Raw genomic sequence first — 144,179 nt, 5'->3', positions numbered from 1 at the left:
GATTCTGGACCTTAGAGACACATTCTGATATTCACTGTACAAAGGACATATGTAAAAAGGAAAAAAGGAAAAGTGATGATAACAGGAAGATACAGTAAGAGCTTAGGAACTGCATTGCTTAGGGTTTATTTTATTTATTATGCATACTTATAAAGCACCATCATATTCTACAGTGCTTTGCATTGTCCCTCGCAATGTAAATTTCTTATCAGTATGTCTTTGGAATGTGAGGGAAACCCACGCAAACATATGGACAACTTAAATACTCAGCTGACAATAAAATCTTACACTTTAGAAGTGACAAAGAGAAAGTAAGCGATACAAGGCCTCATTGACCTTACAAGCTCACACTCTAGAGGAGAGAGGAGCCCGCTGAGCATAAGAGCTTACTCTCTAGAGGAGAGATAGAGGAGCAACTGACCATAAGAGCTCACACTCTAGAGGAGAGATAGAAGGACCCTGCTGACCATAAGAGCTCACACTCTAGAGGAGAGATAGAGGAGCAACTGACCATAAGAGCTCACACTCTAGAGGAGAGATAGAAGGACCCTGCTGACCATAAGAGCTCACACTCTAGAGTAGAGAGGATCCTGCTGAGCATAAGAGCTGAAAAATATTCAGAATTGAGAGTCCTCAGTGGTTGATACCTTTTAATGGCTAATTGAAAAGATGGTAACAAATTGCAAGCTTTCGAGACTACTCAGGTCTCTTCATCAGGCATTGACTAATACAAAATCTGAAGAAAAGTGATGATAACAGGAAGATACAGAAACAGTTATTTTTCTATCTACTGGCTAACATGGTACAAAGATATACATCTTTCCTGGAGCATAAGAGCTCACATTCAAGAGGAGAGATAGAAGAGCCCACTGACCATAAGAGCTCACACTCTAGAGGAGAGATAGAAGGACCCTGCTGACCATAAGAGCTCACACTCTAGAGTAGAGAGGATCCTGCTGAGCATAAGAGCTGAAAAATATTCAGAATTGAGAGTCCTCAGTGGTTGATACCTTTTAATGGCTAACTGAAAAGATGGTAACACATTGCAAGCTTTCGAGACTAGTCAGGTCTCTTCATCAGGCATTGACTAATACAAAATCTGAAGAAAAGTGATGATAACAGGAAGATACAGAAACAGTTATTTTTCTATCTACTGGCTAACATGGTACAAAGATATACATCTTTCCTGGAGCATAAGAGCTCACATTCAAGAGGAGAGATAGAAGAGCCCACTGACCATAAGAGCTCACACTCTAGAGGAGAGATAGAAGAGCCCACTGACCATAAGAGCTCACACTCTAGAGGAGATATAGAGGAGCTCACTGAGCATAAGAGTGGAAATAGAGAGAAAGAGCGGATCCTACTGACCTTAAGAGCATTTATACTACAGAAAAGAAAGACTTACCCCGTGACTCCGGAGATGGAAACGACCCTAACATACAAGCTGGGCTCTGTTGGACAGCACTGATCTGTGATTGCTCAGGTACTGACCATCAAAATACAATGTATGATATGGCAATAGATGTCATAGCTGTAAGACATTATGAGGAAACCCATATAGCAACACAAAAAGACATTAGCCCACTCTATGATGCTTCAGCAATGTGGGAAATGGTGCCAGGCAAGAGATGCAAAAGATGATTTGCTGCCAAGAAAACAAAAAGTTTGCACACACCACCATCATACAGTGCTTACCTTGAGCTAGATAACTGCTGTTCTTACAGCCCAAAGACCTTATAGAGCCTGGTATTACCTAACAGAATATATCAGTAGGTTTTGCTATGAGCACAAAACCTTGAGAAAATGGAGGGCACCACTAATGAATGTCAACAAGAGTGCTCACCATGGGCAAGCTGAAACATGTTGAGCAAAAGAAGAAAAAGATCATGCCCATACATATGGGAGACACCTCAATTGCATATGAAAAAATATAGAAAGTTTATTTGACATATATCAGACTAACACAGAGTACATGAGAACAAAGCACATAAGAGAGTTTAAAAACAATTAAAAAAAGTACATACAGTACATGGAAAAAACAGACCTATCATGAACCCAGCCTCAATATAAAGGTCTGGGTGAACCACACCAAGTCCTACAAAGGCCCAAAAGTATAATACTGACTAGATTAGCACTTCTTATTCAATGCGTCCTGAATGTGCAAAAGAGGAGCAATAAGTTTTGAAAAAAATATACTCACAGTACCATATGGGCCCCACAGAATGACCAAGGTAAGCGATAAGCAAGATTTAAATTGATTTGCTGCTCGGAGCACCAAAGTAGCACATGGGATGCATGGGCAAATAAAGAGAAGAGCTCTTTAGAGTAAATAAGCACAAATAACCCAGGATATGAATGAGCGTGGGCTGCAATGCAAAGTGCCAATGTAAGGAACAAGGTGTGGGATAGCTTGTAATATGAGAGCAGCATGAAGCAAGAGCAGAGTCCCTGACTCCAGCAATGTGTCACTTACTGGACTGTGTTTTGCTGTTTCAATGCAATCAGTGTTTAATCATCAAGAGATTATCACTACAGGACTAGGTGTCTCGTGCCTGCTAGTCCAACCACATCAACACCACTGATAAGCATCTTTCTGTCAATATACAATGTACACAAAAAGATGACAATCAATGTGGTGTGCATGGTTACACAGGGCTAAGCATTTCAAGCTCTGCTAGATCTGCAGAAGAGAAAACTGTGATTTTATCATGACTGCTGCACCCAGTAAAGTAACTGATACATCGCTGGAATGAGGGTTTCTGTCTCTACATCAAACTGCAGTCAGACTACATAGCACCTGCATACGGTTACTGCACCCTTGCATATACATGGACTAATACTGAAATGAATACTGAATATCCTACAGTAAAACATAAATCTAGTTTTGCTCCACACAACTACAAAGTCAGATTTTTTTTTTACAGCTGATCTGTGTCCAGAAAAGTAAAAATGTTAATTTTATGATAATTTAATATTTTCTTAGCATAGAAAATCTAACTAAGATAAATGATTTTCAGACCCGATTCCAGTTCTCTTTTGTCCTCAAAGTAGATTTCTGAACTGTTTTCAAAGAACAGGTGCTAGAAACAGATGTACTATATTCTGCAGCAACATTAAAAAGGACACTTTGATTTATAGGTGTATGAAAATGACCCAGACAAATTGATATCAAGCCAAATTTATGCTCAGGTCATTTTGCTTCAGTTAAGGAAAATTCTGCTCAAGTCATTTCCATATGTAATCTTCTCCCTGATGCTAAATTATTTGGTACAATCTCTCATATTGAAACTCGGCATGACTTTCAGTAAATTCCAGTTTTTAAAAAATATATAACTATTAAGTGAAACGTGCATATATTTAATAGCCTGGATGGGAAAAAGGTGTTTGCTCAAAGCTTTCTTTTAGCTTCTGATTTTAGGCAAACTTCATAGAGCACCTTGGTACCTTCCATTACTATTAGTAGTAGTGAATGTTTAGTCAGACATAAGAATTTGACCTTGAAAATGATATCTTTTTCTTTGTTTCTTGTACCAACGTATGAAATGACTACAAAATCTAAATGAAGATTTGCTCATAGTAGTGATGTACACAGATAGACTAGGTCCTCTGGACAAGAACAATATATGGGGGCCAGAGGCTTAGATAGGGGTCCAGCTCAGGCGGGGAACTTCTGAGTGGGCTCCTAACCAGGTAACTGCGTGTACAGTTACAGTGGCGTACCCTGATCATAGGTATAGAGGTGCTGGCATATGCAACAGAAATGGACTTATTGTTTATGTGAAGGAGGACTTTACACTAGCCTGACAGCAGATGGCGATAGTGTGAAGTTAAATGTTTGCTGTAATGTGGGGAGGGAAGCTCTCTTGTTATTGTTGGTTTTACTTTCGCTTTTGACTGTATTATGCCAGCAGCACTGCTGTGTGCTTCTGAATTCTTTTATCTCATGTTTACCTGTAAGAAGTAAATGCTGTTTACTCAAGATAACTTGCTCAGTGAAGTTCTCCTGTGTACCCGTGGATTCTCAAAAGACACACTCTGCTACAGGTTATGGGCCCAGTCACCCAGAACAGGAGATAATCCCAGACACCCAGGACAAAGAATCCCAGAACAGAGACACCCAGGAGATAGCCCCAGAACACCGAATCCCTGGGCACCCAGAACAGGAGATAGTCCCAGACACCCAGGACAGAGACACTGGAGAAGCAGATAATCTCTGTTAACAGAAGGAGATAAAACCCAGTGAACTGAGGCTGAAAAGAAAAATATCCAGATACAGAGGGACAAAGAAATTTATGACTCAGGAACTGGATGGCCGCACACTGGAGATAATTACAGAGAATCACCACACACAGGATATACAAATGGCACATTTAAAGTAATAGACAATAAATAATCAATTGGTTGGTTAATTGATTCAGGAGCAACGAGTCATATGACAAGTGACAAGAATTTCTTGACTGATCTTGATTTAGATAAGAAAGAAGCCATTTATCTTGCAGATGGAAGCAAAATAACCACAGAAGGTATAGGCCAAGGTATGCTAAACTGTTCAAACAAGTTCGGACAAGATTCAACGATACTTGTACAGAATGTGTTGTATGTTCCAAAATTGGAAGGCGGATTGTTATCTGTGAAGCGTTTAACAGCCAATGGACTCACTGTAAAATTCAAAGACAATGAGTGTGCAATTCTAGGAGGAAACAAGGTGATAACTCATGTCAAGGCAGATGAACAATTATATCATCTTGACACACCAAGGGAACAGATGAAGGTATGTATACATGATCACAAGAACTGTATTCACGTGTGGCATAGATGTCTAGGACACAGACACCCTGACAAATAAGGGAACTACAAAGAAAAGAATTGACAAAAGATCTAAAGATATCAGATTGCTCAATTACCATAAGATGTGAATGTTGTATAAAATCTAAAGCCACAAGAATATCTATTCCAAAAGAATGTGAGATGAAAAGCAAAATACCACTTGATTTGGTGCATACTGACGTATGTGGACCCATGCAAGTGACTACATCAGAAGGAAATAGATACATGGTGACTTTCATGGATTGCAGAAATGAAGGGATTGTCCAGCTCCACAATGTAGTGAAAATAAACTATTATTTTATTCACTTCGATTCATATGGTAAAAACGAGGTAAAATGCCAGCATAGTACAATGGTTGCTTGCGTTATCATCGCATTTCTGGTGACTGTGCACCCTTAGTCATGATGTCAAGCAAATGTTGCAGACAGACATTTGCTTGACATCATGACTAAGGGTGCGCAGTCACCAGAAACACGTTGATAACGCAAGCAACCATTGTACTATGCTGGCATTTTACCTCGTTTGTACCATATGAATCGAAGTGAATAAAAGAATAGTTTATTTTCACTACATCGTGGAGCTGGACAATCCCTTCATTTCTGCAGTTCAAGCGCCCTGACACGGCGGCTCCGTGCTCTCATGTTCAAGATGCCTTCTCTGGTGAGATGGAATTTTTGATTTACTGACTTTCATGGATGACTACTCAAGATACACAGTCACATACTTAATTAAGAATAAAAGTGAAGTTTTTGATAAACTTGTAGACTACGTAACAAGGTCGAGTAACAAATTCCAAAGGAAGCCAATTGTCACCAGAAGTGATAATGGAGGTGAATTTACAGGTCACAAAATAGAAAACTACTTAAGACAGAATGATATAGAACACCAGAAAACTGATCAATACACACCTGAACAAAATGGAGCAGCAGAAAGGAAAAACAGAACTCTGACAGAAATGATAAGATGTATGAGACAGATTCCAAACTACCAGAGAAATATTGGGGTGAGGCAGCAATGACAGCTACATATCTACAGAACAGGCTTTTTTTCCAGAAAACTGAAGAAAGCTCCATATGAACTGTGGCAAGGTATGAAACCAAGTGTCAATCATTTAAAAGTTTTTGGATGTAAAGTTTTTATATTCATTCCAACAGAAAAATGTTCCAAACTTCAAAACAGATCCATGGAGGGAATATTTGTTGGATATAGTGAAAATTGCAAGGGATACAGAATCCTAGATCCCAAAACAGACAGTCACAGTGAGTAACAGTGTGACATTCATTGAGGATCTAAATGAAGACACTATGATTTCAATTGACACAAAAAAATGAGAAAAACAGCAGTGTTATAGCTGAAGAGGTATCTGATGCGAAAGTACTTGAAATTGATGAAGAACAGAATACTGAAAATGAAGAAATACAACTACAAACAGACACAGAACCAAGACGTTCAATGAGAGAGAACAAAGGAAAACCACCAAAATGTCTCTCATACAAGACAAGCACAAGTAAAATTTAGGAACCTACCTCTTGGGAAGACATATCTAAACTACCTAAAGAAGAAGCTAATAAATGGATAGAAGCAACAGAAACAGAAATGAAGTCCATGCATGACTCAAATACATGGACACTGACAGATTTACCAGAAGGAAGAAAAGCCATAGGATGTAAATGGATTTTTAAAGTAACATACCAAACAGATGGCACACCTGAAAGATACCGAGCAAGACTCATAGCTAAAGGATATTCTCAAAAATATGGAGAAGATTATGATGAGACATTTGCTCCAGTTGTCAAACAATAAAACAGATGGAACTGATACATCTGGATGTAAAGACATCATTTTTGAATGGAGATGTAACAGAAGACATTTACATGGAACAACCTCCAGGATTCAAAGATGAAAAAAACCCAAACAAAGTTTGCAAACTACAGAAAACCATATATGGTTTAAAGCTTTTCCAGTCTCTGCTCTGAATCCACTCCTGTGTCTCCATTCAATGTCAGCAAGCAGTTAATCCTGAATGCTATCTCTGTGTTTTCAACTCTGCAAGCTTATATCTGGTAACCAGCTTTTCCAGTCTCTGCTCTGAATCCACTCCTGTGTCTCCATTCAATGTCAGCAAGCAGTTAATCCTGAATGCTATCTCTGTGTTTTCAACTCTGCAAGCTTATATCTGGTAACCAGCTTTTCCAGTCTCTGCTCTGAATCCACTCCTGTGTCTCCATTCAATGTCAGCAAGCAGTTAATCCTGAATGCTATCTCTGTGTTTTCAACTCTGCAAGCTTATATCTGGTATATAGTTTTTTTTCAACTTACTCTGCTTGTCCCCTTATGTTGTGAGGTCAAGAAACTTTTCAAAGTGCTTTATGATCCATGTAGTGCTGGACATGTGTTTATTTGACCACAACATTTTATTGGGTCCTGGTGTCTCAATTTAGTGTGATTGATTAACAAGAAGAGAGGCCAAAAAAAAATAAAAAAAGTTCTAAGTCTTATCCTCCTATATATTCAGACATAGCTTGGGGATAGCATTTATGCAGGGGGCATTTATGCACACTTTATCCAAGTACAGTTTATCAAAGTACTGGCAGTTATAACATGGCAGTTAGACAGGGCAGGAGACAGGTAAGACATTTATATACATCTACTCCCTGTACATTTGGAGTACAACAAATATATACCATATGCATTTGTGTAATTTTAATCCTGGCCGCTGCATTCACACAAATCCACCGCCCTGGCATTAACTCTCCACACTCCATCCACATTGGCCCATCGCTTCTTTCCTCTCCTATGTATAGCACTCATGCTCTTTTCACATTGTTAAATTGCACAGATCCAGTCAGTCCCACCATTCAACATCAGAGACGCTCTCACAAATCACTTAACCATCTGCTCACTCTTTCTATCCTCCTTCTCCTAGTCGCAGGAGACATTGCTCCCAACCCTGGTCCCCCATGTTATAGAGAGTCAAACCCCCCGACTGCTACACTTAGAAACCCCTCTAATCTTATTAATATTCCCTGCATGCCATCTGTCTCTCTTAATTGTGCACTTTGGAATTCTCGCTCAGTGTGTAACAAACTCTCCTTCATTCATGACTTTTTCCTTTCTAATTCTCTTAACCTCCTGGCTCTTACTGAAACCTGGATCCAGCAATTAGACACTACCACTGCTGCTGCTCTTTCATACGGGGGGCTTCACTTCTCTCATACCCCAAGATCAGACAGTAGAGCTGGTGGAGGCGTTGGTCTGCTCCTATCACCAAAATGTACCTTTCAGGTTATCCCTCAAGTACCCTCACTTGTCTTCCCTTCTTTTGAGGTCCATGCCTTCAGACTCTACACCCTCTTCTCCATGCGAGTGGCGGTGGTGTATCGTCCTCCCGGCCCCTCCCATCAGTTCCTGGATCATTTTGCCACTTGGCTTCCACATTTTCTCTCCTGTGACATCCCTACCCTCATCATGGGAGATTTCAACATCCCCATTGCTCTTCCCCTCTCACCATCTGCTACTCACCTTTTATCTCTAACCTCCTCGTTTGGCCTTTCGCAGCTTACTAATTCTCCAACGCATGAAGACGGAAACTCCCTCGACTTGGTCTTCTCTCGGCTTTGTGCAATGGATGATTTTGCAAACTCCCCTCTCCCGCTCTCTGACCACAATCTTCTTTCATTCTCTATCAAGAACTGCCAGGCTGCTCAGGTCACCCCCACTGTCCAGACTTATAGAAACATACAGGCCATTAACACCCAGAAACTTATGAAGAACTTGCAGTCTTCATTGGCCCCTATCTCCTCCTTCTCATGTCCTGATTCTGCATTGAAGCATTACAATGAAACACTTCAAACTGCCCTGGATGAATTTGCACCCCCTATAAATAGAACACCACAACGCAGACGGCGACAACCCTGGCACACGGTGCAAACACGTTTCCTGCAGCGGTGCTCCAGGTGTGCCGAACGTCTGTGGAGAAAATCCAATCTACCCGAAGATTTCATCCATTTTAAGTTTATGCTTAGAACATACAACACTGCCCTTCACCTCTCCAAACAAACCTATTTCAACACCCTCATCACCTCACTGTCCAATAACCCGAAACGTCTCTTTGACACTTTTCATTCTCTACTCAATCCAAGAGTACAGGCCCCAACCACGGAGCTCCAAGCTGACGATCTGGCCAATTACTTCAAAGAAAAAATTGACCAGATCCGACAGGAAATTATCTCCCAATCACCTCATACCATGCACTGTCCTCCCTCCCCCACTGCATCTAACTCACTCTCTGATTTTGAACCAGTCACAGAAGAAGAAGTAAGCAGGCTCCTTGCATCTTCTCGCCCAACTACTTGCACCAGTGACCCATTTCCGTCACAGCTCCTCCAGTCCCTTTCCTCTGCTGTCACCCCTCACCTAACTAAAATATTTAACCTCTCTCTCTCTTCTGGTATTTTTCCCTCCTCATTTAAGCATGCCATCATACATCCACTACTTAAAAAACCATCCCTCGACCAAAACTGTGCCGCTAACTATAGACCTGTCTCTAATCTTCCCTTCATCTCTAAACTCCTGGAATGCCTGGTCCACTCCCGTCTTATCCGCTATCTCTCAGAAAACTCTCTTCTCGACCCTCTCCAATCCAGTTTCCGCTCTTTACACTCCACTGAAACTGCCCTCACTAAAGTCTCTAATGATCTGCTAACAGCTAAATCAAATGGTCACTACTCCATGCTAATTCTCTTGGATCTCTCTGCAGCATTCGACACTGTGGATCATCAGCTCCTCCTCACTATGCTCCGTTCCATTGGCCTCAAGGATACCGTTCTCTCCTGGTTCTCCTCCTATCTCTCCGACCGCTCCTTTACTGTATCTTTTGCCAGTTCCTCCTCCTCTCATCTTCCCCTTACTGTTGGGGTCCCCCAAGGATCGGTTCTAGGCCCCCTCCTCTTCTCCTTGTACACTGCCCCTATTGGTCAAACAATCAGTAGATTTGGTTTCTAGTACCATCTCTATGCTGATGACACCCAATTATATGCTTCTTCTCCTGACATCACGCCAGCCTTTCTAGAAAACACCGGCGATTGTCTAAATGCTGTGTCTAACATCATGTCCTCACTATATCTGAAACTGAACCTGTCAAAGACTGAACTCCTGGTGTTTTCTCCCTCTACTAATGTACCTATACCCGACATTGCCATTTCCGTGTATGGTTCCACTATTACTCCCCAGCAACATGCCCGCTGTCTTGGGGTCATACTTGATTCCGAGCTTTCCTTTGCCCCCCACATTCGATCACTGGCTCGCTCTTGTCATCTGCACCTCAAAAACATTTCTAGAATTCGACCTTTTCTTACCTTTGACTCTGCAAAAACTCTTACTGTTTCTCTTATTCATTCTCGTCTCGACTATTGTAACTCTCTTCTAATCGGTCTCCCTCTTACCAAACTCTCCCCTCTCCAATCTATCTTGAATGCTGCAGCCAGGATCATATTCCTCACCAATCGTTACACCGATGCCTCTACCTTGTGCCAGTCATTACACTGGCTACCCATCCACTCCAGAATTCAGTATAAACTTATTACCCTCACTCACAAAGCCCTCCATGGCTCAGCACCACCCTACATCTCCTCCCTTGTTTCAGTATACCACCCTACCCGCGCCCTCCGTTCTGCTGATGACCTGAGGTTAGCATCCTCAATAGTCAGAACCTCCCACTCCCGTCTCCAAGACTTTACACGTGCCGCGCCAATTCTTTGGAATGCACTTCCCAGGTCAATATGATTAGTCCCCAATCCCCACAATTTTAAGCGTGTCCTGAAAACACATTTATTCAGACTGGCCTATCGCCTCAACACATTAACCTAATCTATCCCTGTGTGGCAGAGCCAAAAGTCTTACCATAACCAGGTTCCCCGCATCATTCTCCCACATGCTTTATGCATCCATTAGCCCTCTGTGTCCGTACTGTCACACACCTAACATTATGGCTGGTCCATACAGTCAGGGCAACTGTTAACACCCACCTTTCGTGTCTCCCTCTTTCCTCATAGACTGTAAGCTTGCGAGCACGGCCCTCACTCCTCTTGGTATCTGTTATAATCTACTGTATGTGATTATTGTTATGCTGTAATGTCTATTGTCTGTACAAATCCCCTCTGAAATGTAAAGTGCTGCGGAATATGTCGGCGCTATAAAAATAAAATTTATTATTATTATTATTATAAAGCAAGCAGCTAAAGCGTGGAATGACAAAATCACGGAAGTGCTTACAAATGAAAATTTTCAAAGAAGCAAAGCTGATCCATGCTTGTACACAAAAAGGCTGATGAATAGATGGATTTATGTACTCATATATGTAGATGACATTCTGATTTGTTCTGAACAAGAAAGGGATAAAGAAAACATTCTAAAAATCCTGAAGCAACATTTTGAAATCAAAGACTTGGGAAATGTGAAGTATAATTTCTTGAAGGATTATCCTACTGAAGAAATGACAGCAGACATCTTCACGAAGGCATTAAATGCTGATAAACACCGGAGACTAAAAAAGAGTTGGGTTTGACTGAATAAGTCCTTACCGTTGAGAAAGGGTGTTGGCATATGCAACAGAAATGGACTGATTGTTTATGTAAAGGAGGACTTTACACTTGCCTGACAGCAGATGGCAATAGTGTGAAGTTAAATGTTTGCTGTATTGTGGGGAGGGAAGCTCTCTTGTTATTGTTAGTTTTACTTTCGCTTTTGATTGTATTATGCCAGCTTCACTGCTGTGTGCTTCTGAATTCTCTTATCTCATTTTTACCCATAAGAAGTAAATGCTGTTTACTCAAGATAACATGCTCAGTGAAGTTCTCCTGTGTACCAGTGTATTCTCAAAAGACACCAGCTGCTACAAGAGGAACCTCAGCAGATGACAGAGCTGTTACTGAAAATCTCTATACAATAATTAACACTGATATTACTGTCATATAGTGACCATATAGTGGTAGATACCATTGCTGCAGAAAACATAAGAGATTACAGTACAGTATTGATGGTGACTTACAACTGACTTTCTGGTGGAGTCATTTACTTTTCCTGTCTTTTCCATCTGGCCCAGACCGACATGACAACTTCTCCAACCATGACTTATCTGCATAGATTACAATAAAGACACATTTGACTTCTCACATTTCCAGTACTGTCCCTATCTATTCCAACCAGAATAAATTGCTCATCCTGCTGTTGTATGTACCCCTGCTGCTGATTGTCTGAGAACCCCACATAATAATGCCCATCACCTTGCATCTAACAAACCAAAGTGCGTCCTTTGCGCCTTTTACCTGGCCAGAGAATGACTAGTGGATGTGGCCGTCTAGTGGGCAAAGCCTTGCTCCATACAAGTTTATGGAGCAAGGACATGCCCACTAGTCAGGCTCTGGCCAGGAGTATGCATAACACATACATACCCGCCTGTCCCTGCTCAGAAACCGGCTAATCCTTGCATCACACACTGTGTGCGCTGGGGGGATTCATAGGTCTGCAGTCACACACCCCAAACCCTCCCCCCCAAAAAAAATACCTGAACTGATAGCTTTTGTTAATTCTGCCTCACAAAAATCGGAATAGAAAGCTATCAAAAAATATCATGCCTGAAAATGGTACCAATAAAATCATCAACTTGCCCTGCAAAAAAAACAAGCCATCACATGACTCTGTGGGCAGAAATGTGGAAAAATGATTGCTCTGAAAATGCGGTGATTCAAAAACTAGTTTTTGCAATAAAAAGCATCTTTTAGTGTGTGACAGTAGCCAAACATAAAAATATAAATCTGGTATCGCAGCAATTGCACCGACGCAAATAAAGTTGTCTAATCACTTATACCGCACGAGGAACGGTGTAAAAATTAAATAAAACCAATTCTTCTGCTGTTGATTTTTTCATTCTGCCTCCCAAATATCACAGTAAGGTTCGTCGCAAATTTATCCTGCGCTCTACACTGAGCGCTTACAACGGGATTTCTGTGAAAATCTCTGAAATACGTAATTTGGACTGAACCACCGCTGGAAGATTCCATATAATGAGGCAGATGGAAGCACTGTGGATGCCATCTAGTTTTTGATCCAGCGGTGTCAGTCTTTTTTTTTCGGATTCCATAAAAGTGCCATCAGCCACAGTTTCCTGCATTTCTGAAAAGAAGGACAACGCTAAACAGAGGCCAGGCGGAGTCCAGAGTAACTCTGCTGCCTCATTACAGTGAATGGATCCTTTGGGGGATTCACCTGAATCATGTCACTCAGAGATTTAGTTGGAAACCCCAGAGTAACTGCTCAGCGTAGAGCGACAAATAAATGTGATCCCAAATGTTATGTAAAATGTTCCCAATAAAAGCTTCAACTCAATCCACAAAAAAACAAGTCCCCACTCAGGTCTGTCATCTTTTATTGAAAATATAGGGGCTTCCATGTTGCTAGTAGTACAAAGGCTCTGTAAAATCGAAATAGCTCAAAAGAAATTCTGCAAATTCTGTGCTTCCAAATCCAAATCCCCCCTGCCCTTCTGAACCCCACAATGTACCTAAACCAAATATAGTGTCCACATGTTTAGTATTTCTGAAGCGGAGAGAGCCTGCCTAACTTATGGGTGCATGTCTACAGAAGTATGAGTTGGGCATAATGTACTGGTGACTGCAACGTACTGGTCACTACAACCTACTAGTCATGGCACCCGCAAACCATTACAGTGAAATCTGCACCAAAATTTCCTGACTTCATGTAGGGTATTGGCGCACTCTTGAAAAAAAGGACCTCAGTTTGTTGTATAAAAAAAAATTCCTATTAGCACTTAGAAAAATTAAAAACTTGGGCTAAAACAACATTTTGGTGGTAAAAATGTAATTTATTATTTCTTCACCGCTCAGTGTTATAAAATTCTGTGGGGCACATATGGTGTCAATATGATCACTGTACCTCTAGATGTATTCATTGGGGAGTGTAGGTTGTATAATAAGTTCACATATAGGGGGGTTTCTGTTGTTCTGGCACCTCTGCCAATGTGACATGGCACCCTCAAACCATTCCAGCAAAATCTGAACTCTTCCCATCTGAGCTTTGCACTGTGACTCAAAAGTAGTATTCCCCTACATTTGGGGTATAGACGTACTCAGGAGAAATTTCACAACAAATTGTATGGTGCAATGTATGGTTACTATTATGAAAATAATAAAATTGGGACAGAAATGACATTTTTGTGCGGAAAATGTGATTTTTTTTATTTGCCCAGTCAATGTTATAAACTTCTGTGAAGTACCTGGGGGTTCGAGGTGCTCACCACACATATAAATATGTATAAATGTTTACAAACTTCAGGGGCTCTTCAAACGGGACATGGCATCCACTAAGGCTATGTGCACACGCTGCGGATTTGGCCGCTGCGGATCTGCAGCAGTTCTGCAGACAGTGTACAGTAGCATGTAAATCTATGTGATTTACAATCTGCTGAGCACATGCTGCGGATTTTTAACTGCGGAAAAGCTGCGGTTATGAATCCGCAGAAAGAAATGACATGTCACTTTTCTTTTCTGCGGATTCCGCTGCGGTTTACCATCTCCTCCATTGTAGAGGTGATAAACTGCAGGCCAATCCACAGGTAAAACCGCAGGTCATTTTACCTCCTGTTCCGCAGATACAAATCCGCAGACCAATCCGCAGCGTGTGCACATAGCCTAAAGGTTCCAGCAAATTATACATTCAAAAAGTCAAATGATGCTCCTTCCCTTCCAAGCCCGACCGTCCAACCAAACAGTAGTATTCCCCTACATATGGGGTATCGGCACACTCAGGAAAAATTGCACAACAAATTGTATGGTGAAATTTCTCCTGTTACCCTTAGGCCTCTTTCACACATCAGGTTTTCGCCGTCAGGCGCGATCCGGCGCTTTTGACAGAAACCGGATCCGGTGAAATGCAATGCCGGATCTGGTTTCCCCCCCATTGACTTGCATTTGCGCCGGATCGCGCCGGATGGCCATGCGTTTCATCCGGTTTTCGCCGGATCCGGCAATGTGTCGCGATCCGGCGTCTGGAAAAAACGTCTACTGTAACGTTTTTTGTCTCCGGCGAAAAAGCCGGACACGCCGGATCCGGCACGTCCGGCTTTTTCACACAATGAAAGCCTATGAGCGCCGCAATGCGCCGGATCAGCACCACCACCACCCCAAATGGAGCAGCAAATGGAACAGCAAATGGAACATGCTGAGGAGGGGAGTCCAGCAGCAGATGAGAGATGGTAATTATCAAATCCCCCATTCCTCCAAACTAGGGCCATGGAATATCAAGATATTCATTGGCCCTTTGTTTCTCTTTATTCAACAGCCGCCCAAGAGATGCAGCAGCAGCAGCAGCAGCAGAAATGGCATCACTGGCAGCAGCAACAGCAGCAGCAATACCCACAGCCATGGAGTCTGGCCATCAACAGGACAGCACATCTTCTTCTGGGAGCCCTCCCTCGCATCGTCAGTGTTTGACGGTAAGTTTTTATTTCCAAAATCCATCATCTCTGTAATATATGTCTATTCATTGACTTTTATTTCAAAACAGGAATCACAAGATGAAGAGGAGCTCCCAGAAGAAGAAGGAAGGGGTGGACAGACACCTGGAGTGGGCTCACAATTGGTAAGTTTTTTGCATCAAACGCAGAAACACAACATCACACTACACACAACACATAGAAAACAATGTTCTGCAGACCACACACAGCAAACAAATGCCTACATCCAAAGACATAACATTTTTTGTTTTCTTCTCTAGTCTTCCCAATCTGGTGCTCGGCCAAGAGGTCCTCGCAGTGCCTCCCAGGGTCGTCGGCGACAGCAACGCGGCGGTCACCAGCGTGTAAGTATAAATATTTTTGCTTTGTTTTTTTGCACTTTTTATTTCATTTCTTTTGTGGAGGCTAATTATGTTATTTTTGTCTTTTTCTTTAACAGCCTTCACAGCGTGCTCCCGACTCTGACGGTGAGGATGGAGGGATTGATGTGGACCGCCTCATCGATCTCGTCAGAGAAAGGGAGCCGCTCTGGAATATGGCTGACCGCCGCCACGCTGACCTGATCGTTACCCGACGACTCTGGGAGGAAATCTGTTCTCTACTTGTGGGCCGCTGGGAGGACCTCGAAGCTCGGGCCCAGATTAAAGAGCGTAAGTATATACAGTACCGGTTGCTTGATGTAAACCAGTGTTTCCCGAACTCCAGTCCTCGTGGTCCCCACGGATCATGTGTTCAGGATTTCTATTTACTATGGAAATCCTGAAAACATGACCCCTGGGGACCATGAGGACTGGAGTTTGTGAAACACTGATGTTGTATACTAACCACTCCTTTCTCGTTTCAGGGAACAGAATTGTGAATCGGTGGCGGTCTGTGAGGGATCGTTTCAAGAAGGAGTTCAATAAAGAGATGCGGGCCCTGAGTGGATCTGGAGGACGCAGGAGCAAGTACAAGTACGCACAAGCCCTGTCGTTCCTCCGGGAAACAATGCTCACCAGAAGGTAAATATTACACACCACATGTGAAAAAAATGTTAGATGTAACTTTTTTTTTTCAGCCAGGGCCATACCATGTCAGTATTTTAATTGTTTTTTTTTCTCTTTATTACACAGCACGGTGAGCAGCACTTGGGAGCCTGCACGATTGGACCCTTCTGAGGCGATCCCTGAGGAGACCGGCACCGAGGGACACTTCGACCGCCCCGGTACATCTGCACCTTCCCAGCCTTCCCACACATTCGACCCATCTGTCCCATCCACCAGCACAGGAGCATCGTGGCCACCTACATTACATGAAGCTGCTGGTGAGGAGATCGCTTTCCCTTTACCCCACCCTTCTGCCCCTGCCACCTCTAGTACACCTGCGGGTACTGGGCGGCAGCGGCAGAGGGGTCAGGAAAAGAGTTATGCGCAAGAGTTCTTGCATCTGAATGCATCTTTCCAGAACTGTCTCAAAGTCTTGTCAGAGCAAATCTCCGCAGGCTTTCAGCAGATCAACTCCAGCATTCTGGAGGTGAAGACACTTCTGCAAACCATGCATTCAGAAGCAAGATCTTCGCCAAACCACACCTTTTTCAGGTCTGTTGTGGAGCGCATGGCAACACTATCTCCTACCCAGCAGATGCATGTAATGCATTCGTGCCACGGTGCTCTACAGCAGGTTACCTCCCAACCTCCACCTCCCACCACTGTAGTTCCTCCACCTGCACCCCCTCCAGCCACTTTCCATCCTCCCCCTCCTATTACATCTGCACCCCCTCCAGCCACTTTCCATCCTCCCCCTCCTATTACATCTGCACCCCCTCCAGCCACTTTCCATCCTCCCCCTCCTATTACATACCAGCAACCTCACCAGTACCAGCAACCTCCCCAGTACCAGACATCTCCCCACTTCCAGCAACCTGCCTCGTACCAAACTCCTTCCCCGTACCAAACTCCTTCCCCGTACCAAACTCCTTCCCCATACAACTTTCCATCAACATCATCTGCTCCTACAGTCCCTGCCCAACCCTCCACTCCACCGCCCACCACCTCTTCTGCCTCCCACATGTCCACCCATTCTGTAGCTTTTTCCACACCTTCACCTCTAACTGTTCCTTCCCCACCACGATCCCAGTCCTCTCTCCACACACCCAGTGTCGAAGTGTCCCGCAGCCCCTCCAGCAGTATTTCCACCCCACAGTACACAGATTTGTAATGTGTGTTTTTTGTAATAAAAATGCCCATTGGGTTTAAAACCTTTATTAAAAAAGTTTTTTGCACTTTAAAAACATTTTACAAAAAAAAAAAAAAATTTAAATAAAAGTTAAATTATCGTTTCACAATGGTTGTCTGTCATTTCTTTCTGCGGCGAACTATGTTTAAAAAAAAGGTTAAATACAGGGTATTTCAAAGGTAAAAAGGTATTCAAAACCAGGTATATAACTGTGGGTAAATTTTAGCTTTTTGCCACAGTTGTGTTCCTGGTTGTGTTTGAAGCAAAGTATTTCACCTAAAAAGTTGTGTTTATTGTTGGTGATTTCCTACCAATGTACACAACTTTTGTTAAAAGGTGAAATACTTTGCATAAAACACAACCAGGTACACACCTGTGGCCTAAAGGTAAAAATAGTAAGACCATGACAAGATAGCCAACTTTGGTTGGCAAAGGTATATACTGTTGGTCCAGAAGGTACACAAGTTTAGGGCACAAATCTTTCACACTCTGTCATCCCAGTGTACTCTGCCTTGAGGTGACATAAAGTATAGTGGAAAATTGTCCCTGAAACCGTCACAGAACTTCTAGTGGTAATATTTCCAATGACAACATCCATCTTCGCCAGTAACTTGCTCTTCTCTCCAACCTGCACTTTCTTCTCTACAACCTGTCAAAGAAGGGCTGTAGGAACATGCTATATATAGTTTTCCAGTAGCCAATCCCGTTCGGAAGGCCACAAGGGTCAATTTTAAAATCCGGATCCGGCGTAATCCGTCGAAAAACGGATAGAAAAACGGATAGAAAAACGGATGAACCGGATGAGACGGATCCGGTTTTGTCTGTCAAGAACAAGACGGATCCGGCAGAAAACCGGATCCGGCACTTCAGGTTTTACAAAACATTTGCCGGGGTCGGCATTCCGGCACGACGCCGGATCGCGCCTGACGCCAAAAACCTGATGTGTGAAAGTAGCCTTATGAAAATGCTAAATTTGAGGCTAAAATTATTTTTTTGTGGGGAAAATGTGATTTTTTTTATTTTCACAGCTCAATGTTATAAACTTCTGTGAAGCACCTGGGGGTTCAAGTTGCTCACCACACATCTAAATACATTCCTTGAGTGGACTAATTTCCAAAATGGGGTCACTCGTGCAGTGTTACCATTGTTTAGAAACATCAGGGGCTCTTCAAACGGGACATGACGCTCCTTCTCTTCCGAGCCCTGCCGTGTGCCCAAACAGCAGTTTTTTCCCTTATATAGGGTATTAGCATACTTGGGAGAAATGGCACTGCAAATTGTATGGTGCAGTGCCCAGTGGCTCAGTGGTTATCACTAGAGTTGAGCGACTTTTGGTTTTTTAGGGTCGCGTTTCGTTTCGCGAAACCCGACTTTTCCAAAAGTCGGGTCGAGCAAGATCGTCCGATTATAGGGAAAAGTCGGGGTCGTCCCGAAACACGAAACCCAATGTAAGTCAATGGGAAATAAAAGTCGGCAGTGAGAGGAGGACAGGAAACACACCTACAGTGCCCATTTGAATGCCAAAAGCATCAATTCTTCTTACTTAAGCTTGTCAACCTTAATTAACTTCATAATACAAGTTACGCACTGAAAAATGGGGGTTATTTGGCTAAAGTTGTGGGGGGGGAGGGCTGGCTGCAGGTTTTCATGTGCCCTGGGCGAAAGAGCGCCCCTTTAACACATACCACAACTCATCATGCTCCGATACGGCAGAGAAATAGCGGTATAGTACAATGAAAAATACCTCACTTTTTACATCTCATGACGAGGCCCATCTATTTCTCCATACAGAATCATTGGTCCCATATAATGTTTGAAACAGTATATGATGAGCTCCACATAATGCTACAGTATATGTTGGTCCCCATGGATGAAGCTCCACTGTCTTATGGGCCCAAATAATGCTCCAAACATAATGGGCCCCATTTCTAATGCTCTAGTGTATAATGGGCCCTGTAAATGCTGCTCCAGTGTCTGATGTCCACCTTTGGAATGTACCAGTGTATGGTGGGCCCCATCTATCTTTCTCCAGAGTATAGTGCTCCCCAAAAATTGCTGTCCCAACATTGAAAACAATCAAATAAGTCTCCTCGCTAGGGAATCCCTGTACTTGTCTGGATTCCTCGTCGTCCCCATCTTCCATCTCACTGCACAGTATTTCAACTTTGCAAGTGCTGTGATCCTGAGCAAGCAGGGGGGGCCCACTCGTTGGCGACGGCACTGGCACAGGGCCCCTGATAGTACGGTGGTGTATCTGATGGCGGGTGGGCCGAACCTGCACTTTCATCTGCAGCTTCCTCTTTGTCACCGTGTAAGATGGAACTGTATATGGGAAGGGTAACCTTTAGTTTCATCAGGGTCAGATTCAGGTCGTGTAGCGTGCGAGGGGAATGTAGTGGTCTGGGTCAATGTACCAGCAGATTCATCGAGCAGTGGCTGGGCATCAGTGCACTTGTGTCGCCCCCAGGAGTACGGTCGCCACAGTGGCATTACCTTCTTCCTAGGGAGTGTGATGTCATGCTTGGGAGCAACGAAGGATCTCTCTAGCAGGTTAACTGATTGGGCGGCGTTATTCCCACGAGTCATGACCCTCCAAACAGCGTTCATGAAGGCAAAGTGTTTGTTTTACGTGGGCAGTATGGTTGCAAAGCTGAACCTTAAAGGAATGTCCAGAAGGGCACCACCAGGAGTGGAGCCTACGGTTAAATTCGACTCCACCTGGGAAACCTCAACCATGCCAGCTACAGAACAGATGCACACATTGCAAGCTTAATTCCGTTAATGAACGAGACTCCGTCATGCCCCGCGGTCCGAGTCCGGCTTACTAGAGGGACACGTGAGGCTCTGGCACATGAGATTGGCCAATAACTGGTGTGTCATGCCCTTACATGTCCGTGGCTGCATGTGCGCTACACTGAAAAGGCCAGTGTTTGTCGCTTACAGGTGTAGATAACCCGCTGAACAACGTTAGTGATGGGGATCACTGATTACAATTATTACCCGCGAACAATCATTTCCCAGTAAGTGCAGGTCAACCGCAGTTCCGGAATTAGGCCTAACCGTCATTCCTGAAAAAATGAAAAACTTACGTGTGCAAACCACAGGTGCTGTAGCTTGCTTAACAGCTCGCCAGACGTTCTCACGCCCAGTATGGATTACACGTGATTGCACAAAGGTGAGAAAGGGTACCGTATCCCCAGATAACATGTATGGATAGCGTACACATTCAAAATATATGTCTATACATCAGGAGGCAGGCTCAGACGGTGTTAGGCCCAGTATGGATTGCACGTGATTGCACAAAGGTTAGAAAGGGTACCGTATCCCCAGATAACATGTATGGATAGCGTACACATTCAAAATATATGTCTATACATCAGGAGGCAGGCTCAGACGGTGTTAGGCCCAGTATGGATTGCACGTGATTGCACAAAGGTTAGAAAGGGTACCGTTTCCCCGGATAACATGTATGGATAGCGTACACATTCAAAATATATGTCTATACATCAGGAGGCAGGCTCAGACGGTGTTAGGCCCAGTATGGATTGCACGTGATTGCACAAAGGTTAGAAAGGGTACCGTATCCCCAGATAACATGTATGGATAGCGTACACATTCAAAATATATGTCTATACATCAGGAGGCAGGCTCAGACGGTGTTAGGCCCAGTATGGATTGCACGTGATTGCACAAAGGTTAGAAAGGGTACCGTATCCCCAGATAACATGTATGGATAGCGTACAAATTCAAAATATATGTCTATACATTAGGAGGCAGGCTCAGACGGTGTTAGGCCCAGTATGGATTGCACGTGATTGCACAAAGGTTAGAAAGGGTACCGTATCCCCAGATAACATGTATGGATGGCGTACACATTCAAAATATATGTCTATACATCAGGAGGCAGGCTCAGACGGTGTTAGGCCCAGTATGGATTGCACGTGATTGCACAAAGGTTAGAAAGGGTACCGTATCCCCAGATAACATGTATGGATAGCGTACACATTCAAAATATATGTCTATACATCAGGAGGCAGGCTCAGACGGTGTTAGGCCCAGTATGGATTGCACGTGATTGCACAAAGGTTAGAAAGGGTACTGTATCCCCAGATAACATGTATGGATAGCGTACACATTCAAAATATATGTCTATACATCAGGAGGCAGGCTCAGACGGTGTTAGGCCCAGTATGGATTGCATGTGATTGCACAAAGGTTAGAAAGGGTACCGTTTCCCCGGATAACATGTATGGATAGCGTACACATTCAAAATATATGTCTATACATCAGGTGGCAGGCTCAGACGGTGTTAGGCCCAGTATGGATTGCACGTGCTGCACAAAGGTTAGAAAGGGTACCGTATCCCCAGATAACATGTATGGATAGCGTACACATACAAAATATATGTCTATACATCAGTAGGCAGGCTCAGACGGTGTCAGGCACAGTATGGATTTGACGGCCCAGACTACACAGCGGAGGAGCAGGGAGAGGTAAAGATTGCAAATGCTGGGGCCCTGCCCAAGCAAGGGGGGCCCACTCGTGGGCGTCGGTACTGGCACTGGGCCCCTCATAGTACGGCGGTGTGTCTGACGGCGGGTGTGCACCACCACCGTCAGAGACACTTGATTGCACTATGAAGGACCCTGTACCAGTGCCCGCGCCCAAGAGTCGGCCTACCCACCTGTCCAGGGCAACGGCACTCGCACGGTGTCATGCGCTAGGTGGTGACCCCGGCCATGGGGGGGGGGAGGCAGCACAGTTAGGGAGTTTTAGAAAGTGGCATATGTTGATGTTGGACATTCAGCTGATGCAAAAGGTGAAATAGGTCAAGTCCCAGGAAGAGGTGGACCAAAGCAAGCCATTTTTCTGTCACCCTATGTGTCATCAGGGGAAGGTGGGACAAAATCCTTGGAAACCCATGCGTGGTTCATTTTAATGAAGGTTAGATCATCCACATTTTGGGTTGACAGACGGGTCCTTTTTTCTGTCAGGATTGATCCAGCTGCACTGAAGACTCTTTCCGATAGCACACTTGCAGCTGGGCAAGCGAGCTCCTGTAAGGCATATTGGGCCAATTCAGGCCAGGTGTCCAGTTTAGCGGCCCAATAGTCAAAGGGGAATGACCTGTGTGGGAGAACATCGATATGGGAGGAAAAGTAGTTTGTAACCATAGTTGACAACTGCTGTCTCCTGTCACTTTCCATCGATGCAGTATTACCAGTTGTGTGAGCGATACTTGAAAAATCAGTCCACAACATTGTCATGAAACCCCTGTCTCCAACGCCACTTCTGCTGTGTGCACCACGAACACCTCTGCCAAGCTGCCCCCGGCCCGTACGGCTCATGTGAGAACCATCACCGCTGCTGTGTGCTGGGAATGCCTCAAGCAACCGATTTACCAGAGTTGCTTGTTTATTAGCCAATATTAGGTCCAGGTTCTCCTGTGGCATGATGTTTTGTAAATTGCCTTTATAGCGTGGATCCAGGATGCTGGCCAACCAGTAGTCGTCATCGTTCATCATTTTGGCAATGCGTGGGTCCCTTTTTAGGATCTGCAAGGCATAATCTGACATGTGGGCCAATGTTCCCGGTGTCAATGATGCACTGCGAGTGCTGGTTGGAGGAGCACTTTCTGGCAAATCCACATCCCTCCAGTCACACACAAACCCTGTACCAGACCTTGCCACGCCAACATTTTCACTTGCCCCACGAGATGCATCCTCCTCCCCTAAGTAATCATCCCCATCATCCTCCTCCTCCTCCTCTTCTTCCTCCACCTCGTCCAGGAGAGGTCCCTGAGCAGACAATGGCTGAATGTCATCAAGGATTCCCTCCTCCTCATCAACATTGGCTGCAGACGCCTGCTAATTAAGGTGCGTCAAAGTTTGCATGAGCAGACGCATAAGTGGGATGCTCATGCTTAGGATGGCGTCGTCTGCGCTTACCAGCCGTGTGCATTCCTCAAAACACTGAAGGACTTTACAGAGGTCTTTCAGCTTCGACCACTGCACACCTGTCAACTCCATGTCTGCTCTCAAAGTGCCTGGCCGTGTATCCTCCCACAAATGCATTATGGCCTGCCTCTGCTCGCACAGCCGCTCCACCATGTGCAGGGTGGTGTTCCACCTTGTTGCAATGTCGATAATGAGGCGGTGGTTGGGAAGGTGGAGCAATCGCTGCAGCTTCTGCATACGAACGGAGTGTACAGGCGACCGGCGGATGTGCGCGCACAGTCTTCGCACCTTCTGGAGCAGGGCTGTTAACTCCGGATAGTTTTTGAGGAAGCACTGCACTACCAGGTTCAAGGTGTGAGCCAAGCAAGGTATATGGCTGAGTTTTGAAAGGGCTATGGCTGCCACAAAATTACGGCCGTTATCACTAACTACCTTGCCTGCCTCAAGATGTACACTGCCCAGCCATGACTCAGTTTGTCGCTTCAAGTACTCGGCCAACACCTCGGCGGTGTGTCTGTTGCCCAAACACATCATCTGCAACACAGCCTGCTGATACTTTCCACTAGCTGCTCGATAGGGGGACACATTGTGTGCAACAGTGGCAGCTGCAGATGGAGTGCTCGTACGACTGCGCTCTGTGGACGAGCTTTCGCTTCTGGAGGAGGAGGAGGAGGAGGGTCGAACGCCTACAGCCAACTGTTTCCTATACCGTGGGCTAGGCAGCACTGTCCCACCACCGCTGTCCCCTGTGGACCCTGCATCCACCACATTAACCCAGTGCGCAGTGATGGACACGTAATGGCCCTGGCCATGCCGACTGGACCATGCATCAGTTGTGAGGTGCACCTTTCCGCTCACTGACTGCTTGAGTGCATGGACAATGCGGTCTTTCACATGACGGTGGAGGGCTGGGATGGCTTTGCGAGAGAAGAAGTGGCGACTGGGTAGGTCATAGTGTGGTACTGCATAGGCCATGAGTTCGCGGAAAGCTGTGCTTTCCACCAACCGAAAGGGCATCATCTCAAACGAGATTAGTTTGGCAATGTGGGCGTTCAAACCCAGTGTACGCGGATGAGAGACTGAGTACTTTCTTGACCTACTCATAGTGTCTGGGAGGGTGAGCTGGACTTGAGAGCTGCATATGGTGGAAGTAGCGGTGGACAGGGCGGACTGAGAGAGGGTTGATGATGGTGATGGAGTTGGTGTTCTTTCTGATGGCCTAGAATCAGCCTTTCGTTGATATAACAGTGGGATTCCCTGACTGCTGTGGCCTTGCAATGACACCTCAACATTTGCTGCTGTGCTAACCGGTGGGCTTACAGTGGGGGAAACAATGTAGCGTTGCTGACTACCTTCGTTGTGATCAGTTGCACATGTGGCACTTGAGGTTTGGTGTTGTGTCCACGCTTGCAAGTGCATGCTGGTTAAATGTCTAAGCATGCAACTGGTATTCAAATTTTTCAGATGTTTCCCTCGGCTAAAGGTCTTTGCGCACTTCTTACAGATAACCTTGGCCTGATCATGAGGATTTTGGTCAAAAAAGTGCCACACTGCACTCTTCCTACTTTGGCAGACATTTTGCGGCCTAGCACGCTGTGATCTTTTGACCCTCTGGACAAGCTGTCCAGCAACTCTTTTGATGTTTGGAACCTGTCTTTGGAGTGCTCCGGGCCTGCCAGATAACAGCTGTTGCGATGTCGATGTCTGCTGTGGATGCTCCTCATCTGAGTTATTGGAAGCAGCACCCTCTTTTCCCAATGGATGCCAATCTGGGTCAACAACTGGGTCATCCATCACCTCCTCTTCTATGTCAAGTGCACCTTCCTCTGTGTCACCGTGTATGGTGGTATAGTGTGCGGGAAGGGGCACCTGAGTCTCATCAGGGTCAGAATCTGGCTCTGTACACTGCGAGGACAATGTAGTGCTCTGAGTGAACGTACCAGCAGAATCATCCATCAGCGGCTGTGCATCAGTGCACTCCATGTCAGATTCATCTTGGCCTGGGTAATTCACCATTTGACTTGATAATCCAGGCATGGTATGTGAAAACAGCTAAATGGAGTAATCAGTAGTATGGCCTGCGTCATCCTTCAATCTTGGTTGGGGTGAAGGACACAAGGAAAGGTGTGGTTCATGAACATGAGCCTCCAATGACGGCTCAGTGCTTTTACTTTTTACAACTGAAGAAGAGGAGGCGATAGAGCTGGAGGCTGAGTCAGCAATGTAAGACAAAACTTTTTCCTGATGCTCTGGCTTTAAAAGCGGTTTGCCAACTCCTAGTAAACTAAGCGTTCGAGGCCTTATGTAGCCAGATGATGGCGCAGGCTCAACACCTCCTGCATTCGGTCCTATTTTGCTCTTGCCACTACCATCAGATCCACCACCAACACCATCATTACCAGCTGCCAACCCCCGCCCAATTCCACGGCCTCTTCCACCAGCCTTCCTCATTTTTGGTAGAAATGTAGACAAAATCCAACAAACTATATAGTAATGTAAAACAAGGTACAAGGTGTCTATAGGACAGGGGAGATTTTGAATTTCTGCAGACACTTGTGGACACTGGACACTTTTGGATTGTGTGAGGCCCACTGATATCTGAGCGCTATGTCACAGGCTCGATGGCACAGCTGTGACAAAAGTGACGAGAGGATAAGGGAGATTTTGAATTTCTGTAGACACTTGTGGACACTGGACACTTTTGGATTGTGTGAGGGCCACTGATATCTGAGCGCTATGTCACAGGCTCAATGGCACAGCTGTGACAAAAGTGACGAGAGGATAAGGGAGATTTTGAATTTCTGCACACACTTGTGGACACTGGACACTTTTGGATTGTGTGAGACCCAATGAATATCTGAGCACTATGTGACAGGCTCGATGGCACAGCTGTGACCAAAGTGACTAGAGGATAAGGGAGATTTTGAATTTCTGCACACACTTGTGGACACTGGACACTTTTGGATTGCGTGAGGCCCAATGAATATCTGAGCGCTATGTGACAGGCTCGATGGCACAGCTGTGACCAAAGTGACTAGAGGATAAGGGAGATTTTGAATTTCTGCACACACTTGTGGACACTGGACACTTTTGGATTGTGTGAGGCCCAATGAATATCTGAGCGCTATGTGACAGGCTCGATGGCACAGCTGTGAACAAAGTGACTAGAGGATAAGGGAGATTTTGAATTTCTGCACACACTTGTGGACACTGGACACTTTTGGATTGTGTGAGGCCCAATGAATATCTGAGCGCTATGTGACAGGCTCGATGGCACAGCTGTGACCAAAGTGACTAGAGGATAAGGGAGATTTTGAATTTCTGCACATACTTGTGGACACTGGACACTTTTGGATTGTGTGAGGCCCAATGAATATCTGAGCGCTATGTGACAGGCTCGATGGCACAGCTGTGACCAAAGTGACTAGAGGATAAGGGAGATTTTGAATTTCTGCAGACACTTGTGGACACTGGACACTTTTGGATTGTGCGAGGCCCACTGATATCTGAGCGCTATGTCACAGGCTCGATGGCACAGCTGTGACAAAAGTGACGAGAGGATAAGGGAGATTTTGAATTTCTGCACACACTTGTGGACACTGGACACTTTTGGATTGTGTGAGACCCAATGAATATCTGAGCGCTATGTGACAGGCTCGATGGCACAGCTGTGACCAAAGTGACTAGAGGATAAGGGAGATTTTGAATTTCTGCACACACTTGTGGACACTGGACACTTTTGGATTGTGTGAGGCCCAATGAATATCTGAGCGCTATGTGACAGGCTCGATGGCACAGCGGTGACCAAAGTGACTAGAGGATAAGGGAGATTTTGAATTTCTGCACACACTTGTGGACACTGGACACTTTTGGATTGTGTGAGGCCCAATGAATATCTGAGCGCTATGTGACAGGCTCGATGGCACAGCTGTGACCAAAGTGACTAGAGGATAAGGGAGATTTTGAATTTCTGCAGACACTTGTGGACACTGGACACTTTTGGATTGTGTGAGGGCCACTGATATCTGAGCGCTATGTCACAGGCTCGATGGCACAGCTGTGACAAAAGTGACGAGAGGATAAGGGAGATTTTGAATTTCTGCAGACACTTGTGGACACTGGACACTTTTGGATTGTGTGAGGCCCACTGATATCTGAGCGCTATGTCACAGCTCGATGGCACAGCTGTGACAAAAGTGACTAGAGGATAAGGGAGATTGGATTGCTTTTAAAAAAGCAGTTTGCAGAGCAGTGGGTAAACAGCAATGCCAGCCTGTCAGGAAGCCTTAAAAGGCAGCTCAACAACCAACACCACTGATACACCACAATATAGCCTCCCCTTGCACTACACACAGTGACTGGTGTGTTGTGCAGGCCAAATCGCTAGCAGCAGAAGCAGTTTTTTTTTCTTCTCAGCAGGACAAAAAAAAAAATTGGGATTTCTTTTAAAAAAGCAGTTTGCGGAGCAGTGGGTAAACAGCAATGCAGGAATGTCAGGAAGCCTTAGAAGGCAGCCCAACAACCAACACCATTGATACACCACTATATAGCCTCCCCTTGCACTGCACACACAGTGACTGGTGTGTTGTACAGGCCAAATCGCTAGCAGCAGAAGCAGTTTTTTTTTCTTCTCAGCAGGACAAAAAAAAAAAATTGGGATTGCTTTTAAAAAAGCAGTTTGCGGAGCAGTGGGTAAACAGCAATGCAGGAATGTCAGGAAGCCTTAGAAGGCAGCCCAACAACCAACACCACTGATACACCACTATATAGCCTCCCCTTGCACTGCACACACAGTGACTGGTGTGTTGTGCAGGCCAAATCGCTAGCAGCAGAAGCAGTTTTTTTGTCTTCTTCCCTGCCTAACGCTCTCCCTACAGAATCAGCAGCAACCTCTCCCTATACTGAGATCGGCAGAAGTAAGATGGCGGTCGGCGTGCACGCCCTTTTATACCCCCTGTGACGCCCACCAAAGCAAGCCAATCACTTGCATGCCCTTCTGAAAGATGGTGGTGACCCCTGCCTATGTCATCACGTTGCCCACAGTGTCCGTGGATCCTGATTGGCTGAAAAAGAGCGCAAAACAAACTTTTGAAACGCGACTTTGGCACGTAAGTCGCCAACCTCGTGGCTGACCTCATCCTAGGGTCGGGTTTCGTTTCATGAAACCCGACTTTGCCAAAAGTCGGCGACTTTTGAAATTTTTCGACCCGTTTCGCTCAACTCTAGTTATCAGTGCAGCCTTGCAGCGCTTGGTCCTGGGTTCAATTCCCACCAAGGACAACATCTGAAAGGAGTTTGTATGTTCTCCCCGTGTTTGTGTGGGTTTCCTCTGGGTTCTCCTGTTTCCTCCCACATTCCAAAGACATACTGAAAAAGGATTTAGATTGTGAGCCCCAATGGGGACAGTGCCGATAATGTATGTAAAGCGCTGTGGAATCATGTGCGTGAAAACATACGGGCTGAGCCTGCATCAAAGGCAGGGATATGATGTACAAGAATGTCATATGTAGTGGTTAACAAATAATAAAGTAGTCAACACCGCAAAACAGCAACATGATGCTGATGTGCTTACAGCCATCGGGTCATTTCCTCCTTGCTGTTTGGGATCCATTATAAAAACACCCCCTGCATGCACTCTAATACCTCTCAATGAATCCACTGGTGGCAGTGGAAACATTAGTCAAGGTTTTTGCTCTACATATCCAATGTGACATAATGACAAAATAAATCCTCATTGCATTTCAGTATGAATGTTATTTTATTTATTAAGACATCTTTCATTTGCAAATGTTATCGTCATAATATATGTAAGGTCCTGGATGGTAGATATGTATCGGTATCGGTAATCAAGCTGCACCAGTAACACTAGGTTAGTGAGAGGGTTTAATGGTACTGGATTTTAGCCTCCAGCAGAGAGTTGTCTGTTTGGTGACCAAGTTTAATACAAGTGTGAGCTGCTGTTGGGAATACCAATCTTGATGAGGCGGCTACGTTTATGTTGTTTAATTCTGCCTGAATGCCGACACATCTAAGTGGGCCCATAACCAGGTAACCGTGTATACAACTATGGTGATGAACCACGATCATGGGTATGCAGGAACCTCAGCAGGTAACTGTGCTGTTACTGAAAATACAATTGGTACGGAAAGTATTCAGACCCCTTTACATTTTTCACTCTTTGCTTCATTGCAGCCATTTGCTAAATTCAAAAAAGTTCATTTTTCCTCATTAATGTACATTCTGCACCCCATCTTAACTGAAAAACAGAAATGTAGAATTTTTTGCAAATTTATTAAAAAAACCTGAAATATCACATGGTCATAAGTATTCAGACCCTTTGCTCAGACACTCATATTTAAGTCACATGCTGTCCATTTCCTTGTGAGCCTCCTTGAGATGGTTCTACTAATGGCACCAACACACAGTTTTCTAAGAAGCTGGAATGCTATCATCAGTGGAAGTTGTCTCTTCCATATCAAAAAAGAATATATTTCAATATTACATACCGGAAGATGAAGTTCCCCGGGAGATCTTTTTCTTTTTTTTTACAGAGTATCCATTCTCAGATTCATGCACAATATTTTCTTGCCATCATGTGGACACTTTTGAGTATTACACATATTACAGCTTGAAAAAATATAGGAAAATCCCTAATCTATATGTCTTCTCAGAACTTTCAACAATAATACAAGATATGGAAATTATAATCTCTAAAATCAATCATTTAAGAGAGTGTTAATATAATTTTTCTTGCAAAAACAACTAGTGATCTAGTCATTCATTTTCATGAGCTGTATAAAAAACCATAGAAATGTAACACTATGTAAAATGTAATGTTACATAGTGATACAATTAACCCATTTACTCCCAGGGTGGTTTGCATGTTAATGCCCGGGCCCATTTTTATAATTCTGACCACTGTCCCTTTATGTGGTAATAACTCTGGAACGCTTCCATGGATCCTGGTGATTCTGACAATGTTTTCTCGTGACATATTGTACTTCATGTTAGTAGTAAAATTTCATTCACATAACTTGCGTTTATTTGCGAAAAAAATGGAAATTTGGCAAAAATTTTGAAAATTTTGCAATTTTCCAACTTTGAATTTTTTTGCCCTTAAATCACAGAGATATGGAACACAAAAAACTTAATAAATAACATTTCCCACATGTTTACTTTCCATCAGCACAATTTGGAAACCAAAATTTTTTTTGTTAGGAAGTTATAAGGGTTAAAAGTTGACCAGCGATTTCTCATTTTTACAACACCATTTTATTTTTAGAGACCACATCACATTTGAAGTCACTTTGAGGGCTCTATATGAGAGAATATACCCAAAAGAGACAGCATTCTAAAAACTGCACCCCATAAGGTGCTCAAAGCCACTTTCAAGAAGTTTATTAATCCTTCAGGTGCTTCACAGGAATTTTTTGAATGTTTAAAAAAAATGAGCATTTAACTTTTTTCACAAAAAAATTACTTCAGGTTCAATTTTTTTATTTTACCAAGGGTAACAGGAGAAATTGGACTGCAAAAGTTATTGTGCAATTTGTCCTGAGTACGCTGATACCTGATATGTGGGGGGGAACCACTGTTTGGGCACATGGCAGAGCTCAGAAGGGAAGGAGCGCCGTTTGACTTTTTCACTGCAAAATTGGCTGGAATTCAGATCGGATGCCATGTCAAGTTTGGAGAGCCCCTGATGTGCCTAAATAGTGGAAACCCCCCCACAAGTGACCCCATTTTGGAAACTAGACCCCCCAAGGAACTTATCTAGATATGTGCTGAGCACTTTGAACCCCCAAGGGCTTCACAGAAGTTTATAACACACAGCTGTACAATTAAAAAATCATATTTTTTCCACAAAAATGATCTTTCACCCCCAATTTTTATTTTCCCAAGAGTAACAGGACCCCAAAAGATGTTGTGCAATTTGTCCTGAGTACGCTGATACCCCACATGTGGGGGTAAACCACTATTTGGGCGCATGGCAGAGCTCGGAAGGGAAGCAGCGCCATTTGACTTTTTTGGCTGGAATTGAGATCGGACGCCATGTCGCCTTTGGAAAGCCCCTGATGTACCAAAACAGTGGAAACCCCCCAATTCTAACTCCAACCCTAACCCCAACACACCCCTAACCCTAGCCCTAACCCTAGCCCTAACTCTAGCCCTAACCTTAGCCCTAACCCTAATGGGAAAATGGAAATAAATACATCTTTTTTATTTTATTATTTTTCCCTAACTAAGGGGGTGATAACGGGGGGTTTGATTTACTATTTATGGCGGTTTTTATTTTTGGCAGCTATCGCACGCTAAAAGACGCTTTTTATTGTAAAAATAGTTTATGCATCACCACATTTTGAGAGCTATAATTTATCCATATTTTGACCCACCGAGTCATGTGAGGTCTTATTTTTTGCGGGACGAGCTGACGTTTTTATTGGTACCATTTTCGGGCATGTGACTTTTTTTATCGCTTTTTATTCTGATTTTTGGGACGAAGAATGAACAAAAACCAGCCTTTCATGAATTTCTTTTGGGGGATGCATTTACACCATTCCGCGTGCGGTAAAATTGATAAATCGGTTTTATTCTTCGGGTCAGTACGATTACAGCGATACCTCATTTTTGTCGGTTTTTTATGTTTTGGCGCTTTTATACAATGAAAACAATTTTATATAAAAAATAATTATTTTTGCATCGCTTTATTCTGCGAGGTATAACTTTTTAATTTTTTCGCTGATGATGCTGTGTGGTGGCTTGTTTTTGCGGAACAAGATGACATTTCCAGCGGTACAATGGTTATTTATATCCGTCTTTTTGATCGCGCGTTATTGCACTTTTTGTTCGGCGGTATGATAATAAAGCATTATTTTTTGTTTAGTTTCTTATTTATTTTTTTAAGGGGTTCAATAAAGGGGTTAACTAATGTGACAGTTTTATAGGGCGGGTCGTTATGGTCGTGGCGATACCAAATATGTGTACTTTTATTGTTTTTTTATTTTATTTTCAAAAAATTAATTTTTTAGGGAATTTTTTTTAATTTATTTAGCGATTTTTTTTTATAAATTATTTTTACACATTTTTTTTTAACTTTATTACATTGTCCCAGGGGGGACACCACTGTCATGTGACAGATCGCTGATCTGTCACATCACAGATCGCTGTGACAGATCAGCAATCTGACACAGGCACTGCTGAAGGCTTCCTCATGCCGGCGCTTTGCAGGCAGTGAGGAAGCCAGTTCCCTGCAGGCCCCTGCCGCCATATTGGATCCGGGGACCTGCAAGGAAGGAGGCCCCCGCAGCAATGCTGCACATCGCGCTGCTGCGGGGGTCTCAGGGAAGCACGGAGGGAGCCCCTTCCCTGCGTGCTTCTCTCCTATGCCGCCGTTACACTGCGATCATGTTTGATCGCAGTGTGCCGGGGGTTAATGTGTTGGGGGCGGTCCGTGACCGCCCCTGACATAGTGCCGGGTGTCAACTGTGATAATCAGCTGACACCCGGCCGCGATCAGCTGCGCTCCCCCCGTGAGCGCAGCTGATCGCGCTAGACGTAATATTCCGTCCTTGGGACTTAGGTCCCAGGTCACATGGATGGAATAGTACGTCTAATGTAGGAAAGGGGTTAATGGCAAAATACGTTCTCGTTAATCCCCTTAAGGCTACTTTCACACATCAGTTTTTTGCCGTCAGGCATGATCCGGCTTTTTTTAGAAAAAACGGATCCGGCATAAATTTTGGAGAACTGTAGAAACGGATCCGTTTTTTTGCTGATCCGTCTCTGTTCCTGGAGGCTGGCCAATTGGATCTGAGCATGCGCAGACAAAAAAAACGGATCCGGTTGCTGGATCCGTCTTTTTCTGGATCCGGCGCATTCCGGCGCCCATAGACTTTCATTGTAGCAAAAAGCTGGAAGCGCTGGATCCGGCGCTTCCGGCTTTTTCGCCGGAGACAAAAACGTTACAGTAGACGTTTTTTCAAGACGCCGGAATGAGACAAGTTGCCGGATCCGGCAAAAAACGGATGAAACGCAATGCCATCTGGCACGATCCGGCGCTAATGCAAGTCAATGGGGAAAAACCGGATCCGGCATTGCATTTTGCCGGATCCGTTTTTTCCAAAAAAAGCCGGATCGCGCCTGAAGGCAAAAAACTGATGTGTGAAAGAGGCCTAAGGCCACATTAACACTATTAATATTTGTTCAGTATTTTACCTCAGTATTTGTAAGCTAAAACCAGAAGTGGAACAATCAGAGGAAAAGGATAATAGAAACCCGTCACCACTCCGGCATTTTCCACCCACTCCTGATTTAGACTTACATATAATGATGTAAAATACTGACCAAATACAGAACGTGTGACTGTGGCCTATAGAAGTTGTCCAGCAAAAGATATTGATGACCTATCTATGAAATAGGCCCTCAATACCAGACCAGGTACTGCACAACAGCTCCTATCCTATGTTCCCACTACACATTGAATTGTGCTGTCTCCTACAGCTCTGATCAAAGTGTTCACATCCTTTTGGTGCTAGAGCAAAAAACAGCTGATCATTGGGGGTGCAGGTGTTTGACCCACACTACTCATATTGATGACCTATCATTTCAGATGATGCTACCAGACACCCCCTTTCCCTCCCCAGTACATACTGCTATGTCTTGAGAGACTTTAGCGCAAACTTCAGTAATAATAGGACAGTCGCATGGTGCAGGCTCAGAAAATGAGAATGAGCCTGCACTAGCCAGAGAAGGTGTCAATCTATATATATAAAACTGAGGGTATGTATGTATAGTATGTACGTATGTATGTGTGTATATCAAGCCATGCCCACTCCACATAGCAACCAATCACTAAGCATCTTCCATTTCACCAGAGTGGTTTAGGCCTGTTTCACACATTAGTTTTTTCTGTCAGTCTAAATCCTCCAAAATAGTGGAAAACGGATCCGCAGGCGGACTGACAGAAACGGGGGTCAGCAGATCGGCGGATGTACGGATCCGCCGATGGTAAAAATTTAAAGGAACCGCGCCTGGGAAAAAAGCAAAAAAAAAAAAAAATACCGCTGGATGTAGTGGTATCCGGAAGAGCATCTGCGGTGAGCGATCATCTCGCGGGATGTGGGTGAGCGCGCGATGTGAGACCATGAGAGAGGAGATCGCGCGATGAGAGACGGTGTGAGACATGTGGCTAGAGATCGGGCGAGGAATGGAGGAGGTGAGAAAGAGAGAGAATATGAATTTAATTCAGCAGCCAGACAGAATTGTGGGGTAAACCTGTACGCAAACACAAAATAGCGGATCCGGGCGCAGAAAAAACGTTGCAGGGTCCGTCCGGTCAGGTCAGCGGACGCCAAAATATTGGCGGATCTGCAGACATGCGGATGCTACGGACGGCCATCAGTCAAAATCCGCCGATAATGAAAGTGAATGGGGAAAAAAACGGATCCGCAAACAAAAATGGCGGATCCGTTTTTTTCCAAAACGGCGGATTTTGACTGATGGTGACAAACGGATGTGTGAAACAGGCCTTTAGGGCGTGTGCACATGCTGCGGATTCTGCTACGGATCCGCAGCGGATTTGGCCCTGCGGATGGCAGCAGTTTCTGCTGCGGTATACAGTACCATTATAACCGCTGTGCAGAGGGTGCAGATTTTTCCGCCTGGATTTGCTGCGGTTTCTAAACCGCAGAAAGAATTGACATGTCAATTCTTTCTGCGGATTCCGTTGCGGTTTACCATCTCCTCCATTGTAGAGATGATAAACCGCAGGCTAATCCGCAGATAAACCGTAGGTCTTTTGACCTGTGGATTTACCTGCGGATTTTGAAAAATCCGCACGGATCAATCCGCAGCAGATTCCGCAGCGTGTGCACACACCCTTAAAGATGAAAGCTGAGCTGTGATTGGTTGCTATGAGCAACAGTTTTCCTTTTAGACAGTTGTGGTAACTGAGGCCTATTATTTTTATAATTTCTATGGTGTTATCTTCCTTCTGTAAAGCTGGAAATAACACAATTTATTACCGTGCCAACACAGACCACCCTCTGACACAGACTGCAGGGGGAGCCAAGTATCACACAGGATAGGATTAGATACACGGCTCAGCAGACTGTATCACACAGGATAGGATTAGACACATGGCTCAGCAGGCAGTATCACACAGGATAGGATTAGACACATGGCTCAGCAGTCAGTATCACACAGGATAGGATTAGATACACGGCTCAGCAGACAGTATCACACAGGATAGGATTAGATACGCAGCTCAGAAGTCAGTATCACACAGGATAGGATTAGATACACGGTTCAGCAGACAGTATCACACATGATAGGATTAGATACACAGCTCAGCAGTCAGTATCACACAGGATAGGATTAGATACACTGCTCAGCACACAGTATCATACAGGATAGAATTAGATACACAGTTCAGCAGACTATCACACAGGATAGGATTACATACATGGCTCAGCAGTCAGCACACAGTATCACACAGGATAGGATTAGATACACAGCTCAGAACACAGTATCACACAGTATAGGATTAGATACACTGTTCAGCAATCAGTATCACAAGGATAGGATTTGATACACAGGTCCGCAGACAGTATCACACAGGATAGGATTAGATACACGGCTCAGCCCACAGTATCACACAGGAGAGGATTAGACACATGGCTCAGCAGACAGTATCACACAGAATAAGATTAGATACACCGCTCAGAAAACAGTACCACACAGGATAGGATTAGACACACGGCTCAGCAGACAGTATCACACAGGATAAGATTAAATACACGGCTCAGCAGACAGGATCACACAGGATAGGATTAGATACACGGCTCAGCAAACAGTATCGGATTAGATACACCGCTCATCACACAGGATAGGATTAGACACATGGCTCAGCAGACAGTATCACAGAGGAGTGGATTAGATACATGGCTCCGCAGACTGTATCACAGAGTATAGGATTAGATACACAGCTCAGCACACAGTATCACACAGGCAGGGCTGGCATTTGGGGCAGGCAGACCAGGCAGCTGCCTAGGGCCCTCGCTCCCACAGGGGCCCCCAGCTAGCGGCACAGCACACAGCTGCTGTGGGGTCCGTGAGACAGGGAGGCCCGCCTGCCCCCAGTGCTGACTCCCCCGCCGACGCCGCATTGAACTATACGGCGTCATAGACTTCGGTACAGTTCAAAGCAATGATGGAGAGAGCGTCAGTTGACGCTCCCTTCCCATCATTCCCCATTCTGCCTCTGAAACTGCGGGTGCGTGATGACGTCATCACATACTCACTGTGTACCAGGCAGTGCGGGCTGAGACAAGAGCCGGGAGCAGCGCGGGCACGAGGAGAGGTGAGGATTGTGTTGGTTTTTTTTACTCTAACAGTGATTACTGGACTGTGGGGCCATTCACGGGGGGAAGGGGGGAGAGATGCGGGCTCGTCTATATACTATGAAGGCTGTGCTATATACTATGAGGCTGTGCTATATACTATGTGGGCTGTGCTATATACTATGAGGGTTGTGCTGTATACTATGAGGGCTGTGCTATATACTATGCGGGCTGTGCTATACACTATGAGGCTGTGCTATATACTATGTGGGCTGTGCTATATACTATGAGGGTTGTGCTGTATACTATGAGGGCTGTGCTATATACTATGCGGGCTGTGCTATACACTATGAGGCTGTGCTATATACTATGTGGGCTGTGCTATATACTATGAGGGCTTTGATATACACTATGAGGGCTATGCTATATACTATGAGGCTGTGCTACAGTATATGCTATGAGGCTGTGCTATAAACTATGTGGGCTGTGCTATATACTATGAGGGCTGTGCTATATACTATGCGGGCTGTGCTATATACTATGTGGGCTGTGCTATATACTATGTGGGCTGTGCTATATCCTATGTGGGCTGTGCTATATCCTATGCGGGCTGTGTTATATACTATGCAGGCTGTGTTATATACTATGTGGGCTGTTATATACTATGCGGGCTGTGCTATATACTATGTGGGCTGTGCTATATACTATGTGACCTGTGCTATATACTATGTGGGCTCTGTTATATACTATGCTGGCTGTTTTATATGCTATGCGGGCTGTGTTATGTACTATTGGCAGAGTATATTATATTCTGTAGGGGAGGCTGTGCTATATACTATGAGGGTATATTATATTCTATGGGGAAGGCTGTGTTATATACTATGTGGCTGTGTTATATACTATGGGGGTACATTATTATTATTATTATGCATTTATATAGCGCCATTTATTCCATGGCACTTTACATGTGAAAAGGGGAAATATAGACAGGTACAATAAACATGTGTAAGACAAGGGACACACAAATACATAAGGAGCGTGGACCCTGCCCGCGAGGGCTCACAGTGTACAAGGATGGGTGAGAATACAGTAGGAGAGGGTAGAGAAGGTCGTGCGGTGGTTCAGTAGACCGAGGATCATTGCAGGCTGTAGGCTTGTTGGAACAGGTGGGTCTTCAGATTCTTCTTGAAGGTTTCCGTTGATGGTGAGAGTCTGATGTGTTGCGGCAGAGAGTTCCAGAGTATGGGGGAAGCACGGGAAAAGTCTTGTATGCGGTTGTGGGAAGAAGAGATAAGGGGGGAGTAGAGAAGGAGATCTTGAGGTGATCAAAGGTTGCATGTGGGTAGGTACCTAGAGACCATGTCACAGATGTATGGAGGAGACAGGTTGTGGATGGTTTTGTATGTCATGGTTAGGGTTTTGAATTGGAGCCTCTGGGCAATAGGAAGCCAGTGAAGGTCCTGGCATAGGGGGGAGGCTGGGGAATAGCGGGGAGACAGGAGGATTAGTCAGGCAGCAGAGTGTAGGATGGACTGGAGTGGAGCCAGAGTGCTAGAGGGGAGGCCAGAGAGTAGGAGGTTGCAGTAGTCGAGGCGGGAGATGATAAGAGCATGCACTAGTGTTTTTGTGGTTTCGTGGTTGAGGAAAGAGCGGATCCGGGAAATATTTTTGAGTTTGAGGCGGCAGGAGGAGGCAAGGGCTTGGATATGTGGTTTGAAAGAGAGCGCAGAGTCGAGGATCACCCCAAGGCACCAAGCGTGCGGGACTGGGGAAAGAGAGCAACCATTGACACTGATGGATAGGTCTGGTGGAAAGGTAGAGTGAGATGGGGGAAAAATGATGAATTCTGTTTTGTCCATGTTCAGTTTGAGAAAGCGAGCAGAGAAGAAGGCTGACATAGCAGACAGACTTTGTGGGATTTCAGTCAGAAAGGAGGCGAGGTTGGCTCCAGATAGGTAGATCTGCGTGTCATCGGCATAGATGTGGTACTGCAAACCATGGGATTCTATGAGCTGTCCCAAGCCAAAGGTGTAGATGGAGAAGAGTAGGGGTCCTAGGACAGAGCCTTGAGGAACACCGACAGTCAGGGGGCGAGGTGAGGAGGTGGTGTGTGAGAGGGAGACACTAAATGTTCAGTCTGTTAGGTATGATGAGATCCAGGATAGGGCCAAGTCTGTGATGCCAAGAGATGAGAGAGTCTGTAGCAGGAGGGAATGGTCTACGGTGTCGAAGGCAGAGGACAGGTCCAGGAGAAGGAGGACAGAGTAGTGTCGCTTGCTCTTGGCGGTTAGTAAGTCGTTAGTGACTTTAATTAGGGCACTTTCAGTTGAGTGATGCGGTCGGAAGGCAGATTGTAACGGTCAAAGAGGGAAGAGGAGGAGAGGTGGGAGGACAGTTCAAGATATACATGCTGTTCCAGCAGTTTTGAGGCGTAAGGGAGAAGAGATATCGGACGATAGTTAGACACAGAGGATGGGTCAAGGGAGGGCTTTTTGAGGATGGGTGTGATTGAGGCATGTTTGAAGGATGAGGGAAATACACCATTTGTAAGTGAAAGGTTGAAGAGGTGTGTTAGAGATGGGATGAAGACTGTGGACAAGTTAGGGATGAAGTGAGACGGGAGTGGGTCGAAGGCACAAGTGGTGAGGTGTGATCTTGACAGAAGGTTGGAGAGCTGATCTTCTGTCATGGTGGAGAAGTTGGCTTTTACAGAACAGGGCTGAGCGGCTAAGAGGGGCATTGGGGGCTGCGGGCCAAAGTTTTGTCTGATCGTGTCGATCTTCTGCTTAAAGAAGGAGGCAAAGTCATCAGCAGAAATGAGAGGAGGGGGAGGAGGTGCTGTGGGACGAAGTGGAGAATTGAAAGTGTTGAAGAGCTGTTTAGGGTTGTGAGACAGGGAGGATATGAGAGATGCGAAGTAAGTTTATTTTGTGGCAGAGAGCGTGGACTTAAAGCTGGCAAGGGACTGTTTGTATGTGTTGAAGTGCTCAGTAGAATGGGTTCTCTTCCATCTCCGCTTAGCGGCCCTGGAAATCGTCTCAGTTCTTTGGTCAGGCTGGTCAGCCAGGGCTGCCTGTTGGTTGTTCGAGTCTTGCTCTGCGTGAGGGGGGCAGCCGAATCAAGTGTTGCTGTTATTGTGGTGTTATAAAAAGTGGCAGCAGCATCTGTGTCATGAAGGGTAGGTCTGTCTGAGAGATATAGAAAGGACTCAGAGAAAGATTGTAAATTGAGGTGTTTGAGATTCCTGCGAGGGTGAGCGAGTTTATTGAGCGGGGGTTGCACAGTAGGAGAGGAGAGGGAAGAGAATGTCAGTAGGTTGTGGTCAGACAGGGTGAGGGGTGAGTTATTGAGATTAGTGAGGGAACAGAGACGGGTGAAGATAAGGTCCAGCATGTGACCATCTTTGTGAGTGGCCACAGAGGACCATTGAGTGAGGCCGAGGGAAGCCGTGACCGATAGTTTAGAGGCAGCCGGGGTGGAAGTGTCAATGGGGATGTTGAAGTCGCCCATGATGATGGTGGGGATGTCAGCAGAAAGGAAATGGAGTAGCCAGGTGGTGAAGTGGTCAAGAAAGGTGGAGATGGCTAGTTCTGGGGGGCGGTAGATGACAGCCAGTTGGAGGTTGGAGGGGGAATAGATGCGGACGGAGTGCACCTCGAACGAGGGAAGAGTAGCAGAGGGTGGCAGAGGAATTGGAGTAAAGGAGCAGGTATCAGACAGGAGCAAGCCAACTCCTCCACCATGTTTGTTGCTGGGGTGAGGGGTGTGAGAGAGATGGAATCTGCCAAAGGAAGGTACAACTGGAGAGGCTGTGTCAGAGGGAGTGAGCCAGGTTTCAGTGATGGCAAGGAAGGAGAGTTTGTTGGTGATAAAGAGGTCATGGATAAATGATAGCTTGTTGCAGACAGAGCGTGCGGGGGTTGGGGGAGTGGGGGCTGGATGAATGGGTTTGAGGTTATCATGGTTGTGAAGACGTGTAGAGGATCGTGGCAGGGTGATAGAAGTGAGTGTAGGGATGTGTTGAGGAGGGCCAGGATTTGGGGGATACATCGCCAGCAATGAGGAGTAGTAGACAGAGCATTAGAAGGTGGGAGCAGGATAGGACATGATGTGGCTGTGTGTGTCTGGAGAAAAAGGATTGTATGTGGAGGAACAGTTGTGACAAAGAAGTGAGATGGCTGGGAAGGATGGAGGGGGAAATGACAAGTTCCTTACTGGGTGGAGGGATCGCAGGAGTTAGGGAGAAATAGAGTAGTATGGGGGTTATAGTAAAAAGATGGCGACACATTGTTGTGATGTTATAGTCCGTTACCTTGCAGTCAAATTACAGTCCAATTCTAGTCTAATTCAGAGAACTTAGAAATCTGTACTTTGAAATATGGATTTTGAAATAGATGGAGCCGACTACGTCTGGAGCAGACCCATGGTACTGAATATATGTGCAGCTAAAGACAATTAGGTGTGAGTGAAGGTGGGGTGTGACTGCCCAGGCCAAATGCACAGAGTTAAGCAAAGGTCATAAAAGGGGGAAGGGGTTATACAGACCACTTAGATGTGTGGCAAAGATAACAAGAATGGAGTACAATTATGGATACAAGAAGATGGGTAAGCAATGCAAACCATATACAATGCAATGCAGTTCACATGGGGCATTCAAGAGCATGAGAAAGTGGTGGAAATTCAGCAATGCATACCATATACAATACAATGCAGTTTGATCACATGGGGCATTCAGGAGCATGAGAAAGTGGTGGAAATTTAGCAATGCACACTGCTATGAATGAGTCACCGAGGAGGAAAAACAAAAACAAGCTAAGCCCCAGAAAACCAGAGAGGTTGATACCTAAGCGGATTGTAGACTCCTGATCCTATCCATACAACTAGCAGTAGCCGTGGATCGTACCTACGATGATCCTAGACGCCTCGTCACAGCTGGAGAACTAAATAAGCCTAAAGCAAGAAAAGGGGAAATCTAAACTGCCCCAGAGCAGACCCCAAAGCAATAGACAGCCCCCAAACATGTATTGTCGGTGAGACAAGATGAAAACACAAACACAGATAGAAAAATAGGCTGAGCAAACAATGGGGCCCACACTAACTAGAAAGGACAGGAAAGGAAAGATGCTGTCTGCAATCACGCACAAAACCCTGCCAAAAAATGTCCAACACTTTCTGATAACAAAAACCATGAAGTCGCTAGACTTCAATTCCCTATATCAGCACTCTAGTATATTCTGAAGACAGAGCAAAAAGAGACCAATCTGATCAGGGAAAAAAAGCAAACTGGCATAAACAGAGACATAAGAATGGATATTCAGCACAGCCCCAGCAGGGGCTGGCTGACCACAAAAACTGAGTAAACCAGACCAAATCTCATGTGAAAAAATAGCAGAGCACACTTAGCTTGAGAAGGCAGGAACAGAACTGGAAACCAGAACCTCAGGGCAGGAAAAAATCACCAGCCCAAAATTAGGGAGTAGGCTGTCTTAAATCCAGTCAGAGACTCCTGATGTCCACTCACAGTCCTCCTCCTCAGGTGGCAGGTCTCTGCAATTTAGATCAGCTTCATTACCTGCTGTCACCACCAGAGGGAGCCTGGATGGAGAACTCACGACTCCTCTGTCAACATAGCCATCTCCACCACCCTCACCAGAAGCCAGAGGTAAACCAGAAAATGAGTTCACAACAGCATACCATATACAATACAATGCAGTTCACATGGGGCATTCAGGAGCATGAGAAAATGGTGGAGATTCAGCAATGCATACCATATACAATACAATGCCGTTCACATGGGGCATTCAGGAGCATGAGAAAGTGGTGGCGATTCAGCAATTCATACATACAATACAATGCAGTTCACATGGGGCATTCAGGAGCATGAGAAAGTGGTGGAAATTCAGCAATGCATACTTGTGGGAACAGAAGTACATTATACAATATATTCTATGGGGGGTACATTATATTCTATGGGGGAGGCTGTGTTATATATTATGGGGGTACATTATATTCTATGGGGAAGGCTGTGTTACATACTATGGGAGGCTGCATTATATTCTATGGGGGCTAAATTATTTACTATGGGGAGGTGGGCTGTAATATATTCTATCGGGGGCAACACTATATTCTATAAGGGGCTGTATTAGATTTTATGAGGGAGGATTGCATCATACTCTTTGATGGGGTTACATTATATTCTATGGGGAGGTGGGCTGTATTATATTCTATTCGAGCTACATTATATTCTTTGGGGGCTGTATTATAGTTATATTCTATGAGGGGTGATTGCATTATACTCTATGAGGGGGCTACATTATACTATATGAGGGTGGTTACATTATATTCTATGGGGGGTTACATTATGCTTTGTGGGGTGGTTGCATTATACTCTGTTGGGTGGCTGCATTATACTCTGGGGTGGCTTCATTATGCTCTATGGGGTGGCTGCATTATACTATATGTGGGCTGCATTATACTGTATCGAGGACTATGGGGAATACATTATACTATATGAAGAACTATGGGGTGCATTATACTATGGGAAGTGAATTGTACTACATGGATGACTATGGCGGTGCATTATACTATATGGAGCACTATGAGGAGTGTATTATACCATATGGAGGACTGAGTAGTGTATTTTAATATATGGAGGACTATGAGGAGTGTATTATACTATGTGGAGGATTGAGCAGTGTATTTTAATATATGGAGGACTATGAGGAGTGTATTATACTATATGGAGGACTGAGTGGTGTATTATACTATATGGAGGACTATAGGGCATATTATATTATATGGAGGACTATGGGGTGTGCATTATATTATATGGAGGATTATGAGGCACATTATAATATATGGATGACTATGGGGTGTATTATACTAAGCAAGCAAAATGCTTCATATTCTTTGAGTGATTGGCTTGTTTATGCTGGAACAAAAATCATTATTCTCAGCAGCACATCGCTGGTATAAACTGTAGATGTGCTGCTGATAACATGATACTGTATGGGGACAGATTGATCCATTAGTGATCATTCTGTCCCCATCATTCTTTCTCAGACGGTGGAAAGAGGCCGGGAAACAAGTGTTGAACAATTTCAATATTGTCAATCACACTCATTTAGCGGCCTGAACTCAGCACATGTAAATACAACCAAAATGCTTCTGTGTGGTGTGCAATATGTAAGCATTTGGGGCCCCATGTTAAACTTTGTTTAGGGCCTCATTTTGCCTAAAAGCGTCCCTAATAGAGATTTATTTTAGTAACAGGCCTATCATCTGCTGAGTTCTCCTATACCTACTATTAGGGTGCGACAGGGGACCAATCAGAAGGTTGTCCCCCCCCTCCAAACCAAAACCCTAAGGCTATGTGGACATGTATGCAGAAAATTTCTGCATAAAAACAGGACTCCTTCTCAGAAAACGCGCGTTTTTACCACGTTTTTTGCCGCGATTTTTTTCGTGCGTCCCCAGACACATAGAACATAACCAGAAATGAGGAATTTACCGCGAAATTAATGAGCATGCTGCGTTTTTTACCGCGAAGCGTTTTTTTCGCGGTAAAAAACGCATCAATATGCACAAAAAGTGCAAAATGCATTAAAATGAATGGGAAGCTTCTTTTTTGCGTTTTTCCCTGCGGATTTTTGGTAAATTCACGGGAAAAACGCAAAAAAAAACTCTTGTGTGTGAACACAGCCTAAGGGTATGTGCACACGTTGCGGATTCTACTGCGGATCCGCAGTACAGTGCCATTCTAGCCTATGGAGACTAAAAAACGCTGTGCACATGCTGCGGAAAAATCAACAGCATAAACGCTGTGGGTTCATTTCCGCAGTATGTCAATTCTTTGTGTGGATTCCGCAGTGTTTTAGGCTACTTTCACACTTGCGTTTTTGCACATACATGCGCATGCGGTTTTTTTCCTATATTTAACATGGGTGCGCATCGTCATGCGTTTGTCCGCGCATGCGTTTTTTTTTTTGCAGTGTGCGCCCGGTCGCACAAAATGCAACCTGTTGCGCACGGAATTCATCCAAAAACACATTAAAGTCTATGGGAGCGCTGACGTGCGCATTTAAAAACACATTTTTTGTAAAAACCACGCGCAAAAAATAAGAAAACGCATAAAAACGCATGATGCATTTTTTATGCGCGTTTGCACTGCGCACGCAGTGCAAAAAAACGCAAGTGTGAAGGGAACAATTCTGCAGGAAAAATGGAGGTCATTTGACCTGCGGATTTCTTAAAATCTGTTCGGAAAAATCCGCAGAAAAAGTACGTGTGCACTTAGCCTAAAAACGTAGGGGAAATCCGCACAAAATCTGCAGGTAAACCGCAGGTCATTTTTGCTGCGGATTTAGCAAAATCCGGGGGGAAAATCCGCAACGTGTGCACCTACTCTGGGAATGCGGGGCTTTATGTGCAGACCCCTCCACACTACATGAACACCGGGCCCCGGGGAACAGTGACAGCAATGGCGCAGGGTGGCAGGAAGATGGCGCACAAGCGGCTGCACTGAGACAAGGAAGCGCCGTGGTGGGGGCTCAGTCACTTCCTGCGTGTCTGTGGGAAGGATGTGGTGGCTGTGTGTCGTGGGCTGTGTGAGTGTCCATGTGAGCTGGTCAGTGCCCGTGTCTGCCGGAGAGCCGCCGCCATGTCAGGAGGACAGACCCCCAGCACACAATGAGAGCAGCACTGTGCCCGCCACCGGGACGCCTCACAGACCCGCACACAACGGCACAGAGCGGCGCTTCCTGGAGATACCGGGCAAGAAGTCCCCGGCCGACAGATACAGAATATTCCTGGTACTAGCGCATGCGTGTTGTGCCGGTGTAGCTGGCGTGTCTACTGGCGGCGATCCAAGTGGCAGTAATGCAGGTGTAGTCCAGCAGGCGGCGCCATACTGACATCTTTCTATATATGAGGTGTAGGATGTTCCCCTCCCCGCGGTTTGTGCGCAGTTTCCCCCATGGAGCTTTGTGACTCCTTTTTTACTTGTCGTTTTGCAATTTTTTATTATCATTTTATTGCATTTTTAAAGTGAGCTGCGAGGAGCAGAGAATGCCGGTTCTTGTCTTTGTTCTTTACGCTGTTTGCCATACGGATTTCATGTGTTGGACAGGTGGAATGACATGAAATCTGGTTATTTCTTCATTGTCGTGTTGAGTAAAAAGGGTGATTCTGGGGGCAGCCTCCTCACTAGTGCCGCCCCACCGAAACATCAGAGGTTGGCAGTAGCGTTTCAGTAATGGCACAGAGCTGCAGTTTGCGGCAGGTGCTGTGTAACACCGCCTTCAGCGCCTGCACCTCCAGGTCCTCCAGCTCCTCCCACGCCTCCGGAGGCCTCCAGCGCCTGTGCATCCTCCATACCGCAGGATCCCACGTGTGCATTTTGTGTCTGGAAGGGAATAAAAAGGGATTCTCATGTTTGCACATTGTCCCCTTTCAATGGGAACCGCTGGGACCCTCACTCATACCGAATATCCATGTGTGAAAGGAGCAGAGGTCAATCATGCGCACTGCGCCATCATACATTATTATGGGGGTGGACTAGTGAAGTACAGCTCTCGGCTATCTCCAGTGGTCCCATTAAGACTGAATACAGCGGCATGGAACATTATTGACCTCCGCTTCTTTGACATGGTTCTTGAAATCGGTGGAACCTCCAGTGATAGGCAATAACTTCCAAACTTCAGAAAGGCCCTTTAACGCTTTGGAGCAATCACATCTGCAGTCCACATGGTTGGACGGGAACTTTCTGCTATTGTGTGAATTTTTGTGGTCCATAAAATGAGCTAGACAAGCAGTGTGTAAAAATTCTTATGTGCAATAATTGGTCTGTGTGTGGTCACAACATGCGGACTAAAAATATGCTCATCTGAATGAGACACATGGCAGAGCCATAGATATTCAGACACTGAGGATTTTTTTTTCTTTAAAGTGAACCTGTCAGCAGGATTGTGCACAGTAACCTACAGACACTGTCAGGTCGTCGCCATTATACTGATTAAAATGTTATGAGTGATGAAATCCGTCTTGTGGTTGTTGTTTAATCTTTATTTTCAGTTTTGTGTTAATGATATCCTTGTGCTTCGGGGCAGCCTGTGGGGGGGTCATAATGAGGTGCTATTCATAATGAAGACTGCTGACAGGTCACTGACCTGCCCCCTACTTTAAATATTGCGCCTGCGCAGTTCATATTGTGTTCTTTGGGAAAAAAATTACAGCAAAATGGTGCTGGCGCTTGCACAGTAGTATCTATTGACAATAGATGCTACTGAGCAAGCGCTGGCGCCATTTTGGTGCAGCCACTTTTTTCTCCAACAAAATGTGCCACCGCCTTTTGCTTTAGTTAAATTTTTTTTCCAAAGAACACAATATAAACTGTGCAAGATCAAGCACAGTATTTAAAATAGGAGGCTCGTCACTGAGGGATCGGTGAGCTGTCATTTAAGCCCATAAGGATGAATATAAGAACAGAGCACCACATGAAGACCCCCCCCCACACACACACACACACAGGTCGCTCTGGGGCACGAGCATATTATTAACTGAAAATAAAAAACAACAACCACAAGATGGATTTCATCACCCAAGGTATCATTGTAATCAGTATAATGGCGCCGACCTGACACTGTCTGTAGGTCACTGAGTGCAATCCTGCTGACAGGTCCGCACAAGATGATTGTTCATGCTAAGTACTGCCGCTTGGGGCTTCACAGTGGGGCCAGACATTATATATACCTCCCCACCTGCTTGTTTTCCCTGAATGTGCATCCCCTTCTTCTTTGATTGACAGCTCTGGTTTCATAGAGGCAGAGAAGGGCAGAGATAGAGGGAAAACAAGCAGGTGGGACGGTTTGTATAAATGATTGGCCCCGCCGTGAAGCACCGAACGCCTGTGCTTGGCTTGAACTGTCGTTCTGTGCTGACAGTCCCTTTACAAAACTCCTGCAGCTGTCCCATTATTCTGAATGGGGTTTGTAGCCATCCATACCTGTGTTGCAGAATTGCAGAAACAATCCTGGTCATCTGAACAAATTTCTGTGTTAAATCTGCTCATGTGAATATATCATAACATGACTGTGTGCATGAGGACTACAGGTCGGCACATATTCCTTCCTGAACGCTTCTGTGTCTTTTTTGTGATGTCAGTGATGATTTTCCTCTTTAGATGATGTTGTGAAATGCTGATAAAGTAATGTTGTACCCTTTTCTCTTTTAGGACAGCCTGGAGAGACACAAGTTTCTGAACCGGAATGCCCAGGATAGTGGCGATGCTTATTATGGAATTAATCAGTTTTCTGATTTGACAATTGAAGAATTTACCAGTAAGTTACTGTCAATTATTGTGTCTCTCACATGGTGGGACAGGAGAACCCCTTTGCCACTGTGGGGGCTAAATAAAGGGGTATCGCATGATCCTACATGTGAAGCTCTGCTCACATATACAGCTCTGGCAAAAATTAAGAGACCGCTGCAAAATTTTCATTTTGTCTGGTTTTTCTCTTTATAGGTATATTTTTTGAGTAAAATGTAAATTGCTCTTTTATTCTATAAACTACTGACATGTCTTCGAATTTCCAAGCCCTAAATTTTGTATTTATTTTCAGAAAATGAGAAATGGTCAAAATAACAAAAAAAATGCAGCGCTTGCAGACCTCAAATAATGCTAAGAAATCAGATTCATAATCATTTAGAAACAACAATACTAATGTTTTACCTCAGGAAGAGTTCAGAAATCAATATTTTGTGGAATAATCATGATTTTTAATCTCCGCTTTCATGCATCTTGGCATGCCTTCCACCAGTCTTTCACACTGCTGGGTGTCCTTATGCCACTCCTGGTACAAAAATGTAACCCCTTTTAACGGCGGTAATTAAGGATACTTAAACCACAGTGGAAAAAGTGTATAGCGCCCCCCAAAGTCAGATTTTCTCTGGGGTCTCGGCTGCCGGGGGTAGCCGAGACCCCAGAGAACATGATTTGGGTCGGTTTTTACCAACCCCTCTTTTGCAATCGCTGTTATTAACCGTATAAAGGCGACCGCAAAAAAAGCCGCAATTTTGCATTTACTTTCCCCTCTGATGTGATCGCACATCAAAGGAGAGGGAAATAGGGTCCCCGATTCCCCCCCCCCCCAGGTACCTCCCGGTGGTCCTCGGGCCCTCCTTCATTCTCCGGTGGGCTCCGCCATCTTCTTCCGGGAAGAAAATGGCGGGCGCATGCGCAGTGCACCCACCGAATCTGCTGGTTAGCAGATTCCATTCATTCATTCCAGATATGCTTTGATAAACCCTATCACAGTGATCAAAATAAAAAAAAATTGTAAACAACCCCCCCCTTTATCACCCCCTTAGATAGGGAAATATAATAATGAATTAAAGAAAATATATTTATTTTCATTTTTCTATAGGGTTAGAATTAGGGTTAGGGTTGGAATTAGGATTAGCGTTAGGGTTGGGATTAGGGTTAGAGGTGTGTTGGGGTTAGGGTTGGAGGTTAGAATTGAGGGGTTTCCATTATTTAGGCACATCGGGGGTCTCCAAACGCGACATGGCGCCACAATTGATTCCAGCCAATTTTGCGTTCAAAAAGTCAAATGGTGCGCCCTCCCTTCCGAGCCCAGACGTGTGCCCAAACAGTGGTTTACCCCAATATATGGGGCATCAGCGTACTCAGGACAAATTGCAAACCAACTTTGGGGGTCTAATTTCTCCTATTACCCTTGGGAAAATAAAAAAAATTGCTGGCTAAAAATCGCTTTTGTGGAAAAAAAAAGATTTTTTATTTTCACGGCTCTGCGTTATAATCTTCTGTGAAGCACTAGGGGGTTCAAAGTGCTCACCACACTTCTAGATAAGCTCCTTGGGGGATCTAGATTCCAAAATGGGTTCACTTGTGGGGGATTTCTACTGTTTAGACACATCAGGGGCTCTGCAAACTCAACATGACGCCCGCAGAACATTCCATCAAAGTCTGCATTCCAAAATAGCCTTCGCTTCTGAGCCTTCCCATGCGCCCAAACAGTGCTTCACCCCCCATATATGGGGTATCAGTGTACTCAGGACAAATTGCATAACAACTTTTGTGGTCTAGTTTCTCCTGTTAGCTTTATGAAAATAAAAAATAGGGAAAAAGAAAGATTTTTTATTTTCACTGCTTTGCTTTATAATCCTATGTGAAGCACTTGGGGGTTCAAAGTGCTCACCACACATCTAGATAAGTTCTTTAAGGGGTAGAGTTTCCCAAATGGGGTCACTTGTCGGGTTTTTTCACTGTTTAGGCACATCAGGGGCCCTCCAAACAGTGACCAGAAAATTGCCCACAACGAAAATTGCCCACAACGAAAATTGCCAATTGCATCATCACAAAGTTTCAGATATATGATATTTGAGGTTCAAGGTGAGGATGTTCACATGATATGTGAAAAATGCCTACAGAAAATTGCCCACAGACATGAATACCCACAGGAAAACAGTAGCGAGTTATAGGTGAGATGCTCTGCAGGACAGAGGGTAGCATAGATCTATAGGTTAAATGCTCTGCAGGACAGGGGGATAGTATGCAAGTATACGTGAGATGCTCTGCAGGGCAGAAGAATAATCTAGAATTATAGGTGAGATGCTCTGCAGGACAGAGAATAGTATAGAATTATAGGTTAAATCCTCTTCAGAACAGGGGGATAGTATACAGGTATAGGTGAGATGCTCTGCAGGGCAGGAAAATAATATACAATTATAGGTGAGATGATCTGCAGGACAGAGAATAGTATAGAATTATAGGTTAAATGCTCTGCAGGACAGGGGGATAGTATACAGGTATAGGTGAGATGCTCTGCAGAGCTGGAGAATAATATAGGCTTATAAGTGAGATGCTCTGCAGGGCAGGAAAATAATATACAATTATAGGTGAGATGATCTGCAGGGCAGGAAAATAATATACAATTATAGGTGAGATGATCTGCTGGGCAGAGATTAGTATAGAATTATAGGTTAAATGCTCTGCAGAACAGGGGGATAGTATACAGGTATAGGTGAGATGCTCTGTAGGGCAGAAGAATAATCTAGAATTATAGGTGAGATGCTCTGCAGGACAGAGAATAGTGTAGAATTATAGGTGAGATGCTCTGCAGGACGGGGATAGTATAGAATTATAGGTTAAATGCTCTGCAGGACAGGGGGATAGTATACAGGTTTGGCTGAGATGCTCTGCAGGGCAGGAAAATAATATACCATTCTAGGTGAGATGCTATGCAGGACAGAAGCACATTTGCTTCTGCTTTTTGAGGGCAGGAGTCATGATAATGTTCTGTTGGTTCTTGAACTAGGTTGTCATCTTTTGTTTTGAGAATTGAATGGCACTTTGAAGAGCGATGCAGTCGGCGTTTCCAAGTCACCACTGCGTTGATAGTATGAAATGCAAGATATTCAAACCCCAAGTAAATCATAACTTTGTTGTTCTTCTGGCCAGAATACTTTAGATGAACTCAAAATGCACTTTTATTGAAAAGAAATTAAAATATATGGGGATAGATCTATTAAAGTACATGCTTTAACTAACCAAAACACAATTGGCTGGCACAGCAGGAAAGCCATTGTTCACTGGGGTTGTACCAAAAGGAATGACAGGATTGCCAATTTGAAACAATGGGGGTGGGGAAGCGCTGGAAGGAACATGTGAAATAATGTCAACAAGGAAACCCAGTTGACTTCCATGGGCTCCATGGAAATACAATACAGCACAACACAAGCAGCAAAGAAAATGCAGAATGGATTTCACCACAGGTCTGTGGGCCCAGCTTACTTCTCCGGGTTCTACAGGTTCGGTTCACTCATACCTAGCCCCAGAGGACAGATTCTGTTCTTACGAGCTGTCAGTCCACTGTGCTAAAAATAATTCCATTCTCAGTGTGGTGTGAATGAGCCTAGAGACCCTTAATCAAATCCATTCTGCATTTTCTTTCATCCTATGCCTGCCTACACCTGCAGTATATGTGTATGATACAGAACTATGTAGGATCTGTTCACTCTTAATCTTGGTAGTCATAAGTGGACAGGGAAGGAAGTGCAGGCGCCAGATTCACTGCCACTGAAATCAATAGGAGAGTGGCGCTGCTCTGGCACTTCTGGCTCCTGTGTTGGTCAGAGACATCACTATGGAGACACATGGGTCAGGGGGTGCTCTTGTCTGCTGACCTGGCTGTCTTTCAAGAGCCCGCAAAAACCAGGGCTCATCCCACTGAACGCCCGCACTCGATCCCCACGGGTAGAACACCACTCAGACAACACAGGGTGAGGGAAACACACATTGGTAAGACCATTGGTTCACCAACAGAAAAAAAAACACAGAGGTGCAACGACTGTGGTCGCAGCGATGAAGGCCACGAGCAGGCACGGGGGCACAGATGCCTGCTTCTGCTGGATCTCCGTCCTCACTGAAGACGCAGATCCAGATGACATGCATGGTGTTGCAGAGACCCGTCGGGTCCCTGCACTGCGATACATGCTGCACTGCAACACATGCAGTGGCTGTGAACTGATGTCGGAGGTGCAGCCACAGGGAGCGGCGCTTGACAATGGCACACACTCTGATGTCAGCTGCCCGGCTGTGCGGTGGATACAAAGGACACTGGGCGACGTGGGAGTACAGGAAAGGTGAGTAGAATGTTTTTGTTTTTAATTATGCAATAGGGGCAGAACGGGGACACATACACTAGGATTGGGGACCATGTAAACCAGGATGGGGACATATATACCAGGAAGTGGGCATATACAGTGGGGCAAAAAAGTATTTAGTCAGTCAGCAATAGTGCAAGTTCCACCACTTAAAAAGATGAGAGGCGTCTGTAATTTACATCATAGGTAGACCTCAACTATGGGAGACAAACTGAGAAAAAAAAATCCAGAAAATCACATTGTCTGTTTTTTTTTCATTTTATTTGCATATTATGGTGGAAAATAAGTATTTGGTCAGAAACAAAATTTCATCTCAATACTTTGTGATATATCCTTTGTTGGCAATGACAGAGGTCACACGTTTTCTGTAAGTCTTCACAAGGTTGCCACACACTGTTGTTGGTATGTTGGCCCATTCCTCCATGCAGATCTCCTCTAGAGCAGTGATGTTTTTGGCTTTTCGCTTGGCAACACGGACTTTCAACTCCCTCCAAAGGTTTTCTATAGGGTTGAGATCTGGAGACTGGCTAGGCCACTCTAGGACCTTGAAATGCTTCTTACGAAGCCACTCCTTCGTTGCCCTGGCGGTGTGCTTTGGATCATTGTCATGTTGAAAGACCCAGCCACGTTTCATATTCAATGCCCTTGCTGATGGAAGGAGGTTTGCACTCAAAATCTCACGATACATGGCCCCATTCATTCTTTCATGTACCCGGATCAGTCGTCCTGGCCCCTTTGCAGAGAAACAGCCCCAAAGCATGTTGTTTCCACCACCATGCTTTACAGTAGGTATGGTGTTTGATGGATGCAACTCAGTATTCTTTTTCCTCCAAACACGACAAGTTGTGTTTCTACCAAACAGTTCCAGTTTGGTTTCATCAGACCATAGGACATTCTCCCAAAACTCCTCTGGATCATCCAAATGCTCTCTAGCAAACTTCAGACGGGCCCGGACATGTACAGGCTTAAGCAGTGGGACACGTCTGGCACTGCAGGATCTGAGTCCATGGTGGCGTAGTGTGTTACTTATGGTAGGCCTTGTTACATTGGTCCCAGCTCTCTGCAGTTCATTCACTAGGTCCCCCCGCGTGGTTCTGGGATTTTTGCTCACCGTTCTTGTGATCATTCTGACCCCACGGGGTGGGATTTTGCGTGGAGCACCAGATCGAGAGAGATTATCAGTGGTCTTGTATGTCTTCCATTTTCTAATTATTGCTCCCACAGTTGATTTCTTCACTCCATTCTGGTTGGATATTGCAGATTCAGTCTTCCCAGCCTGGTGCAGGGCTACAATTTTGTTTCTGGTGTCCTTTGACAGCTCTTTGGTCTTCACCATAGTGGAGTTTGGAGTCAGACTGTTTGAGGGTGTGCACAGGTGTCTTTTTATACTGATAACAAGTTTAAACAGGTGCCATTACTACAGGTAATGAGTGGAGGAAAGAGGAGACTCTTAAAGAAGAAGTTACAGGTCTGTGAGAGCCAGAAATCTTGATTGCTTGTTTCTGACCAAATACTTATTTTCCACCATAATATGCAAATAAAATGAAAAAAAAACAGACAATGTGATTTTCTGGATTTTTTTTCCTCAGTTTGTCTCCCATAGTTGAGGTCTACCTATGATGTAAATTACAGACGCCTCTCATCTTTTTAAGTGGTGGAACTTGCACTATTGCTGACTGACTAAATACTTTTTTGCCCCACTGTATACCAAGATGGAGACCATTTGGACCATACATACCAGGATGGGGACCATATATACCAGCATTGGGACACATACTGTATACCAGGATGCGGACTTATTCACCAGGATGATGGGCATATATACCAGGATGGGGGACATTTTACTACATAATGAAAGGGGCAATTCATAAGTCTTTATAGAATTTAGAATACTACAGGGGCCCATACAGCTGACCAACACGTGTGTGGGCGGGAGGGTCCAAATTTGGCACTGGGGCCCATCGGACTCCAGTTACACCACTGCAAAAACAAACATTCTCAGCAAGTACACAAGGTGGTACAAGTGGCAGAATTTCACCTTTTTGCTGTGACTTCTGGGCTTCCAGGAACAACTATCTCTGCCAGCAGCTCCTAGCTTTTGGTGGGCTCCCACTGAGATGATAATGTATTAGATTTGACCAGCAGTCCCATGTAACTCCACAGATAATACAGTGATACTTTTGTGAGTACTGATAGCAGTGATAGCTCCTCTAGATCACATTGCTGCTGGTTCTGCAGGTGCTGCTGTTTTGGGCTGGTGGGAGGAGTAAGGCAGAATCAGTGAGAGATGAGAGCAGACTATATCTATTGCTGATAATGACAGACTGCTACAAACACAGATCTTCATTTTTGCAGTTTTGCACTAGATCAACTGTAAATCACAAGTTAATCACATATCATGTGAACATCCTCACCTTGCACCTCAAAAATCATAGATCTTAAACTTTGTGATGCTGCAATTGGCAATTTTCCGTGTGGGCAATTTTCCTGTGGGCATTTTTCAGGGAACCCTCCAAACGCAACATGGCATCCGATCTCAAATCCAGCCAATTCTGCATTGAAAAAGTCAAACGCCGCTCCTTCCCTTCTGCCGTGCGCCCAAACAGTGGTTTACCCCCACATATGTGGTATGGGCGTACTCAGGACAAATTGCACAACAAATTTTGTGGTTCATTTTCTCGTTTTACACTTGGGAAAATAAAAAAAAAATGGTTCTGAAGTAAAAAGTTTGTAAAAAATGGTTTTGTAAATTTTGTTGTAAAAATGAGAAATCGCTGGTCAACTTTTAACCCTTATAACTTCCTAACAAAAAAACATTTTGGTTCCAAAATTGTGCTGATGCAAAGCAGACATGTGCGAAATGTTATTTATTAAGTATTTTTGTGACACATCTCTTTAATTTAAGGGCATAAAAATTAAAAGTTTGAAAATTGCAAAATTTTAAATTTTTTTGCCATATTTCCATTTTTTTCATAAATAAACGCAAGTCCTTTGGAAGAAATTTTACCACTAACATGATAAAGTAAAATATGTCATGAAAAAATCTCAGAATCAGCAGGGTCAATTAAAGCATTTCAGGGTTATAACCTCATAAAGTGACAGTGGTCAGAATTGTAAAAATTGGCCTGGTCATTAAGCTGCAAATTGGCTCTGTCACTAAGGGGTTAAGCAGTTCTTCTTTGTTTGATGGCTTGTGACTATCCATCTTCCTCTTGATTACATTCCAGAGGTTTTCAATGGGGTTCAGGTCTGGAGATTGGGCTGGCTATGACAAGGATTTGATGTGGTGGTCCTTCATCCACACATTGATTGACCTAGCTGTGTGGCATGGCACATTGTCCTGCTGGAAAAAACAGTCCTCAGAGTTGGGGAACATTGCCTGGGCAGAAGAAATCAACTCTTTTTCCAGGATAACCTTGTATGAGGCTTTATTCATACGTCCTTTGCAACAATTAACCTGCTCAAATCCAGCCTTGCTGAAGCATCCCCAGATCATCACCAATCCTCCACCAAATTTCACAGTGGGTGCAAGACACTGTGGCTTGTATGCCTCTCCAGGTCGCCGTCTAACCATTAAATGACCATGTGTTGGGCAAAGCTGAAAAGTAGACTCATCAGAGAAGATTACCTTACTCCAGTCCTCTATAGTCCAATCCTTATGGTCTTTGGCAAACTTCAGCCTGGCTCTCCTTTGCTTCTCATTGATGAAAGGCTTTTTTCTACCTTTGCATGACTTGAGTTCTGCCTCTATGAGCCTGTTACGAACTGTTCTTGCCGTGCACTTCACCCCAGCTGCCATTTGCCATTCCTTTTGTAGGTCACTTGATGTCATCCTATGGTTGCTGAGTGACATGTTAATAAGATGACAGTCATCCCGGTCAATGGAGAGTCGTTTTCGCGCTCTGCCAGTCTGTAGCTTTGTTGGCCCCAATGTCTGCTGCTTGACCTTGTTGTAATGGACTGCCGTCATTGAAATTTTAAGGATGGAGGCAACATGACGCTCACTGTATCCCTCTGCTAGTAAAGCCAGAATTGAGCCCTTCTTTTCCTCACTCAAGACTTTTCTTTTCAACTCTTTTGGCATGGTTAAAAGTTATTTTTTCATTCCTATTACTTTTGGGATATTACTAGCACTTGTTTTGCCATCCAGCTTGTCCTATTGCAAGAGGATTGTGAACACCACAGCAGAGTGTTTTTTTTTATACTTTCCTTCGTTAAATAAGATTTGGTTCAGGTAATCACCTAATCAGAAGCGCATTAAGTAGAATGAGGTGTACTATCAGGTGTGGATTAAGGGTAGCCAGGGCCCTGGGCTGTTCAGACTCTGTGGGCCCCCCAGTCATGTGACGGGGTCGGGAAGTCACTAGTTTTCATGACGCATACTGTGCGTCAAGGAGCGGGAAGGGGTTAAATACTGAGGTAAAAAACTCAGAAAATACACGTGTGCACGAGGCCTCACAATACTGAGGTAAAAAACACCAAATACTCAGCGTGTCCATGAGGCCTCACAAATACTGAGGTAAAAAACACCAAATACTCAGCGTGTCCATGAGGTCTTAAAAATATTGAGGTAAAAACTCACCAAATACTCAGCGTGGGCACGAGGCTTTACAAATACTGGAAGGCTTCCACCCAACATCTAGTCCTGACTCACCTGTACCTAACATTGAAACCAGCTAATAGTCTGCCATCACCTGCTGATCTGGACCCATGACCTGTCAGACAAGTTACTTCACATGAGTCACACAGAGGCTTCTGCTTCATGAACTTCCCCAGATAGAAGATGCAGCCTCTGGTGTGCAGCCTGTGGCCGGATACACAGGAAGAGACGCTCCTTGTCACGGGCTGTGCCCAACATGGCAGCAGAGGGGTGTCTTACCGAATTTTCACTTTGAGAGGGGCAAGCCCCTTACTTACGTAGCGCTCACTAATATACTAATTAGGCAAAAAGACTGCTAGGTCTTTATTTCGGTAAAACAATTTATATTTTATTAATAATGAGATAACAGAAAAAAAATATTTAAGCAAGTAATGACTTAGGTAACACTTTGATATGTGTGTTATAGGCACATGAATTATAGCAGCACTAGTCTAGCATTACATTGATCATCATCATCATCATCTATAAAATAGAGAAAAGTAAGCATCAATTCGTTTTTTTTACCGGATATTGTAGCATCACTCCTCCCTCGGGGGACTCGACGGGTAAAAGAGGCAACATCCAGTTAACACAACATCACAGAAGCTATGCGTCCATAAAGCCTTCTGGAAACGTCCCTACCCCCCAATGAAAGTCCCCTTTGTTTTATATTGTTTATAATCAGATATCAGTTCAACCATGCGCAGTACTTTCTGCAAGTAATGCTTATATAACACGTTCATGCTTGGCGCCTGCGTGGTTAATCTTTGAACTCGTGGCCAGCTCGTGTTACGCAGGCGCATTGTGGTTGTTTTTCACTGAAACCACCGTGTTCCTAACAGGTCATGTATCGGTCAAGTTCAGCTCTTCTCTACTTGTGCTGAATTAAATGCAAAAAGTGAACAATAAGACTCGTGATCATCTAATCTGGAATCTGGATACCTATCTTCTTCATGCACACACCATACATATCACATAGGTATCACAAGGGGTTAACGCCACAGACAAGTCGCCGTCTCCTCACACACTGGACACGACGCTGCATCTGCCGACGAACAAGCGCACATTGCGCAATATTAGTCATGTCCCAGATGTTCAGTATGTGAAGGACCAAGGGGGGACAAAAAAGACCCCAGGATTGGAACAGGAGCATAGGAAAGTGGACGGCGGTCGGAGTGGCAGGGTTTATATAGGGGTTGGAGTAAGTGTAAATATATATATATATATATATATATATATATATATACACACACACATTACTACATGCGGGCAGCGTACACATGCACAATCCTCAGGTTGTATAACGTTCAGCTGGTCAAAACATTTCTCTCAGTAGGCCAAGAAAGAAACGTGGCAGGAATAAAATACACCTCATAGTAACTTATGTGTGAGGCAGAGGTGACAAGACCCGCCATCTCGTGCCCACCTTACTAGAGGTGCCCACTGCCCACATATAACAAAGTTGATGGAAACAGACGACTTCCACTATGATGATTGGTTATCGGCCACCCGACCACACCCATTTCACAACTAGTCACACCCATGTCCACGCCACAACCACACTCATTTAGCACTGCTGATCACACTGACTGGTACTGAGGGCACAGTGGCTGGCATTATGGGCACAGTGGCTGGTACTGAGGAAAAGAAAGAGAAAAAAAAGAAAACTGAGAGAGAAAGAGAGAACCAGAGAGAGAAAACGAAAGACCAGAGAGAAAGAAAGAGGGGGGAAAAAAGAGGGGACAGAAAAAAAGAACATAGAGAGAAAAAGAAAGGGGAAAGAACAGAGAGGGAGAGAGAGAAAAAGGGGGAAAGAAAGAATAGAGAGAAAGAGAGCGGAAAGAACAGAGCGAAAGAAAGGAAGAACAGTGAGAGAGAAAGAAAGATTAGAGAGAGAAAGAGGGGAAAGAAAGAGAAAAAGAACAGAGAGCAAGAGAAAAAGAACAGAGAGCGAGAAAGAAACAGAGAGAAAGAAAAATTCTATAAAGATAGATACCATACCAGTCTGGCTCACATTGTAGTGCCCACCTGTGCCTCCTGGTGCAGAACATATTATGATCCACTCACATGGACGACATCCCCGAGTCCAAGGCAATCCCGCTGTCGGAGTAGGACACGGTGATGGATCTGAAGCATTCCCTGACGTGCCTCCATGGTTCTGTCACAATCTCCTCCCGAAATTACCTCTTTTACGGTCAGCTTCCAGCACGTCACTTCCGATGGAACGTCATGTGCAAGTTTTCAAGTGCTCCTCGGAGCTCCCCAGTGTACTCCTGTGTCCGCGGGAAAAGTCAGCTCCCAGTCGGGGCAGTGGCGCAGACTCAAAATCTGGAATGATTGGGAGGTATGAATGCTCCCCCATCATACACCTTGTACATGCATGGCTCCACACACCTCATACAGACACGGTTCCGCTTTGTATGCCTCGTACACACTCGGCTCCACTCAGTACACACATGGCTCTGCTCTGTAAACCTCGTACACACGCGGCTCCGCTCCATACACCTCGCACATGAGCGGCTTTGCTCCATACACCTCACACACACAGCTCCACTCAGTACAAACATGGCTCTGCTCCGTAAACCTCGTACACATGCGGCTCTGCTCCATACACCTTGTACACACGCGACCACGCTCTGTAAATCTTTTACACATGCGGCTTCGCTCCGCTCCGTAAACACACGGCTCAGCTCCGTACACTTTGTACACACGGCTCCGCTCCGTACACATACGGCTCTGCTCTGTACACCTCGTACACATACGGCTCCGCTCCGTACACATACGGCTCTGCTCTGTACACCTCGTACACATACGGCTCCGCTCCGTACACATACGGCTCTGCTCTGTACACCTCGTACACATACGGCTCCGCTCCGGACACGTCGCGCTCCATACACCTCGTACACACGCGGCTCCGCTCCGTACACCTCGTACACACGCGGCTCCGCTCCGTACACACGCGGCTCCGCACCGTACGCCTCGTACACACGCGGCTCCGCTCCGTATGCCTCGTACACACGCGCTACATCCACCCTGTAAACCCCTCCTGACCCCACACATACTTGACTGATTCAGCACGATGACAAGCAGCACAGCAGAGTCCTGCATAGTTGCATACATCGAGGGCTGTTCTGTGCGCACAGGACCTGTGATGAGGTCACAGGAGGGGAGGAGTCAGGAGTTACATGATCAGGGGCCTCTGACTGAGAAGCCTGATCATGTGACCCCTGACTCCTCCCCTCCCGTGACCTCATCACAGGTCCTGTGTGCACAGAGCAGGGATTTATCAGTGGTGGGCTGCGGTGGCCGGTGGCGGATTATAATGGGGCAATTTACCCTGGGCTACTGCCCATATTGACCTCATTATAATCCGCCACTGTGTACTCTGGTTGGAATTCAACTGACACAGGAATGGAATGGCTGTCAGACATGGAGAGAAGCTGATTTTTATAAAACTGTGCAGTGGTCTCTTAATTTTTGCTAGAGCGGTATATTAAAGCTGTGTGTGTCTCTTTTCTGATAAAGTAGCGCAGCATGAAGCACGGCTCAGTTTGTCAGAATGACAGAACCTCAGTGGACCCAAACCTATGAGCCTCCTCCTAACTTGTGGCTTCCCCGGTCCCTCCTCTTGACTAGTGGGCCTGGGGCAACCTCATCGTTACAGCATAACGTGCCCATGACATCACTCCAGGCCTAGTCCTCAGAAGCTTAAGGCATGAAAGATATGTTTCTGTTATCTTTCCATATTTCTGATTCAATATGGCTTCGTTCCTGATGGTGGTATTTCAATGCCTTTTTCTATGTAGATATTTATCTGAGGAGTTACCCTTCAAAGAACCTGGATGATTATGTGCCTTATAAGAAAATGTTTGAAGGAGATCCTTCACCTCTGAGGTTTGACTGGAGAGATAAAAACATGGTGACCGAAGTGAAAAATCAGCTGGATGTAAGCTACATGGTGAAATAGGATTTTTTTCCCTTTTTTATGTAAAATGTTGAAACTTTGTTGATGGTAAATTGGCAGAATGGCTACTGCTTATTTAAAGGGAACCTGTCAGCTGATGCATGGTACCCAAACCTTGGTCAGCACGTCTCAGCTGCTGGGTGTATATTGTCTTATAGGCAGAGACTCATCAGTCACTGTTAGCGGGTGGGGAGAAGCCCATAGGGAGCAAACATGTACTACTAAAATAAAATCTTTACAAGTTCAACGAAACCACAAAATCTTAACATTCAACCAATCAGAGTGCAGCTTTCATTATACCAGAGCAGTATGAGATGTTACAGCTTTTGGTTTTCTCCGTCATTGAGTGCACTTTTAAGAAGTAAAATCATTTTACGGATTTTACATGTAAAGATTTTGTTTTGCCGGCACTGTATTCACTTGTGCGGCTCGGTCATCGTCGGCTATTAAAAGCATGTTGTTCTTTGAAATGCAGCAGTATTTCAGGGACAAACATATGGCTGTGATCACAAAGCCGCTGGCTGATACATGGTGCCCAAACCGTATCAGCTGACAGGTTCCCTTTAAGAAGCCATGACATTGTAACAGGTTTGTATAAAGCTGAACCAAAAGGAAGAGCAATGGCCCCAGTCTCCCCATTGGTAAAAGAGTGCATAATAGGATAGGTGATCATTATCAGATCGAGGTCCGACACTTGGCTCCCCACTGATCAGCTGTTATTAGCTCCATCCGTGGCTGGATGTAAATGTTGCCTGGACAGCACAGCTCCGTAGTGGATGCTGATCAGAACGTGACCTTCAGCTACTTCTGTTCATTCTACTCATTAGTTTACTGTGGACAACCCCTTTAACAATAGTTGAGGAAGTTTAAGGGTAGATAGTTCTGTACAGTTGTCCACCTTTACCGTTTCGAGAATTTCATTTGCTTTATCTTTTCATAATACAAATGTGGTTCCATTCTCACAAAGACAAGTCTACTATTAACATTGACTAGGATTTAATCAGTACTAAATGTAAAGAACACGCATTATAGACATTACATACTGTACATGCAGAGTTGTGTGCTCCAGCACCAAAGCCAATGGAAGATTTGCACCAATTCAACTCAGCACCATGGCTCAGTGGTTAGCACTGCAGCCTTCCAGCACGGAGGTTGTTGGTTCAAGTCCCACCAAAGACAACATCTGCATGGAGTTTGTATGTATGTTTGTGTGGGAGGAAACCCACACAAACAAACCCAAACACATACTGAAAGTGAATGTAGGTTGTGAGCCCCAATGGGGACAGTTATTACAATATCTATAAAGTGCTTTGGAATATGATGGCGCAATTTAAGTAGCATAATAAAACCCATCATTTTTTGGTATTTCACACAATTAGTTTTCACCATTTGCTTAGGCCAGTAACGTATATTATGTGGAAATAATTCTAACCTCCTATTATTATGATTTATGCTTCTTTTCAGTGTGGTGCCTGTTGGGCCTTCAGTGTAGTTGGTGCTGTGGAGTCTGCCTACGCTATCAGGGGACACTCGCTGCTGGACCTCAGTGTACAGCAGGTCATTGACTGTTCATACTTGGATAGAGGCTGCGATGGGGGATCCACAGACAGTGCTTTGAAATGGCTGTATCAGGTAATTACATTTTATGTGCAGATTTATTTTAGACATCAGGCGCATGTTGTTACGTAGCTGTAGTGTAACTGCAAACATTCATTTGTTCCTGCTACATGATGTACCATTATGTCATGGAGCAGACTTGGGACATTTGCATATAACAAAAGCCATTTGAACTGGGCTCCAAATGATACTGATAACCCCTTAATTGCTGCTGTCAATCTCTGTGGCATTCTTCACATGTTCCTCTGGATATGGCATTTCATGCACGCTTTTAAGCCCCAACGTGATCATGTGGTGCTGGTGGGTAGCCATGGCATACTGAAGCTCCCGTTGGTTGCCATGTCTGTACTTTTGTGCCTGGGCTTTATAGGAGACCATGATTTTACCAATTTACTGAAATACAGTTTTATTTCAATATATAGAGCAATCACTTAGACGATAACAGGTTCAAGTCCTTCAATGGGGACTAAAATATAAAAATATAAACTAAAGATATTAACAAAAATATTTAGGATTACTGCATTCGTAAAAATCGGATCTATTAAATTTTAACCCATAGATATACTCCATAAAACAAAAAACCCTGAAATGTCAGAATTGCCATTTTTTGATTGTGGCATTTCCCATAAAAAGCGATCAAATCACTGTATGTACCCTAAAAAACAATGTTGGCTAGCAGCACAAAAAAAATCTCTCCCAGAGCTCAATTGACAGAAAAATAATATGGTTTCCAGAAAATTATAACAAATTAATATTACTGTATATACTCGAGTATAAGCCAAATTTTTCAAGACATTTTTTATGCTGGAAAAGCCCCTCTCGGCTTATACTCAAGTAAGGGTCCCACAAGATGGATGGGGAGTGGCGGAGGCAGGAGCCCGCTGGGCGGGAAAAGCCTCTGCCCGCTGCTGAATAGAAATGAATATTCACTGCGCTGTTTGTGAATATTCATTTCTCTTTAGTAGCAGACACTAGTCGAAGCAGCCTGCTTCCTGCAGCTGCTGGGCGAGTATATGTGCCCTCTACTTAAGGGAATGAATATTCACTGCCCCCCACTCCCATGGGCGTGGAGAACAGTGAATATTCATTCCCTTTATTACAGGGCACACGTCGCCCAGCGGCTGCTGCTACTGTGCTCACTGCTAAAGAGCAATGAATACTCACTGCTCTTCACTCCTATAGTCCCATCGTGGAGAGCAGTGAATATTCCGGCAGCTGCTGGCATCGGAACAAGACACAAGGGAGCGCAGGAAGATAAGTAGGATGGTGTTTTTTTTTTGTTTAATGTTTTTCTGCTGAGGAGCCATGGAAACCAGGATAGGAATGAGGAGCCATTCGTACCAGGATAGGAATGAGGAGCCATGCATACCAGGATAGAGATAAGGGGGCCATGCACACCAGGATATGAATGAGGGGGCCATTCAAAGTAGGATAGGGATGAGGGGACAATGCATACCAGGCTGATACACGAGTCAATACGTTTTCCCAGTTTTTTGTGGTAAAATTAGGTGCCTCAGCTTAAACTCGGATCGGCTAATACTCGAGTATGTACGGTATATATTTTTAATACAAATTTTAGATATTTTTTTTCACCACTAAAATAAAAAAAACAAAACTATACAAGTTTGGTGACCTGAAGAATCATGTTATCAGGTCATTTTTATTTTCAAAATATTTTTATTAGGCATTTTAACAGATTTTACAAAACATGCTCTTTGTTTGTGTAATAATTCGCATTGATAAGTAGGGGAAAAGGGGAAGGAAAGGGTTTGGGATAGGGAAGGGAGAGAAAGAATTTTTAATAGTAACAAAGACAGATCTGTAAAGACTTGAATATCTACTTCAATATTGAACTGTCTTGGTCTTCCATGAATTTCTATGTTCAAACTATGTACATTGAAAATAGCAAGAAAGCTACTTTTAACTCAAAAAAAGAAAAAAGTCATCAACAAAGAAACCTTAACTAATCTAAGACTTGGTATTTAGTGTTCCATAAGCTCCATTTTTTTGTCGTATTTATGCAAGCATCCATTTGCTATTGAGAATTTTAAGTCCAAGGTATTATGCGTCTTTAGTCTATCCACAATGTCAGAGAACCTTGGTATGTCAGTTCTCCTCCAGAAGGTGGCTATCATATTTTTAGTTATCAGTAAAAGATGTATTATGACTTTTTTAGTTGAGTGGTGTACGTCCTCCATGTCTAAGAAAAAGAGAGCTGTTTGAGGGGAAAGAGTAAAGTTCTTATCAAGAAGTCCTCCAATATATATGGAAATCTTATTCCATAACTCTGTGAGAGCTGGGCATGTCCAGAATATGTGTTTCAAATCTCCCTTGAACTCACACCCTCTCCAACATAATGGGGATGAATCTGGTTTGAAATGTGCTATCCTAGAGGGAGTAATGTACCATCTTGTTAATAATTTGTAAAATGATTTGTGAAGCGGTATTGATATATTTGAAGAATATGAATCTTTTATTGCCCTCTCCCATTGATCTTTTGTTGCACAGAACTGGAGATCCTTCTCTCACTTGAACATATATTTGTTTTTTGTGAAATTGCTATCCTTATTGAAATAGCTGTAGAGGAATTTAGTGCTCCAGAAAATTTTATGGTTTGAATTGTTTAAAAGGAAGTGAATTACTTCTGTTTTCGGAGGGACCATGCTAATAAATTTTTGTAGGTACTCCTTGATTATGCAATATTGCATAAAGCCTGAGGAGGGTAGATTGAATTTGTTTCTAATCTCGGAAAAACTGAGTAATTTATCCGTTGCGAGAATATCTCCCAACTTTCGAATGCCATTTTTTGGCCATATTTCAGGTACAGAGAATCCGTAGACAGAAGCAATCAGGGATATTGGGAAATTTTCTTTCAGATTTGACTTCCCAGTTTTATTCAGTGAGGCAAGGTGATCCCAAGCTTAGGTAATTGCCAGAAAAATAGGGTGATTTAGTCTGTATTTTTTTAGATTGAATATATGGTTGAGAAGAAGATTTTTAAGGGGGCATGAAGTGCTATGGTCTCTTTCTAGTACCATCCAAGATGGTTTGACATGCTCATTTATCCAGTATTGGCTTTGTTTGATTAGAGTGGCGTGATAATAAGCTAGGATGTTTGGGATCCCCATTCCTCCATTGTATTTATGTTTATAGAGAATTGTTCTGTCTACTCTAGCTCTTTTCTCTCCCCAAACAAAGGAGAAGATTTTTTTGTTGCAGCTACTAAAGAATGTTATTGGAAAGGTAAGAGGGAGAGCCCTAAAAATGTATAATAGTTTCGGGAGAATCACCGTTTTTATTGCTAGCACTCTGCCCATCCACGACAAGCCTATGCTTTTCCAGGGTTGGAGGTCTTTTGTGATAGTGGCCAGAAATGTCACGCAATTTGCATTAACTGTGTTGCGTACTGTTTTTTTTAAACACAATACCTAGGTGTGATATTTGTTCCTCTTCCCAACCAAACTCTGATTTATTTTTAATAGAGTTTATTGTGGTGTTTGAAAGGTAGAATTGCAAGATTTTCGATTTACTATTATAAAATTTAAAGTTTGATATTTGTGAAAATTCCTCTATTATCTTGAGCAATGTTGCAATGGATTGTATCGGATTTGTGAGTGATGGCAACATATCGTCTGCAAATAGACTTATTTTGAATTGTTTAGACGGGGTTTTGATCCCCGTGATTTTTTTTTCATTTCTGCAAATTGCTTCGGCTAATGGTTCTATCGCCAAGGCGAACAGCAGTGGCGAGAGGGGGCATCCCTGTCTTGTCCCATTATTTATATAGAATGATTTGGATAAGGTGTTATTTGTGTAGATTTTGGCACTTGGCTGGGAGTATAAAGTGAAAACCGTTTCTATCCATTTGTTGTTGAAACCAAAATTTAGAAGAACAGTTTTTAGGTAAGACCAGTTGACCCTGTCAAAAGCCTTTTCGGCGTCTAATGTTAGGAGTATTGAGGGGGTTCGGGTAGAGTTTAATTCTATTAATAATGTTGATAAGCCTCCTAGTGCTGTCAGATGTTTGTCTGCCTTCAATGAAGCCTGATTGGTCATCGTTGATTAGTTTTGGTAGGATTCCTTTTAATCTTGTGACTAGTATTTTGGAAAAGATTTTTATATCTGAATTTATCAGGGAAATTGGGCGAAAGTTTTTCACTTCTTCTAGATTATTTGGTGCCTTGGGAATCACAATGAGAGTTGCTTCCAACATCTCCCCAGGGAAAGTCCCACCCCCCGAAACTTGGTTAAAAATTTTTGCCATATAAGGGATAAGAATATCTGCAAAATTTTTGAAGTATTCGTTTGTTAGACCGTCTGGGCCAGGCGATTTTTGTAACTTTAGTGAGTTTACCGTTTTTATAATTTCTGAGATTGGTATAGGTGAGTTAAGTTGTGAAAGGTCTGGTGGGCTGATTTTAGGAAGTTTTAGTTTCTTAATGAACTCATTTATTTTTTTGGGATCTGGTTGAGGAATTGCATTCTCTCCGTTTAAGTTATATAGTTTTCTATAGTAAGATGCGAATTCCTCTACAATATCAGTCGGGTGTTGTTTTGTATCTCCGGCTGCGTTTTTAATTTTGTATATTCTACTACGGACTCTCTCATTCTTCAGTTTGGACATCATGAATCTCGTTGGCTTGTTCGTTTCAGAGTATACTTGAAACTTCGATACTTTAACGATTTTATCAAAGTCATCAAGGATAGCCCTATTTAATTCTTGTCTCAAATTGAGGATTTCCCTGTAAATTTGCTGTGATTTTGTTAGTTTTAGAGAGATCATTTTCCTTTGAATTTATTTGTTTTTGTATAGTTTTAATTTTTAACACACAATGACCACCATAAAAACATCACACAAAAGTTGTTGAAATTGCGAGGGGTGGGGGGGTTCACCTTTTCACTGCATCTGGATTTTTTTTTTTCATTTTTCAGTGTATTATATGGTAAAATCAATGGTGTCATTCAAAACTACAGCCTATCCTGCAAGAATTAAGTCCTCATACAGCTATTTCGTCAGAAAATAAAACCGTTATGAGTCTTGGAAGAAGGGGAGCAAAAATGAGAATTGACCACAGCGGGAACGGGTTCTGAAACACAAGTTGCATTGCTGATGATTTGTTTTTGTTTTATTTTGGAAAACAAATTTAAATAAAAACTTTAAACAACTTTTAACTTTTTTTTTCTTGTTTAGTCGCATACAAAGCTTGTGGAATCTTCTAAATACCCCTTTAAAGCAAGAACTGGAATTTGTCATTATTTTCCTTTGACAGGAGATGGTGTTTCTATAAAGGGATATAAAGCTTATGACTTCAGGTGAATGTTATTTTTTTACTTTGCAAATCTGTTTTACACTAAAGTGGATGTCCGGTCACAATGTATTGATGACTTATATTTGAGCTATGGATGTGAGATCGGTGGGGGTCCAACACCCGGCACCTTCACCGATCAGCCATTTTTTGCTGATGTGTCATAAGATACTGACCTGCTCAAGTTCTGTCTCGCTTTGTCTCATACTAATTGGAAGTTCTAGGAATAGAAAGAAAAGTTTGAAGGACAGAGATCATTTGTTTTTATTCCTTTTATCAGAAGGCAAATCAGTTACCACTGAAAAGGCCAAAGCTAAACTGTTGGTTTAGTCAGGGTCAATGCTCCTTTCCTTCTCGCGTTTTAACATAAAATATATAAGGACTCGTTCTCTTTTTTTTTTTTCCCATTTGCATTGTTAGGCTAAGTACACACTGCACCTGTGCGCAACGTGGCACATACACTAAGAAGATAGTTGCTCAATACTGGCCACCGTCAGCATAGATGCCAGCCAGCGGTCCACAATGGGAGCCCATTGTGAAAAAACATATTTTGCGTGGTATCCATTTCTTTGCAGTGTGTCTCTGTATACAGTCTTTCCTATACCGCAGGAAAGAAAAACGCTATGCAGATGCTTGCTGGCCAGAAAAAGGCCACTTTGCCTTGTGCTCAATACAGGACAGAGCCATCTTTCCCCTCTCTTAAGTGTCAAATCATGAGCAGTCCTAAGTGGAGATGGCTGACTGGCTCATTTTAGTAGCTATGCCAGCCCTCTTCTTTATCCATGCAGTGGCAGGAAAGGGGGATGACTTATCTTAAATTTCTGCGAACCCCCTTGAAACACATCAATATACAGTGGGGCAAAAAAGTATTTAGTCAGTCAGCAATAGTGCAAGTTCCACCACTTAAAAAGATGAGAGGCGTCTGTAATTTACATCATAGGTAGACCTCAACTATGGGAGACAAACTGAGAAAAAAAAATCCAGAAAATCACATTGTCTGTTTTTTTTTCATTTTATTTACATATTATGGTGGAAAATAAGTATTTGGTCAGAAACAAAATTTCATCTCAATACTTTGTGATATATCCTTTGTTGGCAATGACAGAGGTCAAACGTTTTCTGTAAGTCTTCACAAGGTTGCCACACACTGTTGTTGGTATGTTGGCCCATTCCTCCATGCAGATCTCCTCTAGAGCAGTGATGTTTTTGGCTTTTCACTTGGCAACACGGACTTTCAACTCCCTCCAAAGGTTTTCTATAGGGTTGAGATCTGGAGACTGGCTAGGCCACTCCAGGACCTTGAAATTCTTCTTACGAAGCCACTCCTTCGTTGCCCTGGCGGTGTGCTTTGGATCATTGTCATGTTGAAAGACCCAGCCACGTTTCATCTTCAATGCCCTTGCTGATGGAAGGAGGTTTTCACTCAAAATCTCACGATACATGGCCCCATTCATTCTTTCATGTACCCGGATCAGTCGTCCTTGCCCCTTTGCAGAGAAACAGCCCCAAAGCATGATGTTTCCACCACCATGCTTTACAGTAGGTATGGTGTTTGATGGATGCAACTCAGTATTCTTTTTCCTCCAAACACGACAAGTTGTGTTTCTACCAAACAGTTCCAGTTTGGTTTCATCAGACCATAGGACATTCTCCCAAAACTCCTCTGGATCATCCAAATGCTCTCTAGCAAACTTCAGACGGGCCCGGACATGTACAGGCTTAAGCAGTGGGACACGTCTGGCACTGCAGGATCTGAGTCCATGGTGGCGTAGTGTGTTACTTATGGTAGGCCTTGTTACATTGGTCCCAGCTCTCTGCAGTTCATTCACTAGGTCCCCCCGCGTGGTTCTAGGATTTTTGCTCACCGTTCTTGTGATCATTCTGACCCCACGGGGTGGGATTTTGCGTGGAGCACCAGATCGAGGGAGATTATCAGTGGTCTTGTATGTCTTCCATTTTCTAATTATTGCTCCCAAAGTTGATTTCTTCACTCCAAGCTGGTTGGCTATTGCAGATTCAGTCTTCCCAGCCTGGTGCAGGGCTACAATTTTGTTTCTGGTGTCCTTTGACAGCTCTTTGGTCTTCACCATAGTGGAGTTTGGAGTCAGACTGTTTGAGGGTGTGCACAGGTGTCTTTTTATACTGATAACAAGTTTAAACAGGTGCCATTACTACAGGTAATGAGTGGAGGAAAGAGGAGACTCTTAAAGAAGAAGTTACAGGTCTGTGAGAGCCAGAAATCTTGATTGCTTGTTTCTGACCAAATACTTATTTTCCACCATAATATGCAAATAAAATGAAAAAAAACAGACAATGTGATTTTCTGGATTTTTTTTTCTCAGTTTGTCTCCCATAGTTGAGGTCTACCTATGATGTAAATTACAGACGCCTCTCATCTTTTTAAGTGGTGGAACTTGCACTATTGCTGACTGACTAAATACTTTTTTGCCCCACTGTAGGTATGCCGTCATAGCAGACTTACACACAAACTGGAAGCTGGGATCCAGTACCTGAAAGCATTCCTTATTTGCAAGTAGATTACTAAGTTGTTCCTATTTATCTTTTAAATACTTCGAAATAATTTTTTTTTCAAACCGACAACTGCTTTAACTTTCGACTTAATCCACTTGACATCAGGGGGTGCTTTAACTCTGTGACTGCAGGCTTGTGAATCCTCACACTGTGCACTGCATGCACTGTCAGGATTCTCTGGAGAGCTGCTGCTCTCTGACTTCCACCAGATGTATGCCATATGTCTGAAGTCGGGGAGAATGAAGCCAGGCCTAAATGATCACATGGATCGCATGACATAACTATGTCACATGATTCCCGGGAGAGCAAGTGCCGACATCACTGGAATGGCACTGGCAATGAGTATAGGTGTTATTATTTTACTGGCAGAAAATATAGACATTGAGAAGGGATTTCATAGTAATGGACAATACTTCTCTAGTATAGCCATGGTCCTTGGAATAAGTGAGCCATTAAAGGCATCGGCTGATCAGGTATTATCTGTTGAATGTCACAGTAAACAAATCGGTGATCTCTTACTTGTAGTTTTCTAGCTGTTGCAAAACTACAACTCCCAGCATGTCTATACAGCAGAGTTGTGGTTTTTCAATAGTTTTAAGATCTGTCCTTCATGATTAGAAGTGTTTTTGTGCAATATAACAGATATTTCCAGTGCTTCACTTAGACCTAGATAACCTCTTAATATCCTCCATGAGGAAAATGCTTATTCTTAATCTTAGGCATATTCTTCTCCAGTAACTGTGAAGAGGAAATGATGAGCTTGTTGATACATGTTGGCCCTTTGGCAGTCATCGTCGATGCGGTGAGCTGGCAGGATTACCTTGGAGGTATAATTCAGCATCACTGTTCCAGTGGACACTCCAATCACGCCGTCCTAGTGGTTGGTTTTGATAGGTCAGGTAAGATGGACGCACATCTGGTTTATTGGGGACTAGCATGTTGGAAATAAAACTAATATACTATGTTAATCAATTAAAAGATTCATTCCATAAAGTGCACGCGCAAGGACAAACAAACATACAGTTTGCTGACTGTGGAATACCTATAGGACCCTCAGTCCTTATATACAAAACAATTCTCCATATTATACCACATCAATTTACTTGAAGTCAGACCTGGGTTCATATACCACAGAATTAAACTGTATCACTGTATGATCTAAACAGGACACACCTTTTTTTTTTCTTTTAAATTAGTTATCACAATGCTTTTTTCATTCAAGGATATCCAACTACCCTCACTCCGTCCTTATTAACATATCAAAATATCTGTATATGTAGACAAAGTTGGACGTTGGTCCATATAGCACAAGAATAGAATAAGTCCCTTATAATTCTCAGATGGACCCTTCCTTGTGCTTTAATATCACATACAAATCACCCGTATATGCCTATAGATACAGTGTGCAATATAGAGTACAAGCTAGATTAACCAAAACTCCTATTGCATATCCGTTTCATGGACCATTTTTTTAAATTATTGTGGAAATTCAAAAACTGAAAAGTGGAGCGTGCAATATTATTTGACCACTTTAACTTAAAACTGTGTTGCACCACCTTTTGCTACCATTACAGCTGCAAGTCGCTCGGGGTATGTCTCTATCAGTTTTGTACATCAACAGACTGAAATTCTTGCCCATTCTTCCTTGGCAAACAGCTCGAGCTCAGTGAGGTTTGATGGAGATCGTTTGTGAACAGCAGTTTTCAGCTCTTTCCACAGATTCTCGATTGGATTCGGGTCTGGACTTTGACTTGGCCATTCTAACACCTGGATACGTTTATTTGTGAACCATTCCATTGTAGATTTTGTTTTATGTTTGGGATCATTGTTTTGTTGGAAGACAAATCTCCGTCCCAGTCTCAGGTCTTTTGCAGATTCCAACAGGTTTTCTTCAAGAATGGTCCTGTATTTGGCTCCATCCATCTTCCTATCAATTTTAACCACCATGATGCTGCCACCACCATGTTTAACAGTGGGGATGGTGTGTTCAGGGTGATGAGCTGTGTTGCCTTTACGCCAAACATATAGTTTGGCATTGTTGCCAAAAAGTTCGATTTTGGTTTCATCTGACCAGAGCACCTTCTTCCACGTGTTTGGTGTGTCTCCCAGGTGGGTTGTTGCAAACTCTAATCACCACTTTTTATGGATATCTTTGAGAAATGGCTTTCTTCTTGCCACTCTTAATAAAGGCCAGATTTGTGCAGTGTACCACTGATTGTTGTCCTATGGACAGACTGTTCCACCTCAGCTATGGATCTCTGCAGTTCATCCAGAGTGATCATGGGCCTCTTGGCTGCATCTCTGATCAGTCTTCTCCTTATTTGAGAATAAGGAAATTAGAGGGACTGCCAGGTCTTGGTAGATTTGCAGTGGTATGATACTCCTTCCATTTCAATATGATCGCTTGCACAGTGCTCCTTGGGATGTTTAAAGTTTTGGAAATCATTTTGTATCCAAATCCAGCTTTAAACTTCTCCATAACAGTATCACGGAGCTGCCTGTTGTGTTCCTTGGTCTTCATGATGCTCTCTGTGCTTCAAACAGAACACTGAGACTATCACAGAGCAGGTGCATTTATACGGAGACTTGATTACACACAGGTGGATTATATTTATCATTATTAGTCATTTAGGACAACATTGGATCATTCAGAGATCCACAGTGATCTTCTGGAGTGAGTTTGCTGCACTGAAAGTAAAGGGGCCGAATAATATTGCACGCCCCACTTTTCAGTTTTTGAATTTCCACAAAAATTTAAAATAATTAATAAATTTTGTTCAACTTCACAATTGTGTCCCACTTGTTGTTGATTCTTCACCAAAAATTTACACTTGGTATCTTTATGTTTGAAGCATGATATGTGGGAAAAGGTGGAAAAGTACCAGGGAGCCGAATACTTTTGCATGGCACTGTAAGCATAAGGAATGGTCTCACCCATCCATGGGGGGCAATTGCCAATTCCCCTCTCACTGTTGGTTGGCAGACTCCATTCCTCTAGTATCCTCCCTTCTCCCAACGCGTTTCTTCTCTACAGATCAGGGGAGTGCCCGGGGATGCCTGCAATCTTGTCACCAAATCAGTCTGACATTGAATAGAAAGCTGCTCTGTTGCTCAGCTTTATAACGCGCGCTGTCAAAGACTTACAGATCATAGGGAACTAATTTCCTGTCCCTGGACCGCAAGCCTCCATCATAATCCGGTCAATAGAGCGCATTAGAATAGAGACGCCATACCGCAGTTCTTGGACCGCAAGTCTCCATCCTGTTCCAGTTGGTGGAACGCATTAGAGCGCAGGCGCCGCTCCCAGCGCATGCGCATTGCATAGATGAACAATATCGATAAATCCGTTCGTCGGATCAAAGTACATCCATTCCACAGCAGGTTCCATAGCAGCATCCTCTAAAACAGCCCAAATATAAGACATTAATGGGCCAAATGGGATGCCAGTAACTTAACCTCGGTGCTGGTTTATTGTCACTTTCTTAAAAGTAATAGCCAGACTAACACCCGAGTACGAGCAGAAGAGTTTCCTAGTTCTGATGGCAGTTATATAATGTCTCTGGTTGTGCATTCTGCTAATATTATTACACTGTATAACTTTGGATTAAAGAGGCTGTCCTGGACTTTGGTATTGATGTCTTATACCCACCAATCTGATACTGACTACCTATTCTATAGAGAGTATAGATGCGTAGTAAGCTGCGTTCCCGTGCTTAATACACATGTGACTAGAAAGATAATGCGGTTTTATCTCATCTAATGATAGTGAATGGTTAATTTACGCAGCGGAGACGGAGTATCTCCGCTACATAAATAGACATGCTGCGGTGTGGAAAGATGTGCCGTACATGCGTCTCCGCAGGTAAGCCGGAGGTGTCCGTGCACGCATAGTGGACATGGGATTTCTTGAAATCCCATCCACTATGCTGTAACATCTGGATGCTGTGGGTTTGATGCTGTGGAGGTACGGAGTGTCCAACCCACAGCGTTTACTGACCGTGGGAACATACCGTAAGATGTCACTTAGTTGGTGGTGTAGTCCATCATAGGTGCGCGATGTAAGTGACCAGCGAACCACTTGGTTGTTTCAGTGGAGACGCCGCTCGCACAGCCTGGAGCCAGCTCGATAGTATGAAGTCACAGCGCCGGCTATTATTTTCATAAGAGCACAACCTAAATGGTATAAATTAACAGCCCTCTGTATACAGATTGACTAGAATTTTATTCTCTGTATTAAAACACTGAGAAATTTCAGAGTATGGAGGCTCAAAGTTTCTTCAGGCAGAAGAAGGAGCCCCTGTGCTCTGAAAGATTGCAAACATATATTATTCTCTGGTTCGCCAATAAAGGTATCACTCCAAGAATACTTTCGTCATCAGTGGGCAGAAAAGTATTCACATTGATTTTTCTGGCTAACACGGTACCACAATATAATTTGTTATTGTACATTATAATTATTTAAAAAAAGCTATATTTTAACTTGTGTATATGAATCAGCAAGTAAGGTGTATCATTTTTGTCTATGTATACCATATTTATTGGCCTATAAGATACACGTTTTAGGAAGAAAACAAATCTTCCTTAAAAGTGTGTCTGTCTTGTACTCCCAGCACTGATCACTATTTTTTTTTAAAGTTTTTTTTGTTCAGTCCCCATAGGGAACTTGAACCTGTGATTGTTTGTACTGTGCATTGGGGCTGAATTTCACAGGTATGGCACCAATGAGGCACTTCAGCAGGCCCTCAGATGCCAAAGCTGCCCATTGGCAATCTGTGCTTGCATTACAAAGTAGGGGGGTGATGGCTCCTTAACAAATGTCCGAGCAGGAGTGCGGCCTTTAAATTCAGCTGTCAGCGATTGACTGCAGCGATCTGTGCTAGTAAGATTTCCATCACCATTTGCTGCTGTTAGAGGGTGATGCTGGCTGTGTGACATAGTAGGCATCTGTCCTATGTGGAACGGGCTTAGGGCTTGAGTCCACTACACACACCCTTACCTGCTCCTCGACAAATCAATCCATTATGTAGTGTTAAGGGGTTAATGTCTGGGAGAAATAACGGGAACACAAGTTCTAAAAGCAAAAAAACTCAGAAAATACAAGAAGTTACTAGAATAGATATGTGACAGGTCATCTTAACAATGGTTGTATATTTCACTGTGTGTTAGTGAGCGGCATAGTGGTCAGATAATGTAGTTTAAAAATGACTATTTGAATATATTTCAAATAAATACATATATATTTACTATGGCCTGTCACTCGGAAATGCAAAATGTATCTTCTTGCTCTTATACTTCTCAGATGTCTGACAGTAAGACACTACAGACAGCTGCACTAGCTCCTCTTTGTCTTATGAGCTTACACTTAAGATATCCAAACCTAGAAAGGCAACAGTCACTAATAGCAGCATAGGCACAAAGATGCTAGTCTCAGTCTGTGGTCTGCTGGTGTAAGAGAAGATCCAATTATTACATTAATAGGATAAGCCATTTAGTTACATTGTATGTAACAGTCATATTTTTTTCTTTTACGATTTATCCAATCTTTCAGTATCTAGAAAGTGACATCACCATCCGTCGCTCATATCTGTGTTCAGGAACCACATCCACACTACATCCTCCTATACTTATCCCACATATATTTATCCATTTTTCACACTGGATAAAATCATTGCAAAGATCATACCTTTTTGCTTGTGGGTTTGTTTTGCTTGTTTTGCTGTTTCTGTTTATTTGATTTTTTTTGTAATCTGTTTGCAGGTGACACTCCTTATTGGATAGTGAAGAATTCTTGGGGTAAATCTTGGGGTATAGATGGATATGTGCATGTTAAGATGGGTCAGAACTTATGCGGTGAGTGTTATGTCTTAAATATGCTACTATTAATTAGCAATCCGGGTGAGTTGGGCCACATTTTAGTGAGGAATAAAAATGTTAATGTCCAGCTTTTTGCCTTGAGTCTTTCAAATATTATATGGTTGAAAAAAGACAAATGTCCATCATGTTCAACTGAAGGATGGGAAAGGCTAAAAGGAAGGGATATATGTACAACCTTAATGCATGATGTAGTCAGCCCCAGAAGAGCTACGGTAATCTTTCCCTCCTGATCTTAATTGTCGAATGATTTGACTGAACTGTCAAAATTTTTTTTACACATTTACATAATTATTTTCTATGTTATTTAAAAAAACAGCCTTTTTTAAAAAAAATCCATCCATGGGGTTTCCACGGTGACCATATACAGACGTAAACTATTCCACAGATAAATAGTTATTATGGTAAAAAGGCCTGTCTCCTCTGGAGATGGAATCTTTTTTTTCTCCATATGGAGGAAGTGCCTTCTTATCTTTTGAGGGGATTTTACTCTGATTAGGGGTGGATTTGCTGTACCTGGCTGTGGCCAATATAAAGTTGGTGTAGGTCTTTTTTTATTTATAAAATATTTCACATGACATTACAATAAAGTTGGTGTACTTCCCCTCTGCAATTGTACACATCCGGCCAGGAACAGGATTCACGGGGGTAGGACCACAACTGATCTGATATAGATGTCTTATGCTAAGGATAGGCCATCAATATCAAGCACTGGACTACCTCTTTAATAAGTGGAAGCTTGGAAAATATTTTTAATGCTTAACCGCTTACTGCCATTGGACGCAATAGTACGTCCAATGGCAGTACCCCCGCTTTGATGAGGGCTCCGGCAGTGAGCCCGCATCAAAGCCGGGATATGTCAGCTATTTTGAACAGCTGACGTGCCCCCAATAGGCGCAGGTGGAATCGCAATCCACCCGCACCTATTAACTAGTTAAATCCCACTGTCAAATGCTGACTGCGGGATTTAACCGGCTCTTCCAGCCGCGCGGCCGGAAATACGCGCATCACCGACCCCGTCACGTGATCGGGGGTCAGTGATGCGTTGCCATATCAACCTGAGGTCTCCTAGAGACCTGTATGGTTGATGAGGCATTGCTATGAGCGCCACCCAGTGGTCAGCGCTCATAGCAATGCTGTAAATCTGCTACATATAGGCGATCTGCTCATCGCCTATATGTAGCAGAGCTGATCGAGTTGTGGATGCTTGTAGCCTTCCATGGAGGCTATTGAAGCATGCCAAAATTTAAAAGAAATGTTTTAAAAAATATGAAAAAAATAAAAGAATCTAAAAGTTTAAATCACCCCCCTTTCGCCCCATTCAAAATAAAACCATAATAAAAAATATCACACATACACATATTAGGTATTGCCACGTTCAGAATCGCCCGACCTATCAATAAAAAAAATTACATAGCAATAAAAAAATTTGAAATGCCAGAATTATGTTTTTTTGGTCGCCACAACATTGCTTTAAAATGCAATATCGGGCGATCAAAAGATCGTATCGGTACATAAATGGTATCCTTAAAAACATCAGCTCAGCGTGCAAAAACTAAGCCCTCAACCAACCCCAAATCAAGAAAATTGGAGACGCTACGGGTATCGGAAAATGGCGCAATTTTTTTGCAAACTTTGGAAATTTTTTTCACTACTTAGATAAAAAAAGAACCTAGACATGTTTGGTGTCAATGAGCTCGTAATGACCTGGAGAATCATAATCAGTTTTAGCATTTAGTGAACTTAGCAAAAAACCCTAACACAAAACAAGTGTGGGATGGCACTTTTTTTGCAATTTCACTGCACTTGGATTTTTTTTCCCGTTTTCAAGTCCACAACATGCTAAAACCAATGATGCCATTCAAAAGTACAACTCGCCCCGCAAAAAATTAGCCCTCACATGGCCATATTGACGAAAAAATAAAGCTCTGGGAAGGGGAGTGAAAAACTAAAACACAAAGCGGAAAAAAGCTCCGGTCATTAAGGGGTTAATGGTAGCACCTTTTTACTGTAATTTCTAGTAATATATTCTAGAATATTTGCTTAGTTTTCACCAACATGTACTTTGATCTTCAGTACTTTGAATTGTATTAATATGGCGAATTTGGATAAGAAGGACCAGCAGTGTCACTCTACTGCAATATTGCAAAGATTATTTTAAAGGGGTTGTCTCGTCTTGCTTTTTCAAGAGCGCACCAGTATCTTAGCTTCTTGCCTGCTTGGTTGTTAGTTTGGACCAGTGCAATCGTTGCTCGGCTGACCCCAACCATACGATCGCTGGACCTGCAAGCAGAGGAAACTTTGCCTCTGCAGCATCAGCAAACGGCAGGCTCCAGCCATTCGGCAAGCTTAAGAGTAGAGTTTACAAGCTGTATTGCAAAGAGCTTGTAAGCCCTGCTCGTGTTCAGTCATCTCTGCTCCACAATGTCCGCTAGGCATTGAGCAATAAAATGAAATATCCCTCCATTCTTGAGAACAAAGAGGATTTGTAGTGCAAAGTAAATTGCTTTGTTGTTTGTTTTACAAGCACTTTGCAATTTTATCCATTTGTGATCATTTATGATGAGATGGGGAAAAGTTTGTAGTCAAAAAAGCAGAAAATAATCTGTTTCAATATTAACTCCACCTAAATCCAAGAGTAATTATTAGAAAAGAGCAGGTATTAAGTATTTTAAAATAATGCCTCAGTTTTGATTGATGTCTGCAGAAAGTGAAAGTTGAGGTTATGGACAAGATGTGAGAATATTAGCAAGTGTGATGGTAGCCTGTCTATAAATGCATTCTACAAATGTTACATGTTAAACAAATGATTATCCTTGTCACTTGTCTCTTATTTTTCTTTTGATCCATATTAGTTCTAAGAATTAACATTTTTATTTTTCCTGTTAATCTTTTTCAGGAATTGCAGACTTTGTGACTTTTCCATTGATGTGACATGGATGGAAACAAGGAAGAATGTGTAGCTTTTGACAGATTTTTATTTTTTAAAAAAAATCTGTTTTCTATAGGTGAAGCAGTAAAATGAATTTAGAAAGACCTGAAATGAACTTTTCAAATCGAAAATCCAGAGTTGATGCCTTTAAAGAGTTTACATCTTTGATCACTTTATTATTGTATGCACTTTTATAAGTAAAAACAAAAAAAAAGCAAATTAGATTTTAATGAACATTTTATGCATTTGACTTGTAAAGCTTGCATGTGGCAGCCTACAGTGCACGCTGCTCAGTTAGACTCTCTGCAGCCGATCTCTGACCTCTCTAGAACCTGATCTAAGCTAAAATAAAAAAATGAGAATGCATGTAAATGGAACTGAATCTGAAGTTGGTTTTTGGAGAGATCAGAAAAGTTTATTGCAAAAAGAGCTGAAAATCTTACCTATTAGAATGAGAACAGAACAAGATCTAACAGCTTGCACTGTAGTGTATTGTATGTAGGCTTTACAGGCCAAACAGAAAATGTCATACATATCTTTTAAGAAAGGTGATACCTTTCTCCTAAATGGTCTATAGCAACTGACTGATGGTTGTACACTAAGGAACTGTATCAGTGGATCGTAGAATGAGAACATGCTAATTTTTTTCACTCCAGTTTCTTTAAGTTCGCACATTGAAAGTAAAGGGAAGCATTCATGTCTACCTCCTTGAGTGTTTGACGGCATGATGAGCCATAATTCCTTTGCCACTTTACAAATTACGTAGTACTTTGGTGATTTGGAACGATTTGCCTTTTGTGGACCATAAGGAGTCTGACATCACTATGAAGTGTTACTGCAGAGAAGTACAACTACAGCATGGCTATGTTACCACTATATTTGTGCCCAGTTCTTGATCTCATGGCATAAAGATGTCAGTGTCTCTGCTGAGACAGCACTGTATATAGTTTTTCCTGGAAAACCACAATATCGATGAGCTGGCAGCCAAGATGTGGAAAGCCTTTGGTGACTTAATGAGATCTACTGGGCTGGTCCCTGGTGAAATATTGCTCCTCCTAACCACAGGCTACTACATCTGGCTATCCTTTATGTGCATGTATCTTTCCACTATTTGTGCCTTCTTGGGGATTTTCATCTAAAACATAAATGTGAGTTGTCCTTTAATAATTTTTTTTTAATGTAAATGGGTTTTTCTTTCTTTGTTTTCGTTCTGATTGTACATGATTGTGCATATGTATACATCTATGTGTAATGCTATATTCACGGATGCACTGAAACCATCTTACTGCCTTACTCCCTGGGGTAACTAGTGTTTGAGGTGGAGCGCACACGCTAGGGATCGGCTTTAGCTCTCGTGTTGTCACAACTTAAACATCTTTTTGAGACTCTAATGCAGTGGAATAATCTCTCAGTGCAGTATTTTCTTCACATCACAGAAATAACAAACACTACTAAACTCCTTACATTTGGGAGGTATGAGCTAATTGCAGCCTCGCCTGAGTGCTGTTTGGCTTTTGCTATATGTAGTATGCGCTTCTGTAAACTATGGTATTATTTGAACATTTAAAGGGAACCTGTCACAAGTAAAAGCGCTGTTAATTTTCAGCTATAGGATTAGTCTGCAGGTTAGTAGCGTTACTAACCTGCCCGGCGTGGGTGGGCGGAGGTCAGTGTGGGTGGCGGGGCAGCACTCAGCAGAGCTCACTCTGTTTCTGTGAATGCTGCCAGCTCTCATTTACATCTGTATGTATACATATATACATGTACACACACTGCTGTACCCTGTATAATGTATATACAACCTGAGGTATTCTTTTTATAATGTGAATATATTCAGATCTCATGCTAATTTATATAGTCGCACCCCATGATTGACGCTGCCTCCAAACATAGAACTCCAGATGCAATGCTGACATGCTGCTGCTAGAGCTAAGTCACGGCTCTACGCACACCATAATAGTTTAACAATGTCCAGTATAAAGCATAGAATCTCTATCAGTATAAGGAAGACAAGTGGTTAATAGGCAATTCCATCCATCAAAGACAATTGCTTAAAGCCAATGCCATACACTGAACACAACTGCTTAAAAGGCAATTCCATACATCAAAGACTGGATGAATTTACTTGCTATATCCACTGGACAACTACGATGGATCTTAAATCATATGGACACACGCTGAACTTTTATAATCCATATAGGGAGGTCAATTTACTATCTCTCCACTTGTCACCAGCTTTTTCCCATATAGCTTACTGTCACCACCTTTCAGTCCTGTGTAACAACATTCTAGAATGCTATATATAAGTCTCCATGCCTCTCTGCAAAATGAAAAAGACCTTTCATTACACTCGCCTACAGGATGGTCTGGTCCGATGGGTGTCGCTGGTCTTGATCCTTCAGCTTCTTTCTTGCGATTGCTGTCCTACTTCTCTGCTTCATGTGGATGACGCGTCCTACGTCATCCATATAGGCTTCTCCATTGTGTTCCTGCATAGGTGTACTTCTCTCTGCCCTACTGAGGGCAAAGTACTGTCGTGTGAATGAGCCGACATCTGGTGACATCCACACAAAACCAGGAAGGAGAACAGCATCACAAGAAGAGAGGAGACGCCGAATGTAGACCAGCGATGCCCATCCAGCTGGACCGTGAGTATAATAAAAGGTATTTTTTGTTCAATTTGTGGGGAGGCTTGGAGACTCAGTGGCATGTAATAGTTTGGGCACCCCTGGTCAAAATTACTGTTCTGGTGAACAGTTAAAAGGCCTAACGTTAAAAAATACACATTTCCTTTGTATTCAAGATAGAAATATATAATATACGGCTCTGGCAAAAATTAAGAGACCACTGCAAAATTTTCAGTTTGTCTGATTTTTCTCTTTATAGGTATATTTTTGAGTAAAATGTAAATTGTTCCTTTATTCTATAAGCTACTGACAACATGTCTTCGAATTTCCAAGTACTAAATTTTGTATTTATTTTCAGAAAATGAGAAATGGTCAAAATAACAAAAAAAATACAGTGCTTGCAGACCTCAAATAATGCTAAGAAAACACGTTCATAATCATTTAGAAACAACAATGCTAATGTTTTAACTCAGGAAGAGTTCAGAATTCAATATTTTGTGGAATAACCATGATTTTTTTTAATCACAGCTTTCATGCGTCTTTGCATGTTTTCCACCAGTCTTTCACACTGCTTTTGGGTGACCTTATGCCACTCCTGGTACAAAAATTTAAGCAGTTCTTCTTTGTTTGATGGCTTGTGACTATCCATCTTCCTCTTGATTACATTCCAGATGTTTTCAATGGGGTTCAGGACTGGAGATTGGGCTGGCCATGATAGGGATTTGATGTGGTGGTTCTTCAGCCACACATTGATTGACCTAGCTGTGTGGCATGGCACACTGTCCTGCTGGAAAACCCACTCCTCAGAGTTGGGGAACATTGCCTGAGCAGAAGGAATCACCTATTTTTCCAGGATAACCTTGTATGCGGCTTTATTCATACGTCCTTCGCAAAGATTAGCCTTCCCAATTCCAGCCTTGCGAAAGCATCCCCAGTGGGTGCAAGACACTGTGTCTTGTACACCTTTCCAGATCTCCATCTAACCATTAAATGACCAGGTGTTGGGCAAAGCTGAAAATTAGACTCATCATAGAAGATTACCTTACTCCAGTCCTCTATGGTCCAATCCTTATGGTCTTTGGCAAACTTCAGCCTGGCTCTCGTTTGCTTCTCATTGATGAAAGGCTTTATTCTACCTTTACATGACTTGAGCCTTGTGTTCTAGGAGGCTGTTACGAACTGTTCTTGCTGTGTACTTCATCCCAGCTGCCATTTGCTTTTCCTTTTGAAAGTCACTTGATGTGCTGAGTGACATTCGAATAAGATGACTGTCATCCCGGTCAGTGGAGAGTTATCACCCTCTGCCGGTCTGTGGCTTTGTTGTCCCCAATGTCTGCTGCTTGACCTTGTTGTACCCAATGTCTGCTGCTTGATCTCGTTGTAATGGACTGCCGTCTTAGAAATTTTAAGGATGGTAGCAACATGACGCTCTGTGTTCTGCTTGTAAAGGCAGAATTAAGCCCTTCATTTCGTCACTCGAGACATTTATTTTCAACCCCTTTGGCATGGTTAAAAGTTATTTTTTTCATTCCTATTTTGGGATATTACTAGCACTTGTACAGCACCGTGGAACCAATTTTGCTTTAAAAATATATGATAATAATAACTTGTTTTGCCATCCAGCTTGTCCTATTGCACGAGGATTGTGAACACCACACCAGGGTTTTTTATACAGTACTTTCCTTCATTAAATAAGATTTGGTTCAGGTGATCACCTAATCAGAAGCACATTAGGTAGAATGAGGTGTGCTCTGGTTGTAATTCAGCTGACAATGGAATGGAATGGCTGTCAGACATGGAGAGAAGCTGATTTTTAAAAAAAAACTGCAGTGGTCTCTTAGTTTTTGCCAGAGATATATATATATATATATTATACTGTACAGACCAAAAGTTTGGAGACACCTTCTCATTCAAAGAGTTTTCTTTATTTTCATGACTATGAAAATTGTAGATTCACTCTGAAGGCATCAAAACAATGAATTAACACATGTGGAATCATATAATTAACATAAAAGTGTGAAACAACTGAAAATGTCTTATATTCTAGGTTCTTCAAAGTAGCCACCTCTTGCTTTGATTACTGCTTTGCACACTCTTGGCATTCTCTTGATTGAAACCTAAAATGTTACCAGGTAATTTCTACCGAACGTTGTAAAAACAAAGGCCAAAAACAATGGCCGAATTATTTGTTTCACCAGTTCACATGACTTAATATTTTTTTGTCTGTGGGTTCTTCTGTTCATTAAATTGTAAAGTGAATGGTGTCAAACTACCATTTGTCCTGCAAGAAACAAACCCCTCACATGTCAACAGCAAAATTAAAGTCTTGGCTCTTGCACGAAGAGGGAAAATAAGAAAAAACCACAGCACATAATGGCTCTGTTAGGAATATTTGAATATTAATTGATGCTAGCCCGGTTGTATAAATCAACAAATATTTAACACAGATTATGTAATTTGCATAATGTTTTATTATGAAATACATAACATTGTAATTAAATATTTGGTTCACGTTTATATTTACAATGAATGATGTCGTTTTTATATATTCATTTGTCCATGTTTATTACACAACCTTTACTATCTACAAAATAAACTCTATTGTATACAGAGAAGTTTACACATACATTCCATACAGTGGCGGTAAATGCTTAAATACATTGCATTATAATATATAGACGTTAATACTAATCTAAACCATTTACAGAATTTTCTTTAAATTTAAATTGTGTTAAATTAATGTATTTTAGACTTTGATAACAAAAACATTAAATTATTATATTACAAAAATAGTGACTTTATACTTTAAGGCTAGGACTACAACTACACTTTTTGTAGTAAGATTTTTTTCCCGTAGAATAATGCAAACCTCGATGAGTAATAAGAGATTCCGAGCAATTTTCATAATGTGTGGTGGAAAAAGCAGCTGCTAGTTTCTAATAATCGCTCAAAAATCCCAATTAAACAAATAAAATTCTTAGCAACACGCTTGACTGGAATAGACGTTTTTAAGTTGCTAAATGCATTTCTATGAGCAGCAATTTCATAATTTTTTAATAGAGATTATAAAGTGCAGATGTAGTCCTAGCCTAACTACTCATCATAGCTTCTCTTTAAAGTACTAGAAAGTGATGACATTAATGGCAAAAAAGTCTTAATCTGAGTCATCACTGCTGAAATATGAGCTGTCACAACATTCTGCAGTGTACAAGAATTTGTGGATGCTAGGGTTCAGTCGAGGTACCCAGTGTCTTGGTACTAAAAATGTTGAGAGATTGAACAGGTCTACAAAAACTTTGTATCTGTCACTGTGGAAGAAAGAGACATTGCTAGTTAGTCATTTTCTGGTGGTTTCAGCACAACTGTTTGTTAAAGCAAATCTTTCACTTTCTAAAAAAATTCAGTTAAGAAACCTGTAAAAATCTCTGAGTTCCCCCGATTCTGACACACTCTTCTCAGAATTGCACTGTGTCATTCAAGTGCAGAGATATTCACATTTGATGCTTTTGAAGCACAGTACCTGAAATCTCTGCTTGGAGTCCAACTGGACATTTCCTTTCCCTCACAGATGCTGCCAATCTCAGCTCTGCAGCGCTTAACACTGATTGTTAGATCAACTACCTATCTGTGATTGGCCGTGCCAGGGAGGGAGAGGTGAAAACACACATTTCCAGAGAAGACTCTAAAGAAAAGCTCAGTCTGCAGGCAGAGATTTCACATAAGGCTCTCCAAAAACAAAAGATGTGAATATCTCTGCAATGGAGTGACGTAGCACAAAATAGAAAAAAAGCCGCAGAATCAGGAGAGCTTTTTTTTTAGAGGGTATTTTTTTTAATATTCAATGTGTAAGTGTAGTTTTAGGTGAACTTTTCTATATATATCTATCTACTCCCTCTGCCTCCATTTTCCATATTGGCAGAAACTGTCCTCTGGTCACTCAGATATACAGATTATATGAGTGAACTGAGGGTAATTGATAGGCCAGAAGAACTGATCTTTAGGAGAAGCTCGATGAGGGAGCACTTAGCATTTGATAGCAACCATAGACCTCACATGACCACCAATCAAATGATCAATAGAGTAAACTCCTAACAGTGCATATACCACATACTGTTAGAATTTGGAATGATACAGTTCCTGCTGAAGTGTATGCCTTGTTTGGAAAAAAACGATATAAGCTGCTTCTAAAATAGTTTGTTTCAAGAACTTTGGTCAAATTGATTTACGCTCTTCATCTCCATAAAGAATCTAAACCAACTGCTACAATGTAACATATTTGCCAATACTTCCTCATTTAAAGAGTAGAGTATGTTAAAATGCAACAGGTTTATCAAAGTGGGTCAAGAAGCTGACAAACTTGGTACTTCTTTGTAGTCTAGTATGGCACAGAATAGTCTCTTCTTTTAACACCATCTGTTAATTGGCTTATTTCTTGGTAATATGTGCTTTCATTTTAGATGGTTCTATAGCAATCTGTAGCACCCATAATGTAAGGTAAGGCTCAAAGTGTCCAAAACACATAACATGATGCAAATAATAGAAAAATTCTGGTGCATTTAGATTCTAGGTTTATGATGAATAAGAATAAAAATGTAATAAACCTTAGTGTTACTCTCCCTGCTCCAGCAATGACTCTCTCCAACTGCTTCAGTCTTGCATGACAAGTGGCATCAACTACAGCACACTTGACCACTGCAGCCAATCACTAGACTCAGCAGGGATGCCGATGATGAAGGCATGAACAGTAATCAGCTGCAGCATTCATGTGCACTATAGTCAATATTTCATGGTTGTAACCTGTTATCAAAAGCCAAAGCAGGAAAAGGTGAGTAATTGTTATGGATTATTATTTTCACCTAGGAGAAGTTCTGTAGGAATCAGTAAGTTGTTAACTTGCTAACTCCTGTAACATCTCCCCCAATGTACCAGTCTGGACTCAGTGCATGTCCTGACAGTCTGTGTTTGCAAAGTCTTGCTGGCATGTGTAGTTTAGATTTCCAACAGCTTTAGAACCACAGGTTGGAAACCACTGATCTAGGCAATCCTTTGGGAGCGGTCCCCAGAACCCGCACATATTTCTTCTGTTCTGGATTCCAGGCTGACAGCTACTAAAGGTAGAGTAACTATGGGAATGAAGGACTAAGGCAGAATGAATGTGAAGGAGAATGTTTTCATCACTGAAGCAAATGGATAGCATGAATAAGCATTGCTTACATAAGATTGCACTGTATTCAAATTGGATCATTTATGTAATGTTCTTTTAACAGCTAATGGCGCCCATTGAACAGTCATCTTATCTGGGCCTTGGGTCTGCTGCAAGCTGCTTTCATTGTCCAGGATAATTTTAGAGCTTCTCTTGGTTCTAAGGGTACGTGCACGCTATCAGTAAACACTGCGTTGGATGCTGCGTACTTGTGCAGTGTCAATCCCGCAGCGGCCAGATGTTACAGCATAGTGGATGAGATTTCAATAAATCCCATGCCCAGTATGCGTCCACAGACACCCGTGGCTCACCCGTAGAGGTGGACATGCGAAGCATCTCTCCAGACCGCAGCATGTCTATTTCTTCCATAGAGAAATTTCACCCATAGAATGTATTGGACATGGTGAATCCGTACGGTTCATTGAACACATGCGGATTCACCCGCGTTCAAAAGACGTCATGACTTTTGACACAGCGAATGTGCTGCGTCCAAAGCGCTGCCACTTCCGGATCGTCTGCACATACCCTAAGGGTGCTTTCAAGCTGCATTTTGGCACCTGTTTGTTGGTTCCCTCCAACAGAGAGAATGTATGCTCTGTTGTGCATAATTTTCAGGTGTCTATGCCTATTGGAGATTGACACCTAGACGCAGTCTACTACATTTTGCAGGGGGTTTAGATGGAAGCCCCAATGGGACCAATGAACTGGTGCCAAAATGCAGAGTGGAGAAAGCACCCTTAGCGTGTATACTGGTGTGAGGGGAAGACATGCAGTGCTCCTCTGGAAAATTTAAATATACAAATTGGCTCATGAGAGAGGAAGACGACATGAACTCTTTTGCCACCTATTGGTAGTAACAATCCTAAAATTCAAGAGCCTTGCTTCTAATCCACCGTACTTGATTAGCCTTGGTGGTACAGATTAGAGAAGAGGCATTTGCAGACATTGGCTACCTTAACATTCTGCTCTACTGTCACAAATTCTGTTCTGGGGGGGTTGTACAGTAGGTATATGTATTGGGGTTGTCCTAGTACACAGTGTTGTATTTTAGAATTTTAGCACCATCATTGCTCATAATTATAAAGCATAGAAATTCTGTCCATCTTTCATTTTTGCATTTTCCAAATAAATACCTTACCTCACTGTTGACCGCAAGTAATGATAGCCAGATGAACCACCAGTTCCAGCTTTGCTGCCAATCATTCTGTGCACCATGCAAACATGATTATCTGTTAAAACATCAAATTCAAAGATTACTTATTCTTAACCGCCTTCTAGCTATTTAGATTCAAACAATATCGTGGCTTTCACCTACTCAATGGGTTAAGTCAGGGATAAAGAACTTGATTACTAAAACCACTCTTAAAATCTTGTACTTAGAAATAAACTGAGCCCTTCACCTTCTTCATTAGTATGACAGCCCTATTTGAATGCTCCTTGGACATTTTTTAGTTCTTTAACCTCTTCCCTTGACCTCTATGATCTATTGGTTTGGGAGGTTTTCCCTTTCAAAATAAACACACCAAGACCTCATTTTTCCCCTAGCTCCACTATTAAAGCTATATTACATACGAATAGCACATGTTGATATAATTCTGCTCCCATATAAGAACCATCGTACAAATCTGAGAGATCTGACTTTATAAGCTGAATTGAAGAATTTCTCCACCAATTCCCCAAACACTTGATATTGAGGACTATAGCAACTTCCAGTCTTCTGATTTACCACTTAGTAGACACTTCAATCTGTACTAAGGATCAGAATTTGAGACTATATTTTATGAAAGTGAAATTTCGCAATCACATAGTCTGTCACATTGTGTCCAGACACAAGTCTCCTAATAACTCACAATAACGAAATACTGTACTTGAAACCTGACCACTGCTGGAGACTATGGAACTTTTCAATACAAGTGGTGGCGCTGTGCAACTCTAGCTCCTTTTTGGTAATGGGTTACCTCACCAATTTGGAAAATGTGCCTTTAGACATTTCTTCCTTGCCAAAACCCTGACAAAAATTTATTTTATTGCATCTGTTACTGAATCACTGATCCCATTTAGTGTGGTCAGAAGATGTGGCTGAAATTCCAACCATCCTCTGAGGGCCAATGGCTGCACAATTGGGAAAATAAATTCGCTATTTGTTCACTGAATGGATGTAGTTTCAGCTGTTAAGAGGAGAATATATGGCATATGAATATATACAAGAATCAAAATTATGTGGATATTTTGCTGAATATTAGAATCATGTAGCTTTAAGATATTTCTGATTCTCTAAGACTTATTTCTGTATTGTAGAACCCACCTAGCTTCATCCAAACTGGGTGGACTAGGGTGGATTAGGATAGAAACAATAATTATGTGCGTAATGATTATATAGTAGATATAGGACATATGAGATCAATAATAATTTGCTATTTGGGGTAATCAGTAATTTGGAAAGAACCCATGATGTAATGCAATGAGACAGCTCGATTTTTGCTATAAAATGTTGTGCACTTCTGGAAATAAATCAGAAATCATTTGAGAGACAATTGCTTGCATTTGTCCCGATTTCTCCGGCCGTAAGACCCCACATTCAATTTGGAAGCAGAACATTTAAGATGACGACGCACGCATTTTGTGTGCCATATCACAGCCATGTGTTAAGCTGCAGCATTTGGTCACTCTCTAGTAGGACCTCCCACTGGACTCCTATGCATAAAAAAACTGGGAATTTCAATGCATTAAATACATGTTATATTAGATCATTTCTAAGGCCTCTTTCACACTTCCGTTTTTGACAATCAGTCAAGATCCGCCAATTTTGAAGAAAAACGGATCCGCCATTTTTCTTTGTGGATCCGTTTTTTTCCCCATTGACTTTCATTATTGGCGGATCCTGACTGATTGCCGTCCGTTTCATCCGTTTTTTTGAGGATCCGCCACAATGTTAGTGTCTGTCAACATCCTCAAAGATTTCCAAATGGAGCTTGCAACGTTTTTTTCGGCGGCGGATCCTCCAGACACTGAATTAACCCCAAAATCTGTCTGGCTGCCGGACAAAAAAAAATTCTCTCTATCTCTCTCTTTCTCCTCTTCCCGGTCAGCGGTTCCTTTAAATTTCCTCATTTTCAGGATCCATCTACAAACGGATCCTGTGCCATCCGTTCACATCAGTTGACAACGGATCCGCTTGTCTGCCTTTTTGGCGGATTGTAACTGATGCAAATAACTGAAGTGTGAAAGAGGCCTAACAAACCTTTGTCAGTCTGCACAGCTTCTCCTCTATACCATGCTGTCCGTAGATCAGACTGCACATACAACATAAAGGGACTCTGTCAGGACAGAACGACTGTTCAAACTAAGTCCCGCTGCTTGGTGCTTCATGGCGGGGCCAATCATTTATATATACCTTCCCACTTGCTTATTTTCCCTCAATCTTAGACAATCAGCAGACATTACACAGCTGACGTCAAGCCCAAAATCAATACCCCTATTGACAAAGCACCAGGGCAATCTGAAACAGCCAAGGCTAAGCACTAGAATTGGCGCATCTATTGGATGCTCTATTTCTTTGGTGACTGAGGCCTAGTTCTATTAGGCTACAAAGGGGCCAATATTCATGCACCCTCCCAGCCAATTAATATCAGCCCGCAAAATAAGGGGACATCACGTCACTTTTTTAGGGTCCACCCCCTCTTTAATAACCAGTAAAGGCTAAGCAGACAGCTGTGAGCTACTAGGCTGAGAAGCTCTATGGTTATTTTCAGACTAATAAAACCAGCCTGCAGCTGTCTGCTTTCCCTTTATTAAAAATAGGCGTTACCCCACACAATTTTTTTCATTCATCTATTTGCTAAATACAAGTACTGATGTGTGATTGTTGCCTAACAGAGAAAACTTCTAATGAGGTGAAAAACTGTTAACAAAGGCAGGATGACATTCATATATTGGCCAGAAATAGTGCGATTCCTCATGTACACACACAACAGCTTATTCTGAAAAGTCATCGGAAACGACGGGTATGCTTTAAGCCGTTACCAGTGTTACCACCTGATGTGTACCCCATGTCCCAAATATCCCATGTATTATTTCCTTATCTCCCATAATCTGTATCTGTTTAAGCTTTAGGAAACATTTTCCATTAAATACTCAAACAAGTAAAAAACAAAAAAATTTTCACACAGTTTATATAAACAAATAGTGTTATAATGGCGCTGTGACAGCTACAATTTCTGTTGTATGATATGCCAACATCAATATGATTATGATTAAAGAATAAAAGTTCTACATTTAATACTTACATCTCCATTTGGTCATCAAAATATCAATGTCCATTAGGTAAGTTAAGAGCTGAAATGGGACCTGGAACCGTGGTTCTTCCCTTCAAAATGAAAAAATAAAATTAGTATTGGACCATCGTTTTAAATTAGATATGAATATCCTGAGAATTGATCTGCTGTGACTGTACCTGTAGAAATAAATCATTAAAGCCCCTTTTAATGCTTTATATGACAATCTTCTTTCTCCTGTAATATACAAAAATATAATTGTTATATTATTGCAGAACCAATGCATAAAACACCTGTATCTATCACAGCTACTGTACCTGGTGTAGTAATATGTTTGCTGTAAAAAAAACACAGTTTTCCAAGAAATAAATGCGTCAACTCTTTGGCATAAATCAGATGCAAACTTTTGGGTTGAGGGATCCCAAAAGATTACCACCCTTCTTAGCAGCACTTACAGTCAGAAAGCGAGATCTCTCAATTTTGACTAAAGGCCCCGTAACACATAGCGATCTCGCTAGCAAGATCGCTGCTGAGTCACAAGTTTTGTGACACAACAGCGATCTCACCAGCGAGATCGCTGTGTGTGACAGCGATCAGCGACCGGCCCCCCTGCCGGTATCGCTGTAGGAAAGCCCAGGACTTTTCTTTGGTCGCTGGTCTCCCACTGGCCAGCACGCATCGCTGCTTGTGACAGGCGGGAGACCAGCGATCAGCTGGTAACGTACACATCGGGTATCCAAGGGACGTGCGTCCCTTAGAAACCCGATGTGTACGTTAGTTACCAGCGTGCTGATGCAGGGAGCTGGTAACTAATGTACACATCGGGTATCCAAGGGATGCACGTCCCTTGGATACCCGATGTGTACGTTAGTTTCCAGCTCCCTGCATCAGCGCGCTGGTAACTAACGAACACAGCGACGCCACGCGCTCAGCGTCGCTGTGCTGATCGCTGTGAAGCTGTCTGACAGCTCACCAGCAATCACATAGCGACTTACCAGCGATCTTGACACGTTGATATCGTTGTCGGGATCGCTGGTGAGTCGTGTGTGACGGGCCTTAAGGCCGCGCTCACACGTAGATACTGCATTTTTTTCCAATTGTTTTTTTACGCAGAAAATCTATGTTTAACTGTCCAAGCAAATCAGACATGATTTCATGAAAACTGATGCTCATTGTTTGTCTGATAATGCTGTTTAACTATGCAATTTTTTATAGTTTTTTTTTTATCTGCATGTTTCTATGGGAAGAATGAAATGCTGCCATGTGAGGTTGAAGGAAACCACTTGGCATGCTGGGACCTCCTGTCCGACACTGCTGACCCAATTCCTACTGTAGTCGAGTACTTTATATCAATGATTCTTAAACTATGAGGCGCCCCCTAGTTGTCAGTGAGGCATAACTAGTGAGGCACTTTTTATAGAAGTGATCATATGCTGCTCAGTTCTCTCCATGACTGCAGCAATCTAGGTTAACAGCATAATTGACTAATTTTGCACTTGTTTTAATGTTCAGGAATTTAAAAAGGTGCATGCTATGGCTTTTTAAAATAATATTGCTATGTAATTTCTCAGAATAGATCCTGTTTACAGGCCCTTTTACATAGATAAGTGATGGACCAATCATTAATTGTCAGCAGTTCTTTGCCCGGTGTAAACGGGGACAATCTGCTGTTATTGAAACGACATGAACGAACAATCACCTTCCATCGAAATAAGAGGGAATTCTGCCCATTTATGAGGACCCTTAATAAGGAGAAGCCTGGAGAGTCACTTTAAAGTGTTTTATTTAAGAGTTTGCCTGAATCCTTAGCTAATTAGAATGTTTTCCTTATATGATCAGGTAATGCTTTTACCTTTACTAAGCAGATGTTCATGTCGTTTTTCATCAAACAACGCTGTAAAGACTTCTTTTTGTTTCTGGAGCTCTGCCAGTTGTTCCTCCTTGTCCTCTGAGTCTGGTTTGGCCTAGTAAAGATAACCAAATATGTTGTTGAAAATCTGTCTCATATTTATGTATATACTCTATTCCTTCATCTGATGAATAAAGTTTCTTAAAGGGTTTATCCAGAACTTAGTTTTTAAACCCTTAGTAAAAAACAAACCCAAAAATATTTTCTACTTTCTATCTCTATCAGTTATTAACCGTTCCTGCTGGTGATTCAGCTGCTCAACAGCTTCTCTGTTGATAGGGTGAGACTGTTGACTTCATGCTGATTGACAGCAGGTGTTCTGTAAGGCAGCTGTCAATCAGCATTCACACCCCATCAAAAGATAAGAGTGTAAAAGAAGCCACTGCTTTGCCATCATGACATCAGTGCAAGCAGTTGAATCGCCATTAGGAGTAGTCTTCGACCCCTCTGTGTTGGTAGAGTTAAGCACCGGGCCCAACCAGCATGTAGCTGATAGTTTTTAAGTAAATAATATTAGTCTTGGATACACCCTTTAAGCCCTCATTTCTCTTTTCACCACTTCTTTGTTCCCATTAGTTGCAATCTACTACACATTTATTATAAAACAATCAAATTCTTCTACTTAGTATTATTTTTTAAGAAAGATTTGAAGAGTTAATAGCATCGAGGATTACAAATATTCATTGTTCAAAACATTTACCATTGCCTGTTTGAGCTCCTCCTCTAATCCTTGAAATATATTGACCTGTAGTTTTTCCCAAAAATTAAAGCCAACTTCTTCCAAACCGGGTGTTCGTTCCAACCATGCCTTAAAAAAATAAACACTAGCACTCAAGATTTTTGATAAATGGTTCAAAAAAGTTCAAATATTCTGTAATTTGATAGAAAAAGTAGAAAAATATTAAAAAAGCAGTTGAGATCATAAATATTTCTATTATGGACTTTCCATACACTTTATGTATACTGTAGATCGCATTTCTTACTTTACCTCTACGAGGCCCAGAAGAGTAGGTTCTTCTTCAGATCTAAGAAGTACTTCATTCTCTTTTCCCTTGAAACTGTCACGGTAATGGCGTCTGTTGTAAGGAACTCTCAGACTTTCTGGAACACCAATTTTGTTTTCAAGAACTCGAAACTGCAGGCTCTGAAATCCAGATGCAGATGCCAAGTATTCCCTTTAGAAACAAAAACAACATACACAATAATATTTACATGTATAAAATCGAACCATCGCTTTAGAATTCCTAAGGGTGTAAAATAGACTAAATATCTGAGTTTCAAAGTATTGTATTTGCCCCACCCTTGTGTTCATGAGATGGTTTCCCTGATGGTGGGAGAGAACCCCATGACCAGTGTTTGTGGTTGGAGAAAGTGACCTATTACTGTTTATTTCTCCTTTGATTGCTCCATTACATTGTGTTTCAATGGGCCCTTTATATTTTATTTTGTAAAGACTCTTCATGTAGTTCATTACCACCCTGGTCACAAGCAAAAGTTTCTCCTATAGTAGCCACCGTTCCGGAGGAGCAGGGTTCCCCAACTCCAGTCCTCAAGGCCCACCAACAGGTCATGTTTTCAGGATTTCCTTAGTATTGCCAAGGTGATAATTGCTTCACCTGTACAATACAAGGGAAATCCTGAAAACATGACCTGTTGGTGGGCCTTGAGGACTGGAGTTGTGGAACCCTGCGCTAGAGTTTATGCCGGTATATTATATGCCAAGTTAATTATGGATTTCTATTCCTTGGTGCGCCCTACTATGAGTTTATCACGTTGTGTTGGCTTGAGTCATTTAACAAGCTACAGTAATGCAATGTCATACCTGAAATCAAAGAAATCCATGGGGGTCATTGTTTCTAGAACTGAGAATTGTTCAACCAGTAGTTTAAGAATCATGGAAATGCGATGAATGCGAGTCACAACTTTCAGCATATTTCTTTCATCTCTTACCTGCAAACAAAAATGATACATGTATTAAAATGTCATTGTTTATTGCTCCATTCATTCCCTATGGAGCTGATGTTCAATGTGCTTAGTTTTTGTCAGTTGCCCCATAGAGTATGAATGGATAGTAGTCGGGCATCCCACCTGCTGCTCCATTTTGTAATAGGAATATACGTTCTCTATCGGGATAAAAAATTCCCTAATCTGCAGATTGGTGCACGACCCCGCTGATCAGATAGGTTATAACTTGTTTTCCCTGGAGAACCCCTTTAAGACACCAGGGCTACATATCAACACTACTTAAACTACATATCAACACTACGTAAACTGTGAGCTATTGTGCTAATCACAGTATTTACAGAGAATTAAGAGGAGTCCGATTTTGGCTTTCTATGTCTCAAAATTCTACATTTACTCAAAGTGGTTCTCAATCAAAAATGACATTTGTGTGATTGGAAAAAGTTTCTTTGTGTCCAGAAACACTAACAAATGTTTCAGTGATATTGGGTAGATTTAGTGTTGGAAGCACAAAGAATAGCTAGAGAAGCAATGTCATTTTGGAAGAATCACAGTATCAACCAATTGAAGATGGTCTTGACTGACAAGGGTAGGAAACACTGCTAGAAACTATCCTGGTGGATACACTCTGTAGGTATGTCTGCCCCCAAGTCTGCTGAGAATCTTCTGTGTGTCGGCTCCTCATCAAGCTGCAGAAATAAATAATTTTAAACAGAATTAAAAAAGGATCAACTTACATGTCCATTCTGGAAGATGTCTCTGACAGAATCCAGTTCCCATAGTATTTGCTTAAACCAAAGTTCATATGCTACAGCAAAAAAAAAATGTTTTTTTTATTGTATAGTTTGCAATTTTCACACGTAGTGTTTATCAAGACAGACAGAAGTGGTAATAAGCTGCTTTTGTCTTCTCCCTATGGTGTCTGGCCCTCTTATGGTCAGTCATCTGGCTTACTGCTTTGTTCCTGTTTTCTTGCATAGTATCAGTAACATGCATAGACATTGTTATAAAATACTTTATATAGGTACTGTTACTCATCATACTTTGTAGCAGTTAAATGATTACTTCCATCTTGTGCTTTCATGGCATGTACATTGGATACGCCATAAATGCATAGTAGATGCGGGAGCCCCATCTATATCATAGTAACATAGTTAGCAAGACCGAAAAAAAGACATTTGTCCATCCAGTTCAGCCTATATTCCATCAGAATAAATCCCCAGATCTGCGGCCTTCTAAAGAACCTAATAACTGTAAGTTACAATATTGTTACGCCTCAGGAAGACATCCAGGCGTCTCTTGAACCCCTCAACTGAGTTTTCCATCCCCACCGCCTGAGGCAAGGAAATACAGATTCTCACTGCCCTAACAGTAAAGAATCCTATGTTGGTGAAAAAACCTCCTCCAGATGCAGAGAATGCCCCCTTGTGACCATCACATTCCTTGGTATAAACAGATCCTCTGAGAGATATTTTTGTTGTCCCCTTATATACTTATACATGGTTATTAGATCGCCCCTCATTTCTCTTTTTTCTAAACTAAATAATCCTAATTTTGCTAATCTCTCTGGGTATTTTAGTTCCCCCATCCCCTTTATTAATTTTGTTGCCTTCCTTTGTACTCGCTCTAGTTCCATTATATCCTTCCTGAGCACCGGTGCCCAAAACTGTACATAGTACTCCATGTGCGGTCTAACCAGGGATTTGTACAGAGGCAGTATAATGCTCTCATCATGTGTATCCAGACCTCTTTTAATGCACCCCATGATCCTGTTTGCCTTGGCAGCCGCTGCCTGGCACTGGCTGCTCCAGGTAAGTTTATCATTAACTAGGATCCCCAAGTCCTTCTCCATGTCAGATTTACCCAGAGGTTTTCTGTTTAGTGTGTAATGAGATCCCGCCATTAGTGCATCAGGGAATTCCCTTAGAAATAAATAGGAATCCTGGCCACTGACAGTGTTGCATGTCTATGGTGCTTTCTCAAGATAAATACATGATGTATAACCAATGGTTATGATACTATTTCTACCTCATATCTCACTGATGGCAATATAGAAATGCTTCCATAAAGAGTAACCGTCATTTTAATTTTTATTTCATAAATGTATAAATCAGGTGAAAATAAAATAACTTTTTATTTTATCTTATCAGATAAATCTGCTTCTTTCTCCTTTTGTACATATTTCATTTTCAAAATTCTCAATTCCCAGATTAAATCTGTATTTAGTGAAGACAGATTTTTTCATTACTTAGATAGGAGATGACAATTTGTGCTGATAAGATTCTATGTAAAGAGGAGGGGAATAAGAAGGGAGGAGCTAAAGGCAGAGCTCCTCCCCGTCCACCTCCTTTTAACATAGAATCATACCTGAAGCAGCTGGTGGAGAATGACCTACAATCTCCATTGTTCTGATAGAGGAGTCCAAAGATGGGACCTGTACATATGGATTCATCCCATAATCTAAGGATATACCATAAATGTTTTAGGTCGTGCTACAACAGTAAACCTCTATATCTGAGTTTTCCACGTACCTTGATGAGTGACAATGAAAAGATGTTCATCATGGATTTTATTTCCCTTTTTTTCACTCTGTAATTCCTGAGCATCCAACACTTTAGAAAGCTTAAAGAAGCCAAAAAGTAAATATTGGTATTAGGACATTAATTATGATTGATAAAGTTAATAATATAATTAGCTGATCTGTTTTGTTGTCTCAATACAGCCATTAAAGTGCATCCTTACAAATGTCTGTTTTTTAGAGTAAACTAAAATATATATGGCATAGTTTACTTGCAAATAGTCCCCATATAGCAGTCCTCCTTTGCTTGCTTTATTTATTCCTTCTTGTGAGTCGTCTCCATTTTTATCTTCCAGAGAGAGTTTGCTGAACGTGTACCTGTAAAGAGATTACAAATCAGAGTTACTTAGTCTTATTAGAAGTTTTTGGCAATCTCAGAATATTCTTCAGTCACAATGTACTAACGCATACCTCGTCCCCATAAATGGACAGCCGCTCATGGTTTATGTTATGTGTCCTTCAATGTCCAATAAACTGGAGCATCTCTAACTCCCATTAGTATTTATACCTCCTGCTCCTGTACTGTTGCCCAATCACTGAACCATTCTCTCTCTCGGCCCATGCAATGTCACTAATTATTAAACAGTGACCAAAGTATCTATGTCACCGTCTGTTTACTCAAATTTAAGAAGAAAGGGAGAACTCTTCAAATTGAAGCTGGAGCTCTCAACATCTATGATGATTACATGACACGCAGGCCACCAGCATGACACATCTTGTAGAATAGTTAATAGCAATGTTTAAGTTGTAAGTCCTATTGGATCTTTATATCAGATACTTCAAGACTAAGATATAGAACTGTTGTAATCCTTCAGAATAAGTGATGTATTTGTACTTGTTTTAAAGGGAATCTGTCACCCCATTTTAGCCCTATCAGATGCGGCCACCGCCATCAGGGGCTTATCTACAGCATTCTGTAATGCTGTAGATAAGCCCCAGATGTAACCTGAAAGATAAGAAAAAAGAGATTATACTCACCCAGGCGTTCGGTCCGGTCCGATGGGTGTCGCTGTCCCATCCGGCGCCTCCCATCTTCATACGATGATGTCCTTCTCCTTGCTTCATAATGCGCTCATGCGCAGGCGTACTTTTTCTGCCCTGTTGAGGGCAGAGCAGAGTACTGCAGTGCGCAGGAGCCGGACCTCTCTGGCCTTTCCGGCGCCTGCACACTGTAGTACTTTACTCTGCCCTCAACAGGGCAGATAAAGTACGCCTGCGCAGGAGCTGAGGGAGAAGCAAGGAGGAGAACATCATCGTATGAAGATGGGAGGCGCCGGACCGCGACACCCATCGCATCCGACTCTGCCCCCTGGTGAGTATAATCTAACATGTTTTCTTACAGCATAACAGAATGCTGTAGATAAGCACCTGATGGCGGTGGCCACAGCTTATACGGCTAAAATGGGGTGACAGGTTCCCTTTAAGAAGTTTTTTTTAAGACCGATGGTTGACTCATTAAAAAACATCAAGGAGGGCCTGGATGCCTTTCTTGACAAATATAATGCTATAGATTATGGGAACTAAATTCTGTTATAGGAAATTGATCCAGGGAACCAGTCTGATTGCAGCATTAGGAGCCTTGAAGGAATTTTTCCCGTAATATGGAGCACTTGACATCCGCCTCAAGGAAGGTTCCCATCCTCTGGATCAACATTTTAGGTTAAACGGGACTTATTTCTACCTTCAATCTTAGAAATTGAAACTATAGTAGATCTGACAGTTCAGTAGTGTTGGGATAAGGTTATCAAAGTAGAAACTGGTTGCTGGACTCTAGTTAACCCCTTCATGACTTTGGACGTATCCATACGTCCAGATCAGTAGGTACTTAAAGGCCTTGGACACATGGATACGTCTAGGTGATTTTGCGTGCGCAGGGGCTGAGTGCGGGAGATCGCCACCATGTGTTCAACTGAGATGATAGCTGACACCTGGCACTGCCATGAGTAGCGCCCACACAGATTAACCCTCTAAATACTGCAATCAATAGCGATCACATATTTAGAAGGCAGAGAGAGGGAACCCCCTCTGCCCTCTGATCGCCGCCCCTGTGACATCATCGCAGAGGCCAGATCGTTGCTATGGTGAATCAATGTCATCATGACAGCATCCAGATCACCAGGCTCTAGCAAGTTTGTTAGATCATGCTCAGTGCATGATCTACTAAGTTTGTGTGAAAGCAGACTGATAGTTCTAACGCATTGCAATGCTGGTACATTTCAATGTATTGTAACAGTGATAAGACTGCTAAGAGAAATTCCCATAGTGGGACTAAGTAAAAAAAAAAATGTAAGCGTGTTATTTTGAAAATCACAAAATAATAATAAAATATATATTGTACCCATAAATAAATATTTTTATGAAAAAATAAATGAACAGTACACATATTTGGTATTGCCGCGTCCATTAAGCTGCCTTATCAATTTTACCACACGGCATAAAAAGCCCCCACAAAACAATTCCTGAATGGCTAGTTTTTGTTCATTCTGACTCCAAAAAATCAGAAAAGAAAGCAATCAAATATGTCATGTGCCCGAAAATGGTATCAATAAAACAATAACTCATTCCGCAAAAAACAAGCTCTCAAATGACTGTCGGCTGAAACATGGAAAAATAATAGCTCTCAAAATATGTCAATGCAAAAACTAGTTTTTGCAAAAAAAGGCTTCTTTTAGTGTGCGATAGCACCCAAACATAAAAACCTGATATAAATCTGGTATCGCTGTAATCTCACCGACCCGAAGAATAAAGTCATCCAATCACTTATACCGCATGAGGAACTGCATAAAAATAAATAAAACCAATTCTTCACTAGCTGATTTGTTCATTCTGCCTCCCAGTAAGGGTTGGCTCACATTTTTCCTGCACTCTACGCTGAGCGCTTACACCGCGGTTTCCGTTTACATCTCTGAAATATGTGATGCAGATGGAGGCACTGTGGACTGTGTCTGGCCTACTATCCGGTGTCAAGTCTTTTCAGACATGCATAAAAGTGCCGTCGGCCACTGTTTTGTGGACTTCTGAAAAGAACAACACCATTGATCAGAGGCCAGATGGAGTTCAGAGTAATAGTGGATTGATCTCTTGTGGTTTTCATCTAAATCATGTCACTTGGAGATTTAGATGGGAAACCCCAATATAAGTGCTCAGCGTAGAGCGCCAGATAAATGTGATCCAAAATGTTCCTAACAAAAGCTTCAAATTAATCGACAAAAAAAGCCTCCAATTAGGTCTGTCATCTGTCAATGGAAATATAGGGGCTTCCATGTTACTGGTAGTAAAAAGGCTATGGAAAAAAGAAATGGCTCTAACCCCTCCAAAACAAAAAAATTCGGCAAATTCTCTGCTCCCAAATGCAAATGCCCTTCTGAGCTCCACTGTGCCTAAACCATATTTAGTGTCCACATGTTTGGCATTTCTGGAGTGACAAGAGCCCGCCTAATGTACATACAGCCACTGCTTTGTTGCCTTGGCAGTAGGTTTTGGGTCATTGTCTTGCTGGAAGACCCAGCCATGACCTATTTCTAATGTCTTGGTGGAGGGAAGGAAGTTGTCACTTAGGATTTTACATTACATGGCTCCATCCATTCTCCCATTGATGTGGTGAAGTAGTCCTGTGCCCTTAGTAGAGAAACACCCCCAAAACATAATGTTTCTACCTCCATGCTTGAGAGTGGGGATGGTGTTCTTTTGGTCATAGGCATCATTTCTCTTCCTCTAAACACGGCAAGTTGAGTTAATGTCAAAGAGCTCAATTTTTGTCTCACCTGACCACAGCACCTTCTCCCAATCACTCACAGAATCATCCAGGTGTTCACTGGCAAACTTCAGATGGGTCTGCACATGTGCCTTCTTGAGCAGGAGGAGATTGCGGCACTGCAGGATTTTAAACCTTTACGGAGTAATGTATTACCAATGTTTTTTTGGTGACTGTGTTCCCAGCTGCCTTGAGATCATTAACAAGTTCCCATTGTGTAGTTTTAGGCTGATCTCTCACCTTCCTCATGATCAAGGATACTCCACGAGGTGACATTTTGTATGATGCCCCAGATTGATGTTGATTGACAGTCATTTTGTATTTCATCCATTTTCTTACTATTGCACCAACAGTTGCCTCCTCACCTATCATCTTGCTTATGGTTTTGTAGCCCATTCCAGCTTTGTGCAGGTCTATGATCTTGTCCCTGACATCCTTATAAAACTCTTTGGTCTTGCCCATGTTGTAGTGGTTAGAGTGTGACTGATTAATTGAGTCTGTGGACAGGAGTCTTTTATAAAGGTGACTATGTAAGACAGATGTCTTTAATGCAGGTAATTAGTTGATTAGGAGCGTCTAACTGGTCTGTAGTAGCCAGAACTCTTGGTTGGTTGGTAGGAGATCAAATACTTATTTCTCAATGCAAATAAATTTATATAATATATACAATGTGATTTTCTGGATTTTGTTTTTTATATTCTATCAGTTCATATAATACATCATAAATGTTAATTACTAATCAACTCACAGATGTGTCTTATTTTCCATACAATGACTCACTACATCATATATCTCAAAAATCGCACCAATGTTGGTATCCCAGACTGTGTAGTGCGCATTGATCCCTATTTAGATACTGCAGGTAATTAAAATTAGGCTCCAAAAAATATGGTACTGAATAAAAAAAAAATTGTCAGTGGATATATAGGCTGGGCACGCTGGCTCCGCAAGGGCTAAATGAGAGATTTGGGTTTGGTGCGTTCTTGTAATCTGACTCTTGTTATACTATTGGAGGTTTTTTTTTTTTGGTGGGGTAGGGGGATTGTTTTTTTCTTTTTATCTGGTTAATTTATATCGATTTTTAACTTGTCGTCTTTTTTATGTAGCTTTTAGTTGCAATCGTTTTGGTGGTGTGATATTCCCTTCTTGAGACGGATGTCTTCACATCAAATGCAGTCTTTGAAGACAGGAATTCGTGACTATTCATCGTGGACTAGAAAAAATTTTGTTTAGTGCCGGATTATTAATATAGAGAATGTTTGTGTTAATAATGTTTTTACGATGTCACCAGTTTCGTCACATGTATATATTATTTAATTATTCACAGTAATGTGATGCAATAACCCTAGCTGCTGTCACTTGGCACTTTATATTTAGCATTTTATATTTAGGACTTTATTGCCAGTATATTACATGTAATTTGTATGCTCTTATTTAATGTAAGGTTTTTTCATATATATCATTGTCCACAGTAATATTTAGATAGGGCTATATTTAAATATATTTATACATTGTAATGTGTGTTTTCATGACTTTTCACATTTTTATTTCATGTGTATTTGTAGGGAAGGTGACCTGACGGACAGACGGACTAGTCAGAGTGAAGAAGGAAAGGTTTGCACAGTGTAGATAGGTGTCAGTTATTACAGTGGGGAAACAGCTAGGAAAGTGTAGTGGACGTGCAGTACCTTGGGTTGACCATTAGATGGCAGGGAGGAGTGTGAGCAAAGGACTTGACAACAGCTTAGGGCTTTAGAAACCGTTGGTCATGGGGGGCGGGGTTACAGTGACAGGGGACCGGGAGAGCTATAAATACTGAGGGAGGGTTCCAGAAGGTTCCAGTCCCCAGGGGGAGCTCCAGTGACAGGAGGACTGCGACAGTCTGCGCTGTGAGGAGAATCTAAGCCAGGGGGACTGAGGAGAGAGAACGTCAGGGGGGTGGTCCTGACAGGAAGGACCGCAGAAGGGATGAGGCATTGGGTGTGAGACACCATATTTGACACGACGACTGCTCAGTGGAAGCGCTGTTGGTTTACGGGCCTAAGGCGGCCACAGTGACAGACCTGTCAGGAGCGTCGACGAGTGAAGAGGGGACGGTGTACGCACACGCGTCCCCAGTACAGAGTGAGCAGCCCTGGAAACAGGGCCGTGAGGGAAAGAAAGTGTGGTGTGTTCTGAGGCCGTCAGACGGACGGTAAGTGAAATAAAGCTTGGACCTGTTGCACCCAGAATCTGCCTCCATCTTGTCTCTGTTTTGTCTCTGCGCGGTAAGAAGTGGGACCACCCCCCCAGCTCGGCTGACCGACCCTACATTTGGCGTAGTCGGCAGGATCGCCGCCGCTAATACATCATCTTCTGCGGCAGACCTGCCTCAAAGAATGGAAAAGGATTTGGACTACTCTGTTTGGATTACAATTACCTGTGGATTACAAATTACCTACCTGTGGAATACAAATGGGAAGCGCTGTGGCGGATCTGTGTGGCCAGCAGAGGATCCGGGGCGGTACCAGGTACTATGCAGTATGGCGGTGTTGCTTCAGCGCAGAGGAGAGGTCCAGGTGTTTGCAGTTGTTCAGAATGGACTGGGACCCCCTCCAACGTACCCCAAAAGGAAGCAGTATGTTCCTGGAGATCGACGCTTCCATATATTGGACACTGACAGGTGGGTGGAGAGGCCTGCCGACACCCCACCTCACAGAGGGAGTGGCACAGAAGAAAAACTGCGGCTGTCTGATGCCATTCGAGTGCTGCCCAACGGACAGTATGAGATGCTGCGGGTGTCGGGGCATCGGCCGCCTAGAGTGGCAATGGCAGCGAGAGATGGAGCTGCACCAGAAGTCATCTTCAGAACCACGGGCAGGCAGCGGGATGATGAGCCGGGGAGCGGAGCCTGAGCGGAGTCAGCGAGAACGGCTGCCACCAATACCGGCAGAGGACTTTTCTGCGGAGCCCCCGAGTCTGGAGGAAAGGCCCGCAGGACAGTGGAGCAAGGAACGGAGGCTGCGGGGGAAGCCGCGTGATGGTGTGACGGAGGCCGCAGCGCCGGGAAAGGTGAGAGTACCCCTGACCCCACCGGTGCCTCCGCAAGCGGCCCCCACCATTCTGCCGCAGCACGCGGCCCCCTGCGCACCGGAAGGCCTAGTTACATCGGGCCCTGTGGTGTATGCAGAACTGAGCGAGGCCCCCGCTCAAGTCCCTGAACTACCCCGCCCGGAGTCACCAGTGCGGAGCTCACCCAAAGAAGACACTGCTGCGCTCCCCCTGCTAATGGCAGCTGCATCGTTGGAACCGGCCGTTACTCCGGCTCCGTTGGAAGTGGTGGATGCGGCCTGTCCTGAGGCCGCGGTTATGCCGGTGCTGGCGTCGGCTGCAGCCGACTTGGCGGGCCCTGTGATTCCAGCCCCTGAGGACCCGGTTGTCCCCATTTGCCACCTGACCCCAGCGGCAGCTGGGCCGCAGAAATCATCGGCCGCTTCTGTCTTTCTCAGTGGAGTCCCGCCCACCGGACTCCAGGGCCCGTGCTGTACCCTCCGTGTGGGTAGCGGAGGTGATCAGGAAGAAGAAAGCCCAGGAGCAGGAAGTGTGGAACCTGCTCCACACTCAAGGAGAGGCCGGCATGGAAAAGAAGAGGACTTGAATGGACACCCTCAGTATCCCCGGGGGCTCCATGGCTGTGGGGTCCCTCACTACTAGCCACTGCGTAGTGAAGTAGACTATTGAGAGTTCGGTGCACTGTAGTGCAGGTTCTGGAGAACAGTTCTAGTTTTAAAAAAAAAATGTTTTATGTGCTGAGTTTGTTTTTAGTATGTTCCTCTTGCAGGATGTTATTTGCTGATTTGAAACTTGACAGAATGGGGATATGGAGAAGTGGAGGAGTGTTCAGGTCCAAGGAAGGGGGGAGAAAGAAGACATGCAATGTTTTTGTTATATGTTGGTTTTAGAAGCAAAAGAAAATGAAAAAAAATATATAAAAATGGGTACTTTTGCTATTATAAAGTTGTTTAATGTATAATATGCCAAAGTAAAATGCAACAGGTCCGGGTAAGGGAAGGTCTGCGGGACCAAAGGAAAGTGTGAGATCCGGTAGGGGTCTAAGAGTTGAGGTCTGGGAGACCGTGACGCCGACCATGACATGTAATTGAAAGAAGGGTAAAAGAGTTGGAAGACGTGAGAGAGACAGCCGTCCTAGGTCAGGTCCCCAACACCACGGACACCCCTGAAGGAGGAAGGCGGGCGCTGGTAATGATCTGGAAGGTAAGAGACCTCGATCATGGCGTACCGAATAGTGGAAGGTGACCGTAGGGGAAGGTACACGCCATAGAGAGAATATAGGTGTACCTAGCCCAATTTGAAAGACGTCATGTGGCGTGCGCGCTGGTGAGTAGCAGTAGGCTGCTCAGAGCATAGTGCTCCCAGTATGGTTCGGCCCCCGCAGATAGTGGGTTTGGCTCAACAGCTGGTCTGACAACAGAATGTAGGTGTAGCTTCAGAACGACGAAGGCAGGGATGACGATTGTCGAGGACGACAATGGACAAAGGAAGGGGGAGTGTAGGGAAGGTGACCGGACGGACGGACTAGTCAGAGTGAAGAAGGAAAGGTTTGCACAGTGTAGGTAGGTGTCAGTTATTACAGTGGGGAAACAGCTAGGAAAGTGTAGTGGACGTGCAGTACCTTGGGTTGACCATTAGATGGCAGGGAGGAGTGTGAGCAAAGGACTTGACAACAGCTTAGGGCTTTAGAAACTGTTGGTCATGGGGGGCGGGGTTACAGTGACAGGGGACCGGGAGAGCTATAAATACTGAGGGAGGGTTCCAGACGGTTCCAGTCCCCAGGGGGAGCTCCAGTGACAGGAGGACTGCGACAGTCTGCGCTGTGAGGAGAATCTAAGCCAGGGGGACTGAGGAGAGAGAACATCAGGGGGGTGGTCCTGACAGGAAGGACCGCAGAAGGGACGAGGCATTGGGTGTGAGACACCATATTTGACAGGACGACTGATCAGTGGAAGCGCTGTTGGTTTACGGGCCTAAGGCGGCCACAGTGGCGGACCTGTCAGGAGCATCGACGAGTGAAGAGGGGACGGTGTACGCACACGCGTCCCCAGTACAGAGTGAGCGGCCCTGGAAACAGGGCCGTGAGGGAAAGAAAGTGTGGTGTGTTCTGAGGCCATCAGACGGACGGCAAGTGAAATAAAGCTTGGACCTGTTGCACCCAGAATCTGCCTCCATCTTGTCTCTGTTTCGTCTCTGCGCGGTAAGATGTGGGACCACCCCCCCAGCTCGGCCCACCGACCCTACATATTCACAGTGCACTTTGGTAATTTCCATTACTGTCTTCACATCAATATTTATACACATTAGTTTTATTGGAAATTTTTCACTTTCATTCCCCTTTTAATCTAGTATTATCACTTGAAGCAGTGCTCATGTGCAGGTTGCGACCTCGCTGGAGAAGTGGAAGGCGCTCTTCAATGTTTTTCGGTGGTGTCTACATCATCTTATTGATGATATGGCATCCTGGGACACGAGACCGCCTCGATACTTCCCCTTTTTTCCATTAGCAGGTCTGACGAGCTCACACATGCGCCATAGTGATCTTCAGTGATAGTCTCCTTGTAGTTACGTCACTCCATATGGAGCATGCGCTGTGATTGCGTCAGGCAGTCAGCCCTTCATTGCAACTGGGAAATGCAAGCATGCGCTGTGGCATAAGATACTTTATCCAATCATGGTGGGGATGTTCACTAATTAAACCTCCCGAGAAGCGGTAGCGAAACGTGCGTCGGGGCAGAAGGACGCCCGGTGGACTCCTAATGCCCGTGTTAGGTATGATCACTTTATTGTTCTTTCAATGTCATTGTGCTCAGCCCTTTTTGCAATGATTGTGAGAGGTCTGTCACACGCTAGGAGCTTATGCACTTGTTAATTTGGCATACTGTCACAGCAGCTTTTTGTATAAATGAGCAGTTCCGGCTTGTGAGCCTCTGACACACATCTTGATTTAGTACAATCAATGTGGCTATTGATTTGGCTAGACTAACTAGCCTTTGTCTTATTGTTAATGCGTTGTTTTGCACAGTAGTATTTGGCTACCTATTTGACTATACTTTATAGTGTTTATTCATGCCTTGTTTTGCACAGTGCAGCTTATATATATTGTATACTGTTCATACCTCGCACTTAGGCATAGTTGTAGGATACCCTATGGCCTTTGTTTTGTCCCTTTTTTCATATGGATACACACCTCTCTATTTACATGTTTTTAATATTATTGTTCAATAAAAAATAATTTTTATTCAGTACCATAGTTTTTGGAGCCTAATTTTAATTACATGCGGTATCCAAATAGTGATCAATTTACAAGTGGTTATGGTACATACTAGGTTATTCATGGTGTTATTAACTTTGGGGCAACTTGTGATTAAAATGTGTAGTGCGCATGTCTGTAGAAGCCAAATACAATTAGTGACTCATCGCGCATGCGCAATAGTGTGATGAGAAGGTAGACAACATCTTAAAGAAGGGACACATACCAGGGCTGTGGAGTCGGTGCTCATTTTGGTGGAGTTGGAGTCGGTATAAAATGGACCGACTCTGACTCCTAAAATATATAATAAATTGGGTACAGTAGTTCAATGCAGAATATGCTGAATATTTTTTCATGGGAATTTGGGAAAGTTATGAAGTGTCCTATAAATGACTGTTCTATTCCTGATCTAAGGCTACATTCACACACAGCGTTTTTCCTGTGTTTTTTGAGGATACGTTTTTCAGTTGCAAAAGCAGATCAGCTTTTTAAAAAACTGCATCACCTGAAAGGTTTTTGAGCTCATAGATAATGTTTTCAATAGCAAAAGCAGATTAGAAATCTGCTCTATCTATATATCCATTTATCCATATTTGTCTATCCATATCATATCTGTACCAAAAAGAATGAAAGCCGGATAGCACACAGAATAACACTCCTTTTTTTTAGCACCAGTCAGGGACACCTCATAGCTGCCCAAAAGGACGCCCAGGACAGGCATTGCTCGTGTTCAGTAACATCAACATCAACTGATAGTTGGAATAAATAGACTGCATTCATCACATCTTCTTAAGGTGCAGGCTTTATTTTCAAGTGTAGGAGTGTGAAGTATGAGGTTCTGCAGCAGCTGAGGTGTGCAGTAGGACTATCTTCGGAACAGTATGAGATTCTGCCCCCCCCCCCCAGGTTTGATCCTGGCTACGCCCATAGTGTGAATGTAGCCTGAGGATCTAGGCTTTATCTTAGCCGAGATAAGTCATAGTGTGTGTGTGTGTGTGTGTGTGTGTATATATATATATATATATATATATATATATATATATATATATATATATATATATTTATAATCTCCAACAATATAGACCAGCTCACTCCTGTGAACCACCTGGAACCTCAGCTGACCTGGTTAACTCCGTTGTGCCCGGATCTGGATGTAGGAGTCCATCCATACAAATGTGAACAACGGCAAAGCAAGGTCCAGCAATAACGTGAGCAATCCAGGATGCTGTTAAAAAAAATTTCTTTCTTTTTATTCATAAATCCATTAAAATACAATGGTCCAAGCAGTTCAAAACAGCAATAACGCAGGAAAGTAGTGCAGATAGGACTACGTGTTTCAGCGGTAAAACCCGCCTTCTTCACGGTCCAGAATCTAATCTGCTTTCCAAACATGGAACCTTATATACATCCCACTCCCATCAGGGTAATTATAAATATATGTGAGAGACTTAAAAACATGAGCTAAAAAAGCAGATCAAACATATAAACTATCCACATATTGATCAGTATACAACATGCATGAAGATTATAAAGAAAGGATTCAACATGTTGGAGAAAAATACAATCGGAATATCCAATAACCTGACCATAAAATTTGAGTGGTACAAAAACATAGAACAATAATATTAACCAGCATTATATAGTGCAAATATATCAATAGTGCATAATGATATCCAGGCGGTTATTAAAGCCCTGTGGCATGCGAGTCCCCAGCTCAAATATCCACCTACTTTCTCTTGCAAGCACTTTTTTATGAAAATCTCCCCCCCTCAATGGTTTTTTTACATGCTCTATGCCCATAAAGGAGAAACCGCGTAAATCACCATTATGTTTTTTTGAAAAATGTCGGGATACTACTGATGCACCAACCATAGGCAAATTACTAGCGGCTGATAGGTGTTTGCGGATTCTAGTTTTAAGGGGGTTCATCGTGCAACCTACATATTGCATACGCCATATATTGCAATTAATTAGATACACTACATTCTCCGTATTACAGTTTATAAAAGAACAAACATTAAACTGTTTTTTATTGGAGATAGATGTAAATATTTTAGATTTATTAGCAAAACCGCAGCACTTACAGATATCGGCACCGCATTTAAAAAATCCTGTTGTTTTTAACCAATTGCTAGGGGAAATTTTATCCGGGTCTTTGAACATGCTGGGTGATAATAATGTAGCTAAAGTCGGGGCTCTTCTTGCCACAAAGGCAATATCATTATTTTCCACAATATTTTTCAAAATATCATTCTGAGACAACAAAGGGAGATATTTTTTTGATGATTTTAACAATAGAATTAAACTGAGGACTATAATTGGTACTGAAAACCACCCTAGATTTTTTAGAGTCAAACTGTCTTTTTTTCTCAGTAGATTCCAACAGCTTAACCCTATCCATGCCTGCTACCATTTTCCTGGCTCTGTCCAAGGACCAATTAGGATACCCCCTTTTTTAAATTATTACAGGTCATTTCAATTCCTTCCTCCAATTTGTCACTAGATGTAGTATTCCTTTTTAGTCTAATAAGCTCCCCCACAGGAATATTCTGAATTACATGTTTGGGATGATTAGAGGAAGCCATTAAAATACTATTGCATGCACTGGATTTTTTATAGGGAGATATCAGAACCCCATCATTGTCCAGATCTGCAGTCAGTTTTAAATCCAAGAAGTTAATTGATACCTCATGACCACTACTAGTAAATTTTAGATTGAAATCATTCAAATCCAAATAAGAAAAGAAACTTTTTGCAGACAAGAGACTACCCCTCCAGACAAATATCAGATCATCAATAAATCTCCCCAGCCAAACAATATTATCCTTGTATGGGCTATCAATATTAAAGATATAATTTTCTTCCCACACAGACATAACCAGGTTAGCTAGGGAAGGTGAGAACTTGGCACCCATGCTCACACCCTGTGTCTGGAGGAAATATCTCTCATCAAACACAAAATAGTTGTGGCTTAAAAGAAATTGAATTGAGGAAACAATAAACCTCTGAATGGAATCCTCATAACTACTGTATCTGGACAAATAATATGTGATGCATCGTAACGCGACGTGATGGGGGATAGAAGGATATAACCCCACCACATCGCAAGATAACCACACATAATCAGATTACCAGTGAAATTTTTCCATAATCTGTATTATACTTTTGGAATCTTTAAGATGACTTGGTGTTAATGGCACTAAAGGTTGAAGATAAATTGATGAGAGATATTTCCTCCAGACACAGGGTGTGAGCATGGGCGCCAAGTTTTCACCTAACCTGGTTATGTCTGTGTGGGAAGAAAATTATATCTTTAACATTGATAACCCATACAAGGATAATATTGTTTGGCTGGGGAGATTTATGGATGATCTGATATTTGTCTGGAGGGGTAGTCTCTCGTCTGCAAAAAGTTTTTTCTCTTATTTGGATTTGAATGATTTCAATCTAAAATTTACTAGTAGTGGTCATGAGGTATCAATTAACTTCTTGGATTTAAAACTGACCGCAGATCTGGACAATGATGGGGTTCTGATATCTCCCTATAAAAAATCCATTGCATGCAATAGTATTTTAATGGCTTCCTCTAATCACCCCAAACATGTCATTCAGAATATTCCTGTGGGGGAGCTTATTAGACTAAAAAGGAATACCACATCTAGTGACAAATTGGAGGAAGGAATTGAAATGACCTGTAATAATTTAAAAAAAAAAAAAAGGGGGTATCCTAATTGGTCTTTGGAGAGAGCCAGGAAAATGGTAGCAGGCATGGATAGGGTTAAGCTGTTGGAATCTACTGAGAAAAAAAGACAGTTTAACTCTAAAAAATCTAGGTTCGTTTTCAGTACCAATTATAGTCCTCAGTTTAATTCTATCGTTAAAATCCTCAAAAAATATCTCCCTTTGTTGTCTCAGAATGATATTTTGAAAAATATTGTGGAAAATAATGATATTGCCTCTGTGGCAAGAAGAGCCCCGACTTTAGCTACATTATTATCACCCAGCATGTTCAAAGATCCGGATAAAATTTCCCCTAGCAATTGGTTAAAAACAACAGGATTTTTTAAATGCGGTGCCAATATCTGTAAGTGCTGCGGTTTTACTAATAAATCTAAAATATGTACATCTATTTCCAATAAAAAACAGTTTAATGTTTGTTCTTTTATAAACTGTAATACGGAGAATGTAGTGTATCTAATTAATTGCAATATATGCCGTATGCAATATGTAGGTTGCACGATGAACCCCCTTAAAACTAGAATCCGCAAACACCTATCAGACGCTAGTAATTTGCCTATGGTTGGTGCATCAGTAGTATCCCGACATTTCTCAAAAAAACATAATGGGGATTTACGCGGTTTCTCCTTTATGGGCATAGAGCATGTAAAAAAACCATTGAGGGGGGGAGATTTTCATAAAAAAGTGCTTGCAAGAGAAAGTAGGTGGATATTTGAGTTGGGGACTCGCATGCCACAGGGCTTTAATAACCGCCTGGATATCATTATGCACTATTGATATATTTGCACTATATAATGCTGGTTAATATTATTGTTCTATGTTTTTGTACCACTCAAATTTTATGGTCAGGTTATTGGATATTCCGATTGTATTTTTCTCCAACATGTTGAATCCTTTCTTTATAATCATAGAATCGTAGAGTTGGAAGGGACCTCCTGGGCCATCTGGTCCAACCCCCTGCTCAAAGCAGGATTCGCTAAATCATCCCAGTCAGATGTCTGTCCAGCCTCTGTTTGAAGACTTCCATTGAAGGAGAACTCACCACTTCTCGTGGCAGCCTGTTCCACTCATTGATCACTCTAACTGTCAAAAAGTTTTTTCTAATATCTAATCTGTGTCTCTTCCCATTCAGTTTCATCCCATTGCTTCTAGTCTTTCCTTGTGCAAATGAGAATAAAGTTGATCCTTCTACAATGTGACAGCCCTTTAGATATTTGTAGACAGCTATTAAGTCTCCTCTCAGTCTTCTCTTTTGCAAACTAAACATTCCCAAATCCTGCAACCTTTCCTCATAAGACAGGGTTTGCAGACCGGTCACCATTCTGGTCGCTCTTTTCTGAACTTGCTCCAGTTTGTTGATGTCTTTTTTAAAATGTGGTGCCCAAAACTGGACACAATATTCCAGATGAGGTCTGACCAAAGAGGAGTAGAGGGAAATAATGACTTCACGTGATCTAGACTGTATGCTTCTGTTAATACAACCTAGAATTGCATTTGCCTTTTTTGCTGCTGCATCACACTGTTGACTCATATTCAGTCTGTGATCTATTAGTATACCCAAGTCTTTTTCACATGTGCTGTCACTTAGCCCTATTCCTCCCATTCTATATATGCTTTTTTCATTTTTATTGCCCAGATGTAGTACTTTGCATTTCTCCCTGTTAAAAACCATTCTGTTAGTTGCTGCCCACTTCTCCAGTTTATTTAAATCTTTTTGAATCCTCTCTCTCTCTTCTCTAGTATTAGCTATCCCTCCTAGCTTTGTGTCATCAGCAAATTTAATCAGTTTACCCTCAATTCCTTCATCTAAATCGTTGATAAAGATGTTGAACAATACAGGGCCCAGGACAGAGCCCTGTGGTACCCCACTTGAGACATTCTTCCAACTGGATGTGCAGCCATTTACGACCACTCTTTGGGTCCGATCACTAAGCCAGTTATGAATCCACCTAACAGTTGCCTTGTCCATTCCATACTTAGTCATTTTTTCAATAAGGATTGTATGAGAGACTTTGTCAAATGCTTTGCTGAAGTCAAGATATACTATATCTACAGCATTTCCTTGATCCACCCAATCAGTGATACCGTCATAGAAGGAAATTAAGTTAGTCTGACATGACTTATTAGTTAGAAACCCATGCTGACTCTGTTTAATCACTTCATTCTTATCCAGGTATTGACATACATGTTGTTTAATAATTTGTTCAAAGATCTTTCCTGGTATAGAAGTCAGACTCACCGGCCTATAGTTGCCTGGGTCCACCTTCTTCCCCTTTTTGAAGATAGGAACAACATTTGCTCTTCTCCAGTCTTCTGGCACTTCTCCTGTTCTCCAAGAATTTTCAAAGATTATGGAGAGGGGTTCAAAAATTTCTTCTGCTATCTCCTTCAGTACTCTGGGGTGTAATTCATCTGGACCTGGAGACTTGAATTCATTTAGGTTAGCTAAGTGTTTCCTCACTATCTTTCTGTTTATAGATATCCTGGATTCTTCTATTCCCTTAATAGGACAGTGAATAACAGTTGATGTTGCATTTCCTTTCTGAGAGAAAACAGATGCAAAATAGGAATTTAAAAGTTCAGCCTTCTCAACATCCTGTCTTACCATTTCATCATTTTCATCCTGTAAAAATCCTATAGCATCTTTGACTTTTCTTTTACTTTTGACATATCCCCAAAATCCTTTATTATTGCTTTTGACATCTCTTGCAAGCCTCAGTTCATTTTCAGCTTTAGATAATCTGATTTGTGCCCTGCAGGTTCTGCAGACAGCATTATATTCTTCTTTAGATATGCCTCCCTCTTTCCATTTTATAAACATTTTTTTCTTCCTTTTTAGCATGTGCTTAAGTTCTGTGTTCATCCATCCTGGTTTCCTTAAATGCTTCCTATTCTTCCCTCTTTTCGGAATTGTTAACAACTGTGCTTTGAGAATTTCATTTTTCAAGATTTCCCATCCTTCCTGGACATTTTTGTCTTTAAGGATATCCAGCCATTGGATCCCTCCAATTCTCTTTCTGAATCCCTTAAAATCTGCCTTTCTGAAATCTAACCTTGACGTCTGAGTCTTCACAGGTCTTCCACCTCTAGTTATCCAAAATTCTAAAATAGCATGGTCGCTACCTCCTAGGGTCCCAGCCACTTTTACCTCCTCAACCATTTCCTCCCTGTTTATAAGGATTAGATCCAAGGTATCAGTTCCCCTTGTTTTCTCCCCTACCTTTTGGAAGATAAAGTTGTCAGCAAGAGAGGATAAGAATTTCCTTGACCTGTTAGTTTTGCCTGAGAGAGATTCCCAACACATGTCTGGATAGTTGAAATCTCCCATGACAACTATGTCATATTTTTTGGAGAACTTGGCCATCTGATGCATAAAGAGTTCATCTATATCTTCGGCTTGCACAGGCGGCCTGTAGTAAATGCCTACAATGGTGTCCTTTCCATTGTTCTGTCCTTGTATTCTTACCCAAACAGTTTCCACAGAACTCCCAGTCTCTGAAGCTTCAATCTCTGTGCAGATAAACGCGTTTCGAACATACAATGCGACACCCCCTCCTCGTTTATCAAGTCTGTTTCTTGCAAATAAGTTGTATCCTTCTAGTCTTGTATTCCAATCATGTGTATTGTCCCACCAAGTTTCAGTGATTCCAATTACATCATATTTCTTTTCCTGTGTTAGTAGTTCCAATTCTCCTTGTTTGTTGCCCATGCTTTGTGCATTAGTATAGAAACATTTTAGTTTGTGATTGGTTTCTCTTTCTCCAATATTTTTATTAATTAGATTCTTTCGTCTTTGTTCTTCCTTTCCACTTCTAATAGCAGAGTTCTCATCTTCATGCATGTTGTATACTGATCAATATGTGCATAGTTTATATGTTTGATCTGCTTTTATAGCACATGTTTTTAAGTCTCTCACATATGTTTATAATTACCCTGATGGGAGTGGGATGTATATAAGGTTCCATGATTGGAAAGCAGAATAGATTCTGGACCGTGAAGAAGGCAGGTTTTACCGCTGAAACGCGTAGTCCTATCTGCACTACTTTCCTGCATTATTGCTGTTTTGAACTGCTTGGACCATTGTATTTTAATGGATTTATGAATAAAAAGAAAAAATTATCTAACAGCATCCTGGATTGCTCACGTTATTGCTGGACCTTGCTTTGCCGTTGTTTATATATATATATATATATATATATATATATATATATATATATATATACACACACACAGTACAGACCAAAAGTTTGGACACACTTTCTCAATCAAAGCGTTTTCTTTATTTTCATGACTATGAAAATTGTAGATTCACTCTGAAGGCATCAAAACTATGAATTAACACATGTGGAATTATATAATAAACAAAAACGTGTGAAACAACTGAAAATACTATATATTCTAGGTTCTTCAAAGTAGCCACCTTTTGCTTTGATTTCTGCTTTGCACACTCTTGGCATTGTCTTGATGAGCTTCAAGAGGTAGTCACCGGAAATGGTTTTCACTTCACAGGTGTGCCCTGTTAGGTTTAATAAGTGGGATTTCTTGCCTTATAAATGAGGTTGGGACCATCAGTTGTGTTGTGCAGAAGTCTGGTGGATACACAGCTGATAGTCCTACTGAATAGACTGTTAGAATTTGTATTATGGCTAGAAAAAAGCAGCTGAGTAAAGAAAAACGAGTGGCCATCATTACTTTAAGAAATGAAGGTTAGTCAGTCCGAAAAATTGGGAAAACTTTGAAAGTGTCCCCAAGTGCATTGGCAAAAACCATCAAGCGCTACAAAGAAACTGGCTCACATGAGGACCGCCCCAGGAAAGGAAGACCAAGAGTCACCTCTGCTGCGGAGGATAAGTTCATCCTAGTCACCAGCCTCAGAAATCGCAGGTTAACAGCAGCTCAGAATAGAGACCAGGTCAATGCCACACAGAATTCTAGCAGCAGACACATCTCTACAACAACTGTTAAGAGGAGACTTTGTGCAGCAGGCCTTCATGGTAAAATAGCTGCTAGAAAACCACTGCTAAGGACAGGCAACAAGCAGAAGAGACTTGTTTGGGCTAGAGAACACAAGGAATGGACATTAGACCAGTGGAAATCTGTGCTTTGGTCTGATGAGTCCAAATTTGAGATCTTTGGTTCCAACCACCATGTCTTTGTGCGACGCAGAAAAGGTGAACTGATGGACTCTACATGCCTGGTTCCCACCGTGAAGCATGGAGGAGTGTGATGGTGTGGGGGTGCTTTGCTGGTGACGCTGTTGGGGATTTATTCAAAATTGAAGGCATACTGAACCAGCATGGCTACCACAGCATCTTGCAGCGGCATGCTATTCCATCCGGTTTGTGTTTAGTTGGACCATCATTTATTTTTCAACAGGACAATGGCCTCAAACACACCTCCAGGCTGTGTAAGGGCTATTTGACCAAGAAGGAGAGTGATGGGGTGCTACGCCAGATGACCTGGCCTCCACAGTCTCCAGACCTGAACCCAATCGAGATGGTTTGGGGTGAGCTGGACCGCAGAGTGAAGGCAAAAGGGCCAACAAGTGCTAAGCATCTCTGTGAACTCCTTCAAGACTGTTGGAAGACCATTTCTGGTGACTACCACTTGAAGCTCATCAAGAGAATGCCAAGAGTGTGCAAAGCAGTAATCAAAGCAAAAGGTGGCTACTTTGAAGAATCTAGAATATTAGACATGTTTTCAGTTGTTCCACACTTTAATTATATAATTCCACATGTGTTAATTCATTGTTTTGATGCCTTCAGAATGAATCTACAATTTTCATAGTCATGAAAATAAAGAAAACTCTTTGAATGAGAAGGTGTGTCCAAACTGAGAAGGTGTGTCCAAACTTTGGTCTGTACCGTATACATGTACATGTATACAGTGTATTACATATTTACAATTTATTACAGTTTTTTGTGTTCTAAAGTTGTATTCCAATAAATAGATATTATGTTTTATCTAAATATCTTTATTATTGGATCATAGAAATGATTAAATGTCTGATGTTCACATTGTACTACAATAAATTTTTCACTTAAATATAAGCAATATATGTGGGAGTCGGAGTCGGTGTAAGGGAAATTGATGAGTCGGAGTCACAGGTTTGGCTTACCGACTCCACAGCCCTGACGCATACTCCATAACTGGCATGCTCAAGTTGTATATATGTATCGCACATGTGTAATAGCATGGTGAGATCGCAAAGGTCATTTTAAGACCAGAGTATATATAATTTCACGCACATGTGGAGCGCCCCACAGGGCCTTAAGTTACTCGGTACCAGGCTGGTCAGATTCTTTAAAGGGGAAGTGTCACGGTGGCAGTGACCCGGTCCGTGGCCCTGGGCGTCCAGTAAAAATAGAGGATAATTATATGGTGTTTGGTCATGACGCCACACGTGGTGTTCGGCCATGGGCGGCCAACACTGCGGTTTTGGTCCACTGGGGCTGATGGTGATGCAGCAAAGATGGATCAGCTCCCCACGGGTAGAGCAGGGCCCCAGGGCAAATATATTTGATTGTTATGGTGGTGAACGTTGGGGTGCAGAGGAAAAGTGACAGAGAGATATGCAGTTTTCTTTACCTTTTACGTGAACGTAAATGCAATCTGGGGTACCACATACAGATGATGGATTGAGTCTGACTCACCTGGAGGCATTCAGGGGATCCACCCTGCCAGCTGACACCTGGCACTATGTGTCAGGGGGGTCATGGACCGCCCCGGCACATTATACCCTGGCACACTGCGATCAAACATGATCGCAGTGTACCGTGGGATTAGGGAGGGGGCTCCCTCCGTGCTTCCCTGAGACCCCCAGAGCAACGTGATGTGCTGCTCTGCTCTGCTCTGAGGGCCTCCTTTCCTGCAAGATGGCCGAGGATTCGGGGGCCTGCAGAGTGCTTTGCAAACTGTCAGATCAGCGATCTGACACATTACAGTGATGTCCCCCACCCCCCCGGGACAATAAAATAAAGTAAAAAAAAAAAACAGTGTAAAAATAGTTTATAAATAATCCCTAAATAAATTTGAAAAAAAAAATTCCTTAATAAATTCATTTTTTAGAAATAAAAAAAAAAATAAAAGTACACATATTTAATACGCCGCATCCGTAACGACCGCCCTATAAAACCATCCTACTAGTTAACCCTTTTAGTAAACCCCTTAAAAAATAAAAATAAAAAACAATGCTTTATCATCATACCGCCGAACGTAAAGTGCAATATCAAGCGATCAAAAAGACGGATATAAATTACCATAGTACTGCTGAAAACGTCATCTTGTCCCACAAAAAATGAGTTGCTGCACAGCGTCATCAGCGAAAAAATGAAAAAAGTTATATCTCGCAGAATAAAGCGATGCAAAAATAATTATTTTTTATATAAAATTGTTTTAATTGCATAAAAGCGCCAAAACACAAAAAAAGATATAAATGAAGCATCACTGTAATCATACTGACCCGAAGAATAAAACCCCTTTATCAATTTTATCATACACGGAACGGTGTAAGCGCACCCCCCAAAAGAAATTCATGAAATGCTGGTTTTTGTTCATTCTGCGTCCCAAAAATCGGAATAAAAAGTGATCAAAACATCAAAAAAGTCACGTGCCCGAAAATGGTACCAATAAAAACGTCAACTCGTCCTGCAAAAAATAAGACCTCACATGACTCGGTGGTAGAGTTGAGCGAAACGGGTCGAACAATTTCAAAAGTCGCCGACTTTTGGCAAAGTCGGGTTTCATGAAACGAAACTCGACCCTAGGATGAGGTCAGCCACGAGGTCGGCGACTTACGCGCCAAAGTCGCGTTTCAAAAGTTTGTTTAGCGCTCTTTTTCAGCCAATCAGGATCCACGGACACTGTGGGCAACGTGATGACATATGCAGGGGTCGCCACCATCTTTCAGAAGGGCATGCAAATGATTGGCTTGCTTTGGTGGGCATCACAGGGGTTATAAAAGGGTGTGCACGCCGACCGCCATCTTACTTCTGCCGATCTTAGCATAGGGAGAGGTTGCTGATTCTGTAGGGAGAACGTTAGGCAGGGAAGAAGACAAAAAAACTGCTTCTGCTGCTAGCGATTTTGCCTGTGCAACACACCAGTCACTGTGTGTGCAGTGCAAGGGGAGGCTATATTGTGGTGGATCAGCGGTGTTGGTTGTTAGGCTGCCTTCTAAGGCTTCCTGACAGCTGCATTGCTGTTTCCCCACTGCTCTGCAAACTGCTTTTTTAAAAGCAATCCCAATTTTTTTTTTTGTCCTGCTAAGGTACTGAGCGTGCATTTATTCACACCATACAGCGGTGTACGCTCCTCACACAGTACCGTGTAACGGCTGTTATCACAGCCACAGTGAAGCTATCTGTGTGTCACTGTGGAAGGATAAGTGGAGGACTTGTTCCGTTCTTACAGGCCTACACTCTAGGGAGATTCCTATTCTGCCCAATTCTACAATTCACTTTTTTCACACCTGTGCCATCGAGCCTGTGACATAGCGCTCTGATATTCAGTGGGCCTCACACAATCCAAAAGTGTCCAGTGTCCACAAGTGTCTGCAGAAATTCAAAATCTCCCTTATCCTGTAGTCACTTTTTTCACACCTGCTGCATCGAGCCTGTGACATAGCGCTCTGATATTCATTGGGCCTCACACAATCCAAAAGTGTCCAGTCTCTGCAGAAATTCAAAATCTCCCTTATCCTGTAGTCACTTTTTTCACACCTGCTGCATCGAGCCTGTGACATAGCGCTCTGATATTCATTGGGCCTCACACAATCCAAAAGTGTCCAGTGTCCACAAGTGTCTGCAGAAATTCAAAATCTCCCTTATCCTGTAGTCACTTTTTTCACACCTGTGCCATCGAGCCTGTGACATAGCGCTGTGATATTCAGTGGGCCTCACACAATCCAAGTGTCCAGTGTCCACAAGTGTCTGCAGAAATTTAAAATCTCCCTTATCCTGTAGTCACTTTTTTCACACCTGTGCCATCGAGCCTGTGACATAGCACTGTGATATTCAGTGGGCCTCACACAATCCAAGTGTCCAGTGTCCACAAGTGTCTGCAGAAATTCAAAATCTCCCTGAAATTCAAAATCTCCCTTATCCTGTAGTCACTTTTTTCACACCTGTGCCATCGAGCCTGTGACATAGCACTGTGATATTCAGTGGGCCTCACACAATCCAAGTGTCCAGTGTCCACAAGTGTCTGCAGAAATTCAAAATCTCCCTTATCCTGTAGTCACTTTTTTCACACCTGTGCCATCGAGCCTGTGACATAGCGCTTTGATATTCAGTGTGCCTCACACAATCCAAGTGTCCAGTGTCCACAAGTGTCTGCAGAAAATCTAAATCTCCCCTGTCCTATAGACACCTTGTACCTTGTTTTACATTACTATATAGTTTGTAGGATTTTGTCTACATTTCTACCAAAAATGAGGAAGGCTGGTGGTAGAGGCCGTGGAATTGGGCGGGGGTTGGCAGCTGGTAATGATGGTGTTGGTGGTGGATCTGATGGTAGTGGCAAAAGCAAAATAGGACCGAATGCAGGAGGTGTTGAGCCTGCGTCATCGTCTGGCTCCATAAGGCTTCGAAGGCTTAGTTTTCTAGGAGCTGGCAAACCGCTTTTAACGCCAGAGCATCAGGAAAAAGTTTTGTCTTACATTGCTGACTCAGCCTCCAGCTCTATCACCTCCTCTTCTGAAGTTGTAAAAAGTAAAAGCACTGAGTCGTCATTGGAGGCTCATGTTCATGAACCACACCTTTCCTTGTGTCCTTCACCACAACCAAGATTGAAGGATGACGCAGGCCATACTACTGATTACTCCATGGAGCTGTTTTCACATACCATGCCTGGATTATCAAGTGAAATGGTGAATTACCCAGGCCAAGATGAATCTGACATGGAGTGCACTGATGCACAGCCGCTGATAGATGATTCTGCTGGTACATTCACTCAGAGCACTACATTGTCCTCGCAGTGTACAGAGCCAGATTCTGACCCTGATGAGACTCAGGTGCCCCTTCCCGCACACTATACCACCATACACGGTGACACAGAGGAAGGTGCACATGACATTGAAGAGGAGGTGATGGATGACCCAGTTGTTGACCCAGATTGGCATCCATTGGGGGAAGAGGGTGCTGCTTCCAATAGCTCAGATGAGGAGCATCCACAGCAGACATCAACATTGCAACAGCTGTTATCTGGCAGGCCCGGAGTACTCCAAAGACAGGTTCCAAAAATCAAAAGAGTTGCTGGACAGCTTGTCCAGAGGGTCAAAACATCACAGCGTGCTAGGCCGCAAAATGTCTGCCAAAGTAGGAAGAGTGCAGTGTGGCACTTTTTTGAACAAAATCCTCATGATCAGGCCAAGGTTATCTGTAAGAAGTGCGCAAAGACCTTTAGCCGAGGGAAAAATCTGAAAAATTTGAATACCAGTTGCATGCTTAGACATTTAACCAGCATGCACTTGCAAGCGTGGACACAACACCAAACCTCAAGTGCCACATGTGCAACTGATCACAAAGAAGGTAGTCAGCAATGCTACATTGTTTCCCCCACTGTAAGCCCACCGGTTAGCACAGCAGCAAATGTTGAGGTGTCGTTGCAAGGCCACAGCAGTCAGGGAATCCCACTGTTATATCAACGAAACACTGAATCTGGGCCATCAGAAAGAACACCAACTCCATCACCATCATCAACCCTCTCTCAGTCCGCCCTGTCCACCGCTACTTCCACCATATGCAGCTCTCAAGTCCAGCTCACCCTCCCAGACACTATGAGTAGGTCAAGAAAGTACTCAGTCTCTCATCCGCGTACACTGGGTTTGAACGCCCACATTGCCAAACTAATCTCGTTTGAGATGATGCCCTATCGGTTGGTGGAAAGCGCAGCTTTCCGCGAACTCATGGCTTATGCAGTACCACGCTATGACCTACCCAGTCGCCACTTCTTCTCTCGCAAAGCCATCCCAGCCCTCCACCATCATGTGAAAGACTGCATTGTCCATGCACTCAAGCAGTCAGTGAGTGGAAAGGTGCACCTCACAACTGATGCATGGTCCAGTCGGCATGGCCAGGGCCGTTACGTGTCCATCACTGCGCACTGGGTTAATGTGGTGGATGCAGGGTCCACAGGGGACAGCGGTGGTGGGACAGTGCTGCCTAGCCCACGGTATAGGAAACAGTTGGCTGTAGGCGTTCCACCCTCCTCCTCCTCCTCCTCCTCCAGAAGCGAAAGTTCGTCCACAGAGCGCAGTCGTACGAGCACTCCATCTGCAGCTGCCACTGTTGCACACGAGGTGTCCCCCTATCGAGCAGCTAGTGGAAAGCGTCAGCAGGCTGTGTTGCAGATGATGTGTTTGGGCGACAGACACACCGCCGAGGTGCTGGCCGAGTACTTGAAGCAACAAACTGAGTCATGACTGGGCAGTGTACATCTTGAGGCAGGCAAGGTAGTTAGTGATAACGGCCGTAATTTTGTGGCAGCCATAGCCCTTTCAAAACTCAGCCACATACCTTGCTTGGCTCACACCTTGAACCTGGTGGTGCAGTGCTTCCTCAAAAATTATCCGGAGTTAACAGCCCTGCTCCATAAGGTGCGAAGACTGTGCGCGCACATCCGCCGGTCGCCTGTACACTCCGTTCGTATGCAGAAGCTGCAGCGATTGCTCCACCTTCCCAACGAGCGCCTCATTATCGACATTGCAACAAGGTGGAACTCCACCCTGCACATGGTGGAGTGGCTGTGCGAGCAGAGGCAGGCCATAATGCATTTGTGGGAGGATACACGGCCAGGCACTTTGAGAGCAGACATGGAGTTGACAGGTGTGCAGTGGTCGAAGCTGAAAGACCTCTGTAAAGTCCTTCAGTGTTTTGAGGAATGCACACGGCTGGTAAGCGCAGACGACGCCATCCTAAGCATGAGCATCCCACTTATGCGTCTGCTCATGCAAACTTTGACGCACCTTAAGGAGCAGGCGTCTGCAGCCAATGTTGACGAGGAGGAAGAGGTGGAGGGAATCCTTGATGACATTCAGCCATTGTCTGCTCAGGGACCTCTCCTGGACGAGTTGGAGGAAGAAGAGGAGGAGGAGGATGATGATGGGGATGATTACTTAGGGGAGGAGGATGCATCTCGTGGGGCAAGTGAAAATGTTGGCGTGGCAAGGTCTGGTACAGGGTTTGTGCGTGACTGGAGGGATGTGGATTTGCCAGAAAGTGCTCCTCCAACCAGCACTCGCAGTGCATCATTGACACCGGGAACATTGGCCCACATGTCAGATTATGCCTTGCGGATCCAAAAAAGGGACCCCCGCATTGCCAAAATGATGAACGATGACGACTACTGGTTGGCCAGCATCCTGGATCCACGCTATAAAGGAAAATTACAAAACATCATGCCACAGGAGAACCTTGACCTAATATTGGCTAATAAACAAGCAACTCTGGTAAATCGGTTGCTTGAGGCATTCCCAGCACACAGCAGCGGTGATGGTTCTCACACGAGCCGTACGGGCCGGGGGCAGCTTGGCAGAGGTGTTCATGGTGCACACAGCAGAAGTGGCGTTGGAGACAGGGGTTTCATGACAATGTTGTGGACTGATTTTTCAAGTACCGCTCATACAACTGGTAATACAGCATCGATGGAAAGTGACAGGAGACAGCAGTTGTCAACTATCGTTACAAACTACTTTTCCTCCCATATCGATGTTCTCCCACACAGGTCATTCCCCTTTGACTATAGGGCTGCTAAACTGGACACCTGGCCTGAATTGGCACAATATGCCTTACAGGAGCTCGCTTGCCCAGCTGCAAGTGTGCTATCGGAAAGAGTCTTCAGTGCAGCTGGATCAATCCTGACAGAAAAAAGGACCCATCTGTCAACCCAAAATGTGGATGATCTAACCTTCATTAAAATGAACCATGCATGGGTTTCCAAGGATTTTGTCCCACCTTCCCCTGATGACACATAGGGTGACAGAAAAATGGCTTGCTTTGGTCCACCTCTTCCTGGGACTTGACCTATTTCGCCTTTTGCATCAGCTGAATGTCCAACATCAACATATGCCACTTTCTAAAACTCCCTAACTGTGCTGCCTCCCCCCCATGGCCGGGGTCACCACCTAGCGCACGACACCGTGCGAGTGCCGTTGCCCTGGACAGGTGGGTAGGCCAACTCTTGGGTGCGGGCACTGGCACAGGGTCCCTCATAGTGCAATCAAGTGTCTCTGACGGTGGTGGTGCACACCTGCCGTCAGACACACCGCCGTACTATGAGGGGCCCAGTGCCAGTACCGACGCCCACGAGTGGGCTCCCCTTGCTTGGGCAGGGCCCCAGCATTTGCAATCTTTACCTCTCCCTGCTCCTCCGCTGTGTAGTCTGGGCCATCAAATCCATACTGTGCCTGACACCGTCTGAGCCTGCCTCCTGATGTATAGACATATCTTTTGAATGTGTACGCTATCCATACATGTTATCCGGGGATACGGTACCCTTTCTCACCTTTGTGCAATCACTTGCAAGCCATACTGGGCCTAACACCGTCTGAGCCTGCCTCCTGATGTATAGACATATCTTTTGAATGTGTACGCTATCAATACATGTTATCCGGGGATACGGTACCCTTTCCCACCTTTGTGCAATCACTTGCAAGCCATACTGGGCCTTACACCGTCTGAGCCTGCCTCCTGATGTATAGACATATCTTTTGAATGTGTACGCTATCCATACATGTTATCCGGGGATACGGTACCCTTTCTCACCTTTGTGCAATCACTTGCAAGCCATACCGGGCCTTACACCGTCTGAGCCTGCCTCCTGATGTATAGACATATCTTTTGAATGTGTACGCTATCCATACATGTTATCCGGGGATACGGTACCCTTTCTCACCTTTGTGCAATCACGTGCAAGCCATACTGGGCCTAACACCGTCTGAGCCTGCCTCCTGATGTATAGACATATCTTTTGAATGTGTACGCTATCCATACATGTTATCCGGGGATACGGTACCCTTTCTCACCTTTGTGCAATCACTTGCAAGCCATACTGGGCCTTACACCGTCTGAGCCTGCCTCCTGATGTATAGACATATCTTTTGAATGTGTACGCTATCCATACATGTTATCCGGGGATACGGTACCCTTTCTTACCTTTGTGCAATCACTTGCAAGCCATACTGGGCCTTACACCGTCTGAGCCTGCCTCCTGATGTATAGACATATCTTTTGAATGTGTACGCTATCCATACATGTTATCCAGGGATACGGTACCCTTTCTCACCTTTGTGCAATCACTTGCAAGCCATACTGGGCCTTACACCATCTGAGGCTGCCTCCTGATGTATAGACATATCTTTTGAATGTGTACGCTATCCATACATGTTATCCGGGGATACGGTACCCTTTCTCACATTTGTGCAATCACTTGCAAGCCATACTGGGCCTTACACCGTCTGAGCCTGCCTCCTGATGTATAGACATATCTTTTGGATGTGTACGCTATCCATACATGTTATCCGGGGATACGGTACCCTTTCTCACCTTTGTGCAATCACGTGCAAGCCATACTGGGCCTAACACCGTCTGAGCCTGCCTCCTGATGTATAGACATATCTTTTGAATGTGTACGCTATCCATACATGTTATCCGGGGATACGGTAACCTTTCTCACCTTTGTGCAATCACGTGTAACCCATACTGGGCGTGAGAACGGCTGGCGAGCTGTTAAGCAAGCTACAGCACCTGTGGTTTGCACACGTAAGTTTTTCATTTTTTTCAGGAATGACGGTTAGGCCTAATTCCAGAATTGCGGTTGACCTGCACTTACTGGGAAATCATCATTCGCGAGTAATAATTGTAATCAGTGATCCCCATCACTAACGTTGTTCAGCGGGTTATCTGCACCTGTAAGTGACAAACGCTGGCCTTTTCAGTGTAGCGCACATGCAGCCACGGACATGTAAGGGCATGACACACCAGTTATTGGCCAATCTCATGTGCCAGAGCCTCACGTGTCCCTCTAGTAAGCCGGACTCGGACCGCGGGGCATGACGGAGTCTCGTTCGTTAACGGAATTAAGCTTGCAATGTGTGCATCTGTTCTGTAGCTGGCATGGTTGAGGTTGCCCGTGTTGAGTCAAATTACGCCGTAGGCTCCACTCCTGGTGGTGCCCTTCTGGACATTCCTTTAAGGTTCAGCTTTGCAACCATACTGCCCACGTAAAACAAACACTTTGCCTTCATGAACGCTGTTTGGAGGGTCATGACTCGTGGGAATAACGCCGCCCAATCAGTTAACCTGCTAGAGAGATCCTTCGTTGCTCCCAAGCATGACATCACACTCCCTAGGAGGAAGGTAATGCCACTGTGGCGACCGTACTCCTGGGGGCGACACAAGTGCACTGATGCCCAGCCACTGCTCGATGAATCTGCTGGTACATTGACCCAGACCACTACATTCCCCTCACACGCTACCCGGCCTGAATCTGACCCTGATGAAACTCAGGTTACCCTTCCCATATACAGTTCCATCTTACACGGTGACAAAGAGGAAGCTGCAGATGAAAGTGCAGGTTCGGCCCACCCACCATCAGACACACCACCGTACTATCAGGGGCCCTGTGCCAGTGCCGTCGCCAACGAGTGGGCCCCCCTGCTTGCTCAGGATCACAGCACTTGCAAGGTTGAAATACTGTGCAGTGAGATGGAAGATGGGGACGACGAGGAGTCCAGACTAGTACAGGGATTCCCTAGCGAGGAGACTTATTTGATTGTTTTCAATGTTGGGACAGCAATTTTTGGGGAGCACTATACTCTGGAGAATGATAGATGGGGCCCACCATACACTGGAACATTCCAAAGGTGGACATCAGACACTGGAGCAGCATTTACAGGGCTCATTATACACTAGAGCATTAGAAATGGGGCCCATTATGTTTGGAGCATTATTTGGGCCCATAAGACAGTGGAGCTTCATCCATGGGGACCAACATATACTGTAGCATTATGTGGAGCTCATCATATACTGTTTCAAACATTATATGGGACCAATGATTCTGTATGGAGAAATAGATGGGTCTCGTCATGAGATGTAAAAAGTGAAGTATTTTTCATTGTACTATACCGCTATTTCTCTGCCGTATCGGAGCATGATGAGTTGTGGTATTATGTGTTAAAGGGGCGCTCTTTCGCCCAGGGCACATGAAAACCTGGAGCCAGCCCTACCCCCCCCACAACTTTAGCCAAATAACCCCCATTTTTCAGTGTGTAACTTGTATTATGAAGTTAATTAGGGTTGACCAGCTTAAGTAAGAAGAATTGATGCTTTTGGCATTCAAATGAGCAATGTAGGTGTGTTTCCTGTCCTCCTCTCACTGCCGACTTTTATTCCCCATTGACTTACATTGGGGTTCGTGTTTCGGGACGACCCCGACTTTTCCCTATAATCGGCCGATCTTGCTCGACCCGACTTTTGGAAGTCGGGTTTCACGAAACGAAACTCGACCATAAAAAGCCAAAAGTCGCTCAACTCTACTTGGTGGGTCAAAATATGGAAAAATTATAGCTCTCAAAATGTGGTGATGCAAAAACTATTTTTACAATAAAAAGTGTCTTTTAGCGTATGACAGCTGCCAAACATGAAAACTTGCCACAAATAGTAAATCAATCCCCCCTTTATCACCCCCTTAGTTAGGGAAAATAATATTATAAAAAAATGTATTTATATCCATTTTCCCATTTTTTCCCATTAGAGTTAGGGCTAGGGTTAGGGCTGAGCTTAGGGTTAGTGGTGTGTTGGGGTTAGGGTTGGAGTTAGAATTGGGGGTTTCCACTGTTTAGGCACATCAGGTGCTCTCCAAACGCAACATGGCGACTGATCTCAATTCCAGCCAATTCTGCGCTGAAAAAGTCAAACGGTGCTCCTTCCCTTCCAAGCTCTGTTATGCGCCCAAACAGTAGTTTACCCCCACATATAGGGTATCATCCTACTCAGGAATAATTGTACAACAACCTTTGGGGTCCAATTTCTCCTGTTACCCTTGGGAAAATAAAAAATTGGGGGAAAAATATCGTTTTTGTGGAAAAAAAATGATTTTTTTATTTTTATGGCTCTACGTTATAAACTTCTGTGAAGCACTTGGGGGTTGAAAGTGCTCACCAGATATCTAGATAAGTTCGTTGGGGGGTCTAGTTTCCAAAATGAGGTCACTTGTGGGGGGTTTCAACAGTTTAGGCACATGAGAGGCTCTCCAAAAGCGACATGACACCCGCAGACCATTCCATCAAAGTCTGCATTCCAAAACGTCACTACTTCCCTTCTGAGCCCCAAGGTGTGCCCATACAGTAGTTTTCTCCCACACATGGGATATCAGCGTACTCAGTACAAATTGGACAACAACTTTTGGTGTCCCATTTCTCCTGTTACCCTTGGGAAAATAAAAAAATTAGGGACTAAAAGATCATGTTTGTGGAAAAAATATGATTTTTTTATTTCCACACCTGGGCATTTTAAACTTCTGTGAAGCCCTTCGGGGTTCAAAGTGCTCACCACACATCTAGATAAGTTCCTTGGGGGGGTCTAGTTTCCAAAATGGGGTGACTTGTGGGGGGTTTCCACGTTTAGGCACATCAGGGGTTCTCCAAAGGCAACATGACACCCGCAGACCATTCCATCAAAGTCTGCATTCCAAAACGTCACTACTTCCCTTCTGAGCCCCAATGTGTGCCCATACAGAAGTTTTCTCACACATATGGGATATCAGCATGCTCAGAACAAATTAGACAGCAACTTTTGGGGTCCAATATCTCCTCTTACCCTTGGGAAAATAAAAAAATTAGGGACTAAAAGATCATGCTTGTGGAAAAAATATAATTTTTTTATTTTCACGCCTTGGCGTTATAAACTTCTGTGAAGCCCTTTGGGATTCAAAGTGCTCACCACATATCTAGATAAGTTCCTTGGGGGTCTAGTTTCCAAAATGGGGTCACTTGTGGGGTGTTTCCACAGTTTAGGCACATCAGGGGCTCTCCAAAGGCAACATGACACCCGCAGACCATTCCATCAAAGTCTACATTCTAAAACATCACTACTTCCCTTCCGAGCACCGATGTGTGCCCATACAGTAGTTTTCCCCCACATATGGGATATCCGCATACTCAGGACAATTTGGACAACAACTTTTGGTGTCCAATTTCTTTTTTTAATTGTACGGCTGTACATTATAAACTTCTGTGAAGCTCTTGGGGGTTCAAAGTTCTCACCACATATCTAGATAAGTTCCTTGGGGGGGGCTAGTTCCCAAAATGGGGTCACTTGTGGGGGGTTGCCACTGTTTTGGCACATTAGGGGCTCTCCAAACGTGACATGGTGTCCGATCTGAATTCCAGCCAATTTTGCAGTGAAAAAGTCAAACAGCGCTCCTTCCCTTCTGAACTCTGCCATGCACCGAAACAGTGGTTCCCCCCACATATCAGGTATCGGCATACTCAGGATAAATTGCTCAATAACTTTTGCAGTCCAAATCCTCCTGTTACCCTTGGTAAAATAAAATAAAAAAAATTGGAGCTGAAAATTTTTTTTGTGAAAAAAAGTTAAAAGTTCATTTTTATAGAACATTCAAAAAAATTCCTGTGAAGCACCTGAAGGGTTAATAAACTTCTTGAATGTGGTTTTGAGCACCTTGAGGGGTGCAGTTTTTAGAATGGTGTCACTTTTGGGTCACTTTTGGGTATTTTCTATCATATAGACCCCTCAAAGTGACTTCAAATGTGATGTGGTCCGTAAAAAAAAAAGTGGTGTTGCAAAAATGAGAAATCGCTGGTCAACTTTTAACCCTTATAACTTCCTAACAAAAAAAAATTTGGTTTCCAAATTGTGCTGATGTAAAGTAAACATGTGGGAAATGTTATTTATTAAGTTTTTTGTGTGCCATATCTCTGTGATTTAAGGGCATAAAATTTCAAAATTTTTGCCAAATTTCCGTTTTTTTCACAAATAAACGCAAGTTATATGAATGAAATTTTACCACTAACATGAAGTGCAATATGTCCTGAGAAAACCATGTCAGAATCACCAGGATCCATGGAAGCGTTCCAGAGTTATTACCTCATAAAGGAACAGTGGTCAGAATTGTCAAAATTGGCCCGGTCATGAACATGCAAACCACCCTTGGGGGTAAAGGGGTTAAAAGACAAACTTGCCTTTTAACGTGTCGTCTTTTTTATGTAGCTTTTAGTTGCAATCGTTTTGGTGGTGTGATATTCCCTTCTTGAGACGGATGTCTTCACATCAAATGCAGTCTTTGAAGGCAAGAATTCGTGACTATTCATCGTAGACTAGAAAAAATTTTGTTTAGTGCCGGATTATTAATATAAAGAATGTTTGTGTTAATAATGTTTTTACGATGTCACCAGTTTCGTCACATGTATATATTATTTAATTATTCACAGTAATGTTATGCAATAACCCTAGCTTCTGTCACTTGGCACTTTATATTTAGCATTTTATATTTAGGACTTTATTGCCAGTATATTACATGTAATTTGTATGCTCTTATTTTATGTAAGGTTTTTTCATATATATCATTGTCCACAGTAATATTTAGATAGGGTTATATTTAAATATATTTATACATTGTAATGTGTGTTTTCATGACTTTTCACATTTTTATTTCATGTGTATTCACAGTGCACTTTGGTAATTTCCATTACTGTCTTCACATCAATATTTATACACATTAGTTTTATTGGAAATTTTTCACTTTCATTCCCCTTTTAATAAAGTATTATCACTTGAAGCAGTGCTCATGCGCAGGTCGCGACCTCGCTGGAGAAGTTGAAGGCGCTCTTCAATGTTTTTCTGTGGTGTCTACATCATCTTATTGATGATACGGCATCCTGGGACACGAGACCGCCTCGATACTTCCCCTTTTTTCCATTAGCAGGTCTGACGAGCTCACATATGCGCCATAGTGATCTTCAGTGATAGTCTCCTTGTAGTTACGTCACTCCATATGGAGCATGCGCTGTGATTGCGTCAGGCAGTCAGCCCTTCATTGCAACTGGGAAATGCAAGCATGCGCTGTGACATAAGATACTTTATCCAATCATGGTGGGGATGTTCACTAATTAAACCTCCCGAGAAGCGGTAGCGAAACGCGCGTCGGGGCAGAAGGACGCCCGGTGGACTCCTAATGCCCATGTTAGGTATGATCACTTTATTGTTCTTTCAATGTCATTGTGCTCAGCCCTTTTTGCAATGATTGTGAGAGGTCTGTCACACGCTAGGAGCTTATGCACTTGTTAATTTGGCATACTGTCACAGCGGCTTTTTGTATAAATGAGCAGTTCCAGCTTGTGAGCCTCTGACACACATCTTGATTTAGTACAATCAATGTGGCTATTGATTTGGCTAGATTAACTTGCCTTTGTCTTATTGTTAATGCGTTGTTTTGCACAGTAGTATTTGGCTACCTATTTGACTATACTTTATAGTGTTTATTCAAGCCTTGTTTTGCACAGTGCAGCTTATATATATTGTATACTGTTCATACCTCGCACTTAGGCATAGTTGTAAGATACCCTAGGGCCTTTGTTTTGTCCCTTTTTTCATATGGATACACACCTCTCTATTTACATGTTTTTAATATTATTGTTCAATAAAAAATAATTTTTATTCAGTACCATAGTTTTTGGAGCCTAATTTTAATTACATGCGGTATCCAAATAGTGATCAATTTACAAGTGGTTATGGTACATACTAGGTTATTCATGGTGTTATTAACTTTGGGGCAACTTGTGATTAAAATGTTTAGTGCGCATGTCTGTAGAAGCCAAATACAATTAGTGACTCATCGCGCATGCGCAATAGTGTGATGAGAAGGCAGACAACATCTTAAAGAAGGGACACATACCATGGCTGTGGAGTCGGAGTCGGAGTCGTGGAGTCGGTGCTCATTTTGGTGGAGTCGGAGTTGGAGTCGGTATAAAATGGACCGACTCTGACTCCCAAAATATATAATAAATTGGGTACAGTAGTTCAATGCAGAATATGCTGAATATTTTTTCATAGGAATTTGGGAAAGTTATGAAATGTCCTATAAATGACTGTTCTATTCCTGATCTAAGGCTACATTCACACACAGCGTTTTTCCTGCGTTTTTTGAGGATACGTTTTTCAGTTGCAAAAGCAGATCAGCTTTTTAAAAAACCGCATCACCTGAAAGGTTTTTGAGCTCATAGATAATGTTTTCAATAGCAAAAGCAGATTAGAAATCTGCTCTATCTATATATCCATTTATCCATATCTGTCTATCCATATCATATCTGTACCAAAAAGAATGAAAGCCGGATAGCACACAGACTAACACTCCTTTTTTTAGCACCAGTCAGGGACACCTCATAGCTGCCCAAAAGGACGCCCAGGACAGGCATTGCTCGTCTTCAGTAACATCAACATCAACTGATAGTTGGAATAAATAGACTGCATTCATCACATCTTCTTAAGGTGCAGGCTTCATTTTCAAGTGTAGGGGTGTGAAGTATGAGGTTCCGCAGCAGCTGAGGTGTGCAGTATGAAATTCTGCGGAACAGTATGAGATTCTGCCCCCCCCAGGTTTGATCCTGGCTACGCCCATAGTGTGAATGTAGCCTGAGGATCTAGGCTTTATCTTAGCCGAGATAAGTCATAGTGTGTGTGTGTGTGTGTGTGTGTGTGTGTGTGTGTATATACATACACACAGTACAGACCAAAAGTTTGGACACACCTTCTCAATCAAAGCGTTTTCTTTATTTTCATGACTATGAAAATTGTAGATTCACTCTGAAGGCATCAAAACTATGAATTAACACATGTGGAATTATATAATTAACAAAAAAGTGTGAAACAACTGAAAATACTGTATGTCTTATATTCTAGGTTCTTCAAAGTAGCCACCTTTTGCTTTGATTTCTGCTTTGCACACTCTTGGCATTCTCTTGATGAGCTTCAAGAGGTAGTCACCGGAAATGGTTTTCACTTCACAGGTGTGCCCTGTCAGGTTTAATAAGTGGGATTTCTTGCCTTTTAAATGAGGTTGGGACCATCAATTGTGTTGTGCAGAAGTCTGGTGGATACACAGCTGATAGTCCTAATGAATAGACTGTTAGAATTTGTATTATGGCAAGAAAAAAGCAGCTGAGTAAAGAAAAATGAGTGGCCATCATTACTTTAAGAAATGAAGGTTAGTCAGTCTGAAAAATTGGGAAAACTTTGAAAGTGTCCCCAAGTGCATTGGCAAAAACCATCAAGCGCTACAAAGAAACTGGCTCACATGAGGACCGCCCCAGGAAAGGAAGACCAAGAGTCACCTCTGCTGCGGAGGATAAGTTTATCCTAGTCACCAGCCTCAGAAATCGCAGGTTAACAGCAGCTCAGAATAGAGACCAGGTCAATGCCACACAGAGTTCTAGCAGCAGACACATCTCTGCAACAACTGTTAAGAGGAGACTTTGTGCAGCAGGCCTTTATGGTAAAATAGCTGCTAGGAAACCACTGCTAAGGACAGGCAACAAGCAGAAGAGACTTGTTTGGGCTAGAGAACACAAGTAATGGACATTAGACCAGTGGAAATCTGTGCTTTGGTTTGATGAGTCCAAATTTGAGATCTTTGGTTCCAACCACCATGTCTTTGTGCGACGCAGAAAAGGTGAACGGATGGACTCTACATGCCTGGTTCCCACCGTGAAGCATGGAGGAGGAGGTGTGATGGTGTGGGGGTGCTTTGCTGGTGACACTGTTGGGGATTTATTCAAAATTGAAGGCATACTGAACCAGCATGACTACCACAGCATCTTGCAGCGGCATGCTATTCCATCCGGTTTGTGTTTAGTTGGACCATCATTTATTTTTCAACAGGACAATGGCCTCAAACACACCTCCAGGCTGTGTAAGGGCTATTTGACCAAGAAGGAGAGTGATGGGGTGCTACGCCAGATGACCTGGCCTCCACAGTCACCAGACCTGAACCCAATCGAGATAGTTTGGGGTGAGCTGGACCGCAGAGTGAAGGCAAAAGGGCCAACAAGTGCTAAGCATCTCTGGAAACTCCTTCAAGACTGTTGGAAGACCATTTCTGGTGACTACCACTTGAAGCTCATCAAGAGAATGCCAAGAGTGTGCAAAGCAGTAATCAAAGCAAAAGGTGACTACTTTGAAGAATCTAGACTATAAGACATATTTTCAGTTGTTTCACACTTTAATTATATAATTCCACATGTGTTAATTCATTGTTTTGATGCCTTCAGAATGAATCTACAATTTTCATAGTCATGAAAATAAAGAAAACTCTTTGAATGAGAAGGTGTGTCCAAACTTTGGTCTGTACCGTATACATGTACATGTATACAGTGTATTACATATTTACAATTTATTACAGATTTTTGTGTTCTAAAGTTGTATTCCAATAAATAGATATTATGTTCTATCTAAATATCTTGATTATTGGATCATAGAAATGATTAAATATCTGATGTTCACATTGTACTACAATACATTTTTCACTTAAATATAAGCAATATATGTGGGAGTCAGAGTCGTGGAGTCGGAGTTGGAGTTGGAGTCGGTGTAAGGGAAATTGATGAGTCGGAGTCGCAGGTTTGGCTTACCGACTCCACATCCCTGACACATACTCCATAACTGGCATGCTCAAGTTGTATATAGGTATTGCACATGTGTAATAGCATAGTGAGATCGCAAAGGTCATTTTAAGACCAGAGTATATATCATTTCACGCACATGTGGAGCGCCCCACAGGGCCTTAGGTTACTCGGTACCAGGCTGGTCAGATTCTTTAAAGGGGAAGTGTCACGGTGGCAGTGACCCGGTCCATGGCCCTGGGCGTCCAGTAAAAATAGAGGATAATTATGTGGTGTTTGGTCATGACGCCACCCGTGGTGTTTGGCAATAGGCGGCCAACACTGCGGTTTTGGTCCACTGGGGCTGATGGTGATGCAGCAAAGATGGATCAGCTCCGCACAGGTAGAGCAGGGCCCCAGGGCAAATATATTTGATTGTTATGGTGGTGAACGTTGGGGTGCAGAGGAAAAGTGACACAGAGATATGCAGTTTTCTTTACCTTTTACGTGAACGTAAATGCAATCTGGGGTACCACATACAGATGATGGATTGAGTCTGGCTCACCTGGAGGCATTCAGGGGATCCACCTGGCACTATGTGTCAGGGGGGTCATGGACCGCCCCCGGAGCATTAACCCCTGGCACACTGCAATCAAACATGATCGCAGTGTACCGTGGGATTAGGGAGGCGGCTCCCTCCGTGCTTCCCTGAGACCCCCAGAGCAGCGTAATGTGCTGCTCTGCTCTGAAGGCCTCCTTTCCTGCAAGAAGGCCGCGGATTCGGGGGTCTGTCGAGAGCAGGGCTGAGGAAGCCTCGGCAGCGCCTGTCAGATCGCTGATCTGACAGAGTGCTTTGCAAACTGTCAGATCAAAGATCTGACACATTACAGTGATGTGTCCCCCCCCCCCCCGGGACAATAAAATAAAGTAAAAAAAAAAAACAGTGTAAAAATAATTTATAAATAATCCCTAAATAAATTTGAAAAAAAAAATTTAATAAATTCATTTTTTAGTACGCCGCGTCCGTAACGACCGCCCTATAAAACCGTCCTACTAGTTAACCCCTTTAGTAAACCCCTTAAAAAATAGAAAACAATGCTTTATCATCATACCGCCGAACGTAAAGTGCAATAACAAGCGATCAAAAAGACAGATATAAATAACCATAGTACTGCTGAAAACATCATCTTGTCCCACAAAAAATGAGTTGCTGTACAGCGTCATCAACGAAAAAATAAAAAAAGTTATATCTCGCAGAATAAAGCGATGCAAAAATAATTATTATTTATCTAAAATTGCTTTAATTGCATAAAAGCGCCAAAACACAAAAAAAGATATAAATGAAGCATCACTGTAATCGTACTGACCCGAAGAATAAAGCCCCTTTATCAATTTTACCATACACGGAACGGTGTAAACGCACCCCCCAAAAGAAATTCATGAAATGCTGGTTTTTGTTCATTCTGTATCCCAAAAATCGGAATAAAAAGTGATCAAAACATCAAAAAGGTCACGTGCCCGAAAATGGTACCAATAAAAACGTCAGCTTGTCCTGCAAAAAATAAGAGCTCACATGACTCGGTGGGTCAAAATATGGAAAAATTATAGCTCTCAAAATGTGGTGATGCAAAAACTATTTTTACAATAAAAAGTGTCTTTTAGCGTATGACAGCTGCCAAACATGAAAACTTGCCATAAATAGTAAATCAATCCCCCCTTTATCACCCCCTTAGTTAGGGAAAATAATATTATTAAAAAAAATGTATTTATTTCCATTTTCCCATTTTTTCCCATTAGGGTTAGGGCTAGGGTTAGGGCTGAGATTAGGGTTAAGGGGTATGTTGGGGTTAGGGTTGGAGTTAGAATTGGGGGTTTCCACTGTTTAGGCACATCAGGTGCTCTCCAAACGCAACATGGCGTCTGAGCTCAATTCCAGCCAATTCTGCGTTGAAAAAGTCAAACGGTGCTCCTACCTTCCAAGCTCTGTCATGCGCCCAAAACAGTTGTTTACCCCCACATATAGGGTATAATCCTACTCAGGAATAATTGCACAACCTTTGGGGTCCAATTTCTCCTGTTACCCTTGGGAAAATAAAAAATTGGGGGAAAAATATCGTTTTTGTGGAAAAAAAATGATTTTTTTATTTTTATGGCTCTACGTTATAAACTTCTGTGAAGCACTTGGGGGTTGAAAGTGCTCACCACATATCTAGATAAGTTCGTTGGGGGGTCTAGTTTCCAAAATGAGGTCACTTGTGGGGGGTTTCAACAGTTTAGGCACATGAGAGGCTCTCCAAAAGCGACATGACACCCGCAGACCATTCCATCAAAGTCTGCATTCCAAAACGTCACTACTTCCCTTCTGAGCCCCAACGTGTGCCCAAACAGTAGATTTCTCCCACACATGGGATATCAGCGTACTCAGTACAAATTGGACAACAACTTTTGGGGTCCCATTTCTCCTGTTACCCTTGGAAAAATAAAAAAATTAGGGACTAAAAGATCATGTTTGTGGAAAAAATATGATTTTTTTATTTCCACACCTGGGCGTTATAAACTTCTGTGAATCCCTTTGGGATTCAAAGTGCTCAGCACACATCTAGATAAGTTCCTTGGGGGGTCTAGTTTCCAAAATGGGGTCACTTGTGGGGTGTTTCCACAGTTTAGGCACATCAGGGGCTCTCCAAAGGCAACTTGACACCCGCAGACCATTCCATCAAAGTCTGCATTCTAAAACATCACTACTTCCCTTCCGAGCCCTGATGTGTGCCCATACAGTAGTTTTCCCCCACATATGGGATATCGGCGTACTCAGGACAATTTGGACAACAATTTCTTTTTTTATTTGTACGGCTGTACATTATAAACTACTGTGAAGCCCTTGGAGGCTCAAAGTTCTCACCACATATCTAGATAAGTTCCTTGGGTGGGTCTAGTTTCCAAAATGGGGTCACTTGTGGGGGGTTGCCACTGTTTAGGCACATTAGGGGCTCTCCAAACGTGAGATGGCGTCCGATCTGAGTTCCAGCCAATTTTGCAGTGAAAAAGTCAAACAGCGCTCCTTCCCTTCTGAACTCTGCCATGCACCGAAAGAGTGGTTCCCCCCACATATCAGGTATCAGCATACTCAGGACAAATTGCTCAATAACTTTTGCAGTCCAATTTCTCCTGTTACCCTTGGTAAAATAAAATAAAAAAATTGGAGCTGAATAATTTTTTTGTGAAAAAAAGTTAAAAGTTAATTTTTTTAGAACATTCAAAAATTCCTGTGAAGCACCTGAAGGGTTAATAAACTTCTTGAATGTGGTTTTGAGCACCTTGAGGGGTGCAGTTTTTAGAATGGTGTCACTTTTGGGTATTTTCTATCATATAGACTCCTCAAAGTGACTTCAAATGTGATGTGGTCCATAAAAAAAAATGGTGTTGTAAAAATGAGAAATCGCTGGTCAACTTTTAACCCTTATAACTTCCTAAGAAAAATAAAATTTGGTTTCCAAATTGTGCTGATGTAAAGTAAACATGTGGGAAATGTTATTTATTAAGTTTTTGTGTGCCATATCTCTGTGATTTAACGGCATAAAATTTCAAAATTTTTGCCAAATTTCCGTTTTTTTCACAAATAAACGCAAGTTATATGAATGAAATTTTACCACTAACATGAAGTGCAATATGTCCTGAGAAAACCATGTCAGAATCACCAGGATCCATGGAAGCGTTCCAGAGTTATTACCTCATAAAGGAACAGTGGTCAGAATTGTCAAAATTGGCCCGGTCATGAACGTGCAAACCACCCTTGGGGGGTAAAGGGGTTAAAAGACAAACCCAGGTTAGTTCACAGTCACCGGGTACAGGGTTCCAGACACAGAGGGACTTCAGGAACATAGCACAGAGGAAACAGTTCAGACCAGGTCAGGTACTGGAACGAATACAGGGTCAAGGGTTCACGTCTAAGAATGCAGCCCTCAGAGAGGCGGGAAACAAAACACAACAGAAATGGTCCTGGAAATGCAGCCTCCAGGAAAGGCGGATCTGGGTACTCAGCCCCCAGAGCAGGTGGAAAAACAGGTATCAGCTTTCCTAGAACTGAACGCAGGCAGAACAGGAGCTGAACACCTAACACACATGGCAAGACTGAGAAACTTAATGCTAAGCTCTGACAATGCCCAACAGGAAAGAATAACTTTACATAGGAGCTGCCCCTCAGCAATAGGCTGGGGAAAGCAACTCAGGTGCACACACTAACCCTAATAAAAGCAAGAAAGGTGTGGCCATGCGCACCCTAAGCACAAACAGAAACCATTACAGCACAGTCAGCACCTGGCAGTGGCTGCAAGCCTGGACACATGTGGAAAGTCATGCACCAGCTGCAGAGGACCTTGCAACCCGTGAATAGCTTCCACAGCGGCAGCCATGGACCGCACAAGTGGATGGTCATGCAGCGGAGCAAAGACATCACAACACATGTACAGCTACACAGCTGAGCACGGAACTGAGCAGCATCCATACATGTAACAGACAACAGTATCCCTGCTAGTTAGGGGGAGAGGAGCAATGGGTTAAAGCAGAGACATGCAGCGTAACGCCGGAGAAACAAGGTACAAAACCACTGGCGTTACACCCACCCACAGGATACAATACTAAATGGTCACATTTCCAGACTGCTTGCCCTGAAAGTGTTCCCGTGTAGGCTTGTGGAGACTGAACTTTTCCGCAACCTCATGGCAGCAGCCGTACCTCGGTACTCTGTCCCCACTATTTCTCCCGACCTGTCATCCCCGCCTTACACGAACCTGTGTCTCATAACATCAGCCTTGCCCTGACCAATACTGTGACTGGGATGGACCACTTAACCACGGACACTTGGACTATTTCCCTGACTGCACACTGGGTGAACATTGTGGAAGCAGGGACCCAGTTGGACTCTGGGACAGAACACTTGCTACTGACACCAAGGATTGCAGGCCCTGGTTCAGTCAGGGTTGAAACCACCTTCTACAGCAATTCCTGAACCTCCTCCTCACCCTTCACTTCAGAAATGTTAATATCAGTTGCAAGCTATAAGTACTGCAGCACTGCCTTGGCCAAGTGGCAGCAAGCTCTGCTGAAGCTAATCTGCTTAGGTGACAAACACCACCGCAGAGTTGTTGAAAGGTCTAACAGACCAGATTGATCTGTGGCTCTCACCCCAGAACCTACAATCAGACATGGTCATGTGTGACAATGGCCGTAACCTGGTGGTAGCTCTGAAGCTTGGCAACCTTGCACACTTACTATGCCTGGCCCACATGCTCAACTTAATGGTTCATTGGTTTCTCAAAACTTGCCCAGATCTGCTTGAGCTACGTGTGAGAGTAAGCCACGTGTGTGCCCATTTCCGCAAGTCAGCTACACAGCTGCCGCCGCCCTGGCTTTGCTGGATCAGCGTTTGCAACTTCCAGCTCACCGACTGGTGTGCGATGTCACCAGGTGTTGGAACTCAACACTACATATGTGCGTTGAATACCTGCTACACCATGAATGTCGGTGATGACCTATTCTGGTCATCCTCCGTACATAAGAGCTGATGAGTGGGCATGGATGTCTGACATCTGTGCGGTTCTCCAAAACTTTGAGGACTTGACATAGATGGTGAGCAGATTTGATGCCATAATCAGCATCACAATCCCACTTCTCTGTCTACTGAAACACTCACTTCTCACAATTAAAGAGGAGGCTTTGCAGGCAGAGCAAGTTGAGATAAAGCAAGAAACTATACTTGGTGATGCTAAAAAGCCCAGCCTCATCTCATCTTCTCAACCTGGATTGGGTGATAATGAGTAGAAGGAACAAGATCTTGTTGCCTGCACTACAGACGATAGTACCCACACCACCTTCATCCCATCTGTTCAGCGTGGATGGCCTGCTGACAAGAAGAGGAAGGACAAGGAGGACAACATGGACAGTCGCCCTCTTGGGGGGGATAGGGAAGTCTTGGCTGTAGGCAGTCTGGTATACATGGATGAGTTTATATTTTGCTGCTTTTCCCGTGACCCTTGCGTTGTACGCATTTTGGCCAACACTAATTATTGGTTGGTCACCCTTCTAGACCTACGCTACAAGGAGAACTTTACATCTCTACTTCCCATGGTGTAGAGGTCTAATAAAATGTTGCAGTACCAGAAGGCCCTAGTTCAAGAATTATGAAAAATTCCCATCTGACAACTCTGGCTGCAGAGGTCAACCAAGGAGTGCACAACCAAGGAGTAGAGACTAGGGAGACACACACCAGATACAGCAGAGGCAAGGGAACACTATCAAAGGTCTGTGACAGTTTGCTCAAACCCTCCCATCGCCCAGGCCCTAATGCCTAGGGTACTCTGACAAGTACCAGTGTCCTGTGTGATTCCACTGTGCCTTACAGCTGTTGGGTATCCAAGCTAGGCATGTGGCATAAACAGTCTTTCTATGCTTTGGAGTTTCTGGCCTGCCTTATCGCTAGCATTTTGTCAGAGCAGATTTTTAATGCCGCCGTAGGCATTATAACCGATAGGCGCATCCGCCTGTCAACTGAAAATGCTAACAGGCTTACCAAAGTGAACAAATGCTGGATTGGGCCAGACTTCTGTACACCACCGGATGATGGTCTCACACACGGACAGATACAGCATTAAAATAAAATTACATTTCCTGCAAACGTGCAAAAACACAGCAAAACACTATGTTTAAACATAGCCTAAGGTGTGGAGGAGCATTTTTTTTGTCTTATTTATTTTGCCTTACATGCAAGTAATATAGTAATTTTAACATTTTTTCCAGTCAAATCCATTTTAAGTGCAGTTCAAGATGTTTTATTGTCAGTTCGTAAAAGTGGTGTAATACTCTTACAACATTTACCCAGCAGCGACCAGGGATTTAGATATGCTTCCAGGGGTCTTCCCCATATACTTCCCATGCCATCACAGCAATGTTTTGATCAATTTCATCAATTTTAGTCCTCTCCAAGGGGTGGCCACCAGAAAAATGCTCGAGTTCCCATTGACTTCCATTATACTTGTTACTCGGGTAGAGCACCCAAGCATTGCGATCTGCTCGACTCGAGTAACGAGTACCCAAACATTTTAGTGCAGCATGTGTAAATACCAAGCGCAATGAACCAAAAAGAAAAAGAAGCATGCTTTATACACAGTGATAACCATAATAAGTACACAAATTTTATTGATACAAACTGCAACACAAGTTAAAAACAAATAAAACATGTCCAGAAAATGACATGAAAGCAAATTCATAAGCCAACAATAGGGATGAAGACCCACCAGTTTTATGATGTAATAGATAGTCTAAATATCCAAAAACTGACTGTCACATCCAAATATAAATCAGGTCTGAACAGGTGCTTACCTAGAGTAACCAACTCAAACACAATCAAATAAATAAGGCAGCACTCTGTAGCGCTATAGCATGCAAACATGAAATATGAAAATTGAATTGCATTACTGCACTAGAAATATGAAAAATTGAGAATGCTTAGTGCATAAATTGGCCATTTCATGTGCACCTGGCAGCCATATTAAGGTGGTTCTCGTTGCCAGGTCCTAGTGCCAATCCTCTCTTAGACAGTCTACATCTCTCTGGAAACCTAATATGAATCCTGTCTTGGACAAAAGTCTACATCTCTATGGAGGGGTAGGATCCTGTTGCAATTAAAAACGTCTGAGGATAAGGGGTGGAGTGCTCAATCAGAAGGCTAATAGAAATATCAAAAAACTGACCGTCACATACAAATATAAATCAGGTCTGAACAGGTGCTTACCTAGAGTACCCAACTCAAATACGATTAAACAAATAAGGCAGCACTCTCTAGCACTATAACATGCAAACATGAAATATGAAAATTGAATTGCATTACTGCACTAGAAATGTGAAAAATTGAGAATGCTTAGCGCATAAATTGGCCAATTCATGTGTACCTGGCAGCCACGTTAAGGCGATTCTCGTTTGCCAGGACTTAATGCTTATCCTCTCTTAGGCCTCTTTCACACGTCCGTGTCTCCAGTATGTGTGGTGACAGTTTTCACACGTACCGGAGACAAGTACTCATGTCGACCCATTCAAATGAATGGTCTGTGCACATGTCAATGTGTTTCCATGGACCATGTGTCCGTGGGCAAAACCCGCTGACATGTTCGTTTATTGCTGTCAGCACGGACGGCACAACATCCCGCATACGTGCACACAGAGAACACACATTGATATCCTCTGTGTGTCACGCATCGGCACCGGGAAGAAGCGTTACAGTAAGCACTTCTCCCCTGCTCTGTCAGCGAGCAGAGGAGAATGATGAGACTTATATTAAAGTCCGAACAACAGCAGGTGGGGGCTTTTGGGACTCTTACCCGCCTCATCCGACGCCTGCTGCCACTAATAACAGTGACAGTAGGTGCAGATGATCTGGGTATTCCACAGTCCTCGTCTGCTGTCGTTAGGACTTTAACATAATGCTCATCATTCTCCTCTTCTCCCCGGCAAAGCAGGGGAGAATGATGACAGCTGACTTCAGGACCTCCCACCAGGGAACACCGCTTACTGTAGCGCTTCTTCCCCAGCGGCTGTCCGTGTGGTACTGATGCGGCACACGGTTGCCACACGTGTGCCGCGTGTAATACACACACGCACACATGGACACAGGTACCTCCGGTACCGTTTTTCCAGTACTGGAAATAAACAGACAAGTGAAAGAGGCCTTAGACAATCTGCATCTCTCTGGGAATCTAGTAAGAAGTAAATAAAGATCCCCAGCAGTCAGACTTCCTAACATGAGAATCC

At 43.0% G+C, this 144,179-nt stretch overlaps 2 protein-coding genes across 4 annotated transcripts; one reads left to right on the top strand and one right to left on the bottom strand.

Moving 5' to 3' along the window:
• Positions 1-45,417: 45,417 nt before the first annotated feature.
• CTSO (cathepsin O) lies at positions 45,418-84,567 on the top strand. 3 transcript variants are annotated; one of them, XM_073576433.1, is made up of 8 exons: positions 45,418-45,679; positions 48,100-48,205; positions 60,999-61,138; positions 62,621-62,788; positions 67,965-68,086; positions 71,347-71,510; positions 76,369-76,461; positions 79,382-84,567. In XM_073576433.1, exons 1-8 carry the CDS (start codon positions 45,449-45,451, stop codon positions 79,414-79,416), a joined length of 1,059 nt encoding a protein of 352 aa, XP_073432534.1. In that variant the 5' UTR covers positions 45,418-45,448; the 3' UTR covers positions 79,417-84,567. The 3 variants fall into 3 exon arrangements, with proteins under 3 accessions (XP_073432534.1, XP_073432533.1, XP_073432535.1); XM_073576432.1 differs by lacking the exon at positions 79,382-84,567 and having other exon boundaries at positions 76,369-79,375; XM_073576434.1 differs by lacking the exons at positions 45,418-45,679; positions 79,382-84,567 and adding an exon at positions 47,762-47,978 and having other exon boundaries at positions 60,999-61,150; positions 76,369-79,375.
• A 628-nt stretch (positions 84,568-85,195) lies between these two features.
• TDO2 (tryptophan 2,3-dioxygenase) lies at positions 85,196-98,481 on the bottom strand. Its single transcript, XM_073576435.1, has 12 exons — positions 98,379-98,481; positions 98,180-98,285; positions 97,921-98,011; positions 96,127-96,197; positions 95,250-95,377; positions 94,416-94,602; positions 94,128-94,235; positions 93,371-93,482; positions 91,698-91,755; positions 91,531-91,610; positions 88,383-88,473; positions 85,196-85,349 (listed from the first exon to the last, which is right to left on the bottom strand). Exons 1-12 carry the CDS (start codon positions 98,405-98,407, stop codon positions 85,196-85,198), a joined length of 1,215 nt encoding a protein of 404 aa, XP_073432536.1. The 5' UTR covers positions 98,408-98,481.
• Between the last annotated feature and the right edge of the window lie 45,698 nt (positions 98,482-144,179).

Source organism: Dendrobates tinctorius, unplaced genomic scaffold (assembly GCF_039654945.1).
Source record: "Dendrobates tinctorius isolate UK_male_01 unplaced genomic scaffold, ASM3965494v1 ptg000008l, whole genome shotgun sequence".
Lineage (NCBI taxonomy): Eukaryota > Metazoa > Chordata > Amphibia > Anura > Dendrobatidae > Dendrobates > Dendrobates tinctorius.
The sequence above is the reverse complement of the archived record's forward strand: the minus strand, read 5'-3'. Positions and strand labels throughout refer to the sequence as shown.

Coding starts and splice junctions, on each gene's coding strand:
- TDO2 (XM_073576435.1), bottom strand. CDS start 98,407: ATGAGCGGCTGTCCATTTATGGGGACGAG. Junction 91,756..93,370: donor TGAACATCTGCTTAGTAAAG/GTAAAAGCATTA, acceptor TGTATATTACAG/GAGAAAGAAGATTGTCATAT. Junction 88,474..91,530: donor TTTGATGACCAAATGGAGAT/GTAAGTATTAAA, acceptor ATGTTTTAACAG/ATAATCATGTTTGCATGGTG.
- CTSO (XM_073576432.1), top strand. CDS start 45,449: ATGTGGTGGCTGTGTGTCGTGGGCTGTGTGAGTGTCCATGTGAGCTGG. Junction 61,139..62,620: donor AAGTGAAAAATCAGCTGGAT/GTAAGCTACATG, acceptor GCTTCTTTTCAG/TGTGGTGCCTGTTGGGCCTT. Junction 71,511..76,368: donor GGTTGGTTTTGATAGGTCAG/GTAAGATGGACG, acceptor ATCTGTTTGCAG/GTGACACTCCTTATTGGATA.